The 144179-nt window shown below is 38.3% G+C and overlaps 3 protein-coding genes and 1 long non-coding RNA gene across 16 annotated transcripts; 3 read left to right on the forward strand and 1 right to left on the reverse strand.

The window, feature by feature from the left end:
- The first annotated feature begins 498 nt into the window (after positions 1-498).
- Positions 499-13842, forward strand: LOC18448049 (37S ribosomal protein S27). The gene is made up of 3 exons (XM_006858126.4): positions 499-595; positions 3898-4132; positions 13396-13842. Exons 2-3 carry the CDS (start codon positions 3924-3926, stop codon positions 13484-13486), a joined length of 300 nt encoding a protein of 99 aa, XP_006858188.1. The 5' UTR covers positions 499-595; positions 3898-3923; the 3' UTR covers positions 13487-13842.
- Positions 13843-19586: 5744 nt separating this feature from the next.
- Positions 19587-44554, forward strand: LOC18448050 (chloroplastic group IIB intron splicing facilitator CRS2, chloroplastic). Of its 3 annotated transcripts, XM_006858127.4 has the most exons (9): positions 19587-19738; positions 25903-26103; positions 26257-26341; positions 26618-26685; positions 36106-36156; positions 36237-36310; positions 39596-39654; positions 40793-40869; positions 44173-44554. In XM_006858127.4, the coding sequence occupies exons 2-9, from the start codon at positions 25912-25914 to the stop codon at positions 44287-44289; spliced, it is 723 nt and encodes a 240-aa protein (XP_006858189.1). In that variant the 5' UTR covers positions 19587-19738; positions 25903-25911; the 3' UTR covers positions 44290-44554. The 3 variants fall into 3 exon arrangements, with proteins under 3 accessions (XP_006858189.1, XP_011628462.1, XP_088714161.1); XM_011630160.3 differs by lacking the exon at positions 36106-36156; XM_088858035.1 differs by lacking the exon at positions 26257-26341.
- A 3718-nt stretch (positions 44555-48272) lies between these two features.
- EMB2788 (ribosome 60S biogenesis amino-terminal protein) lies at positions 48273-120148 on the forward strand. Of its 11 annotated transcripts, XM_088858036.1 has the most exons (16): positions 48273-48430; positions 50590-50720; positions 50869-52048; positions 52515-52915; positions 53038-53403; positions 57336-57831; positions 73404-73555; positions 73633-77163; positions 77345-77560; positions 89355-89558; positions 89648-89851; positions 91271-91429; positions 116976-117329; positions 117568-118000; positions 119196-119289; positions 119383-120148. In XM_088858036.1, exons 4-16 carry the CDS (start codon positions 52898-52900, stop codon positions 119594-119596), a joined length of 6441 nt encoding a protein of 2146 aa, XP_088714162.1. In that variant the 5' UTR covers positions 48273-48430; positions 50590-50720; positions 50869-52048; positions 52515-52897; the 3' UTR covers positions 119597-120148. The 11 variants fall into 11 exon arrangements, 5 of the variants coding, with proteins under 5 accessions (XP_088714162.1, XP_011628497.1, XP_020531558.1 ...); XR_016049188.1 differs by having other exon boundaries at positions 48274-48430; positions 52515-53403; positions 117080-117329; XR_016049189.1 differs by having other exon boundaries at positions 48274-48430; positions 52515-53403; positions 89470-89558.
- Positions 120149-136904: 16756 nt separating this feature from the next.
- On the reverse strand, positions 136905-143363 carry LOC148783110 (uncharacterized). Its single transcript, XR_016049195.1, has 2 exons — positions 143279-143363; positions 136905-137045 (listed from the first exon to the last, which is right to left on the reverse strand). It is a non-coding gene; the product is annotated as an uncharacterized LOC148783110 (long non-coding RNA).
- Positions 143364-144179: the final 816 nt, after the last annotated feature.

Raw genomic sequence — 144179 nt, forward strand, 5'->3', positions numbered from 1 at the left:
CTCCCCTAAAAAAAGTTCAATTTGAACCTTAAATATGGTCAAAATGAGTCCCTTTAAAAAACGAATCTAAACCATTCATTTTGTGAATTTCAAGATCTTAGCTTTTATAAATTCAAAACCAATTTTTTTTTTTAAACATTGTTTATCTAATAATAATAAAGCCATCTAAAAAAAATTAGAAATAAAAAAATCTCTCTAAAGCCTAGATCTAACAATCTCACCAAAATAAACAACTTATGTTAATTGGGCTAAAACAATACTTTTTAAGTCGTGTTTTAAATTTTTTTTTTTTTTTAGGAATTATTCGTTAGAATAAAAAAAGTGTATATTCTAAATTGGGATAAAAAAAGTGGCCATAAGGTTTTTAAGGTTGGTGCATATCATATTATAAGATTGTTGCATTATATTATGTACAAACGTTTTTTAGGGGCCCGTACATCTACAGCTTAGTCGGCTTTCTCCTAGTTGTCTCGCGCTATACTCTCTCGCTCGGCCCACAGAGACAGCCCTGGAGCTCCTCTCTCAAAGTTCGCTCTTCCTGGTCGCTCTCGCCGTCCAGGAACCCTCATCTCTCACTCTGGACGGAGGATAGCAGGTACGCTCATCCATCTCTCCCTCCTTTTCTCTTGGTCTTGGTTTATGTGTTTCTCTCTCTACAATTTCTGCGACTGGCTTTGCTTAGCCTCATTTTGTGTTGTCTCTGGATATTATTGAATCTTCAAATGGGTTTGAGTCTCTCTCTAGACATTTGAGATGATTTTGGTCTCTCTCGACATTGGGAATGTAGGTTTCATTGATCTCTCTCTGTAAGTTTAACAGGCTTTTGCTGTTAACTATGGTTTTGCATTTGAGAATATCCAAATCTAATATACGGTTTTTCTGTTAAAGAGATTATACGGAATATCAATACCCAACTTTAATAGGGTCAAGTTGGTTTATTCTACTCATTTAACTGAAGAATCATTCACAGGTTTGTTGTCTAGTTTCTTATTTTTTTCTTCAAATTTTATGCATTTCTGGTCTTTTTACCATGAATGGCATGTCCATATTGGTATCTTTTTTTTTTTGCACTGTGAGGTGCGATTATTTTTTGCCTCTTTTGAGTTGCTGTACATTTGCCTCTTTCAAGGTGCCATTCCTTTTTTAATGTGTTTTTTGAGGTGGAACTTGACCATGTCTTGGTGTGATCTGATTCTGGTTTTTCATGATACGCTAATAATTGGTGACCTCGTTGATCTGTTATTCATAAGTTTATTGTTTGATTGCTTTGCTATTTATGTAATTTTGCACAGCTTAGGATTCTTCCATGAATATGTTTATTCATTTTATCCATGATTATTCATTATAGTTTTCATTTTTTTCTTATGCACTTTTTTTGAAATTTTTGCCATGGACAAGTTGATCAATCAATTACTTCGTTCCATAATTTTTGTTGCGAGTTATTGCTATTATTATGTAGAATTGCTATGGGTGGACTCTGTGGTTCAAATGAGTGATTGGATTGAAATTTTTCTCCTTTCGTTTGGTTTTTTGGGAGAAATTGTTGTGTTAATTTCATTATTTGGATTAGAGTCGGTGTTTCACTTCTAGTTGTTGATATGCTCTCCTTGTTTTTTCGGATCTAAATGTTCAATGAGCATTGCACGATATAAGAACAAACTTCAATCTTAACCATTACATTTTATAAGATATGTATTTCTGAAAGTTTTGGCTTAAAAGTATTAGAAGGATCCATAATTGATTTGAATGGATGTTTTCATGCAAGGATCCATAGTTGATTATATAGAATTGCACTAGGTTACGTTGTTCTCCACATATGTTCATATTTTTAGCCTCGAGTTGTATAAGACTTTCTTAGTGAACTTTGGATATGGTTATGTACTTACCTATTATGGTGTATCAGTGTGGTTGAAATTTGATTTTTTATTGGGGGTTGTTCTCTCTTTAGTTACAGAAATATGAGATTAAATTTCGATCTTAACGATACATTGTAAGAAACACATTAGATGGGTGGTAGCAAGAAAATCTTATTCAAAATATACATTTTACGCATCAAATCAATGAAATACATAATGAACGGTTAAAACATGTATCCTGCTTTCCCACTACCAAACAGGTGAAAATAGTAGAACCACATTTGATCAAACAGGGTTTCTAGCTTTCAGGCTACCAATTTTCACTTTCTTCCCAGATTCCAAGAAAGTTAGCAGCAGGGAGAATCCTGGGGAAACTACAAAGAAAGTTATCAAACGCCACGTTCACAGAAGCCCTTCTTTTCTCTCGGAAACCTGGCGTTCACATAAATTTGCCCACATGCACACCCCACAGCTCTCTCTACTCTCTCTATCTCTCTCTACCATCGGACTTCCCTATCCTCCCGCTCTCTCTCTATTTCTGTACCCATTCACCCTCTCTCTATCTCCATCTCCATCTCCTTGGCCAACTTTTCCCCTCAAAAGCCCTAAACATCCTCTCCTTAAAACCCTAAATCTGGCGTGTCACTCGAAACAAAAAACCTTGTCTCTAGCCCCTCAAGGAAACTCTGTTTCTCAAAGCCCTAATCTCCAAGCTTGCAGATAGTTAGTTTGAGGTTGAAGATATTTCAATTGATCAAACCAGGGAGCACTTAATAAAGCCAAATCCTAAAGCATCGGTGCACTTTTTATTTTTATATTTTGTGGTGAGATTTGAGGGGATATTTTACTGATTTTGGTAGTACTGTCGGTGATATAGTAGTTTGCAAATGCAATTTTGTGTTTTCTATTTTGTGGTGAGGTTTGAAGGGATACTGCACTGATTTTTATAGTTTTTATTTGTGATATCGTAGCAGTTTTATAGTGCTTTTTTAGTTATTTTTTGTGATTTTTGCTTATAATTTTTGTAGTGATTTGCAATGTCTTGTCTAATCCAAAACTTATCCATAAAAGTAAAAGTTTTTGACAATGATGAGAATTCAATTTTATGTCACATCTCGGAGGAACGTTGTCAACTCTTCTGTCCATGTTACAATTTGATTCATGCTGCATAATTTACAATACAAAATGCACATTGTTTGAATTTAAGTGGTCCAAGTTAGTCATCAATACGCAATTTGTATTCCTGTTTTACATAAACATTATTTAGTTTTTCTTTCATTTGTCTGTTTTACAAAATAATTAAAAGGTTTTTTTTATTTCTGGAAGGTTTTGATTTCTTGAGTATGCATCATGTTAACATAGCCATCAATGGTATGGTGAGATTCATTTGGGGCTGGTTGTTAGATTAATTTCTTATTTGCACCTCATATGGTGTGAAAAATGGCAAAATATGACCGACTGTACAAGAAATCACATTATTATAGGTAAAATTCATGCAATTTTTCCTAGCCAAAATGAGGGTAATGTATTTCCACATTTCTTCCATACATAGCCAAACAGTGCCATTGTACTTCCTAAGTTGCATCCAGATGAAAATATCGCTAGAAATGTGGCAATGTATTTCATGTGAAAATATCATGACCAACTTTATGTCTAAAAGCTCATCTAGAACACATTTTTCGCAATGTATTTATCAGAAAAGAAAACAAAGCGGCCTTCAAATTGTATTCAAGAGAAAAAAACTGCAATCCTTCACAGTGCACATTTTGTTCAATTGGAACTCTTTTTTTTTTTTTGATAAGCAATTGGAACTCTTCTTTAAAATGAAAATTCATGAAGCTGGTGAGGATTGAAATGGTGATGTCACAAATGAATCCAGTTGATTGTCTGTATTTTGTTTATATAACTCCCTCTTCTCTTGTATACACATGCCCCTTTTTTTGTGGTTTATAGCTATACTTCTAATTCTTTTTAAAAATAATTTGTTATTGATAAAAAAAAATGCTGAATGAGATAATATTTCTTAAATTTTGTCTAATAGGTAATAGTGAGTTTTAAAGCTTGGAAATGAGCCTGAGGAAGCTATTGGCTGAGGCAGCATTGAAAGGAGTGACAGAGGTAAGAGCACAGATATTTGGTCATGTTTTGAATCCCACAGGCCAAAGGTCTCCTCATAAGTTATTGAGGAAGAAATTAATTGGTGAGAAGGTTGCTTCATGGTACCCTTACGACATTAAAAAAGAGGATCCCCTCGTTATGGGCCGGCAAGAACACGAGTATGTTCCGTTTTATTTTGGATTCTATGCTTATATTGTGTGTTTATTAAGTGCTCAAATCAGTGTGTTAAATACCTTTTTAGCTCAAACTTCTCTGTAAATTACTGTTGTAGAGCATAACTTCTCATTACTCACATTTGGAGAGATGTTCACTACAGGATACAATGTAATGCATTAATAAATTTTAGCATGGGCTTTTCAAATTTTTTTGTGGAGTGCTATCCTTGGCATTCTTAGGTCTTGGCTGATTTTTAGCTCTTACTATTGGAGCATCTAATTCAGAACTTTCAGAAGCTTATATTGTATTGACTACCTCCCATTTGGCTAAAAAACTAACTATGAACAAGGTCTTTCTAAAAGGATTAGAATTACAGCAAAAGTTAAGCCATTTAGTTCTGTCAAATATCAAAATGCTTGGTCTTGATTAACTAGTGAAAACTTGTGTTAATCAACTAGTGATAAACTGTACAAATTTATGAGTGTTGACACAAAAGCTTAGCGAGCTTCGAATCATGATAATGAGAGGGTTGCTTTTTGGAAGAGCAAATGCATTTTGAGATCAATGATTACATGGAATAATTGCATTAATGATGTAGAGAACTTGAAGAAACAGTGGAAATCATGAAGAAAACACCTTGACACATGCAATTTTGGAGAAACCGTTAGGCTTCCTCCCACCTAGGGCTCAAGCCTTAGGCTTCCTTTTTGTTTTCCAAGACAAAGTCTTTTTTTCTTGAAAAGAGGAATACCTGAATGCCTCTCTAGCCCGTCCACACCCCTATTTATAATGAAAATTTATCGCTTTGAAAAATATTTATCCATACAAATTAATTTTTGAACAAAAAGTCCTAACTTAAATATAACTTGAAAATGAACTCCCTAACTTTAATTAAAATGTTTAAAAAGTACCTAACTGGTCCATCAATAAATAAAAATTCTAAAATAGCCTAAAAAATTCCAAAAAAAAATTCAAGGTATTTCTTGCTCTTCTTGTTCTTCTTGGAAGCCCTCTTAAGGTTTTCATTCTTCAAATATGAGCGAAAATTAGGAGTAATATGTTGCTCCGAAAGAAGATACTCGTGGCTACTCATTGTGCTCTGATCACCATCATCAATTAAACACATCTTTATCTTATCATTTTTTTAGTTTTTATTTATTTATTATTATTATTATTATTATTTTTCTTCATCAAAAAAAAAAAAAATCCCACAAGATGTGGGAACTAGCAGACCAGGTGTTCACTACACCAAAAAATAAAAAAATAGACATGCACACAGGCTTTAGTAAAAATTTCTACTTTCTTCATCATTTCAAGATGTTATAGCCTTGTATGAGTCATATATATGGATTCATCTAGATTTCAGTTAGGTATCATGCTTTACCATCCTACTGCGTTGTCGGGAATCGCATGATTAGAAAATCTTTGTTATAAGATGGCCAAACATTTCCTTGATGGCCAAAATTATTTAATAGCCTGCTTTGAGAGATGATCACTATGTAAAAAAGGTGAGTTCATACTTTCAAAAAGCGCTAGACGGGCGACCAGAACCTGGGCGGCCCAGTTGAATCCAAACAGGATTATACAATTGTATATTGTATAAAATATAAAAATTAGGAATTTAAGGCACATTAGAATTGAAAGTATACTACACATTAGCACACACTCCATAAGCATAACCATAAGTCTGTCCATAATCCATATCCAATTAAAACTTAAAATTTACCATTTATATTTCAATCAAAGTCTAAAGGTTAATAATTATTCAACATTCATCATTCATCATCAGAAAAATTAGGGTCAGTTGCATTGGCATTATATTCATCGGAGTTGTCACCCTCCTCGACATATTGGTCGTCCTCCTCCGTCTCTTCTAAATCTGCCTCTTCTTCCTCATCTTCCTCCTCCACCCTCATTCTCTGTGCAAAAGATCTAGTGGCCCTAGGACGGTTAGCTGATGTCCCTGAAGTATCCATGACCATGTCCCATGTCAATCCTTCATGCCCCTCCACCTCATCATCATCAACTAACCACTCCATAGTATTGTCCATATTTTTTGATCTGATGGGGTCTCTCTTATCTCTCTTAGCAAACACATTCTTCAAGAATCGATTATACTTGACATAGACTAGGTCATTGAACCTCTTTGATTCAAGCCTGTTCCTTCTCTTTGTATGAATCTAACAAAATCAAATGAAACTAATTAAAATATATGATTCATGTATCAGTAATACAATTATACAGATTACCCTTACGGCCATACCCCTTCAAAAGTACTCCAATTGCGCCCACAATTGGATGAAGAAGTGGTTAGGTTTAAGATCCGAATGGCCAACTTTTGTAAATTTGGAGAACTACACCCATGTTGGCTCCACCAATTGGCTGCAAAGATATAGAATAAAGTCATAAATAAATATTAGAATTATAAACATGAAACTTGATTACTTGAATGTGATGAACTTAAGAATATTACTACTACCTGGATCAATTTTGGTCCTTTGCCTCATCGCCATTGGACTCCCAAAGACTTTAATGAGCACTTGTAATTTATCAGCTCATCAGCGCATATAATATCTGGGACATCTGGATCAGGTACTAGAACATCTACACACTTATTAAATCCAGTCATAATTGGGTCATTTGTGTGTATATCCTTGTCAACATAAAAAAAAACTGGTTCAAATAATAGCCAGCTGCATACAATGACCGATGTAGCTGCCTATCCCACTTCTCGTCAATAATCTCCCAAACAAGCTTGTAGCAGTTCTCATCATTATCAAAATTTTGGGCTATCTCTCTTTTGCATTTCTGCATAGCCTCAGATATAGAGCCCATAGAAGGCTTGTCAATATAAACCATGTGAAGGACTTTGAGCCTTTCACCCCTCGTCAAAAATCTTTAGAAAGGATAATATCTCTCACCTTCTTCCAACCTGATCCTTGGACCACTTGTATGCTCTCCAGTCATCCGAGGTAAACATCTGCCTCAACTGCACTCTCCTCGAATGTATGTTATCTAGGCATAAGTACCAGGTCGCAAATCTCGTGACCCCATGCCTCACAATCTCTTTCTTCTTTGGAAAACTATGCATCATGCTGAGGATGAGATAGTGGCCATAAATGAAAGTTGTAACTGACTTTGCCTTCTTCAGTGCACCTGATATCTCGGTTAAACCGGCAAGAGCCTCAAGCATGAGGTCTATACAGTGTGCTGCACATGGTATCCAAAAGATTCTAGGATAAGCTATGCGCTATGCGCAACAAATTAGCTGCAACAACATTAGGAGCAGCATTGTCTGTGACAACCTGTACAACATGATGTTCCCAACCTCCTTGATTCCTTTCTCTAAAACTTGGAATATGTAATGGGCATCATGGATATGATCAGAAGGCATCAATAGACCTCAAAAAACAGTCCCTAAAGGACAATTCACAAGCAAATTCATTGGACTTCTTCTCTACCTATCACTCCAAGCATCAGTCATAATAAACCCATACTGGACCCATCCATCCTTCTTAACTTCTACAGCTTCCTTCGTGACACTCACCGCCTTTTTCAAACTCTGAAAGATCATATGGGGTTAGAGGTTTCATCCCAGGCCCAAATTGGCCAATTGCCTCTATTGCAGCATAGAAGCTGCTTATGCGAGTGGTATTGAAAGGAATGCCCGCCTCATAAAACCATGTAGCAAGATAATAAGCAGCTCTATCTCTCTCTTCCTTCTTCATTCTATTTTCAATGGTGGTTTGCTTCTTTGTTTTCTCTCCTGCAACCTCAGTGTCAGGCCGAGGCAAAAAACTATCCATAGGGCCTCTAACCCGAGGCTCCTTACTCCTAGAACCAGAAGCAATTACAACTCTTTTTCCCTTTCCCCTAATAATGGATTGTTCTACTTTTACCTCTTGACATCCCTCCCCAATCCCATCCTCATCACTGTCATCATCATCATAATTGTCCCGAACCTCAGACCTAATCTCTGCTATGGATGCAAATCTCTCATCTTTTTTCTTTTTTACCATATTAAAAAAATTGGTTATTTCCTTTTTAACAGCTTCGGAAGTCTTTTTACATTGGGTAACATCCCCCCTGATATCGACAAGATGTTTATTGAACCGGTTTATGGCCCCTTTTGTATCCTTCTCACAAAAATTGCATCTTATGCAATTTTTATCATTAGGATTTGGGTTGTAGCCTTATTTTTAACTGGGATCACCACTCCTATTAGATCCCGAAGAAGGCATCTCAAAATAATGCAATTTACACAAGCAATAAAAAAAATCACTTACTTTGAGTTTGATTGCTCAATCTCCAAACTTCCACCTCAAAGATGCTTCTAAGGACTCAAAATCTTCTGAAAACCCCTTCAATAGATTTATAAAACATCAAAAATTAAATCTAATATCAATGGGTGATGTTTTGATCGATTTTTCATAACTTTGAGAAACCCTTCGATCTTAAAGAAATCACAGAAAAATTAGTTTTTTGGGGGCTTTCGCTCTCTAAAATGGGCTCTAATAAGTTTTAGGTTTCAAATAGACCTAAAACCACAATTTTTGGCCGTTTAGTATAAAGAAATGGAGAAAAAATGCCCCCATAGAAAGCAATTTTCGCGGGCGTTGGACCTAGGCGGCCACCTAGGTCTGGGAGCTGGGCGGCCGCCTAGGTGGTTTCCTGGGCTCCTAGGCGGGCGCCTAGGGACCACCGCTTTTTTAGGGCGCCTAGGCCTGGGCACATTGCCCAGGCCTCAGATCCACCTAGGCGGTTGCCCAGGCGCTGGGTGGTCCGCTTTTTGGAACACTGGGTGAGTTAGATCTGAACTGCAACTGAGACCTCTTTAGAGCTTGAAAGAATGTAGCTTAGCTCCAATTGGGGCATAGAAGATGCAAATTGTTTGCCACTCCGATAGATGGAATGGAAATGGTTGGTGCAACTTTGCAAGGTTAAGGGAGGTTTGCACTGATGTAGGATGATGTTGCATATAGAGAGTAGCATGGCCCTGCGGTAGAGGAGGAAGAGGGCACTACTGTGCCTTGCAACTATTGTTGGGGAACTGGACCAACCAGTCCATATTATTTTTCATTTGAGATGGAACTCTAGCTAATCTGAAGACAAAACCCACCTCTTCAGAATTTGGAGGCAGAATACAAGCCTGTAAATGAGGGCAATGTGGTAACTCTATGTTTCTCTTTCTACTTGAGTTTAAAGTGAGGAACTTGGAGGTGGGCTTTCTATTATGCTGTTATGAGCTTGTTTAGAAATTAATGTATGAAAACTACAAACCCTATTGTTCCAGTAGTGAATGGTGTGCTTGAAGAACCTCTCAGGAATTGATATTTATTGTGACTCCAAATCCTATTTATTTCATTTGAATAGGAACTGCTGCATAACGATATCTCCTTCTGTGGTATTACAGTCAACTTGAAAAGGGGACCAAATGCATCTATATTAAAGGATATTAGTGTATTTGTCATTTGAAAAAGATTCATACACAGCCCACCAATGTCTGATGCTCTTATCCATCGATGAATAATTTATGTCAGTATCATTTGCAGTTTCAACAACATATTTAGGCGTGCAGCTCAAATTGAACACTTCTTGATGCCGAGTTTGGTGACAAGACGTAAATGGATTTTCAAAGCCTGACCAGTCGCTAAGTTTATTTTTTATGGGTGGGTTGAAAATTGATATTTGCAAGGTTCAACTACACACAAAAGCTTACTATTTGTCGTTCCACTGTGTTTATATGTGAATTTCACTCACACCTGCCTGACAAGAATTGATCGCAAGTGTGTGAATCGAAGAACTGTCCTTAGATTATACTTTGAGAGGTCACACCTGCTTGACATGCATTGACGGCAAGTGCATGAATCCAAAAAAATTCCCTCATTATATTTTGAGAGGTGTTTCTTAATCATAGGAGTTCGAGATAATTTTTGTTCCCTGTTCTTCTTTGGTCTTTCCCTCTATCTAAGCATGTGGATGGATTTCTTTTAGTAATATTTATTGGATTAGGGCAAGTTTCAAGGGACCACTTTATCTCTAGTATGTGGCCTTCTGACCACTTTTAACCAAATTAACGGGTTACTCAAATTAACGGGTTATAGAAATGAGGCCTACTCTTGAGGAGGTTGGAGCATAGTTGTCGGCTTCGGGTGCATTACAGGGAATGGGAACTGGTTCGGGTCCACTGAACCATGTATTGCTGGAAGATCCTTGTGGTTGGGATTGTCGACTGTACCATCACATATCAAGGGAGTGTGATCCTTATCACATGGAAGCGCGATTCCATGAGGTTGGAATCACAATAGTAAGTTTTAAGGGATCGGTAATGATGTGTAGGTTCACATTACCATTGGGCACAAACCTAAATCAGTGCATATGAATCAGTGCCGAATAGGGAAAATATCATATGCACTGCATCTTACACTTGAGAACAGCAATTCAAACGAGTACGCTGGAGCATAGTTGTCGGGTTCAAACCCTCTGGGATTGAGGATCACAATATAGGGCTCCACGTTCCATCCAAGATCCTTGGCTAGATCATAAAAAAATTGAAGAAATAAACCCACCTCTCGGTGGCAAGCAGATGGTTGAGTTTGATCTCGTCAAAGATTCAGAGGTTTTGTTGGATTACTATTTTAGCAAAGGTTCCAAGAATAGAAAAGCTTCAAATTAGAGAATTCCATATTCCCAACAGGTGCTCTATGTGCAAAGCTGCTGAGGAAAACAAAGCCCTCATATTTCTTCATTGCAAGATGGCCGAAATTTTGTGGTCTTAGATCCTTTAGAGCTTTGGTTGGGTTTGGGTAGCACCACAATCCGTACATTTCAATCTTTTCTCTCTCCACCATGTCTGGCAGCAGTCATCTTGCTTTGAGGGGTTCAATGGCTGCAACCATTATGGACCCTGTGGACTGAGAGCATCACGAGGAATTTCGAGGATATGGTGGCTAATCCCAATGCCCTCTTGGATTGTGTTAGAAATATGGCCATCCTTTGAGCTTGAAACCACGACACTCTTAGAAGCCTCTCCATGAACAATTTCCTCGGCAGTGGGAGTAATATCCTATCTTCTACAGCAGCTTTGATTTCCTGCTTCGCTGTGAATACCTCCGGAGACAAATCAGATGAAGCTCAACTTTGACAGTTGCTCTCTTGGCAGCCTGGGGCTGGCAGGCTTTGGGGGTCTCTTCAGAAATCACAACAGCGTATCCTTCTTTTGTTCTCTGGCCATCTTGGCCATGCAGATTCCGCCTTTGTGGAGTCTATGGCCTTACTGGAAGGCATCAAGAGATTCAACTGGAATTGGGGGTAACTCCCTTCTTGTTGAGGGAGACTCCAAGAACAACATTGCGTTTGTCTTGCGAACATTTACCAGTCCATGGCATCTTATCCATATTATCCCTATTTCCTTCCTCTGTAGGCATATTCGCGTCTTCTTTCGGCGTATTTGGAGGGAGGCCAACTCTTGTGCAGACAGTTTGGTCAAGAATGATGTGATTGCCAGGGACACTGATCGATTCTTATCAGTTTTTTGCATCATTTCAACATTTTTTGTTTTTTGCCTTTTCCCTTGTATAGAGTGCTGCCTCTAAGACTATTTTTTGTATATCGGGTGCTTCGTCTAGCATCAATGCTTTGTGCATGGACACTAAGAGCTGGCCCGGCAACAAGCTTATACAACTGTTGTACCTTTCATATACAGTAATACAAATCTTCGTCACCATTCCCCCCCCCCCCCAAAATAAAAAATAAAAAATAAAAAAGAAACTAAACTCGAGTATTCCATGATTATAACCAACTGACGACTTTCCCGAAAATGATTATCATGGCAATCTTTCACCACTGTTTATTTTGTTGTGGAAGCTTACTCTGGAGTCCAGGCACTTGGTTTTGTAGGCTGCTTCTTGGCCTTTAGCTGCCACCTCAAGTTGTGTCTCAGGGCATTGAAAATGCACATTTTTCCAAGATCATCACTGTAAAATGACACGAAGCGAAATGTCCATATAAAGATACTGGGTGATGTATTCTGCAGATTGAAAGTACACTATATATGTATTTAATACTTGAGCAAGTTCAATAAACATGGGTTTAGTCTTTTAGAATATTCTGTTCTCAGTCAATGTATAAGTTCAATAAACGTGGTTTTAGTTTTCTAGAATATTCTGCTCTCAGTCAATTTATATGTACAATGGAATAATTATTATTATCCATCATATATCAGAAAAGTGGGTGATGGTTATCATTGTTGGAATGTCATTTATGGTTGATGGTCTATGGATTAGAGGAATTAGAGGATTTCTATACATTTTTTTTTTTAATTTTTATCAAAGAGTATCTGCAGATGTGGCAATTGGAGATTTAAATAGAGATGGACATAACTTTGTAGTGCTCGCCTGATATCAGAGTGCATCAAGATTAATTGTCTTTGGCCTCTTATCAGGAGTTCCTGGATAGCGCTTCGGAGACTACTGTGAGCAGTGAAATTCCCAGGCCAAGTTTTGGGGTGGTGGGAATATGCCCTCCTATTGGGTCTTGACAGTGATGCCCTAGCCTGGTCTGGAATTACTAGAGTGGGAATTTGTGTTTGAATCCATTTTTCACACATTCTGATCCTTTGTTTACAATTTACTGTCATTGCTATTTCTTAAATTAGGGTCTAGTTTTATCGCCATTCTTTCTCTATTCCCAACCAACATAGCGGATGGCAACTTCATGATAGTGGGCAGCTAGTATAGCCACCGCCAATATTAGAAACATTGGTGGAAACTAGCCTCCTATGTGTGTGTGTGCGTGTGCGTGTGCGTGCGTGGTGTGTTGTGTTGTGCATGCATGCGTGGTGTGTTGTGTTGTGCGTGTGTGTGTGTCATTGGGTCATCAAGAAAATATCATTTAGAAACCATTTGTTTTCTGTTTGGGTAGGAAGCTGGTTTCAGACCCCCAATCTCAAGATTGCAACAGGGCCTTGGAGTTGGCTTATTGGCTTGGACTTGAAAATATACTCTTTCTTCATGTCCAAAAGAGAGGAAACCCTATTAAACGTTTATTTACTTCTGCCTAGTTTTATCTCTATTTTGGCAGATGTTTTTTGAAACTGTTTACCTCTTGCAAGAGTTGTTACTTGAGCTTCAATCTTGCTTGCAGTTTATGCAGCTGAAATTAGTTCTTTTGGTTTCTTTTTAGATGTTTGGATCTTTGAGTGATGATTTTGTGCATTACAGGCGATCTTTGGATCTTTATTGATTGATGATTTTGTGCATTACAGGCGGTTAGCTAAGCTTGAAATGTTGAAGCGACGTGGAAAGGGACCACCCAAGAAGGGCCAAGGCAGGCGTGCGGTTAAGCGCAATAAGTGAGACTGTTTATTGGCTTCAGGTGTTACTGCCAAGCTAAAGTAGACCATGAGATCAAGCAATTTTGTCTCAAAATAGGAGTTAAGCTCTCTTGGTATTATTCAGTTGATGTTGCTTCCCCGCAAGCCGAGTCATTCTGGGACGGATGAATTACCCAAAAAAGTGGGTGACTCTGTTCTGGGTCCTGAAAGTATTTGTATTTTTTAATTCAGACCTGGCAGAGTTGGCCCTCTCTTCGGCTTGGGAGTGCGGCAAGTCCGAGTCCAAACCTGGGTTTCAAATATTGGTGTTAGGTGGTTTTATGACTTTTATTCCGTGTTATTCAGTCTAATTTATTATTTTTGTGTCTTAGAGCGCAACAGAGTTCCCCTTGAAGTTTGGATTTCTTAGCTGACCTATTCTTTTTGCCTACTTTTTAATCTTTTTGGGTGGGGAACACTGGACCTTTGAGATCCTAGCCATAGTCTGAACCCAAAGTGTGCACACAACAGCTAGATTTTTATGGAAAGTTATAAATAATCTCCCCTCTAGATAATCTGTTGCATTCCTTGATCATTAAAGCCCACAAGTAACTGAGCCCACGATTCTTGATTTTAGACCTTCACCACGAAGCACATTTCTCTCAAAAGATCCTGTGTTAAGCACACCTGTATCCCGTGGTTTTCAATCCCATTGATGCTACCCACCGACACCTTCAAAAAATGACTCCTAATCTATTTGAAAAACGGGTGGTGGCCTATCTTCCCTATTGAATTACACAAAAATAAAAAAAATCTTGTGGTTTGTGTTTTTTCCAAAGGTCCAAAAAGAGAGCACATTTAGGGCTGTTTGGGTATTTGGAAATCTATTACATAACGATCGATTACTAGGAAATATGATATTAGTACACTTTATTATAAAAAAATAGAAAGAGATTATTCGAGATTTTTTCAAAAATCATGAAATACAATACGCTTATTGAAAAAGGTAAAAAATCTATTATGCTCTTGATTGGTAATCTTTAGAAATCTTTGCGTGCGTCTGTCAGTCTTATCCCGGTTTAATTAAATACCAACTTGTTCTATCCCAGTTTAATAAAATGTCAACCCGTCTATTCGGTGTGCATAGGTGCTCCTTCCCTCTTTAAGCCCGTTCTTGTCAAGTAATAGTAATCTTTAGATATCTTTTGCGTGCATCTGTCAGTCCTATTCCAGCTTAATAAAATATCAACACGTCTTATCCCAGCTTAATAAAATGCCAACTCGTTTATTCGTTTTGTATAGGTGCTCCCTCCCTCATTAAGCCGGTCCCCTTTCTCTTGAACCCTAGTGCATAAGGTGCTCTCTCTCTCAGCTCTTTCTTCTGATCTGTACTTTTTATTTTATTTTATATCTATATTAAGCCCCTTTTATGTTTAAGCTTTTTCCTCTCATCTCGACTTTTTTTTTTTTTTTCCTTCTTGCTCTCTCTTCTGGACTTTTTCCATTCTCCCTCTTTTTATTTAAGCTCCTTTACTCTCTCATATGGACTTTTTCCATTTTCTGTTTCCCTTAAGCATATCCATTTTCTTTAGCATATTGATTCTAATCAATGAGAAATTACAACATAAAATTATAATAAAAAATAAAATTTCACCCAACATAAGAAATTACACAACACAATTATAATAAAAAAATTTACCCAACATAATCTTCATAAGAGATTAGTAAAAGCTCAATTGAAATAAGATGACTCTTTAGTTTCTTCCAATAGTTCAAAATTTTCTAATGTAATTACCAAACCTTATAGTTTATTAATCAAACTTATTTCTATTTTTTAACTTGTACCATAAAGATTTTTAATTTGGTATCATAAATTTATTGTTTATTGAATTTATATAGATAGATATTTGAAAGACTTTTATAAAAAATAAATAAAAGTAAGGCTCATCATAATAAAAACATGTTATTCCAATCATATTATGTCAATGACTTATCATGTTGAAATCAAAGTTTAGAAGACATGTGATTCCATGTAAGTGCCAAAGGCATGCAAAATAAGTAAGAAATTGTTTGATGATGACTTTAGAATGGTGCAAGTTATTATTAGAATTTTTTTTTGGAATGGTGATGATGTTATTATTAGAAAATCTTTTTTGAATGATGTGATGATGACTTTAATTCCGTATTTTAGTGGAATTTGTGGCAAAAGAAAGAAAGAAATGATAGTTTATAGGCAAGTGTTGGTAAAATGTTGGTAATGCATTTCCCATATTTCTTCTAAACATTGCCAGCCAAGTATTTTTCAAGTTGCATCTAAATACTACTCAAACAGTAACAATCCATTTACAAGTAATGTATTACGTCAGTAATATATTTCACAGACAATATTTTTCCAGGTATCCAAATGGCCCCTTAATGATTTCCATAGGCACTGCCGATCTTAGAAAATGGTGTGGAGAACCATTGGTCAAATAATTGGGAAGGTGTTGTTGGTCACACCTACTACATTGATAATTTCAACACCCAACTCCAGATTCCTTTTTGCCATGACACAATGTGAGAAGAGGTGGTCTATATCTTCTTTTATCTTTTCACATGAGGCAAATATTGGTGAACATTGTACCTCTCTTTCTTAATCTACTAATTGTTTGCAGTCCACGCAATCTTAAAATCCAAACAAAACATTGAATTTTATGAGGGATAAGAAGGTCCTTAACCTTGGTAGACAAGAACAAATGTTAAAATCTGTCCCAAGAGACCAACCGCTCTATTGAAATCTCATAACCCCAAGTAGGCTCCAAAATGATTTCATCTCTTTTGGTTGGACAATGATAATGTAGCTATAGTTTCTTTAATAATAGGTAGTCAGGGTACAACAACATTACGACATAATGACTAGAGTTCTATTTCTATCATGGGTAATTCTATTATAGTTAAGGGACCCTTTTCTTACTAAACTACCCCAAAAAAAGAAAAAGAAAACTATGCTGCACAACAAAACAGTCACTCTTTGATATCTGCACTCTATGAACCACATTTTGTTCAAGATGAAGCCTTGTATCATACCCTCAGCTATTTCTTGCTGGTTGTCACTTTGTGAATTCTATGGATGGTCCCGCTTTAGGGGTCCTTAACAAAATCCATTATTTGCCAAAATAATGTCACTACAACTACCTACCAACACTATTCTATAATGGTTAACATTTCTTCAATGTTCTAGAACTTACCTCTTTCCCTAATATCATACCCCAATTTATGCCCATATTTACTACATACCATCACCTCTTTCCACAATTCGCCCGTGTTAGTTGATTATCTCAAGTAATGTTCATAAGTTTTCAATTTAGTTATACTCGGACCTCCGACTTTTTTGGTACACAAACTTTATCCCATGTTACCAAATGGAGCTTTTTGCATTCCCAATTGGCAGACAGATGCATCTGTAGTTGTAGAGGTAAAGTGCAAATTCAAATTTTATCATGGTATATAATTTTGATGTAAAATGTTCTTAGGATTATCTCAAATTCTATTTTTATATCTAATTATAAAATTTTAAATTTTAAAAATAGTTAAAATCAAGTAGATCTATAAACATATGAAAATCTTGAAAATGGACGGTGTAAATAATATGTTGTAAAATGCACTATTTCTGAGACTTAAAATCTTTTTATTTTTCATGGTCATACATTTTGATGTCGAGATGATCAATTAAAGGGTTTTTCAACATTAAAACTACCTTTTCCGATTGATTTTTGAGGTACATCGGTAGTTCTACATTATAAGGTTGCATCCTTATATAAACTTTTTCCTTCTTCATTAGATACCCAAAGGAACTTCCTCATCAATTTCTCGAGAGTCCTGGGAGTTTGGTTAGGCATTCTAAATCAAAACATATAGATTTGAGAGGGTCAATTCTAGCAAAGTGAGTTTTCTAGTAAGAGATACATACTTGGGCTTCCAAAGGTCCAATTTCATTTGAAATCTATCAACTACATGATCTGTTGGCAATTGATCAAAACACTAAAGGCCAAGGTATTCAGATGGGAAGGAATTCATGCCATGACTTATCACCTCATTAGCCTCCTTCTGTCTTCCTCATAGCTATGACAAGAACCTTGATTTCCAAGTTGATCTAGGTAAGTGACAACCTGATAGCATTTCAAAAAACACCATAAATTTTTTTTATGAAATTCTCAAGCATCACAATATATCAACTATCATCTGCATATAACAAATTGCAAATAGTTGGACCATCCCCGCAGTTTTGAAACAGGAGATCAAGCATGATGCACACATTATGTTGATCATATGTGTAAACGATTTTGCCACAGCAGCAAAAAAAAAAGGGAGATGAGGAATCTATTTGACTTAACCCTTTAGTTGGTGTGAAGTAACATACAGCTCGGGTCATTCATAAAGATCAAGAAGTTAATTTTGGAGTGGTCCATCCTCCACTTCCTTATTAACAATTATTTGTCCACTCAATAGACTTTGTCAAGATCGATTTCCGCAATTTCAGTAATTTCCCTAGTGGGTTTTCAAATATTTTATAGAATGTAAACACCTATAATCCATAAGGTTTTTTTTTTGGGTGAATCAGTGGAAAGAGGGCCCCTACATTTAGTAGGAATTGAGCCTAGGATTGCAAATTGTCGAGTGCTAACCAATTAAGCTCCGGCTCTTTTCCTAAAATGATGCATAATTTGATCTTTGATGAGAGCATATTGAGGTTGAAAATAACAAGGCTTAGGACCATTTTCAGCATATTGGCCAGCACATTTGAGATCACTTTGTAGACAGTACTGTTTACACCTCAACTTGAAATTGCCCCAAGCTCAAGGTCCAAAGTAGGGGTAATTTGAAAAAAGATATATAAAAAAAAAAAATAGGTATAAATTTAAATAAGATTTTGGGGAGACTTCTTCAATAAATTGGGAGATATCTGCTTAAAGATTTCTTTTTTACTAGATGTTGCTCCTGTAGGATGACATTACACTTGCTTTCTTGGATAAATGTAACTCTTTCTAAAATTTTAATATCCATTTTTTAACTACTGATTATTTTCAAGAAAAACGTTTATACTTCATAACATTAAATGTTTTGTTCGAGAGACTAATTTTATAATGTGCTCCCTCGATAGCAAACATATTAAATTTTTTTTACGAGGGATAGACTTGTTCCTCCTCCATTATAGAAGTGTCTTTTTTCAGTGAAAGATCAGCTCAGACCTTGAAGTTCCGAACCGGTTCATTTACAAAACAAAAGTTAATTCAAAACTTTAAGTTTCAAACTAATCTCTTGATAAAAAAAAAAAAAAAAAAGTCCCCGGTTTAGAAGTTGATCGAATTGAGAGTGATTTGGAAAAAAATAAAAAATTCGACAAAAAAGACACAAGTGTAAACTGATTATGTTTTTTAAAGATTGTGCTGTTTAGAAGGTGTCAATCGTAAATAATCGGGCCTAATTTCTATAAAAGGTTGCAACCTTAAACAATCCAATTAAATCACACCTCCAAATTTTACCCTAACATATAATTTTGTTGTAAAAAATTATTAAGATTATCTAAAAAGATATTTTCATATCTAATTATAAAATTTTAACTCTAAAAATGGTTAAGATCAAGTAGATCTATAAACATATAAAAATCTTGAAAATAGACGATCTAGATAATGTATTGCAAGATGCACTACTTCTGGGACTTAAACTCTTTCTTTTTTCATATTCATACATCTAGATAGCGGGATGATCAATTAGATGGGTTTTTAATATTAAAACAACCTTTTCCAGTAGATTTTTGTAGATTTTTGAGGTGCATATTTGATTCTACATTTCAAGGTTAGAACCTCACATGAACTTTTCCTAATAATGTAACCCGGTTTCATGACGGAAGGCAACCGACTGCCTCTCTTATGCATTTTCCCTTTGTGGAGGTATCCACCGTCCGATCCAACAAATGGCTGACAGTGACGAATAAAAAGATGCATAGTGTACTCCTGCAGGAGCTCGATGTGCTCGCTCAAAGCTTCATCTGTTTGCGGTGGTGAAAAACTGAAAACTTCACTCTCCGCAGAGCACAAAAATTATGTCCCGTTTTGGAGCGGTACAGAAATATCTGCGACATACCTCCAATTATCAATCTTTTTAAGAGCAACGCCTCAAGCTCTACAGTCAACTACAAAAACCAATCCAAATTACTGGGTATTCGGGTTTCTGGACCGATTTAGGGCACGCATAAACATTGATTCTGCAAATGATTAAAAGAGCAGAGAACCCATTTCTCTAGATTGATAGTAAGGTGCGTTTAAGCCAATCGTTTCCATGCATATGCACTGTTGGCTTATTGGGTTATTCAGTATTGAATCGGTTTATATTTCTCGGTTCTTTTTTTTGTCCCCTTTTTCAAATGTTTCCGTCTGTACTTCTCTTTTTGTTACATTATTACACAATAGAATTCTGTCAGTCTATTTTTTTTTTTCATTCTTTTTACATCGTTGAGCATGCGTAGTTTGATGTTATTTTTTCAAGTTCAATAGCATAGAGTTATCATGAAGTCACGATGCGTTTCATTGTATTGGTTTATGAGTAACCTCTTGTAAAAGAGCTTTGTATCCCATCTGCTTATTTCAGCTTCGAAATCAGTGAGGAACTTATTTCATGATATTTTTCCTTCTTTCTAGAAAGAAATTGGATTTGCTTTTCTTGGGTCAGATATTAATGTGTGATTAATTATATTTTAGTTCTTTCTTATTATTGCACTTTGTTCATTTTCCCCCACCCTGTTATCTAAATCTGATGATAGTGCTGTTACATTGGTTGTAATTCAGTATTTTGAGGTTGGGTCGAGCAAGTAATGGTTCATGCCCATTTTATATGAGCTCCAATAAGGTGTTATTACCATTCAACCTTTGAACATGGCAGCATATGTTGCCTTGACTACCAAGTGAGTTGGTAATGATTGTTATAACTTGTCAGTCGGATTCCATGTGGAAAGTGCTTTGACATCACAGTGAACCTTATTTGCTTTGATTGTGGTCGGGGAGTTGGAGGAGAAACGTCATGGTTGATTGGAGAAGAAATGGGTTGGAGAACGATCCAAGAAATGAGTGGGGGACACAGCCTTTGGGTCCATCTGATATCCAGCCCACATCATAATTTGGGCTCATTTGAAACATTTCCACTTCCAATTTATCCCTTGCACGGTTTGATTGTCTTGATTTGGATCCTTCCAATTTATCCCTTTGCCTCGTTTGATTGTCTGGATTTGGATCTTTCACACCACCAAATAATGCTCCAAAATGCTATCTTCAGAAAATCAAGTCAGACTTGATTTGCAGAAAATTTTCAAAGCTATTTGTTGGGCAATGGAACAAAGGAGACAGGGTGTGGAGCTCCCTTTTTGCATCTCTCTCTCACTCAAATTTTACCGCATGAACCAACTCTTCTATCCCTCTCTCTTCCGTGATCACTGAATCCCTTTCCATTTTGCCTTCTCTCCACACCCTCTCTTTGTAACCCGTTTCACCTTTTCCCTATCTCTCCCTAACTGCACAACCATCACAAGAAGCAAAGAAGAACAACAGGAAAGAAGTAAGAAGAAGTTTGATAAAAGGTATGCTCTTGTAGGTTTCAACTCTTTAAGTGTTAGATCTAAGGTTTGTTGATGGTAGAAGCCGGCAGTCGATAAGATAATCCATAAGTAGAGGTGCTGTTATTTCAACACTGGTTTTTGGGAAGTATCTAAAGAGGAATAGTAGAGGGTTGATTTGGTATTTCTTTTTGAGAATCTAGAGAGAGGAAGAGTTGTGGGGTTGGAATGGGAGATTAGATGAGATTCGGGTAATGTAAGGAGAGAAAATTTGAGCAGTTTTATGGGTAGTCTCTAGGGTAATGTAGTGAGAAAAATCATTGTTAGTATTATTAATTTAGAATCCTGATCTTCAAAGCTTTGGATGATGATGATGATCTTCAAAGCTGTGATTTATTTTTTTAATATCGTCACTAACAACTCATTGTCTCACGGTTTTCCTTCTTCAATTATTTATACCACATTTATTGTTGTTGTTAGTACTATTAGTTTAGACGTATCATCTTCAAAGCTAACATTTTTAGTTCTTTGCTTCAATCCCAGGCAAGCAACCAAAGGAAATGTGAGAATATGTATATATAACTATGGTTATTTTCTCTTTATTGTGATTTTAATTTTGGTAGCTGATTTCTTACCTTGTTCTTTAAAGGAAAGCCATAGATTGATAAAACTTATAAGCAAGAGTGAATCTATTTAGAGCCTATTGGTCTATGGTTCCCTATGTTGTTGTTAGTAAATAGAAAATTAAAATTTCTTTTCCATTATATTTCATTGATTTGATGTGCTATTTAGCCCAGGATTGTGTGAATTTCTATCTTTGTGCATTGCAAGATCGGGTGGGGCTGGTGGGGGCGCCTGGCCACGCAACCGAATGCTCTCTGGGCTCAAATATTGCGCAAAAAATACAAGATTCGGGATGATATTTGGGTACCAGAGAGCATTCAAAAATAGAGGGCGTCTGGAGTGTGGCTGTCTTTAGCTTCTTCCCTACCACAGTTAAGAAAGAACATTAGATTCCACGCTAGAGTTGGCACCAGAGTTCAATTCTTGACGGACCTCTGGCGTGGTACTTCACCATTGTGCAAGGCCTTCCCTACTCTCTTCTCCCTCTCCACTGACTGTAACTCCTCTATCGCTGAGGAATTGCCTCTTTTGGGTGGCAGAAGAACCTGGAGTCCTTCATTTCGTAGACACCTCTCAGAGGACGAGTGCACTCAGTTTCTACAACTACTGGGTACCCTATCCTCCCACTTCCTCCTCTCCTTCGGCAGTGATTCTTTGGTATGGAGCCTATCCCTTTCTGGCCTATTTCAGTAGCCTCTTTCTACAAAGCCCTCATTCAACCCCTAACCTTCCCCCTCAACCCCACTTCTATCTTGTCAAAAGTGTGGTCCACCATTGCCCCACCAAAGATCCAGTTCTTTAGTTGGATTGCCTGCTCTCATAGAGCCCTCACAGTCTACCAATTACAAAGAAGAGGTCTCTCCTTACCAAACAGATGTGCCCTATGTCTCTGTGAGGAGGAATCTAACCCCCACCAGTTCATTCTTTGTGACTTTTCCAGTAAACTCTGGTCACTTGTACTCCAGCTCTTCGACATCCAATGGGTTCCCCCACCCATGGTCAAAGCACTCATCACCCACAACTTCGCTTCTCAGTGGCCCTTGGCTGGGAAATATTATGGAAGGCCACGGTGGTTGCTACAATATGGTCTCTCTGGCTGGAAAGGAACAATAGGATTTTCAATGGTGCTCAGCTACAACAGCCAGCCCTCTTCCACAAGATAGTCTCATTAACCACCTTCTGGGCTTCTCAAACACAAATCCTTTTCAGGCATCCCTAGGAACACTTTCTTCCCTCAATGGCAAAACATACTTAAACATAGACCTCCTAAGGCCCCAAGAATTAGCAGTTGGTGACCCCACCAGAGGGCAGCATCTAGCTGAACTTTGATGGCTGCTCCTTAGGCAACCCTGGTCCCTCAGGCGCAAGGGGTGTTTTCAGAGACAGCTAGGGCAATGTCCTCTTTACTCTTTCGGCGCATCTAGGGACTTTTGACTCCCAATATGCATGGCTCTATTATTGGGATTGAGAATTTTAATTCCTCCTGGGGTTCTACACTGATAGTGGAAGGAGACTCTTCTAACACCATATCTTGGGCAAGAGGCTTGTCCCCCCCTCCATGGCCATTGTCCTCAATCTTTGATGAAATTTCCCATTTATGCAGGGTTACCAACGTCATATGGCAGCATACCTGGAGGATGTCTAACAATCTAGCAGATCTACTAGCGAAGGAAGGGGCTAGTTTGCATTCGGACTCCCAGGCTAGGTCCAACTCCTTTTTTGTTCAGGACCTCGGCCGTACTGACTCCTAGACTAGGTCCAACTTCTTTTTTGTTCAGGACCTCAGCCATACAGAATAACACCTCTCACATCGAGCAAGGCACAGCTCAGATTGTTTGTAAATCTCATTGTAAATCTTGTAACATGGGCGCTTCTTAGAAGCCTATACTGATAATGGAAGACTAATGTATTTTTACTGTTAGCCACCCAGGGAGGGTGTGCTTTCAGTCATACCTTTTCTAAACTTCTATAGAAATACAATATTAACAGTTCTCAAAAAAAAGATTGGGTGCGGCTGAACGTTTAGTATGGTTAAGGGGAGATAGTGGTGCTCTTTGAGGGAGGACTGGTCAGGTTGTACAATATATGCCTTAAGTTGTGAAATTCTAAAAATGTTGATAACTAAATTTTATATGTATTCTTCCTAACAAAATGATTGAAATAGAAATGGTAAAAGCAAATGGGAAAGCATAGTGATCCATATATGACTGTTCCATCACATAATGTTGTTGCTGATATTAACTAGCAATCAACATCAGTTACTGTTAATAGCACCTGTCGATTGAGAAGATAATTTATAGAGAGAGAAAGTCAAGGTGTTGATAGCACCTGCCAATCCACCTGTCACTTCATGGGGGTTCACATCTCCCAATTGTGAGTTCCTCAGCCGGAGTATCTTGAGCAGAGCGATTGCATGACCCATCTGCAGCCGATTCTTCAAAACAAATCTTCATATTGTCATATCTCCATATAGGGCCTTTTCTTAGTTTTCTTGCCCACTTGTGATTTTACACATTTACAGGTATAAACAGTAAAAGAGATGATAGAAATACAGACCCATGGAACACCTATTGGGGAAAAGTGTGAGACTCACCACACAGTAGTTGTTCTAGACATCCTCTTAAGCCATCACTATTTGCTAAGCATCATTCCACCCAAAGCCAGTAGCGCAACACAGTTGTCTTACATTGTAAAAGTCGGTCGTTAGAGTCCTCGACCTATTCCGTAGCCTACCCTTATCAAGTTCATCTCATTCTTTGCCTTCATTTCCCTTTCTTTATTTCTCCAAGCTATTGGGTTGAAAGACTCTCCCACTTTTTGTCTTGTCTTGACATCTATGATCATGAGATCAAGAAAAAAGTCATCTTGATTTGGAGTCCAGAAATAGTTTTTTTTTTTTTACTATTCTCAGTCTCTTTCGTAGAAGGTGCAGGTTCCGAATCCATACATGAAAGAGAACACATAAAACATTCTTGAAATCCACCAATTCAAAAATCATCCATTCAGAATAGAAGACCGAAAGAATGGGGTGAAAGTAGCAAGTACCACTAACCCAACGCATATACATTGTTAACTCTATTATGGACTGGCCATAGACACTGTTAACATTTTTAATCCATATAAACAATGTTAACAGTTAAGTATCACCATAAATATATAGACAATTTGTGGACATGCATGTGCCTGCTAAGAATTCTGAGGACTTTCCAGCTCTGAGTTATACAACAATTAAAAGGACATCAAGTATTTGGGACTCACCGGAAGGGGATGTTGTGAAGCTAAATTTTGATGGTAGCTTCCGTGTATCTCGGGATCAGCAGGAGCAGGTGGCTTATTTCTAAGTCAACTTGGCCAGGTACTGCTTTTCCGAACACTTGGAGTTTGAGATGCGACCCATGCAGAAACTTTGCCTTGTTGGCTAGTTTATAAAGCTTCAATCACAAATGTGGCGATTCTCTGATAGTTGGAGTTTCTGCCAACATTGTTGCATGTGCCAGCGAGGAGGCTACATGGCATTGAGGTTTGGTCAGGTGTTTTTGGAGATTTTTTCCTTGCCTTCCAAATATTTGAGTGATACATTTGGTGCGAAGCTAACAGCTAGGCAGATACCCTAGCAGAGAAGGAGCAAACGAGGACACTTTGAAGCCATCCGACCCTCAAATCAGGAAACCTCAGACCACATTTTTTAGAAAATACAGCCCAGCAAGCCGTTTCATTGATAAGCCATATACTTGCAAATTGAGGTTTTTGTATTATTGCCGTTTTTTGACATTTTTGTGGGATTGTTGTATTCTTATCCTCAATTTCTTGACACTCTTGTATGTTTCTTATTTTCATAGCAATAAAAAAAATGCTATCTATCAAAAAAAAAGGAAAAAAAAGAAAAGAAGAGAAAAGAAAAGCTAAATGATTTTAAGAATGTAATGCTGTTAACCAAATGTTTTTGAGAATGTAATACAAGTTAGCTTCCCTTTTTATTATTACTGATCATTTACTTGTTACAACCTTAGATCTAACACAAGCCTGACTAAGAAAGAAGACATAATGGTAGTAGTCATTTGCCCGGGGCTTGAAAAGAATATTGTAGTTGACCAAATGTGATATTGACAGGGCATGCTTTGAATGTTTTGTGGTTGCATCTTGCTTCATTTGCCTAGAATGAACAGTAAAAGATTAACTTCCGATATGAAATTGTAACACAATTTGCCCACTGTGTGAATTCTATTTATAAATGAACCTTTATGTTGCAGGTTCTGTACATGATGGCACATGCCATTTCTATTCCAGGGGCGTGCATTTCTTATCATAAATTTACTCAGAGGCGCCTGAGATCCAATACACGTATATCTGTTTCCTTAACTCATGCTGAAGAAGTTAAATTGGAATATACTCCGTGGTTATTTGTTGGGTTAGGAAACCCAGGGAACAAGTATCATGGGACCAGGCACAATGTATGTACTTCCTTTGACTACACATTTTGAACTGCTTTATGATGGTTTAATGAACTATGGTTCCCTTTTGTTTTTTTATTTTATTTTAACCCATTTTACACACCGGGTTGTTTGATCCTCCATTGATGCATTTGCAATGATCTTTCAAACCAGGTTGGCTTTGAAATGATTGATTGTATTGCTCAACAAGAAGGCATTTCCTTGAATACAATACAGTCAAAGGCTTTAATAGGAATAGGTACTCCTTAAGAGTTTTGTTCATAACAATATCAGCATGATAAATGCTTGTATTTTGTAGCAAATTTTATTCTATGATCCTGATGTTCTCTTTGCATAGGCATTCTAAAGTTTAGATACTGTCAGGGATTCTTATAGGTGAACATTAACCGTCGTACTCTTAAGAGTTTGAGATATTATTAACACTACCAACATTTATTTTCCCCTATATTACCCATTTGCTATTTATTTGATTAATGTTTTAGTTGTTACTTCGATATCATGCCAATTGGTGCAGGTTCAATCGGAGAGGTACCTGTGTTGTTGGCAAAGCCTCAAACCTATATGAATTTCAGTGGAGAATCAGTATGTACCTTTTCCTTGCTTTGGAAACATGGGTTTTCCGCCTTTTACTGATTGAAATATTGGTTTTCTTTATGTTTTGGTTGCATATGACTTGTTATTGCTGTGGAAGTCCTATTGGTGCGCATCATTTGTGATGCATTTTACAGCATTAGCTCATAGATGGAAACTATGTACACCTGTTCTTTGCAAAAAAAGAAATAGAAAACAAAACCCGTTTTATAAAGTTACATGACTGCCACTGATTTAGGAAACTTCAAGATGATATATGCTTTATAAAGTTACATGACTGCCCCTGATTTTAGGAAACTTCAAGATGATATATGCTCCCATAATGTTTCTTTTGGTAAGGACCATAGGCCGGTTTGGAAACCAATATGCATTTTTATCATGTGGTGTTAGTGGTGGACATATGAAATAAAATGTAACCCTTGCCAATGGGATGAAAACCAGTCTTTTCTCGTTTTACCACACACAAACGTTCAGCATTTTGAATGTCTTGTATTTTAAGAAGGCATTCAAAATGATGCTCTCAACCACATGCTTCAGTGTGTAAAACAAAATGAAACAAAGCAAAGTGAAAGGCTCAATTTGGTTGAGCGTGCATTTTTTCTACCATAGACTGTTATTGTAGCACATGCATCTAAGCGCAGCTCAGGATGTCCGTGCATTATGTCACCATGAACTGTTGTGCCAAAATTATAGTTACCAAATCGTGTACTGAGGTCGTTGTTTGGTTCGGAATTGCGATTCCGTGTTTCCCAAGATGAATGACAATTGTCAAAAGAAAAGAATCACGATTCCAAATTTCTAAAATTGCGTTGCAAATATTTTTTTGAATCCCAATTCCTGGAAGTGGGAATCTAGATACAATCTCACAAAATTTGCAATTCATAAGTGGACAAGACTAGGATTCAATGTATATGAGACCTTGATCCCAATTTTTAGGGACAATGAAATCAATGTTTTTTTGGAAGCCAGATCCACAATGTCAAACCCTAGGGTTCATAGATGCACTTAACTATGTTTCAATCGACATGGAGTTGAAGTTCTAATAACACGGAATCAAAGACATTGATCCGAATAATATGAGGGCCCTGGATAATCGTACTCAATATATGGAGTCCAGAATTCAAGGTTATAAATAATATAAAACTTTAATTCTTTTCTTGCATAAAACTTCCGACAGTGGACGATGTGAGTTAACACGGTCTGTATAGTTTAAAATTTTTCTTTCGCGATATGGGCTAAAACATTTACAAATGTTTATGAATTACTAGCAAAAGTCAAATAAATGAATGACACCTTTCAGAAACTTCTTTATTACATAACCAAAATTACATCAATTAAAATTGGGAATAAGAAATACAAGGAAGTATAAAACAAGATAGTGTGCCAAAAGATTACCTCTAATAGACTTTGTACATCACACACCGGGTCTCCTCCACCAATGGCGCACAAGATCTTGGTCTTTTAAGAATCTCACAATAATGAGAAGCTTGGCTAAACTCGCTACTTAGAACGTAAGGGCATGCACTTGGAAGATGAGGCCTCTCTTACTTCTCCAACTACACGGGGCGTGGCCCCCCTTCTTTGTTTGATTACCTTGGGGCGTTCCTCTCTATCCTTTCTAATTTTGAGAGTATAAGAGAGAGAGAGGAGTAGAGAGAGGGGGGTGACGTACCACCTATAAGGAGAGAGAAAGAGTTATAGGATTTGATGTGTCCAAGTGACCCCCCATTGACATGTATTTATAGAGGTGAGGTTAGGGTTAGGGTTTTAGGGTGTAGCCACCCTTATGGAGATTCGATCTAGACCGTTGATCATAGGTGAATTGTGGGGTGAGAGATCTTAACCCTACAATCCATAGATCAGCCATCATGATCTAATGGAAGGTGATAGAACATTACTTCTCAGCTTTCTTAACCTAATCCCATCAAAGATCGTGTAAAGGAAATATTCTATGTACTTCCTTTTAATTTAATCAATCTCTACACATTCTCCTTTTGAAATCAATTAACTTCTTTCATAAAACTTCCCATTTCGTTTCCAAATCAATTACATGGCTTATTGCACAAGCCACATAAAATAGAAAGGAATAAAATGTGGGGCATCTCAATTATGTAGACATAGTGGGCCCCACACCTCCATACACAATGGGCCTAATGTGGTGGACCCTAATTGTTGGGTTTTGTGGCCATTTAATGGCCTTATGAGGGCATATAATGAATTTCATGATAGTGGAATAATGAACTCTAGCCGGAGTATGGTCCAGAGTGGCTGAAATTGGCAATGTTGATGTCATGACTCAAACTAAGCTTGACGAGCTAGACCAAGTTGAGTTCTAAAACCCGATGATTCCTAGGCATATAGCGCAACCAAGAAGGATAGGTTAACCCTTGATGAGGCCAGACCGATGCCCAGGGTAGTTGGCCAAGGGACTTTGTGAGCTCTGCGTGTGATTGATGGGCCTAAAGGGACAAGAGCGAATATCCTCATCACACGGCATGTACATATGATAACCGTATTAGAAAGTGTACACCATTGAGGGTGTTACATGTACATGTGCTAAGAGATAGCTCCCATGCACCAATTGCAATGAGTGTGCACAAGTCTGTGTGATCAAAGCTTGTCCATTGAGGGAACTTATAGTCCATAGACTAGGATTGTGTTCTCATCACCTATTGGCTGGATTTGGTAGTCCAATTATGAACCCTTGTGATGGATTGTGGGTCATGAGAACTACTGGGTCAATTTGAGAAAGTGAGTGGGACATAGTCATTAGAAACGATGGAGTACCTTAATATTTTTGCATTTTTTTAACGAAGTTGGATCCGATTCCCATCAAATTAATTTAGAGATAATAAATTTTAAATGATTTTTAGAATATGAAAATAAAGTTTTAGAAGTCTCTAGATATTTTATTTCATCAAAATTAATTTTTAAATAAGCTTAAACTGTATTTTCAGGTATTTAACTTTTCAGAGAGAAAATAAAAATACTAATATTTTTTTAAAAATCATTTTATAAGTTTCAAAATAACTTAATTGTTATGGGGGTCCATAATACATAAGGGCCACCATATTTGGCCCAACTTGATAGGGGTGTGGGCTCGCTATACCACAATGGGTGGGACGCCTCACTTTTCTCACCTTCTAATTTTGTGGATTGTGCCATAAGTCAAGGAAATTGAATTGTAAGAAAAAAAAGAAGGTTTTGTGAAAAAGGGCTAGTTGATTTGAAAAAGGACATGAGTAGAGATTGATTGAAGATCAAAGGAAAGACTTGATATCTTTTCTCTACACATAATATTTGATGGAATTAGGTTAAGGAAGCTTAAGGATAAGGTTCTAGCACCTTCTATTAGATCATGATGGTTGATCTATAGATTGTATGGCTAATATTTCTCACCCCTCTGTTCGCTTTTGATGAATAGTCTAGATGAAATCTCATAAGGATGCTAAACCCTACCCCTAGCTTCACTTCTATATAAACATCTCATAGGGGGTCTTCAAATTACACTCTAGACTTGAGCTTTCCCTCTCTCTCTCGCTCTCCTCTCAAGGTGGCAGGCCACCCTCAACTCTTCTCTCTCTCTCATAGAACGAAGAAGGAAAAAAGGGGTGGCACGCCCCTAGGATTTAGAACATAGAAAGGGGGGCGTGCCCCACATAGATTGAGTAGAAGAAAATACTAGTTTTTTTGTCCATGCTCTCTGAAATTGAGTAATGGTTTTGGCAGTACTTCCCATTTGTTGAGATTCAAGAAAGACTTAGATCCCGTTCGTAATCAGAGGAGGAGACCTGATGTGGGGTGTGCAAAGTCCATTAGAGGTAGTCTTTTGGCACCTTTACCTGCTTCTTTTTTCTGGTTCCTAAATCTCATTTGATGTAATTTGATTATGTAATGAATAGTTGTGAAAGTGGTAGCAAGTGAGAATCTATTTTGTGTATTCATTTTACTTTATTTGAGTTTTAATTGTAATATTTGGACCTATGTAAGTGTTCTAGTTGGTAGCACAAGAAAATTTTAAACTATATAGACCATGCTAGTTCACTTCGTCCTCTTTCATTGGTATCAGAGCAAGGAGTTTTTGTTGCTACTATTTTATTTTCTTTGTTATTTTTATATCTTTGGGACAAGAAAGCATACTATAACTAGTTTCATTGCTGAAATTTCAAAGATGGAGAGATTCAATGGAACAACTATGTGCTTCATAGAAGCTCAAAATCGGCTATGTGCTCTATGAGGAAGGTTTGCATAATATCCTCATCAAGGCTCCACCAAGAGAAAATGCATCTCAAGGTACGAGGGATGCATATGCCAAATGGGAATGCAAAAATATGCTTGCTAGGCATATCGTACTCGTGGCTATGCACGACTCGTACACATGGGAGTGCGAGAGCATCCAGAACACAAAAGGGATACATGAACGGCTCGAGAAAGAATTTGCTGATCCATCACTTGTGAAAAAGACTCTTGCAATGAAGAAGTACAATGACTTGAAGTTGCCCGAAAGAGGAAAGATAGCCGATAACGTGCATGCTTTTAGAGCCTTGGTTCGTGAGTTGGAGGCAATCCACATGCGGCCCAATGAACCCATGCAAGTGCTACACCTTTTAAATACTCTCCTCGTCTCTTGGGACGTATTTGTGGCTTCTCTTGCTGCTAGAGAGACTGCTCCTAGGCTAGAGGAGCTAGTGACTTTGCTAAAGGCCGAGGAGGAGAGAAAGAATGCACATAATGCAGCCGCACCAAAAGATGTGGTGCACATGGTAAACTCTAAACCCTACTTCAAACCAAACAAAGGGAGAGGGAAATTCAATAATAAGAGCACAAATGAAGAAATAAAAAGGGGAGAGAGAGAGCAAGAAAATAATAAGGGTAAAAAAGAGAAGAGGCAATGTTTTGTGTGCAAGAAAGAATTGTGGGTTCAATAAAAACAATGCCAGAAATAGGGAATATGCTTGTGTTTTTTTTTAGGAGTATGCTAGCCAACCCCATGGAAACATCTTGGTGTTTTGACTCGGGGGCTACTGCCCATGTGTCAAACACCAACAATGGATAACGAAACTTTAAACCTATGGGGCTGGGTGAGCAAACACATCTTCATGGGAGGAAACCAAAAGATCGAAGTTCTGTGTATTGGGAATTATGTGCTAGAAATGAAGAATGGAAAGACTATGGTCCTAAAGCAAACACTTTATGCTCCTGATATGAGGAAGTGTTTGGTTTCGGTCTCTAAGTTGGCTAAGGCCGAGTATTCATAAGGTGACAATCAAGAACTTTGGTGAAACTGTTATGGCCGGTCTTCTCAAAGACGGCCTTTTTATTTTTGAAATGAAAGAAGAAGTTGCTTATGTCTCGTCTCCCTCTCATAAGAATGATGCTTATTTATGGCACGTGCCATTAGGGCACATAAGTTACAAAAGAATAGAAAGGTTAAGAAAAGATGGGCTTTTGGAAAATTACAAATGGGATTTATCCAAAGTGTGTGAATCATGCTTACAAGGAAAAATGATAAGGAAAACTTCCACCTCGGCACAAAGAGCTTCTAATGTTTTAGAAATTCATCAATAGCGATATATGCGGACCCATGAATGTGGCAACCAAGAGAGCCACAAAAGATAGTTTATCACATTCCTTAATGGCCACTCATGATATGGCATATTTACCTATTACACTCAAAATCTGAAGCCCTAGATTTATTTAAAGAGTACAAAACCGATGTAGAGAAACAAGCCAACCAAAAGATAAAAGTCTGAAGAACCGATGGGGGTGGAGAATACTCCTCACATCCCTTTAGAGACTTCTGTGTAGAGCATGAAATTATTCATCAATAAACCATGCCTTATACACCGGAACAAAACATAGTAGTTGAGAGACAGAATAGGACCTTGGTAGAAATGGTGAGAAGTATGATAGGGCATGCAAAGCTTTCCCTTGACTTTTGGGGAGAGGCAGTATAGCAGTGGGATGTATTCTCAACCGTGCACCCACTAAGACTGCCCCTCTTACTCCTCATGAAATATTCATTAGTCGTCCTCCGTCCCTTGAGCATTTAAGAGTGTGAGGTTGTTCTTCCCATATCCTTATCCCATAGCAAAATAGGACTAAACTTGACCCCAAGACTGTTAAGTGCATCTTCATTGGCAATCTAGACCAAGGTATGGGGTATCAATTCTACAGCCTTGAGAATGGGGCAGTAATAGAAAGTAAGGACGCCCACTTCTTTGAGGACAAGTTCCTTGAAGCAAAAACTGGTCACAAGCAGGCCAATCTCTATGAGATGGCCAATGACAAGGTTATCTCGAGAACCCGAACCACAACCCCTCAGGAGAAGTAACGTATTAGAAGACGACCCAAGTTCTTTACCTACCTAGGAGAATGCTATGAAAGAGTTGGGGATGAGCCTGATCATGAACCTACCGCATACCAAGAAGCTATTACCTATTCGGAAAAGAACCATTAGGTAGAAGCCATAAATAAAAAATACAAATTCATAACCCAAAATCATGTCAAGGAATTAGTGTTTCTACCTCAAAACCATATGGCTATTGGGTGCATTCCCTCTAGGTTGAGATGGTGGAGCCTCGGTGAGGATATCACACAAACCTTCCTTATAGAGCACACAGTCAATTTTTCTCTTTCATGAGGCATAATTTGTTCCATCGAATCTCTTGATCTTTAACATTTTTGCAATAAAACTTATTTATGTTATGTGTTCTTGTCCCAAAGGTTCATCAATAACAAAGAAAATTAAAATAGTGGAAACAAGATGCCCTTGCTCTGATACCAATGAAAGTGGACGATGTGAACGAGCATGATCTATATAGTTTAAAATTTTTCTTTCATGATACCGGCTAGAACACTTACGTATGTCCAAGAATTAATCAAAACTCAAATAAATGAGTGAAAACAAAATTTTGGATTCTCACTTGCTGCCAGCTTTCAAAAACTTTTTTATTACATAACAAAAATTACATCAATTGAAATTGGGAACAAGAAACGCAAGAAAGCATAAAACAAGATAGTGTGCCAAAAGATTACCTCTAATAGACTTTGTACACCCCACACCATGTCTCCTTCACCAATGTCGCATGGGATCTTGGACTTTTAAGAATCCACAATAATGGGAAGCTTGACTAAACCCTCTACTTAGAACTTCAGAGTAGGTACTTGGAAGATGGGTTCTCTCTTACTTCTCCAACTATGTGGGGCATGCCCCCTTTCTTTGTTTGATTACCTAGGGGCGTGTCTCTCTATCCTTTTTAACTTTGAGAGTATGAGAGAGAGAGAGAGAGAGACAGAGGAGTAGAGAGAAGGGGATGACATACCACCTATGAGGGAGAGAGAGAGAGAACTCTAAGATATGATGTGCCTAAGTGACCCTCCAATGAGATGTATTTATAAAGGTGAGGCTAGGGTTATGGTGTAGCCATCCTTATGAAGATTCGATCTACACCGTTGATCATAGGTAGCCTGTGGGGTGAGAGATCTTAGCCCTACAATGCATAGATCAGCCATCATAATCTAATGGAAGGTGTTAGAACCTTATTCTTCAGCTTTCTTAACTTAATTCCATCAAATATTTTGTGTAGAGAAAATATTCCATATATTACCTTTTAATTTCAATCAATTTCTATACATTCCCCTTTTAAAATCAATTAATCTCTTTCATAAAACTTTCCATTTCATTTCCAAATCAATTGTATGGGTTATTCCACAAGCCACATAAAATAAAGAGGAAGAAAATATGGGGCATCCCACTTATGGAGACATAGTGGGCCCCACACTCCCATCCAAAATGGGTCTAATGTGGTGGGCCCTAATGAATTTTGGGCCCCCACAATATAAAATAACTTTCAAGAAATAAATTGATTTTTAGAAATACCTAAGTATTTTTTATCTATATTTAAATACCTGAAAATTCAGTTTTAGCTAATTTAAAATTAATTTTGATAAAATAAAATATTCAGAGACTTTTATTTTTTTAATATTCTAAAAATCATTTAAAACAAAATTTTATTATTTTAAATTAATTTGATGGGAATCGGATGTAACTTCGTTAAGGAAAATGCAAAAATACTGAGGCACTCCATCTCTATCGGTAATTATGTCCCAAACTTACATTTTCAAACTATCCTAGTAGTTCTCATGACCCACAATCTATCACAGGAGTTCATGATTGGACTACTAAAGCCAACCAATAGGTGATGAGAACATAATCGTAGTCTATGGACTCCTAGGGACAAGCCTAGGTCACACAAAATTTTGCACCCTCATCCCAATTGGTGCATGGGGGTTATCTCTCGCACATCTACTTGTAACACCTTCAATGGTGTATTCTTCCGAATACAACTATCATATATACATGCCATGTGATGGTCATGATGAGGTACCAATCATACACAAGGGTCACTAAGTCCCTTGGCCAACTACCTTGGGCATCTCCCCGACATCAAAGGCTAACCCTGCAAACTCATCTCAGTTGTGCTATATGCCCAAGTCTCATAGGGTCTTAGAACTCAACTCAGCCTAGCTCTTCAAGCCTAGTTTGAGTTTTGGTATCAATATTGTCAATTTCGGTCCCTCTGGACCATACTCCCATTGGAGTTGTCATTCCACTATTTTAAAATTTCATTATATGCTCTCGTAAGGCCTTTAAATGGCCACCCAATCCAAACAATCACGAGCGGATTGGTGCATGATTCCTAAAAAGGTAGGAACCTCGATTCCAAATTGATGGGACAGCGGTGCCAACAATAAAGAAGTCATGATTCCTATTTTATTGGATTGCGCTTCTGGATGACATTGATCGGAGTTGACTGATGTGCTATTCCAAAAAGCCAAGAAACTCTATTCCAAGTTGATGGGATTTCAATTCCAACAAGATAGGACACACGATTCCTATTTTATTGGATCATGATTCCAATATAGTGGGAATCAGGCAACATGTGATTTGTATTGTATAGACGACGATTCCAACTGTAGGTATCTTTTGATACCTGTGATTCCGTAATTCTGATTCTTGAAAAGATTTGGAATCACGGGCCTATCTAACAACTATAGCCAACATCTTACCATCTAGGCCCCATAATTTCTTCTAGAGTATTGTTTTTTACACTGGAAGTAGCCCAACATAAATGGTTCAATCTCATTTCAATTTTCTTGGGCACACACTAAATGCAAAGGCATCTTTTCTTGCTTCTGATGCTTACGCAATTGGGTTGTACATGTTTTTGTCTTTTTAGTTATTATTATCATTAAGTTGGAATCCGAATCTCTACTTTGAGATGTGATGCTAATCATATATTTATTAGTTAATCTTTATTATTGATGAGATCACTGTGATTTACAAATTGGCATTTTTGGATTGCAACTAACACTTTATCACCTCGTCATATAATTTGATTGTTATAGGTAGGACCTCTTGCTGTCTACTATCAAGTACCTCTGCGACATATCTTACTAGTATGTTATCCATGTTCATGGTTAATTTCATATTTATTTCTTCTTACATTTGATGATACTCTTTTTGGAATGTCCTCCAGATTTATGATGAGATGAGTTTACCAAATGGTGTTTTGAGGCTTCAAGCTAAAGGAGGGCATGGGTATCATAATGGGTAAGAACCTATTGGCCTCTTCTTGTGGACACACTGCATTTTACAAGCTTTTTGTTTTGTACCTGACAATCAATTCATTTAAGTTTTTGTAGTACTCACTACTGCTATCTCTGTAAGTATCAAAGGAAAGAACTGATTAACAATTAAGAAGTCTGTGTTGTTTATGTTGATCTTTGATGCCGGTAAATATGGAAAGCTATTTCAAAAAGTGCTGAATCGAGTTTCACCAATTGTGGAATCGTGAATCATGAAGTATTGGCAACGAGTTTCTATTAGTGTTGGACTCGAGGTTCCTAAAATAAGGAATCAAAATTCTAGACTTCACAGAAACGGGTTCCATGAAGATTCCTAGTCAGAATCACCGAATTGGGGTTCTGAATCAGAATCGCGACCTTCGGTGAGAGATTTGGGTAACTATGGACTTGTCTATTGGAGTATTGCACTTGCTCTCCCTTTGCTTGACATTCTTGTCCTTAGCACTCTTCATTTCCTCTTTCTTGAGAGGTTTGTTGACCTTAGCCGTGCCCTTGGGTTTGCCTGACTTGGTAAACATGGTGAGCTCTCTATCACTAGCAGAGCGGCACTCACCTCCAACTCTAGATGATCAGATGGATGAGACAATGTCTTAAAATCTTCACCATGCATCATAATTATCTCCATTTTCTCCCAGGACTGAGGAAGTGATCTGAGCATAACCAAAATCTGTTGTGCATCACTTTGCATGTTGTGTGCTGCATGTATGTCACATAATTTGTGACGTTTTTCTCAATTGCTTCGTCATGGAGACATTTGATGGCATTTTAGACATCTCAAATGCCAGTGTGAGTGCGCACAACCTGGTGGTTAAGGTGCTAGCAATTTGGAGCTCCAACCCATGCCACCTCCCAGGATGTTGAATAAATCTCCAAAGTGCCCAATCAATCCTTTCGCGTGCTGCTCAACATAGTGAAGTGTGCGCAATAATCTGTTTTGAACCATTCTTGATAACATTCCATTCACAATGCCCCTGGGTTGTGTTCCCTTCCTCAGTGAGAATCATGCTAATGGTTAGGTGTTCGAGTACACCCTGCTTATCCCACATGTACCAATTTTAGAATGCCACATGTCATAATTCTTCCCGTCAAAATTCTCCCCTCGAATGTCACGATTACATTCTTTAACATCGTTACATTGGATGATTTAGTTTGTTTATACATGATTATCCAATCACATAAAATATTAGCTAATCTTGTACTCTCTTCTGTCTTTAAGGATAAACATAATCAAATGGTCTCGAATTAAAAATCTTGCACAACCTTATTGGTCATTGCTAGTAATCATTGTCAAGTAAGATTTTAGAGGCTCGACTCCCTAACCCTCATCATCAAGTGTGTATTTGCATCCCTGATACAAATCCCACTATTAGGTGCAATTTAATGACGGTCACTACCTAGAGCGGCTCCCAAAATCAGATTGGCTGATCATGGCAGGTCCATACGTCATATAAAGGGTGTCGTGAATGCGCTTCCAAAGCATTTGTGGCTGACATTGGGGCCAGCAAGTGGGACCTTGCTGGTTGCGATCTACTTCTTAGCTACCATAAAAACATATATCATATGTCTGATTCTGACAACCCGGATGCAAAGTTATACCCATTTGAAAAATGGGTCTAAAAATGTACCTTCTGAGCCGCACTCAATAGCTGTGAGGCCATGGTAATTAACAGTGACCATGCCAACCCATATGTACGGCTGTCGGTTGAAGCCATACCAATGCAGCCTAGGTTTTCCGGTGTGGTTGCATTCATGCCGCCTCGAGGTCGTACATGTTGGCTACACCCTATGTGAGGCCGTACTAAAAGGTTAGATTTTGTGGCTTCGGCCTCACACATGAGGCCACACAAGTGGGGGTGTAGCTGCTGTTGCACATGTTATGATGTGGTTGCGCATCAGGCACTCGCATATGTACTTGACCCACGCATATGGGATTTGTTCTCGAGTGCTAGACCAACACAGATCCTGTGCACTTGTGGGTCCACTAGACCACAACAGGTTCACCATAAGGGACCTTGCAGTCTAGAATGCAAGTACATGCACCTAGCACCAGTCCACCTCACTCTAGTGGACCGTAGGACCACAGCGGGATCACCACGAGGGACCACACAATCTAGAGTTCATGGACGACACTCAGTTTGTGCATAACGAGGATCCAACGATGCTCAAATGTACTACATGGCGCTTAGTGTAAGACCAATGAGGGTCTAGCAAGTGCCCAGTGTGCCAACAGTTATTTCGCACTCCCTCAAGTCACTTTTTTGTGTCTAGCGAGTGCCTAGCGTGCCAAGAGGTTTTCACACGCACCCAACACATGCGGTTGTGCCCCATGCTGCCCTTACGCCTGCTTCATGTAACTCGTGGCGCTGTCTGTTTTCATATAGGATTACATGAGGAGCTAATTGAGGAGGAAAAGGTACAAACCATGCGATGAGCAAAACACAACAATCAGACCTAAGAGGCAGAAACCTCTATCAAGATGATTTGATACCAGTGTTAGACACCATGCGTGCCCCAACACAGTGGAAACAACAACAAAATATGCATGCACAATATCCAATCTCCATTTTTGGATGGGGTTATATACACTTTGAAGGATACAATTTCCCTTTCCGTGCTAATTGCTAACTTTTGCATGTCGAGAGTTCGACACTGCCGCTCTAAGTTTCCATCTTTTGATTACTAGAACTCCAAAGGTTGTCCATAGTGCAAATCCCAAGCCTTGATGGATGCCCGCATGTTTTTGGTTTCGCTGAAAGAGGGATGTTTTAACTAGGGTTCTTGAAAGTGAGAGGATCGAGGGGATGTGGGTCTATGGGCACCCTTTAGAGGGAGAAAAATAAAAAAGGCTTTTGGAGGTATGTGCAACTCTCTCTCTTTGCAACCCCGTTGCATAGAGGACCCCACTCCCTTGATTCCCTCCCCATGTGGTTATCCAAATCTAGTTGGAATTTAACCCAATTAACCACATGGAGTTACTTTTCTCTAGATTGATAAGTTTTCAGCCAACCATCTATCCCAAAAGATTATCTTTTCTCCACCCATAACAAATGATGCAATTCCATGGAGGTCCACCCACCCACAATGGGCGGACCATCTAGATCCAACATTAGTAATTGTTGTAATCAACACTCTTGTCATTGTGTCTTTTTTCTCTCTCTCTCTCTCTCTCAGTTATTGAATTCGATTCTTTTTGCATACTTCTTTGTGATCATTCTTTCTTTTGCTTCAACTAATTGTTTTCTTCTTTCAGGATGAAGAGTGTTATGGATCAGCTTGATAATTCCCGTGAATTTCCTCGGTTGAGCATAGGTTAAGCATAAATTTCATACATCATAGATTGAGCTATTAATTATTTTTTCTATTTTCCCATTCAATTTTCTGGGTTAGTTACTATTTATATAAGGTGTCAACCTTATAATATAGAAGTAAGGTGCACCTGAAAAATCCAACAGGAAGGTTGTTCTGATGTCAAAAAACCATACAATTGATCATCTCGACCTTGATATGTGTGTGTGTGTGCATGTATGTGTGTGTGTGTATATATATATATATATATATATATATTATATGAAAAAGTCTTCCCAACGCTTATAGGCGAATATGAACAGTGATTTCGCCTACCCTCATCACCGTCGAAAGTTCATCGCACGGTCACGATTGTCCATTAGTGTTTCATTTTTCATTTTTTTCTTCTACAAATCAGAATGATCTAAAATTTGGAGCGTGTGTACATCTTAGTGAGGCACATCTAATAAAAATATAAAAAAATAATTCGCAAAAAAAAATTGACCAAAACACCCATGAAACTTTTTGGGGGTATTTTGGTCAATTTATTTCATTTAAAATATTTTTTTGATATTTTTCATAGATTCGTTTATTTTTTATGAACGCACGCTCCAAATTTAAAATCATTCCGATTTGTAGAAAAAAAAATGAAAAATGAAACACTACCGGACAATGTGACCATGCGATGAACTTTGGACGGTGATGACGGTAGGCGAAATCACTGTTCATTTTTGCCTATAGATGTTTTGTAGTATCTTATATATATATATATATATATATATATATATATATCTTGTAACACATTATCTGGATAAGTGTTTCTAGATCATCTCGATCTACACACATCATGCGATGAACTTTGGACGGTGATGAGGGTAGGCGAAATCACTGTTCATTTTCGCCTATAGGCGTTTTGTAGTATCTTCTATATATATATATATATATATATAACACATTATCTAGATAAGTGTTTCTAGATCATCTCGATCTACACACCATTTTTGAAGTTCTGTTGCTGGTACTGTGTATTTTAGCCAGTCAAAGGTGCGCCTTATTTTGATTGTTTAAGGTTGACGCCTTATACCAACCACACTCTTCTAAGAAGCAATTTTATGGGTTTATTGTTGAATAGCGGAGATGTTGTTTTCCATGGCTTTCTCAGGCATTGGGAATCATCCAGGCACCATGGACATGAGAGCTTATTTGTTGCAGAAGTTCAGTGCAGAGGAGCGTGAACAGGTACATAAGCTCAAATTTATGTATGCCTAATGTGGAGTGGTTTTATATGGACAGTTCTGAATTTTTATTCCTTGAAATCAATGATTTAAGATTCAGAAGACACGTTTGCTTTTGGAAGATCTGAATTAGCCCTTCAGATACTAATATCCTTGTTAACATGCTCTCACTCTCCCCTTCTCCCTCTTTGGGGCCCCGACGAAGTCGTTTGGACTCTTACCTCTTCGGGACTCTTTTCGGTTGCGTCCTTTTTACCTCTCCCTCACCTAGCCTCAGATCCCCAGTGCAGGTTCGTCCACTACGGCTAGAGCTTGGCTCCCCTTCGTCCCTCCAAAAGTGCAGGTCCTCAACTGGATCCTAGCTTCTGAGAGAGCTTTCACAGTTGTCCTCCTTCAGATGAGGGGAATGCAGATTCCTAACTGCTGCATTATGTGCTTGGAGGAAGAGGAGACCAATGCCCATCTCTTTCTCCATTGCAAACTTGGCCTCCACCCTTTGGGCTGCCTTCAACTTTTTCATTAGCAGTGGGTGACCCCACCCACAGTTGCACATCTTTTTTGTTCTCACTCCCTTCCCTAGGTCAAAGCGGGTATCATTCGTCTCACTTCTCCCCTCCCTAGGTCAAAGGGGGTATCATTTTTTGGAGACAGCCTCTGTGGCTGCAACCTTCTTTGTATCATTTGGCATGAAAGAAACAATGAAATATTCTGCAGCCAAAGGTCCAACCCGGTAGCAATGATTGAGAAGGCCAAATGCCTCATCGTCTTTTGGGCCATTCACAACAAACACTTTAGCCACTTATCCCTGTCTGACTTCCACCTAAATTGGTGCACTTTGTTGAACCCGAGATTGCTTTGAATCTCTCGGGCTTCCCTGTGGAGACCCCCAAACACCGGTTAGATTAAGCCAGTTAGATTAAGCTTAACTTTGATGACTGCTCCTTGGGAAACCCAGAGCCTGCAGCCATTGGGGGTTATTTCGAGACAAAGACGGAGTCATCCTGCTCTCCTTTTCTTTTCCCTTCTCATCGGGTTTTCTGACTCCACCACCTCGGAAGCCTAGGCACTCTGGGAAGGCCTTAGGAATTTTGATCCATCTTGGGGCCATACTATTGTGGAAGGTGATTCCAAGAGTGTGTTGGGTTGGGCCTCAGGTAGGACACCATGGACCTAGAGACTTGATGGTGTTTTTGATGAGATTTTACAACCTAGCAGGTCGACTCAAATTTCGTGGAGTCACACCTGGAGAGAGAGCCAATTTTGAGGTTGACACCCTTGCCAAGGAAGGGGCCTCCCAGTCCGCTGTTAACCTGAGCACAATGCCGGGAAGTCCCTTAACACCTTTTTGAGCACCATATAGCATTTTTTTGACACTTCTTTTTTGTACAGGGCACCTGTCTGTGGGCTGCCTCTATAATTTTACTTCCCTCTTGTAACCTTTTACTACTTTAATACAAATGTTAACACATTAAAAAAAAAACATGCTCTCTCTAGATATATAAAATGATGGGGAGGAACAAGGCTTCATCTCTCCACCTGGTGGGTGGATAAATGACTGAAATGCCCCTTATCTTGACAATCTTTGTTTAAGCAGCCCTCTGCACCTAGTTTTAATTTTTAAGGCGTCCTCTTTAGAAATGCCATTTTCTCTCGACTGATTGCGTAGAGGCAAAACTGACTTGAGGCACACCTTATATACCCCCTCGCAGTATAGCAACTGCCACTGAATCTCCCTTATGTATAGAAATGAATATCGTGCCGCTATAGTTTTTGCTTTTATGTTTTCTTAGCTTGCCATTTTTGTAAGTGATACTTTTGTCCCTGAAAATTGAACTTTTATAGACAAAGCTCTACTGATTACATATTTGTATGTCTTCCTAAGATAATCACCATAATTATTGTAATCTCTCTTTTCGATTAAAACTGACAAATGGTTGCCTGAAGTTGTTTATGTTGAGCAACCTACAATGTGGAAGTTGATAAAACTTGGGACTAGTCTTTATGAATTTCATGGCGTAATTTTTGTAGGGCCTCTCAAAATTTAATATTTATGATATATATATATATATATATATATATATATGGAAAAAGTTTTTATAGAGCCGAGGCTAGCCCACCTCAAAATTTTTATTAGAAGAGGTTGTTTTAATGCCCAAATATCCTCAAATTTATCATCTCAGCATCAAGGTGTGCAAAGGCATGAGAAAAATATGGATTTCAAGTTTTAGAAATAATGCATCTTGGAACGCATTTTTGGACCGTTAATTTTCAAGAGTATCAAGTTTTCATAGATCTGCTTGATCTACACTATTTTTTAAGCTTTAAATTTTGTAATTGAAGATGAAAATATACTTTAAGGCCATCGCAAAGATTTCCAGTATGAAACTACATTTCTCGACACTATTTGAAGGTGCGCTTTATTTTGATTGTTTAGAGCTTTGGGCTCTATACAAACTGCACCCTCTCTCTCTTTCTCTCTATATATATATATATATGAGTAATGATCCTATAAGACCTTCCACTCATGTGTGTAGGACCCCAATGGATCACCATTAAAGTTAGCATGGATCTCTAAAAAAGTTATCTATATATCCGTGTCAAATTTAATGGTGATCTTTTGGGGTCCTACACTCATGGGTGGGAGAGGGTCTTATAAGATTATTTCTCATATATATATATATATATGGATATTCTAAACTTCACAACCCTTCAAATTACAAAAGTTCAAGATAGAGAGAGTTGTGAAAGGGTGGATTTATTAATTTTGTTGTCTATTTTTTTAAAAAAGTTACTTTTGTGGGGAAAGTTTGTAAATATTATTTTTGTCATCTCCATAAGGGGTAAAATTAAAATTTTAACCAAAAGACAAGAGCACTCTACAAATAAAGTTCGAGGACACTAATTTCCAAAATGCCATTATACTTTTGTGAAAATTTTAAATTTGCTCTTGCTTAACGGTAAAGTTACTTATTTAAATAATTTTTTAATAAAAAAATGATGATTGTTTTGATAAATACATCCATCACAACTCCTTCTAACTTGGACCTTTGTATTTTGAGGGGTTGTTAACTCTAGACAAACCCATATATATATATATATATATATATATATATATATATAAAAGGTTATGTTATGGTGCTCGTAAAGTAATTTATAATTGTAGTCAATAAATTTTTGAACACTTGTAAAGATAGAGAGAGAGGGGGTAGGGAATCTTGAGTTTTCCTTTGAAGTGAGATTCTTCTCTTAGTATTTGAGCGTTGGTGTTGCTGTTGATGGTTACTGAGATTTTATGTACTTGGGGTAGATAAATGCTGCTCTAAAGCAAGGCGTGGAAGGGGTGAGATCTTTAGTTTTCAAAGGCTTTGATGACAGCATCAATCGATTTAACCTTCGCCAGAAGTACAAGTACCACAAGGTGTGATGAAGATTTTCTAAGAGATGTGAAACTGCTCAGTTGGATTGTAATTTATGTCATTGTAATCTATTCTTCTTTATTCTTGATCATCATTTATTTTTTGGAAATGTTGAGTACTTTCTTTGGACCATGAGTTACTGATGTGCCAAGCCTTTCCGAAATCAAGGCCTACGATCGTATTTGTCCCCAGTGAATGCATGTTTGTGGGTATGGAACCCCGAAAATGATGCTGATTTTGGAAAGTAACGTGAATGCTACAATAATTTCTGAACGTTTTTTCTCTCTCTCTCTCTATATATATATATATATATATGTAAACCAATGCTTGAAAGCCCTAATTGGTGATCCGGGTTGGCTGGATTTGGCCTTAAAAAAAAATTAAAAAAATCACTGAAAAGTCATTATAAATGATGCGTAAAAAATACGTGAATATTGAGATGTTTCTTGTTGGAATATCGGTTGACTATTGAATATTTTAGGGTTTTCGAACTCTAAAATTTTGATTGAAGATAACTTCCTCTTTGAAAAATTGGATTTGGCAATTGAAATGGCTCTGAACAATGGCCGCCAGGTATGTATCTTTCCTTGTGTAGACGCTCGAGCCGAAGGCATAGAAGGGAGAGAGAGAGATCCAAATGCTCATAATAACAGCACAATATTGGTTTTAATTTAAATATGGATGTATTATCAAAGTTCTTATTTAACTACTGAGTTACTAAAATTATGTTTCTGATTATTTATATTGTAAATTTTATTTCTTGGATTTATTTCCAACCAATCATTTTCTACTTTTTGACATGAGTACCTATTTTATGGTGGAAAATTGATCTCATTATTTACATTTTAGTAGGAGTTGCTGTATTTAACTTATAATATATAAATTTTTAAAACACTTTTTAGTTTCAATTTTTTATTTTTCATTTTGATTTGTTTTATTTAGAATAAAATATATAATGCAAGAGGTAGTATTTATTAAATTGAAGCAAAAGTGCTATCTTTTAAGTAATCGATCATGCCAAGCCCATGCATGGCTATGCTAATTGTCGGTCTCTCTCTAAAGTCACTAAAAATCTTTGTAAATAAGAATGCTACTATTATGCTAATTGCCGGTCCAAGGCTTAGTCCCACATCTATGAAAAGTTAATGGGGTGCATGGCACCATAAAAGTGGCTTTGCCTCCCAAATTGATGAGTTAAAGCTTGTGTAAGGCCTACCAGGCCCAAGCTGACCATCTCTTAGTGAATGGTGAATTTAAAATAAAGAAATTTCAAATAATAGAAAAATAATCCCAATTTTGAGTGAAGAAACAAAATGTGGAACCGACTTAGTCACCAGTTTATTGTAGAGGCGGTTATGTCAGAGAATCAGGTGGTCTTTCTAGAATTGGTCGGCTCCTGTAATGAGGGAATTGGTACAAACCCACCGATTTCGGATATAGATTGGACGATTTCGATTTGGATTGGTTTTTTTTAAAACCCTGGTTTAGACCCACTTTGATGTAACAACTATTGGGTTGGCTAGGTTATAGGACGAGAAATTGACACACTTAGAAAATAAATAAGATTAAAAAATAAATTATTTTTATCTCTAAAATGTTATGTACATTTTTTCCTCATCTTTCTCTCTCTCTCTCACGCCATCTCCCTATTTCCTCTGTTACGTCTATCTCCCTATATTTTCTCACGTCCATATCCCTATTTCTTTCCTTAAAGATCACTTCTTAATTTATTTCCTAAATTCCTCCCACTAACAATTATGCATCAAAATCCTCACACTTAACCACTCATATACCAAAATCCTCTCTCCTCCCACTTAATTTATCCTATTGCGATTCCTATTCCTAATAAAAATAATAATAATACTAAAATTTTGATTTTTTTTTAATTTCTTTTTCCGCATCACCTAAGTCCACAAACCCACTTATTAAGTGTTTTTCTCTGGCAAAGATTAAAAAAAAACATCATTGTATATTATTATATTACAACTATGATCAGAAGTTCAGTCCATAAAATCACTGTAAAGTTGATTTTGATGGAGGGATATTGGCTAGAAGAGGAGGAAATTCACAGGTGACAGTTGAAGGGGTAGAGAAACTACCTTATACCTAAGTACATACTTTCACTCCCGAAACAATACGAGGGAAGTGAATAGTTAAAGGGTGTGGGTTGCATAAGGTTCGAATCTTAAATAATCCAATTAAAGCGCACATTTAAATTTTATTATAAGATGTAATTTTAGTATAAAAAATTTTTAGGATTGTCTGAAAATCTATTTCTAACTCTAATTATAAAATTTTAAAATCCAAAAATAATTCAAATCAAGCAAATCTATAAACATAAGAAAATCTTGAGAATGTTCAAAAAACATATCAAAATCTTGAAAATAGAAGTTTAGATAATATGTTGCAAACACATTATTATTAGGACTTATTTTTTTTTCATATTCATATATCTCGATGTCGAGATGATCAATTAGAGAGTTCTTAACATTAAAATAATATTTTTCGATAGATTTTGAGGTGCAACCTTAATTCTACATTTTAAAGTCACAATCTTATATAATGTTCTTCTACAGTCTAAATGTTAGAAATGTGGCCAATTAGGCCTTTTTTCTCTCAGAAATTCATATTTTCAATAATGGTACAAAAGTCATATTGAAGTATATGTAAAATCTCATGTGCTTAGCATGAGACAATACCATATACATGAATTTATTTTTGAGCTTTAATAGGATGTATCACTGAAGGAAAAAACCCAATATTACTGGATGGAAAACCCAGTGGTGTGTTTGGATTCCTTGTAAATTATGGGAATGCTTGAATGACATCCTATTATATGAGTAATTAGTGAATTAATGACATGTTTGGCTCATTACATAGGATTAACAGTTTGATGACAATTTGTTAATCTTAATTAACTACACTTAAGAGAATTAAAACTTGAGTTATACTTGGATCTCAACTCCAATAGACCATGAATATAAGAGTTACTAAATAAAGGTGTTCTCTATAAAAATGAGGTTAACTCCTCTAGAAAAGAAACATAAGGATATAAAAGAGGTGAATTGAGATTCACCAAAGAGGACTTTCAAGGTTGTTTGTCACCGGATGTCTTGGTCTATAGGATTTGGTAAGGAACCTTAAGTCCCTCGTGTGATTTAAGAACATATCCGAATAAATTCTTTATCAATTCCAATTTTATTTACTTATTATTATTTTTATTGAGACAAACACTAAAGACAACGAACTACTATTATCATTGATTCAAGGAATACTGAGAATTTCCTGGATCCACAATTTACCAACAAACTTGGGTCTCGTATTGTCTCTTGAGAGCATTGTAAAGCGATGGTGGTCAATGATGAGCAAAATTTTCATTTTTAAAATAGTGGGGCATCTTCATCTAAATTTGTGTCCCATTCTTTTGGATATTGTGGAGCTTTCCATACGTTTAGGATTGAAGACATTTAGAGGTCATTTGGTTCCTATGAAAACTTGCATCATTCAACAATTTTCATATGAAACATAAAGTTGGGCAAGTTTGGTTCGTGCCCATGAAAACTTGTCCCATGGGTTAAGTCTTCTCCCAATATGGGGCATAAATCATGCAAAAACAAGTCCCCACTTTACAAGGTGGGTAACAGGCTTACTGGGAGTTAGACGCGAAATAAATATAAAAAAGTTCAGCGTGATGGTTTAAAAAAAAAAAAACAAAATTATTTTATGGGTACGTAGGAGCCCGTTGACTTACAAACGTCCATCTTATCTATGGACGTTATCTAAAAGTGAATTGTCCATAAATAAAATATAGACTATGCATAAAAAATACTAAAAAAAATTATATTTATAATTACAATTTTAATTTTAATATATATTTTTTTCATATTTATGATCATCTTGACTTAGATAATGAATCTAAAAAAAAAATATCTAAAATGAATTTTAGTGGGGGCCGTACATGTACATATGAGTCGGTCGACTCATAGAAACCCATGAAAAAATCAGCGCCTCCTTTTGAAAACTTCCCTACTCGCTCTCTCAACCCCGTGTCCTCTCCCTCAACTCTGCTCTTCTCTCTCTCCTCTCTCTCGAACGAGAATCACTTTCGAAGTCTCGTCAACTTCAACATTCTTCATCTTTTTCAACTAGGTAAGGTTTTTTATTTTTATTTTTTTGACCTTTTTGCTGGTTTTCTTTTTATTTATTTATTGCTGGTTTTTCATTTATTTATTTTTGTTGGATATAAATCATTGTTTTTGCTGGTTTTTCTTTTAGTTATTTATGTTGGATACAAATCATTGTGTATGAGGTTGTTGATGACTCCATGAGATTGATGGTGTATTTGCTCTGCATCTAATGGCAAAAACAAATTTATCCTAACGGTGTGCTCTATTTATCAGCATCTAATGGTAAAAACATAATGTTTTCTAACTTTGATATATGGGTTTGCTTACTTGGGGTAAATAGAACCAGCATTATAGCCATAGCGCGAGGAGTTTTTTTTTTTGCTTTTTTCTGGTTTTTTATTTTTACTATTGGTTTTTTTAATTTTTACTAGCTTTGCTTCTACTTTTTTATGTTGGATATAGAAGTTCCATTTGCCATGTAAAAAGGGTATGGTTTTTTTTTGGTCGTATTTTTCTATTTTGTTCTTGTATTTTTTGAAGTTTTTTTCGTTTAATTTTACTGCTTCTTTTCTTATTTTTTTGTTGGCTGCAGAAGCTCTATTTTAATCTGTGAAAACACTTAGGTATGGGTTTTTTTTTTGTTTTATTTTTCCTGGTTTTTCCTATTAGATTTTGGTTGTTTTTTTTTTTGGCCCCCCATGGAAGCAGTTTTTTTTCTAGAATACTTTTAACCTCCTAGTTCTACAGCAATAACGATTCCAAAAGGGAAAAAAATCAAGAGTTATTTGTTTTTTCAGTAATCCATTGAAAACCCACTTTATATTTTGTTTATTTATTGGATTGGTCAAGTGAAATAGTGAACCTGATATATATGGGATTAAGGATGATTTGATTTGTTTGTGCTTTTTGGAAAATTTTAATGACACAAATGAGGGAATATGTTTTGGATTCTCAATTCCATGGTGTTGACTATAAAAAATCTTGGACCTTCTACGATCCAATGGAGAACTTGGATGCTTGATGTCTGTCACACCTTTTTCTTAAGAAGTTTCTGTCTAATTTTTTTCATCTTTACATCTGCTTACTACTTTGATTAATTAAGTCAAGAGTAATTAGAATATTGTATCTCCCTAACAACAAGGAATTAGCACCTCCAGGACTTTTTCAAAGGGCAGTTTGTGTAGTAAATACATATTTTCTTTAAACTCCTCTTCTTGCAAGAGAATCTACTCCCAAATTTGACTCTCACTAAGATTTTTGTTGCACCTTTGAAGGTGCAATTTGTTTCAATTTTGAGATCCCTTAAGATGAATATAGAGGCAGGTATTATGCAATCATCTTTGTCAGACCTTTGGAGGTTCATATTTGTTCTAGGTGAATTCTACCTTGTAGATGCAGGCTATCCCAATAGACGTAGCTTCATGACATCGTACCGTGCAACTCATTAACATCTTCAGGTCTATTGAGGTGGTAATAATTCGAGGACAAGAGATGAACTATTTAATTGTCGACACTCATCTCTGTGTAATGTTGTTGAGTGCACATTTGGTCTAAGGAAGGCACACTTCCCAATCTTACGTAAGCAATTTCACTATGTATTTCAAACTCAGGTCAGTATCGTCATTGCCATGTCATTGCCACGTGTATATTACATAACTATATCAGGATGACAAGAGCTGTTGTCACTGATCTGATGAGGCGTCAAGGTTTGAGAACGCTGCATTAGAACATGCTGATCAAATGGTGCAAGAGACCATAACTTATCATCAGAGCAGGGATGACATTGCTACAAAGTTATGCGACGAAAATGCTAATGCAATGTGGGAATGATATCAAAATAGGGTTTAGGATGTAGTAGTTGTGATGGTACTACACTCCTCATTTTCTTTTACCTATGGGTTACCAAACATAAGAAACTGGGTACACAGGAATCCCAGACATGTGAACCAAATATAGGAAAAAACAGGATTGGTAAACTCTTGCTCAGGGAACTGTATACATATGAATATTGTTTTACATATGCAAACTGTTACACATGAACCACACGAGCCCTAATGCCTACTGCTAGGTTTCCAACGTATCTATCTAGGTGGTTCGTGCGTATTTTCTCATTTTTTTTCTTTCTAAAAGCTCAAGGAGTTTCTTTCAATATAGTTTGTTAACATTTTGCTTTGATTTTAGGGTTTCGTAGCTTCTGACTAGCTATAAAAAGGTCCAGTCCATGGCTGAAACACTCTCGAACATGGAAGAAGAAACCCTAACTGTTTTTGATGGAGACAAAGCACCTTTATCCCCAGAAGATATCCCAAATGGTTTGTTCAGTCCACTGATTTTTGATTCTTCAGCTTCACTTTCAAGGAACATTCTCCTTGTTGAAAGAATGATATCATTTTCGCTATTTTTTATGTGTTATTTCTTCTTGTACTCTGTTAATCTGTTTTCCGTTTTGTTTAATTACAGTAGAAAGAGGCGAGAGCAATTATGAAGAAGCAGAAGAAGCCATGGAAGCTCCAGTTAGCCTGCACTGTGTGATGAAACTGAAAGAACTATTGAGGAATATTTGTTCAGTGGACTCCAGAAGTGTTCGTAGTTCTTCAAAAGAGTTCATTCGGTTGCTTCGAGGTGATTCAGGAGGTCAATTATTACATAAATATGTTCGTGCTTCTCCTCTTTGTACAGAGCTCTCAGAAGCATGGAAATTGCGCTCTGAGAAAAAGACTGGCCTTTCTTATGTTCTCTCTCTGATTTCTGTTATTTTTGAACTGCCTCATGGTAAAAGGGTTCTTTATTTTGGTGAATTTGATGCTGAAGCCAAGGCTAAGCACTCTGTGAGCAAGAGGCTCGACACGTTTGCTCGATTATTGCTTGAAACTAGGATGGAAGATGTGTATTCAGAGATTAATAGTAAAGAAATCAAGCGACAGAATGCTGCGCTATTGCTCATGGCTTCGATTGTGAGGCGCGGTATTGGGTTGGCATCAGAAGTTGCAAAAAGATTTGATTTTTCTATGAAGATCTTTCCCAAACTTGCTGAAAATAGGCCAAGGAAAGACAGAGAGAAGAATCGCAAAGTTGGTTCGACCAGGGCTGCTTTCATTCAATTTGCCATGTCATTTTTGGAAGTGGGTAGCCCCAAATTATTGAGATGGATTCTTCAGAAGAAGGACATGTATTCTGGGGTATTAAGGGGTTTGGCATGTGATAGTGAGAGAACCATTGTTAATGTTCTTAGTGTTTTGCAAGCCAGGGTTCTTTGCAAGGATTCTTTGGTGCCACCTGGTCTTCAGAGTGTTTTGTTTGGTGATGTTACTCTTGGGCAGATGAGCCTTATATCTGGAAATTTGGATGCAAAAAGTGCAGCTGAGATGGCCCATGAGACCCTTTTGATGGTTTGCACTGATCCCTCGCATGGGTTGATGCCTGACCTTTCAGAGAAGTGGGGGACTATGGGTTTGTCTGAAAATTCAAAGTTGAAGGGTAATCCTGCAAGACTTCTGAGGCTTATGCTTAAGCTGAGGCCTACTGAGGTTGGATATCATAGGGACCTTCTCTTGGCTATTGTACAGGGCAGGCCCTTGTTGGGTTCATCTTACATGGATTCATTTCCATATAATCTTGAGCCTCGTGAATCTCCCACCTGGTTAGTTCCGATATGCTTTTCTTGTTAGTTTCCAAATTTATTGCTTTGTTTATCGTTATTGAGCTGGTCTTGTCACATTTGATATGTTTTGTATAAAGAATAGATGCATAAAAAGAAAAATGGGCTGAATGCAGTATCAATGAATTCCTGATGGCAGCTCTTCTTCCAATCAGGCCATTCAACTTGCGGAATAGACTTTGTAAACTTGTATACATGTATGTGTGTTTGTATCTATGCATGTGAGCACGCAAGTGCACACACCTCTACATACGTAAGTATGTGTTCACATGCATCTTTATACATGCCGTTTTTTCTTTGGTGGGTAAATCCATGGCTTTTTTAGTTTATTTTATTTTGGGTGGTTTTGTGGCTGTTTTGCCTAATTGCGAAGCCAAGAGGCCAAATCCCCATTCTTAATCTTTTCATTTGCTGGAATGTTACCTGTTTCCATATGTAACTGTTGCAGGTTTTCGGCTGTTTCACTTGCATCTGACTTGATTTTTGCTGCCAAATCAATCCTGCCATTTGCTTCCCTTGCTAAAAGAGGCTTCAATCCACCTTCTATGGAGAGTACCGAAATAAAAAGTGTTCTAAAGTGCATAGTGCCTCGTTCATTTACTCGAGTGGTTATCAATAGGGGCTTACTCCACTCAGACATCTATATAAAGCATGCTTCCTTACGACTTCTCTTGGAGGCATTAAAGTCATTAAACAACTTAGTTGATGCAATAAGTGATGCATTGGAGTGCATGAGTGTGGAGCCTCCTGAAGCTCATGCTGGTTCAATAGACTTGCGTCAATTAATGCCTGGGAATAAATTAGGTAGTATAGAAGGTTTGTCCGGAATTGATGCATTGTCCAATACAAGTAAGTGTCTTCACACTGATTTAGTTGTCAATGGTTGCACCCAAAAGTCAATTAAGCATAAATGGCTGTCATTAAAGCAAGAAGTTCAGATTGAATTAAGATCCGTGCTGCCTGATCCTCAGGTTCTGTTAAAACTTCTTTCCATCCCAAAATGCTACACTGTGAAAAATGACGAGACATGGCGAAAGAGAGAAAGATATTCTGATTCATGTGGAAATCGTACTAAGAGGCCGAAACAAGATGCCATTGATGAAGATATTGATATATGTGTAAACAGGCTTAATGGGGACTGGGCGGCTTCTAATTTTGGAGATGGTGAAACTGTGAATGTGGAATCAGTTGCAGAAGAGTTGGTTAGTGAAGAGGATCCTTTAAAACCAATGGCTGAAGTTTGGGGGTTATCTGATTCCTCAGGGATATGCGAAGAATTGAAGGATACAAATGTGTACTTCCAGTCAAAGCTATTGGATGCATTAACTCTTTACTTGGTAAGTTCACTTAGTATGTATATCTTTCTACGCGATAGGTAGATCAAGTATTTTAAAATCATCTGCGTTGTTACATCATTTTCTACCCGACTTTGGCGCTTCTTCAATGGGCACATCTGTTGTTTATCCCATTTATGCTTTTAAACATTTTCAATAGCCCTTTAAGTTGTAAAGGGACCGGAGGCTTCTAGGTTTTTCCTCTAGGATAATTGGGCTTCTTTCTCTCTCATCCAATTAAACTTAATTTTTGTTCTTTCCTGTTCGTTCATTATGTATATGTCTTTACTTTTTTTTGCTTTTGAGTAGATCTTTATTATGTCCTTCCATTTGATTAATGCATTGCTATAATAAGTAAAGGAAAAAGTTTATATAGGGATGCCACCTTATAATGTAGAACTACGGATGCCCCTCACAAATCCATCGGAAAAGGTAGTTATAATGTTGAAAATCCCTTTGATTGATCATCTTGACATCGTGTGTATGACCGTGAAAAATTAAAAGATTTTAAGTCTAAAAAATAGTGCATCTTACAACATATTATCTGCATCATCCATTTTCAAGATTTTCATATGTTTATAGATCTACTTGATTTTAACCATTTTTTAAATTTAAAATTTTATAGTTAGATATAAAAATAGATATTTGAGATAATCCTAATAACATTTTGCATCAAAATTATATACCATGATAAAAGTTGAAGGTGCACCTTACCTCTACAGCTACGGATGCATCTGTATGCCAACTGCACCCATAAGTAAAAGGTTTGATTTTGTAATCAAGATCATTCCCAATCCTTTTTCTTGGTTGGCATTGCCTTCCTTTGTTGATGGCCTTAGCAAATCTGAAGCAATTCCCACACCTCCTTTGCTGCCAAAGCATGATTAGATGAGGTGCTCAACTATTTTTCCATCCATTGGATAAGGAAGGAGGAGAGGGGAGTGGGGTGCTGGGAACTGCAATGAGGTTGTAATACTCTGCGTGCTTCAATGACTAGCCATGGTCAATTGAGTCTACAATTTCCTTTATAGGTTCAATTTCTAAACATCAAACTGCACATTCCTATTCCGCAAACCTTATCTACTTGATAACACAGCCAATCTTCATTGCAGTCCTTTGAACGTGTATAATAGAATCTTGAATCCTTGCGTAACAATATAGTTGACTTTTTTAGTTCGAAAAAAGAAAGAAGGTGAAGTGGGTTTTACAGAGTTAGAAACCACATAGATAAACTTACATATATGAACAAGAAACCTTCATTTAGTAGAAATAATGGCTTCAAGGACAAAGAAGGAACCTCAAGAAGAATAGTAGAAGAAGTGTAATGCACTGTGAGGATAAAAGAAATGCTGTTGCTTTATGACTACTTCTTTCTTGTATTCTCAAACTGTGCTTCTCTAGCAAAGAAATGAGAGAGGAGTCCTACCAAAAATCCTAATCAGTTTGTATAGTTGCTTTATATATAGGATATGTTTGGGTCTTTTTTATATGTGTGCCCATACATATTGTTGGGGTTTGTGGCCTTTAAAGGCCTTGAGAACATGTAAAAATAAATAATTCATAGTGGATGTTCACACTCTAGTGGGAGTTTTGGTTGACCGACCTTAGGTTGGTCGGTCTATGACCAAGGCCATGTCCAAAACTCTTACCCTTGGGCATAGGCACTACTGTTGAGGGTTTATGTAGGCCATCCTTTGTTGGGGTTGGAGAGATGCTTAGGGAAACTGATGAGAGACGGGAAACCGCTGGGATTCTTGTATATGGTTGCAGGTCTGTGAAGGCATGGGTGAAATCCTCAACAACAACTACACGATATGTACAAATGACATCTGCATTCTACGAATCAGCCCTACAGAAGGAACTCTGTACACATGTATAAGAGAGTATCCACCTTGCACTATAATGAGATATATGTGTTTGCATCTTTATGGATATGACTTGCTTCTAGGTGGAGAACGTATAATCTACACATTAGATTCTTTGTTTTTTCTATTTGTTGGTAAGCTTTATTGGGTCAATCATGAGACCCTGCAATTGATTGTAGGGCATGGGTCTCGTTGGGGGTCGGTTTGAGAATATAGCTGTGGATCATAGATTTTCAGCTTACATGGACTGCTTTGGAAAGTCACTTTTCTTGACTCATTAGTACCAATCATCTTCTAGAATTATTTTATTGTGATTCATATTTTTTTCGGGACCCTATTTCCAAATTTTTTATTTCCTTATGATTTCTAAAGCTTTTGGAAATTAAAACTTCATTTTATTTAATTAAAATTTCCATAAGGGTGTTTTTGATATTATTATTATTTTTACGACCTTATCAATATGAGGGACACATGTGGGGTCAAATGCTATGGCCCCATGTGCCATTGGCATCCCACTTTGTTTGGATATGGGCCTCACATTTGACTTTTTTCCTTTAACGTCTTTCTTTCCTAGTATAGCTAGGAATTGTGTAAGGCTTGAGTTATCAAATCAACCCAACGAGACTTATGATCCACAGTCTCATGCAGGGGTTCATGATTGGCTCATTAAAACTGGCCAATAAATAGAGCAACCATGGTTCCTAACCCTTAAGAGCAAGCCACTAGTACATATCACTACAGTGCAAGGGGGACTCTTTCGATCACATGTACACGTATCTTTTTGCAAGGTTGCTCCCCGGTATGTTGCTGTCATGCGTACATGACGTGCGGAAGTTTGTTTAGGATTTAACCCTTGCCCTCACTGTCATACATTCACACACAGGAGACCACGGAGCTCTCCTGGTCTACAAAATATCCCTGGGTATCTATTTGATCTTAACAAGGGATGACCTTCTGTAAACTCTCTATTGTATTGCATATGTCCAGGGGAAAGGGTTTTGGACATGACTAGGGCTATAGACCGCCTAACCTTACGTTAGTCAACCAACACACACGTAGTCCCACTGAAGTCTATATTCTTTATTTCATGCTCTCACGTGTTATAAAGGCCACAAACCCCAAAAGAGAAATAGCATGTGCTATATGGAGATGTGGATTAATCAATAAAATTTGCTAAGCCTATCCGACCTTTTAAAAAAAGTATTTGTTATTTTCTACAAATTAATAACTATTTTGCTTATGTGCAATAACAAATATACTCATTTATACCTTTTATTACTCTTGAAAATTCATACATGCCAGACTCAAATATGCCATCCTGCATTTTGATATCATCATCATCATCCAAGTCTTATTCCAATTAATTGGTGATGAGGCAAAGTTTACGCTGACTGCCTACATAATGCAACCCACCTCCTTTTGTCGGGTTTGGGATGGGTTAAGGGAAAGTTTAAGGTCCTCACCCTTATTAGACCATGCATTCATATATATATATATATATATATATATATATATATATGTGTGTGTGTGTGTGTGTAAATTTAACAGGTCAAGCAAACAAGCTTTTGTGCATTGCTTATCTAGTTTCGAAAAAGTATACTATGATTTAGTATGTTATTGCATTTTTAAATAGCATTGATTTACTATCTAAAATGCCGCGCACTCAATTAACTTTAAAATAGAAAAAAGAAAAAACAAAAAACAAAAAAAATGGTTGCCCTACATACCTGCGAATCTGCAGATTATATTATTACTGCGTTTGCCAAGAGTGTGCCAGGCACCTGCACTACATACCTGCAAATGTGCAGATTATATTTTTACTGCCTTTGTCAAGAGTGTGCCAGGCACCTTCACATTTCTTTCCTTAACAAGTTTATTGATGAATCCTCGATTCTGAAGTACTTTAAAATAACTTGGTGGTATTATATATTATTTGTAATAAACGAAGAGGTATTCTTTCAATCCTTTTGATTGAAACTGTTAGAAAGTGGTTTCCATAGAATATCTTAGTTTGACTCTTTTGCTCTTTCTTTTCTCCTTTTTACTGATCTTGCTGTTTACCTTCTGCAGAGGGTGATGCCTACGTCATTGACAGATGGATCGTTTGATTTCTTTAAGCTTCTTCCCAGTAATCCTTGGAACTTACCTATCTGCGAACAACGATCGCTTGTGTCTCTGTTATTAGAGGCTATTGCATGGTCTTCTGGAAGCAGGGTTCCCGCAGCAGCCCCAATGCTGATGTATAAACATTTGCAACCATTAATTAAATGGATGCTTTATTCACCAGTCAATGATATTTCAAGTCAAGCTCATGTCCTTGTACAGGCAGCTATCTTAAGCACTGGTGCTTTTGGCAACAATTTCTTAGAAATTGAGGCTTGGTTGTTATTTCTTCCTGGTTACAAAAAGGACAATGTTTCTATGGGCATTTCTAATGAAGCATTCTGCAAGTTCACTGCACCAATTATATCTTTTTTTTGTGATACGATTTCAACAATGGGAAATAATGTGTACAAGCACCTGAATCAATTGCGTTGCCTACTATCAAAATTTGACTCTGCGAAAGGTAACTTGTCGGTTCTTGATTGTCATGTGCATATTCGTGTGTTTCTTCTATTTCCATTGCCTGCTTTTGATGCCATATGATCTGGTAGTCTTCTTGTGAGCTGCTTGGGATTTGGCAAGTAGATGGGGAAATATATTTTTTTGGGCCATGGGGTGGGGGAGAGGGTTGGGAGTGTGCTGGTTGCTGCTGCCCTTGGAACATAAATTTAGAATATGGATATGGATACATGCGTTTCTTTTCTTTGCTAATTTATTATTTGTAGTTCATTTTGTAAATGTGTTTGTGTATAAAAATGAATAAAATCGTACCAAAATATCTACAAAATTTGGCTGAACAAAACGCAGCCTAGATGTCTATTTATGTGATAAGTATATCCTTCCTTTGACTTCCTCTTGCAAGCGAATTAGCGACTAAGTTTAATTCTCACCAAATGTATGAGAGCAAGAGAGATTGGCCTGGATCGCCAAATCAGTATATTCGGGTTGCATCTTCATTATGTGATTAAATATGGGCAAGCTTTCTATGCTTCCCCTACAACTTAAAACTTATATACTTCCCTTATCCAACCCCCCATTTTGAATGGGGGACTAAGATTGCCCCAATCACAATGTCATGTCTCTACACTATTTTATTTTTAATTTTTTTCTATAAACTATTTTAGCACCAAATTTTGTATGTCCAATCCTCTATTAAACTCGCACTAGCAAAAAATATAAAACAAATATTTCCAATAAAATAAAATGATAAAAATACCCTTGAAAGTTTCAAGGGGTATTTTGGTCATTATATTTGATCAAAAAATTATTTTTAATATTTTTTATAGGTGCGCCCCAATGAGAAGATGGCACGTACCAAATTTTATATTTATGCAATTTGTATAAAAAAAAATTAAAAATAAAATACTTTGAGACGTTGGATCTGAGATCAAACGGTGAGTTGCTCTCTTGATCAAAACTGGACGGCTGGATGGTAGGGGAAGCATAGATCTTCTATGCTGTAGGGGAAGTATAGAAACCTTTCCCACTAAATATTACATGACTAGATGGTTGTTTTGTACAATTACATAAATGCCCTTTACATCGAGGGATATTTCATTTTTTTTTTTTTTTTGAGAATGTTAACGGTTAATATTATTATCAAAGGAATACAAAAGTATGGGTCGAGAGGACCCACAGATTGAGTCTGTCAACCAAAAAATGGTCACTAAGAAGTGGACCTCGACAAAAAGGTCGGGCTAAAACAACACCCGAGAAGCAAAAATTAAGAGCTGTCTAGAGAGAGGGGCTTTTAGAATACACCCATTTACAAAAGAGAAAGCTGTGCAAAAGAGGAAGAAAAAGGCCACCCGTCGAGGTCCAGAGCAAAAATAGAGATGGACCTACAACCAAACTTAGGAATGCATCTAAGTCGCAGCTAAACGGGGGACTAAAGGCTGATTCCGAGCGGCTTCCTTGGCAAGACGATCTGCAAAGTCGTTTGATGTCCTCCAGATATGTATCCATGAGACGTCTATAACCCTGCAATTATGCTCGATCTTGTAAAAAATGTGGGCTAGGTACCAAGGAGGAGAGGTCTTTCTAGAGGCCCAAGATATAATGTTTTTGGCATCTCCCTCGATGTGCAACTGTGAACCCTAGGAAGGGTTGTATTTCTTGATACCCATCAACAGGGTTGTAGCTTCTACAAACTGTGAGTCTGCGAGGCCAAGTTGTTTTGAGTAAGATGTGAGAATATCGCCATATTACATTGTGAAATAAAAATAAACAAATAATAATTTTGACAATGCCCCTTATACATTGGTATATAGTAATGAGACATAGTCTAACATCTCCCTTCAAATTGTATATCATGCTTGAACATGTACTAGAAAGTGACGCAGTTCACTTGTGAACCCTTTGCTGAAAATGTCTGCGATCTGATTTTTGGCGTCTTTGCAATCTGTTTGGATCGCCTCTACTTCTATCTTGCACACAAGATGATAGTCAATATCTATGTGTTTGGTGTGGCAATGAGAAATAGGATTAGCTGCAATAGCAAGTGCGATCTGATTATCACAATAGATGGTGGACTGTTGTACTCTATGACCAATTGATGCAATCACATTTCCTATCTAACAAATATCAGCGATAATGCTTGCCAATGTCTATATTCAACATCTGTACTTGATTGTGCCACATATTTTTGCTTCTTACTCCTCCGAGGTATCAAATTTCTTCCTAGATAAGTGCATCCTGAGACTAACCTGCATGAATCAAGATGTCTTGACCAATCGACATCAAAGTAGCCAAAGAAATTTACATCATTTATGTGATTTTTCAACCATGTAATGCCTTGACTGGTGATCCCTTTTACGTATAGTATTATACATTGTAACACCTCGATTTGAATATCAATGGGTGCGGTACTGCATACTGCATACTGCATACATAGGCTGACACACCTGATTTATTGCAAAGACTAAGAATGATAGTGAGGTACTGAAGTGCGCTTGCCATTGTTCAATACTTCGTTGGTTCTTCAAGTAATTTTCCTTCACGCACTAAATCTTTTGTTGAGTGCCATTGGAGTTGCTAATGCTTAAAATGAAACATATTAGTGTACTCAAGTAAATCAAATGCATACTTATGCTGATATAATCAAAGTTCATCCTGAGCACAATCCACATCTATCCCAGAAAATACCATAGATGTACCAAATCTTTCATTTGGAATCTAGGAATGAAGGAATCTCTTGCGGTGATATGATCTGAAGAACTTCCTGTAATGATGATGCCATTGACATACATGAGAGTAAGTATAATATCTCTGGTGCTCTTGTGATGATAATGAATCCACTGCTGTCTTCGTGAATCCATGATCCTTGGTTACATGATAAAAGCTTTGGAACCACGTACGAGCAGCGTTCTCCAATCTATAGATAGATCTCTTAATTTACAAACATACTCTGAAGAATCCTTCTCACTACCTGGGGGCTGCTCCTCCTAACTCTCCATGAAGAAAGGCTTTCCTCACGTCGAGTTGGAGAAGAGCTTTCCTCATGTCGAGTTGGAAAAGAGGCCAATCATACTTCAAAGCAAGGTATAGAACTTATGAATAATGAGAGTTTTTACAATTGGGCTAAAGGTTTCGTCATAATCACTCTACATTCTCGATTAAAATCTATTGTCACTAATCGAGCTTGGAATTGCTCACTATCCATCCAACTTATACTTTTTCTTTGTTAAATATTGGATTATTTTGTCGATCTGTTATTTTCTTTGGACAATGGGGCATTCTTGTCTTTTTTTGTTAACTTAAGAAACATTAGTTACATTAGGGTTACATATGAGGGGCATTTATGTAATTTACAAAGTCTTTATTATTATAGATGAGAGCTAGAGGTGAGTGGAGGCTGAGTGCTCTAGCCACCTCTCCCAATTTTGCTGGTGCTGATCTCACCAAGGAGTGCTTACGTCTTCTTTCTATTCTGTGCGTAGAACCAATGTGGTGACTTGTGCTTGGAGATTAAAATAGAGGGGAATAATTTCTGGAAAGTGTCTGAAAAGTGTTACAAGTGTATGATTGGTGCTATAGGAAGTTTGTGGGAGTTCATACATGAGTTCTAACGGAGAGATCCTTGTTCATTGATGTCTGAATGATATGTATTCTCTCCATAAGTTACTGTAACAGTTTGATAACCGGCAGGTCAATGTTCCTTGGAAATTGGAAGTTGTTCTTTGCTGGGAAGAAAAAGGGTCTTAGAAGGAAGTCCTGGGTGTTTGTGTTTGATATCTTGTTGGAATGTTAAAGAAGTTCCAAGTACCTGTATTTGACCACCTTGGAATATATAGTTATATTTATTTAAATACTATTTAAATATTATTAAAATATTATATATTAAATGTTATTTAACTATTATTTGCATATTAAATATAAAATAGTATATAATATATTGTATTGTAAATATCTATTACATAAATAATATATATTATATAATAAAATATATTATATTACATAAATATATGTTATATATAATACAAGTATATATTAATAATTTAAATATAAATATATAATGGAAAAAGTTTATATAAGGTTGCAACCTTAAAATGTAGAAGTAAAGATGCACATCAAAAAATCATCGGAAAAGGTTGTTTTAATGTTGAAAGCCCTCTAATTGATCATCTTGACATCGATATTATGAATATGAAAAAAAAGAAAGATTTCGAGTCCCATAAAGAGTGCATCTTGTAACACATTATCTAGACTGTCCATTTTCAAGATTTTCATATGTTTATAGATCTACTTGATTTTAACTACTTTTGGAGTTTAAAATTTTATAATTAGATATGAAAATAGATTTTCAGATAATCCTAAGATTTTTTTACACCAAAATTACATGTTATAATAAAATTTGGGGGTGCACCTTAATTGGATTGTTTAAGGTTGCAACCTTATAGAAACCACATCCATATATAATAAATGTAGCATAATATAATATGTTATATCATGTATTTTATATTTATGTTCAGCTCTATCATGAAAGAAAGTGGGCTAAGCTAAGCTTAGCTAACAAGTAGCAAAAGAAGTTATAAGCTTGCTTCGCTTCAAAGCTACAAACTCGTTCCAAGAGCACCAACGAAGAGCTGGTTAGCTTATGTACGGAGCTTACAGGGGCCAATCAAGCTTATGCCAGTGCCAGCGGCCATTCCTACAAAATGAGCTGGCCTCTAGGATGTTGTGGTAGATCTGCTCGCAGCATGTGCTGGACCTTTGTAGGGCCGGTCATGAACCCAGTAGATTTCCACTATGAATCCCCCTAAGCCATCGTGAAAATTCTTTGGAATTTGCTACAGTTCTTCACTGATGCAAATCAGAATATGATATTTATGTATTATATATATATATATATTATATAATATACATAATAAATAATATAAAATATATAGAAAATATGAATATAAAATATAATATAATATAATATAATATAAATTAACAATATAAATATAAATATAAGGAGGGAGGCAGAATAGGGTTTGAGGAAGAAGCCCTCCTCAAGGGCCAAGTTTCTATTTTAAGTTCGTTTTGGACGGAACTTTTTTTGTTAAGCACAAGGGAGTAAGGAAGTTCTAAGGGAACTTCTTTACGATAAAAGTTTTGTGCATCAAATGCAGGAGTTGTATAGTAATGGGAAGTTCCTTCTTCCTCCTTCGAACCTCCTGTTATTAAACACGGCCTTAGTGTTTCTGCTGTCTTTTGCCTTGCAAGCCGCTGTTTTTTGTGACTCTTTGGATCTATAAGGCTTAATGGAGTGATTTAGGTCTTCTAATAGTGCTTCACTTGATATAATCTTGCGTATCCTCTTTCTCTTTGTGAGTGTCTTACCCTTATGGCTGAAGAAAGCAAGCATGGAATTTCTACCATTAATGACATGATAGGAATACCAACAACTTCTGTGAAATTAAATGGGTCTAATTATGTCATATGGGTTTAGTCTATAAAGGTATTTCTTGGTGCAAGGGGTAAGATGCAATTTTTGAATGGGCCAAAAGAGTCAGATAGTGGGTATGAAGAGTGGCTTAGGCAAAACTATCAGATTATGTTTTGGTGTTGAAACAGTATGGAACCCCATGTGAGTGCTAATGCTATGTTCCTTGATACTGCTAAGGAAGTTTGGGAGGCTTTGCATGAGATGTACTCTTATGACAAGAATATCGCTTGAGTTTATCAACTCTATGTGAACATATTTCTTTTACATCAAGGTGACAAGAGTTTTAGTGACTGCCAAAGTACACTTCGGGGTATGTGAGAAGAGTTAAACATGTGTCAGCCCCTATCATATGATATGGAGCTCCCAAAGAAGCAAGGAGAAGAATTCAGAGTTGCAAAGTTATTGTCTCACCTTAATTTGAGTACTACTCTGTGTGTGGGCAGATCTTAGCTAGCAATGAACTCACCTCTCTCAACAACGCGTACCGTCTTCAATAGGTAGCCATATCTATCCCTCCATTAGCTTCAAGTGCTAGTGATGGATCTGCCTTGACTTCGTCCATGGGCAAGGGTGATGGTAAAGGTTGTGATGTTGTTAATATAGGACGTGGTCGTGATTTAGGGGGAGGTCGTGGTAGAGGCTGAGGCAATAGGAAGTGCACCCTCTTTGGATGGACCAACCACATGGCTGATAAATGTTAGGATAAGTGTGGTAAGCCCGCTTGGGCTAATCAGGCAGCATATGTTTCTGAGAGTGATGATGTGCATCCATTTGGTTCCAATGATCATAATCAGGCTCTCAATTCTGCTAGTGACTCAATTTTGCTCTCATGTGAAGAATACAGTAAGCTAATCAAGAATAGTCAATAGCCAACTAGTCATCCCTCTTCTTCCACAGCCACTCTGCCGAATACAAGTAGTTCTGCATTCCTTGTGTCTCAGAGGCCATCTCGCTGGGTCATTGATTCAGGAGCCTTTGATCAAATGACCGTGAGTCTTTTATGTTTTCTTCTCTCGATCAATCAGATTCCACTGGTTACTATTACATTAACTGATCGTTCTTTTTAGACGTAACTCAAGTGTAACTCGAACATTGTTGTTAAATATGCGGTAGCAAAGAGGAATATTCGTTGTGTAATAGACGTAGCAAACTGGTTACTTACTCCTCAACAGAATGTGGTAGCAAAGAGGAATATTCGTTGTATAATAGACGTAACTCGAGCATTGTTGTTCAATATTCATGTGTCCAAAATTTGTTGGGGGATTGCCACATTGACTGCTTGTTATTTGATAAATTGCATGCCTTCCTCTACTTTTAGATTGAAAATCATCACACTTTCTATTTCTTCCTGATAATCCTTTGTTTATAATTCCTCCTCGAGTTTTTGGGCGTGTTTGTTTTGTTCATGTACTTCACCTTGATACTGACAGATTAGACCCTCGAGCTGTTAAGTGTGTGTTTTGGGATATTCTCCTACATAAAAAGGTTATTGATGGTATCTTCTTGGTTTGGGAAAAACTTTGTTTGTGCTAATGTCACCTTTTGTGAGAAACCTGCATATTTTTCTGATGAGGGTCGAATGCTTGAAATTGATTTAAGGCATTCTATGCATGTGCATGTTCATTTGTGTGTGAAGTGTTGCCTAAGCAATCCGACATATATGTAGCATATATATCAAACCATTCCCAAGCCCACTTTTGAACAATGATCCCAAGGTAGGGATCTTCAGCCATCCGTCAATACTAGGCTTTTGATCCCATTCAATCTCCTGCACCCGCACCCGCTTCCGCTCTCGCTCTCGCTCCCGCTCCCACTCCCACTCCCACTTTCTCTCCCGCTTCAAACAACTAAGGGATGGATATGAAAAGTCAGGGCTTTTGATGAAATAGGCTGTAACAATCCTAAACTTTCAAAAAAAAAAAAAAAAATAACAAAAAAATAAAATAAATAATTCTTTATAGTGTGATGGTCCATATAAGTATTATGGTCCTTAGGGACCATCACCACTTTTGTTAACACTTTCCTTTCATATACCGCGTCCTTTAATTGACGTGGCCTTAAAGGTTTCACGTATAAGATTATTTACACCTCATGTATGAGGTGGAGCTTAATAAATAATATAATAATGTGTCTTAAGAATTTAAATAGGAGAGGTGAGGACTCCCACTCTAGAAAACTTTTGTGTAAGCTCTCTCAACACACTGAGATCTTTCTCTCTCTAGTCGAAACGCAGTGACTTCATTATCTTGAAAAATAATCCGTTCTTTTTAAAAATGAAATGAAATAATTACTTATGCTTATTATCATGAATTTTAGGCGTGATAAATTTTATGCGCAAGCGACCTCATTATTTTGAAAAATAATCTTTCTAATAGAATTGTGATATTTTATCTATGTTAGAAATTTTAAATGCTGTAAATTTTTAGAAATAAATTTATTTTTCTTGTCTATTGTTAGAGAATTTTAGATACTGTAAAATTATTAGAAATAAATGTGATATTTCTGCTTTTAGTAAAATTGTGAGATTTCTTTCTACTGTTTTTGAATATTTAGATATTGTAAAATTCATGTGCAAATGGCTGCCTTATTATTTGAAAACTGATATTTTTGCATTTGATTATAGCATTGTCTGTGAAATGTTTATTTGCGAATTGACATCCCATAAATTGTGATAATTCCGTACTCTTGGATTTCTATAAGAGTTTTTCTATACATACTAGATTGGCAATTATGCTAGAATGTCTTTACAAACTGCTACCTTTCTGAATTTGAGCCCAAAATATTTGATTGGGTATTTTTGAAATGTTATTGAAAGTGACTGTTATTAATGGTTTCAGTGAATTTCATATTAATAATTGCAGTGATATGTTGAGTATATGATATTGCTGCTTTCGAATGTTTAAAGAGATTTAGAAATACTTTAGTATGCAAGTGGACTCATCCGGTTCGCCGGTGAGGTATAAGTGGATCTATCTGGTACGTCGGTAGGGATTAAGTGGACTCATCCGGTACGCCGTTGAGGTATAAGTGGACCTGCAGGGATTAAGTGGACGTATCTGGGATGCCGATAGGGATTAAGTGGACCCATCAGGACGCTGATGGGCTATATAGGTGACCTACTTGGGATGCCAGTAGGGTATTTTGTGAAATCTTTTGAATTATGCACTGCCGTTAAAATGTTATACGCATTTCAATTATTCGAATTATACTTAATTATGCATTTTTGAAAGTGAAACTGTTGATGCATTTCTGTTAATAGATCTCCTTTTTGAAACTATTGATATCTTTCAACCATGATTCTTTTTAGGATTATGATGATCACTTACTGAGTAGCCAAACTCATCAAATTATGGTAAACATTTTTTTTCAGGATAACTGCGGTTTCATTTTGAGTGCTCGTCAGGATCAACTCTGGAAGATATTGTAGTTGTGCTTAAACTTTTTTTTGTTATTTTGTAAGAATTCGCCATTGTAAAAATTTCCTAAAAAGAGATGTATATATGTTTTGACTGTCACATCTCAGGAATATTAGTATTGTAAATTCTTGGGGCGTGACATAGGCCTTTGATGAGAGAGAGCCCTAGAGTTGGAAAATATGGTCTGCAGTTTTTTGTGAGAGCATAGGGTGAGAGGGCGAGGTCCCTTTTCTTTTTTATATATATTGGGTGTTGATGAGAGAGACGGAGTTTTAAGAAAGAGCAAGCTCAAGGTTTAGAAAGAGGAAGGTAACAAGAGTTTTTTTTATTTTTTTATTTTTTTTAGAGGGCGATTTTCTAATCTAGGGAAGAGTTTCGGTTAGGACGTTGGGGAGGGATCTTCGGATTTGGGGTTGATTTTAAATTGACAAAGAAATAAGGGTTTTGTCCAGGTCGGATTAGAAGAGACACAAGTTAAGGTTTCAAATGACGATGAAGAGTTTAGAGAGGCAGGTTTTGAGATTTGTGGCTGATATTTTATTGAGGGAGAACATTATTGTCAGTGGAGAATGAGAGTTAAAGTGGATAGAAGGGTTGAGGAAGGAGTATAGTGGTAAGGTAATGTAAAATAAAGTAGGGTAGAAAAAATTGTGAGATGTTCATGATTTTTATTTCAGTTTATTTTATTTTATATTTTTTCGCAAAATTAGTATTTCGATGAAAAAGAGCCCTAGACTTGAGGATATGGCTGTTAAATTTCAGTAATAAATAAGAGTTTTTAGTGGAAGGACGGGAGAAATTAGGGCTTTTGAGTGATTAATCTTTTGATGATAGAAAGTGTAGACTTGGAGATATCGGCAATTTTTGCGAGAGTGCATTGAGTGAGATAGGGCAAGATCCTTTTATTCTTTTTACATCTATTGGGTCTTGATGCAAGAGACAAGAGATAATGGAGTTTAGAGAAAGAGCATGATTAGGGTTTAGAGAGAGGAAGATAGAGACATTTTTGTTGTGGTTTTGAGAGGGGGCAATTTTCTAATTTGGGGCTGATTTTGGATTAACAAAGAAATTAGGTTGTGTTCAGATCTGTTTAGAAGAGACATTGGTTAAGGGTTCAAATGAAAATTGATAGTTTTAGTTAGGGCTTTTGAGAGAGGCAGATTTTGAGATTTGGTGCTGATGTTAGATTGAGGAGAAATTAGGGTTTTGTCTAGATCTTAGTTGAAGTTCGATGTAAGGTGAAGAAAGAAGAAAAAATGAAAGAAGGTGTAATGGAGAAGAAAAAGAAAGAAGGAAAAATGAAGTAACATGTAATGGAGAAGGGAATGCAACCTTGATGATTACAAGGTTCCATAGATCAGATTACTGCTCTGATGGCATGTGAATTTAATGTTTGTCACCAAGGAGAGAGAGAGGGGCAAGAGAAGAGCAAGAGCGAGGGCCTAGATCACCATATTTGGGGTTGCATCTTCATTATTGGATTAAAAGTTACATATCTCGGTGTTAGAGTTTGTACAATTGCACATCCCCTTAAAATACTGGGATATTAAATTTTGAAATAAAATAACAAATAATAATGGCAACAATGCCCCTTATACATGATACTTAGTCATGAAACATAGTCTAATAAAACCTACATCTTCGTTTGTACATAGTTCAAAGATCACATGAAAATGAGGGTAAGTATTTTCTTCTTCGGTTCATTTTATGAGTTGCGGATCCCCTTGCACCATCGTTGAAGGACCTCATGAAAAATTGTGGCTAATCTCCAAGGGTGAGTATTTTCTTTTGTGGTTCATGGTACGACATTTTGTATATCTTCTTCCGCCACCACTAAGGTCCATTTCACTGATTGAAGATGGTTGCTTGTTAACAATGCACATGCTTCTGCTTTATTATAGTCACATACTCCAGCTCGCCCAGATAAGTTTGGAGATGATATTGCGTAGGTGGCACTGGAAGAATCCTAGTCCAGCTGGGTCCCTATTCCATTTTGAATTTCCATCAGAGTTAACTTGATACTTCCTTCAACGAATGGTTGCCATTTAGATGTTCTAATGCACCTAGATATTGAGCTTCGTGGAATGTCTGTTTGTTGTGTCTATAAATCATGTTGGTTTTTCTTGTCTCCCTTGTAATAAAATTTTGAGAGAGTCTTCCCTTAACCAGAGTCGATTTTCCGTATGAATCTCAAATATACTCCTAATTCTAGTTAAACCATTGAGGGATTATGTGTTGGTTTGGAGTTTGCGAATGCTCTTACTTATAGTTAACCCCCTAATGGAATAAGGGAGAGAGAGTCAAAGATTAAATATTACTAAATTGGCGTGCATCTAGAGGCATAATATAATCGTGTTATCTCCAAAGTGATAAATGCGCCTGACTCGGTATAATTCCGAGATGCAATTCGGTCTCGGCATGCTTACTCCAAAGATACAACAGGCAAGTTCTTTGATGCCCAAGCAAAATTTCAGAGAGAATGCTTTTGTCCGTCCCCTCGAATTTTTTTAAAACGAAATGGAGGAGAAAAGGTTGTTGTTCAAGCAGCTCTGATAGCAAAGGTGACAAATAGTAATAAAGGGTAGCCACTTGCCATACGAAGAAGGAACACAGTGCCCCTTGAAAAAATGTAATTACGTAAGAGGATGATTAGCGAAGGCCACATGTGGCATACAGGGGAATGGAGGCAAGCTGCTCAAGACATTTTTTTTGATGAGGTTAATCAAGCTACTCAAGGCATTAATAAAGGAAAATGAAAAAGTTGGGAAAGAATAAAAAAGTAAAGGCTGTCTGTAAATGAGCTTGAAGCATCAGCATGCCAGTCCATGTTGACGGACTCCATGGTGGTTAAAATAGTTAACCATGTGGTGGAAAAAAGAAAAGAAAAGATACTCTCGTGATGAACAAGGAATGTTGATTCACAGCGAACTTGCCTTTTTGCGCACAGCATGGCAACAATTTTATTTATTTATCTACTTTTCTAGTTCAAAGAAATAAATTCATGGTCCATAAGAACCGCAAAATTCCCATGATAAACTTATTCAATAAATAGGCGAAGCACAACTAGTTTAGACACATTTGACCCCTGTGCCTTCGTGCTTCAGCCATGCCCACAATATTTCCAAATGTTTTACAGATAAGAGGTTGTAAAACCGGAATACTTCTGTTGAGAGGCCCATGATATTCCTTATGCCTTCATGTGATATGCAAGGGGTATGCCCATGATATTCCTTATGCCTTCATGTGATATGTAAGGGGTTGTTCCATGGAAAATCCTAAAAATGGCATTTGTTACCCTCAGTACATATTGACCATAGTATTGCATAAATATTTAGCCTCCATAATAGTAAACCTTTCACTGGAATAGGACGGGACAACCACTCGAGAATCAGCTTCTCCAATGATTATGGCGATGCCCTAGAGAAACCAAATTACTTAAAGAAAAAAAACCATGCCTTATATTCCTCTTCACAGGTTAGGGGCAAATGATATATGCTTTCCTCACTGTTATTGCGCATGACACAACGGTTTGGATTGGTATTCCTCAGTGCTGCAAATTGAGTACTCTGTCGAGCTTATCTTGGACTTTGGGTGAAGATATGCAAGCTTTATGTGATTTAGGCATGCTTGTGTGTTCTTCAAGTACGTTTGATTAAAGGGACTTGACATAGATATTGCTATGACTGAAAGTTGGAAGGGTGGACTAGCACAGTATATGCGGTTTTTAATATTTCTCTTTTCTACTGGCTAGAACACTTACAGAGGTCCAAATAATACAAAATAAACTTGAAACAAACAAATATGAACAAAAAAAAAGATCTCACTTGCTGCCACTAAATAAAACTCTTTTATTTCAATAACCAAAAATTACATAAGACTCAGTAGGGACCAAGAAACACAAACTGCATAACATAAAAGTAAATGCTAGAAGATTACCTACACTGGACTTGATACACCCTACTCTAGGTCTCCTCCTCCAATGGCGCACGTGATCAAGGTCAATCTAATATCTTCTTAGTATGGGAAGCCTAGGCTAGGAACCTTAATCAGAGAGCAATGGTGGAACCATACAGGGCCTCGACACAAGTGTTTAGGCATGCCTACTAAGGATCAAGAACTGGGGTGTGCCCCCTCTTTCTTTTCTTATAATATTCTTTTATCTTTTAGGGAGGCTAGAGAGAGATGAGAGAGATCTGAGAGAGAGGGTGATGTACCACCTTGTGAAGGAGAGAGAGAGAGAGAGAGAGAGAGAGAGAGAGAGAGAGAGAGAGAGAGAGAGAGAGAGAGATGTTAAGGGTTCTAGAAATAGGGACCTCGTAGAGACTATTTATAGACTCTACCTCAGGGTTAGGGTTTCTAGGGTTAGCCATCCTTACGGAGAATAGATCCCATTGATCATAGGTGATCTGTGGGGTGCTAGATCATAGCCTTACAATCCTTAGATCAACCATCATGATGTAAAGGAAGGTGTTTAGAATCATATCCGTCAACTTCCTTAACCTAATCCCATTAAATATTCAACACATAGAAAATATATTCCTCTTTCCTTTCTTTTCTATAATTTTCTTACACATGCTTCGTTAAATATTCAAATCTCTTTCAATTTCAAAACCTTCCTCTTTTGTTCACCTTAATTGAATGCCATCTTGCATGGTCTTTAAAATAGGAAGGTGAATCATTACATGTCGGGGCGTGCCTCTAATGGAGCCCCGAGTGGGCCCCACGCACCCCTCCACATGCAATATTATGGTGGGGCCCATGGACCATAATGGCCCCCCATGTGTATTACCATTTATAAAATAAAGAAAATGATATTTAGAAAAAGATTGCTATTTTATTTTTCTCTCTGTTTTACTAAATACTGAAAATTCAGTTTCAGCCTATTTATAAATCCATTTTGAAAAATAAGATACTCAGAGACTTCTGAAAATTGATTTTATTAATCGGAAAATCATTCAAGTTCAACTTAATTAATTCTAAATTAATTTGATGGGATTTGGATCCAACTATGTTAAGGAAATAGCGAAATCATTGAAGCACTCCATCTTCTACCAGAAATAGAATCCACACCCACTTTCTCAAACTGACCCAATACTTCTCATGACTTATGGTCCATCACAGGGATTCCTGATTGGCCTACCAAAGTCAACTAATAGGTGAGGGGACACAATCCTTGTCTATGGATTACAGGTTCCTCTCTAGGGACAAGTCTTAGGTCACATAGACCTGTGCGCACAATTCGCATTTAGTGCATTTGGGGGTCATCTCTCGTGCATGTACACGGAATACCCTCAATGGTGCGTTGCTTCTCGATACGCTATCATGTGTACATGCTGTGTGATGGTATAAGATGAGGCTTTGGCCCTCGTCCCTTCAGGCTCACCAATCCCACACAAGGGCCATACAGTTCCTTAGTTCTATACCTTGGGCATCTTTGACCTCATTACGAGATAACCCTGCTAACCCTTTGCGGTTGTGCTCGATGCCCAGGTATTTAGCATTTTGGTACTCGACTGGCCTAGCTCGTCAAGCTTAGTCTGAGTCTTGGTAAAACAATTTTGCCAACCTCGGTATCTCTAAACCATACTCCCACTGGAGTTCTTTGTTCGACTATATCAAAATAGGTTACATGCTTTCATAAGGCCTTTAAATGGTGCAAAAACCCAACAATGACCGTACGAACTCCAAAAAATGTTGGGTGTACATGTGTCTTTCTTTACTTCTATTTATGAGTTCTTATTTTCTTTCTTCTCTCGCTCTCTTGCTGTACTTTTTGGATATTTATGGATTAATATGTTCTTGTTCAAGTTGAGGAGTCACATGCCTTTGATTGCTCCCATTTCATGCAAATATTGGACTTGTAATTGTTTTTTGAGAACTTCAATACATTCAGGTATAACATTAGAAATTTGGAACTCCCGTTGACTGTTTTAAATTTCTGTCAATGTACGTTTAGCTGTTTTGTGAGAATCATTTATAGTCTCAGTTTAAGATCTTTGGCAATATTCTATAATCAGTCCATTGAGATTTTCATGAAATTTGACTAACTGTATCAGGAAACAATTCAAAATCTAATATTTCATATTCCCCATCAAATCTAGCATAATTGATGATCATGACTATTCTGGGTGTTATATAAATAAAAGATCGTCATTGGCAATGTCTAGCATTTCTTCTTATTGATTGTTTATCTCTTTGATAAATTTCATATAAAAAATTTGCTCTTTTTTTTTTTTTTTGGGTAATGGGTAATCAATGATTCAATATGTTTCTTTTGTAGCACGAAAGATCCAAAGCTCAACATGGTTGAAAGCTTCCCATAAAACCTCTAGGCATAATGTAATTGAATTAGCCAATGAAAATAGTCCTTGTATTGGATTCGAAGTAACTGTTCATGATAGCATTGGATTGTCTCACAAATGTGCCACATGTGCTTTTGGTCTCCTGAAATACTTTTTCATTTTAGTTTAGTTTATAGTTCCTTGAATATCCTTCTTTAATGTGTTTTTATTGAACTATCTTTTCTCTGTTTTATCTGATCTGCTACCTCTCTTTGGCATTTCATCCTCTCTTTTGTGAATTAGTTAAGCCTCCCCAGTCTCATGTCCCTTGTCCCTACACCAAATTAAATTATGTGTGATAGGTAGGTGTTGGTGTTTGATTAATTCCTGTTTTCTTTGATTCAAACAGATGTTTCTCCTGATTTCAGCCCCCTCGTCATCTGTATCCTACAGAAATGCCTGCGAGTGCTTGAATCTGGCTCAAAAACTTTGAAGGTTACAGGGAGAACCATGATTTCAATGTACGTGGGTAACTCGTTATGTTTTTTGCTGCAGACTCAGGTATGAATTGTTTTATGCAGCTAATTTCATGGGCTTTCTTATGGTGCTTACTATAATGAAATGATGATGTGTTCCAGGTGCAACCGGCATCATTAGCTGCTATTATCACAAGCCTTTTGGCTTCAAAAGTTGTAGGTTCTTGCCAACCAAATGTTGATTCTGGCAACTTTCACTGTGAATGGAGGCCTATGGAGAATCTGCTACTCTTTTCCAAAAGAGTTTTAGATGAAGAAGCTAGTTGTCACCTTCTTTCAACACCTTTGAGTGGTGACAATCAGTCATTCTTGAAAGCACTCGGTCAAGCAAAGAAGATTATCAGAAACGGGCATGATGGTTGGTTATCTGGTGTGGCGTTAGCTTTGACTTCAGCCATTCTTTGTGCAGCACCTGTTGATATGTTGGCGGATTTCCCTTCACTCATTATTATAGCTGAACATATTTATGGAGTTGATACCTCAGTATTATCATCCATATTATGTCAGGAAAGAGTACTCTTGTCTCAGGTTGCTCATCTTTGGCCTGACTTGTTTATGTCCAGTCTGGATGTGGTTTCATGTGCTTGCAAAGAAGCTGCACCTGTTTCCGGATACAATGCTTCTCATAGCCCTGTCTCTGGTCTCCCTGGTTTGGGCATTGATTTTGATTCTAAAGAGTTAGCAATTGCTACATTTGGTATATTTTTGCAGCATATTCCCTTTAATGTGTTGTTTTCTGCAATCACAAGCTTCAATGATACTGACTTGTTGGGCTCTACAAAAATGCGTGGAGTGCTCCAGGCAAAGTTGTTGGAGTCCCCTGCAGATAGCTTAATTGCTTCAGTTCACCTTATTTTGTTCTGGATGTATCGTATATCCAGAAAAGAAGTAGATTCTTCAATTAGGAGTTGGGGAGAACAGTTGACAACTTGTTTTGCTCTTGTGGAGCATATCCTTATTCGCATTTTGTCATCTGCCTCTGTTTTGGATTCTTCGCAGGAAATTAAGTCTACAACTGCTGCTGTGGTTCTGATTCAAGAAGTTGTTGAGGCAATCTTCTGTCATCCTGCAGTTGCTTTGTTGTTATTGCATCCTTTGATTAATCACGGGGAGCCAGAAAATGGAGGCTTCAACAATCTTGAGGCTTTCCTATGTTCATCCAGCAACTATGTTCATCCTGTTGATCATCATGTACTGCATTTGTTAAATGTTGTTGCTGATTACCTCTCAACTCAAATGACTGTTCAAGGTTTGAATTTGAAACTACGGGATGTCCATGGATCCGTTTTGAAGGCATGCCAACCTTTACTTCGGCGCCCACTTTCAGTTTTCAGGGATGAAGTTTTAGCAGGGATGACAACTCATAAGGAATTGTTTCCTTGTTTGCCCAGCTTTTATGTTCTTTGGTCTCTAAAGCACTTTCTTTCCCCTTTTGAGTTGCTAGAACTTGTTTACTGGCTCTTTTGTAATATTGATGAGGAGAAAATTAAGGACTCAGCACCTTCAATGCCTTCAGCCATCTATCTTGGATTACATATTGCTGAAGAGGCTTTTAGTATGTTATCCAGTTTTGTTCTCCGAGGAAAGACGAAAGTGGCTTTATGGAATATATTTGGGGAAGTTGCGGGTACATTTGACTTGGATGTTTTTGAAAAAATTTATGATAAAATCTTGAACTTTTCCCTCATGTGCAATCTAGAAATTGCTGACCTATGCCTGTTGAGAGTTATGCTTGTGTCTGTTTGGAACTGTACACAATCATCTGCTGTGCTTTTGCCTCTGAGTATGACCGTGCAGAAGATGATAAGTTGCTGTCCGATGGATTTGCTTATTCATTGTATCTACAAGACAAACAGGATAAAATCAAGAATACTGTTTTTGATAACGCAAATAAGCCCTCTGCATTTGAGTATTTTTGGGGAGATGTTTTTGTCTGTGCTTGGTAATGATTCATCGCGTGAAGTCCCAAAGTTGGATGGAGCATATCCTGTTAATGTCATTACTGAAGAGACTACTAACCATTGCTTTACAAGTGAGGAATATATTTTGCTCTTGCCCGTTGCTCTAAAATATTTTTTCTCAGAATTTGCTGAGTCAAGCAAACAGAAATTTGTATATGCCGAATGTATTCCTGTGCATTATTCTAAGACTCTTTTACAAGGCTTCTCAAATTGGCAAGATTTTGTCTCAAGTAAGATTTTCTGGGAGGAAGGTGATGATGTTGTACTCACATCTCCTGAAGAATTTCACAATTTTTTTAGTAGTACTATACTTAGTAGGACCATTGGCATGCTGGAATTATGGTTAATTATGAAAGGAAAAACATTAAGAAAGAAGAAGAGGATCAAGTTATTTGATTCAATTGATAGGACTCTTCATTGTCGCGGGGTTTTGGTTGATTCTGCTCTTGATGAGCTATGTTCCAGTTCTTTTGAACAGTCACTGAACACAGTGAATAGGATTACTGCCAGGATATATTTTTTGAGGATGCTATTATTCCCTCAAAATAGCATTCTGGTTCAGAAATTTGTGGAGATAAATGATGGCACTGGAGAAATGTCTACTGAGAGAAAACAAAATGGAAGTGACAACTTAAAATTAGGCCAAGATGCATATTTCGAGGTCATGAGCATCTTGTCTATCACACTTGATAAACTTGTCCAAAAATTTCCTTTAAATCTATACAATTTGGAATCAACAATGGTTGATTCTTCTCAACTGGTAAGATTTCTGGAGATGACCATCTTGACTAACTTAGTTGAGTTGGCAAGGGAAATAGGAAGAACTTCTGCAGACATGCATCCAGTTCCATTTTTGGGGCCATTCCTCAGATCATCTCTTCTTCACAGATTTGAAGATCCTTCCACTCTCAAGGCCCTTCGTTCGATTCTTCTTTCACTGCCTGAGGGAAATCTTGCCTTTGGTGATGCTTTTGAATATTTGGTAGCACATTCTCAATTTGTTCCTGCTATTTTATGGAGTGAGGCAGGTTCTGATCGGGCATCTGTTTTATCTCACTCTGGAATGCTGTTCCGGCCTTTCTCCAGTATTCTCCATTTACTGTCATACCCAAATTCTGTTCAAAGTGTTTCAGAGATGAAAAGTAACCTAAAGACATCATCAGGAAAGAGAGAAATATCTTTTCTTTCATACCAGAGAAAGTTGGAGTTGGTTAAATTGCTAAGGGTTCTGTACCATCTTAAGGTTCGACAGGGACAAATTAATACCACAGAAAACTCTAGCACAAATGCCAAAGAATTGTTATCTTTGCTTTTGGCGGGGTATGGTGCAACTTTAAGTGTAATTGATGTGGAGATGTTGTCTCTCATGCATGAGATTGAGTCCCTTGAATTAACATGCCATGGATGCTTGTCAGAGATGGATTATCTCTGGGGAACTTCTGCTTTGACAATAAGAAGAGAGCGGGCTCTTGAAGGATCTTTGGCATCAACTATTACTGACGATTGTGAAACAGCTGAAGAGAAACGTAAAAGAGAGTTTAGGGAGAACCTTCCAGTCGATTCCAGAGTTTGTGCATGGACAGTGCTGCATTTTTCCTATGATAGGGAGATTTGGACTCAATCTGAACCCTTGGAGAAGCTTAAGGAGGATAATCTCATGGATTTGCCTATTGTATGCTTTGCTAATAAAACCTCCTAGTTCTTGGATAAATATTTTCTAGAAATCCTCTTTAAATACTAATATAGTTTCCATGCTATAAATAGTATATTTCTAGATTCTCTTTGCATTCCTTTGAAACGCCTTTGCTGTACATGCAAGTGTATTTATGTTTGCTATTATGGTGGACTGGCAGGTAATACCATCAAGACACGGGGAAATGGTTGCACAATACGATCCTGCTTTTGTATTGCGTTTTGCTATTCATAGTCTCTCTATGGGATTCATTGAACCGATGGAATTTTCAGGATTGGGCCTTCTTGCCGTTGCCTTTATAAGTATGTCCTCCTCCGATGAAGGCATACGAAAGCTGGCTTATGATGCCCTTGGCAGGTTTAAAACTGCTCTGGAAGTAAGTACTTTCGTGCTTTTGCTCCAAAGTGCTTGTAGATGATCAACATGAATTTTGAGGTGCCCATATTTATCAAAGTTACATATTATTTTGCAAGCTGATTTCCAGATTTTGAACCTTCTGTTGTGCCACTTCATATACATGGTTCTGTAAGATGTCTTGCTGTCTTTCCTAGTATTTTCATTGGGAAGCATAAAAGATTTGTCCTAACTTCCTATAGAGTTTTAGATGCAAAATGAAAATGTGAAATTCTTGTCTTGATTGTGATCTAAGCTTTTGAGAGATCTATTATTTGTAAATATTGCTATTCAAGGCTCATACACTTATAGTTGGTTTAGTTTATGGAGAAGCATGAGTTTTCTTTGTAGCTTGCAGACTTTCATGTGGTGTGAGAGTTGTCTATGACTTTGGAGCATATTTGTTGGGATTGGGATGGGACCGGAATTAGGATTGGTAGTGGGGATCCTTGTTTTAAAAAGCGGACAGCCTGGTGTTTGGACGGCCGCCTAGGCAGTCCAGAAGGCTTGGGTGCATCACCCAAGCCTAGGCGGCCAAACTAGGCAGATATCCCTAGGCCCCCGGGAACCCTCCTAGGCGCCTGCCTGAACCTGCCTAGGCGCCCGCCAGAGCGGCCGCCCAGGGCTTGCGCCCCGCCCAGGGGCGGAAATGCGGCTCCTTGCAGGTATTTTTGGGTTATTTTTTTAATATTAAAGGGAAAAATTGTGGGTTTTAGGTTCATTTGAAACCTAAAATCCATTAGAGGCTAGTTTAGAGAGAGAGAACCCCCAAAACAAATTTTTTTTCTTTTGGGCCGCCTAGATTTGCCTGGACCCCCCCCCCCCCCCCCCCCCCGACCGCCTAGGTGCTGCCTAGCACTTTTTGAAACACTGGTGGGGATTGTGAAAGGCTAGAAGGTCCCCATAGTTAGAAGCCTCGTCGTACAATGTGCATGTTTGAGATCGAGATCCTTAAGCATTAGGGATCGAGATCGTTAAACATTAGGGATCAAGATCCCAATCTTTTGGGGAACTCAATTCTAACTTTTTGGGATTTGAATCTTGATCCCAGCATTTTGGAGATATTGATCCCAACTTCATAGATGTATACAATGATTTAAAAAGTGGACTGCAACCGCCTAGGCAATTCAGAAGTTTTGAGCGTATCGCCCATGCTTAGGCAGCCAAATTAGGAGGATATCCCTAGGCCCCAGCCTAAGCACCCAGGAACCCGCCTAAGCGGCCGCCTGAACCCGCCTAGGCGGCCGCTCAGGGGCGGAAATGACCCTCGTTGATTTTTGGTCATTTTTTTAATGTTAAAGGGGCAAATTTGTGGGTTTTAAGTTCATTTGAAACCTAAAACCCATTGGAGCCTATTGTAGAGAGAGTAAAACCCTAAAAACTAGTTTTTGGTGATTTCTATAGGATCGAAGGGTTTCTCAAAGTTACGAGAAATTGATCTAAGCATCCCCAAGTGATATTAGATATAGTTTTTGGTGTTTTATAAATCTATTAGAGATTTTTTTAGAAGATTTTGGGTTCTTAGAAACATCTTAGAGGTGGAAGTTTGGAAATTGATCAATCAAAGTTAGTAATTTTTTTTGATATGGACTTATGGTTATGGAGTATGGAGGAGTGTGTGCTATGTGGAATTGTATACTATACATATGATGTGTGCTAAATCCCTGATACTTTTTCTTTTTTTGAGAATGTTAACAGTAAATATTATAATAATAAAAGTTTTACAAAAGTAAGGATCGTGGTAACCCACATAGCGGGTCTCTCAACCAAAAATTGGTCACTAGGGAATGACCTGTTCTAGAAGACTAGCTCTAACATCACTAGTGAGGCAAAAGATATGGGGCTTATATAATTTGCCCGTTACAAGATAGAAGACTACAATCTAGGAGGAGGAGGCCTCCCCGTCGTGCTAATGATATAGAACTCCTTGTTGTGCGCATCTAGACGTGTGTAGAAAGCTGATTCCTAGCGGGTTCCTTGGCGAGACGATCTGCGAAGTTGTTGGACGTCCTCCAAATATGCGTCCATGAGACGTTTATACCCCTACAAGTATGCTCAATTTCATAAAAAATGTGTGCTAGGTACCAAGGAGGGGCCTTTCTAGCAGCCTAGGATATAACTTTTTTGGCATCGCCCTCTATGTGCAGCCGTGGGCCCCAGGAAGGATTAAATTTGTTGGTTCCTATCAATAGGGCTGTGGCCTCTGCGAACTGTGAGTCTTTGTGACCAAGGTGTTCTGAGAAGGATGAGATGAATTTACCTTTATGGTCATGGAAGACTCCTTTCGTGTTTGCTAGGCTTGGATTTCCCAAGGAGCATCCATCAAAATTGAACTTAATATCACCCACCCAGTTGCGATGAAAACTAACCGCCGAAATCCCAGTGAACAGATTGTGGTTGGAAGCCCAAAAGATTACCATCGAAGTAACCTTGTGGAACAAAGCTGGGAGTTCGCTTTTGATACCACGGAAAATTATCGATTTTCTTTCTAGCCAGATGGTTCACAACGTTGCAACGAAAGAGGCTTTCTAGGGTCCTGCCGACTTCGGCCAGTTCGATTCGAAGGAGCAGGAAAGTTAGGGTCGGAATTGAAGGGGGGGTAACCCAAGACATTCCAAAAAGTTGGATAAACGTTGAAGGGCAATCTGACAGTGAATGAACAAGTGGGGGTTTGTTTCTTCTCGCATAGGCACATGAAGCACCTATTAGGAGTTTGGAGACCTCTTCTCTGGAGTATGGCTATAGTGGGTGTGCGTTCGGAACACGTGATCTAGTTAAAGGCTTGCACTTTTGGAGGGGCTATGGATGACCAAACTTTGGAGAGCACCGGGTTCGGGGTTTAGTGGGAAAGAAGGGTGCAGCAGTTTCTTGTAGAAGGAGGCCACCGTGAAGGAACTGGTTGGTGAGGGAGTCCAGACCAAGGTGTCTGACCTTGAGAATGCGAGTAAGGTGGAGTGGAGGGAATCCGAGAGGGACATAAACTCCAAGGTTTCTTCTTCTGTGAGTGGTCTCCTAAAGGATGGGTTCGAAACTCTGCGATTGCTTGAAGGTACTATTTCTTCCGAGACTAGAGAGGCTTTGTTAACTGCCACAACGAATAGGGATGGCGAGTTTTCTCTTAGCAGGGTGTGGCCTAAACAGAGGTCTGACCGAAATCGCACGCTATCCCCGCCTCTAGCATGGAACCGAATGAGTTGTTTAAATGGTCCAAGGGAGGAGAGTAATGATTTTCATATGTTCAAGCCCCAAGTCGTTGGATAACCTTCATGCAACCAAAGGTCCGGTGGGATACTACACTTGCTTCGGATGACCTGGGCCCACATATGGCAGTTCTGAGTAGCCAATCTTCACCACCATTTACTTAAGAGCGTCAGGTTGTGTGTCCTAAGCACTTTGATCCTTAGACCGTCCTGATGTTTTGGGAGATAGATTTTATCCCACGCAATCAGGTGGATCTTATTTGACGGCGCTTCACCTGACCAGAGAAAGTTTCTTGTCAGTTGGTCTAAGAGTTTAGAAACCGAGGCTGGTATATGGAATAATGACATGAGGTATACGGGGGAGTTGGTTATGGTTGCTTTGATAAGTGTTGTTCTCCTTGCAAAGGATAAGTATCTGCCTTTCCATCCTGCCAATCTTCGGTCTACTTTGTCAATTACATGAGACCATTGCGCTTTCTTTGCCTTTCCCAGTCCCAATGGCATGCCCAGATACGATGTGGGTAGGTCCTCCACTGTACATTCCCAAGAAGGAACGAGGTTTCTGGTTTGGGTGTTGGATAGGCTTACTCTTATCATTTTGGACTTGGCCATGTTAACTTTGAACCCCTTTGCATACTCGAAGCAGATCAGAAACAATCTGAGGTTTTCGATTTTCTCGAGGGTTGCGTCCAGGAAGACAAACGTATTGTCTACATACTGCAGATGAGATACACTCGGGCCATTCCTACTGCTCTTGAAGCCAGAGAGGAGTCTCTCTTGGTACATGCGAAATATAGATTGGCGAAATACTTCTGCCACTAAAATCCCTAATACTTGTGTTATATAGTTAAATTTATATTGTTAGACTATGCAAACATTTTTCTTTTTACTGGGCCACCAAGGTTCTGGGCGCTCGCCTAGGCGCTGGGCGGCTTGGAGCCTCCCCGTCGCCTAGGCGCTGGCTAACTCTTTTTGAAACACCGAGTGTATATATAACCTTGGACGATACGTCTACTATTTAAAGGAGGAATTAATTAATTTATAGACAACTAGCAATGTAACTGTATGAAAAGTATAGTTGTATTACTAGCCATCTATAAATAAAGAAAATCATCAGTTTGGTCGTTATCTTGGTCTTTATGGTGGGGGTCGAGATCCTTAACAGTAGGGATCGAGGTCCCAAAGTTTGACAATTGAGATCCGTTTAACATTCCTTTCTCAGAGCGCTAGAGTGAGATTTCAGAGTGGAATCGCCTCCTAGGTTGGGAGCTCTATAGCTATGCTTTCGAGGTCTAAGATGGCCGGAACTGAATATGTAGAAGAAAGATGATAAGTGAATGCTTCCAAGCATCAAACCTGGAACACTTCGACATGTATGCTAGGGAATTCTATTTGAATTTAAAAATGTCTTTTTAGAATTAAAGGTTTGCTCATTCGCTTCGTATTTGATGTGATTGTTTCATGTAGCCAGATTACTCATCCCGATGGTTGGGTTCCTGCATGAAATTTTCTCTTTGGTGACTGATAACAATTCTTTATTGGTTTTTTTGCTTTTTCAGTCCTTAAATGAAGAGTTCTGCCTCATCTAAACTTCAAAGTAAAATTGGGTGTTCTTTTGTTTTTGCTCCTCGCTTTTCTTAAGTTATATGCAGCCAGTGGACAAGTCAGTTAATGGGTTGCCTGTAAAGTTATGTTTCCTTCCATAACTGCATTGCACTTGAAAATATTGGTGATGTCCTCCTCTGGTCCCCTGTAGTCGAACCCCATCGCCTTTGGAACTTCCTCTATGTTTCCTGCCCAATCAATGTGCTCGATCTCCTCAGAATATATGGGGGACTCCTAGTTTGAGCGGGATAGGTCATCTTGTCTGATCAAGGTTCAGTGATCGTGGATTTGCATGATGTTTGGTTGCTTTGTTGGGGGGTAAAACAGCGGGCTAAGATGAGACAGTGGAAGAGAAGCAGGCATTGTCCTTGAGAGAATGAGGGAGATTTTTGTTTGGTGGTTTAGGAAATTAGAGGGATTACTTGTTGTTTTGGATTTTTGGGGCTTTTTTGGTTCGGAGGATAGAGGTTTTGTAAGGTTTCTTCTTTTGCCAAGGGAAGGGTTGAGGTTTTAGGGGATGGGGTTGTCTCTATTTTGGGGTTGTCTCTATTTTTCTTTGTTCTTAGGGAGTGTGTTAGGTACTTCATGGTGGATGGGTTTATGTTGGGATGATGGCATTTTGGTTTCGATGCAAGGGGTATTTTGTGTCGATAATGACAGAGGAAGATGAGGTGTTTGAGAGGGGTTGGCAAGGGATATAAGGGAGAGAACAAGGGTTCGGTAGAATGGAACAAGCTTTTGTTGAAAATGGGTGTCTGCGATTGATTAAGGTGGCAGCTGGATGGAGTAGATTTTCTGGGTGGTGGGGGGGACTGGGCTCATCAATTTGTGTCAATCTAGGCTGTTAGACAATTTAGGCTGTCAAATTTTCATAAGATGGATGGCTGTTGATGAGGCAATTTGCAATAATGAGTCAATAAAACTGGCTATTATACGATAGTTTTTATATTTTCTTTTCTTTTTGGGGAGGGGATGAATTTGAGCGAGAATGAATGTGTTTGGATTGGGGGAGACGATGATGTGTGATTATGTCGATTGTTTGATCCATGGCGTTGATTAACGACTTTGATTGCTGGACATATCGGGGAAGGAAGTGGGGGAGTGCTGCTGACTGTTGATTAAGAAAGGCAGGGATCTGATGGTGTTGAAGCAGCCATCTGTTGCACTGGTTGCGAAGTGTGTTCATCAGTGAGCATCTTGCTGAGGGACGAGGGAAGCGATACAAGTATGGTCAGGGCTGAGAGATGTGGTCCATCCTGACCAACCATGTGGGGGACATCGTTACCAAGAGCTGAATTTGCATTAGACTTGAAATTTGATTTCGATTTCATTATCCTCTAAATTTGGGTTTGAGTTAGGGTTTGACTTGAATTTGCATTAGAGGGATTTGGAATTTGGATTGTTTTTTTTTGGTGTTGGTGGGGAATTTGGATGACTGGAATTTGAATTAAAAATTTGTTGAGCTGGATCATTGATGGATGGTGGGGATGTAGGGTTCAGAGGGTTAGTGATGGGACTTGGATTTCAGTCATTTGCAAGGGGCATTACGAGGTATGATGGTATAGGGATTGAAGAGTGGTGGACTTCGAGGGGATATTCATCAGCTTACTTTGTTGGGGTATGTGGCCACTTAAAAGCCTTATGAGAGCATGCACTGAAATTATTTATAGGGAAATGATGGCTTCAGTGGGAGTGTGGTCCAGATTAGATTGAGGCATTACTAATGCTAAGACTCCCTTGAGCTTTGACTGGCTATGGCTTAGGGTGATGTCTAAAACCCGTAACCCTGTGCATTTGTACACAACCGATAAAGGTTTTGATGTTGGGTTATCCCTTGATGAGGTTAGAGTTGTGCCCAGGGTGGTTGGGAAGGGGACTGGATGTGACCCTTGTGTGTCATCAAGTCCTAAGGCTTTGTCTCTTCCAAGACCAAAAACTGCCTCCTTGATTTCTTGTTTTTCAAATTTTCTTTCTAGCCATATTACTTGATCTAGGGTTAGTTTCGCAAACGGTAAGTATTGAATTGACATATCTATCCCATTATCAGCCAAGAAGGCCTTGTTAAAATGACTTACCAAAGCACTTTCTAGGCCTGGTCCATCTTCACATTCTACCCCTTGAACTTCTAGATTTTGGATAGAATTGCCCCTTCTTCTAGCATTGGCGATAACATGGAAGAATTGCGCTTTTTTTCCCCCTTCCTTCAACCACTTCACCCGAGATCTCTGTCTCCAATGAATCTCTTCCTACCTGAGCAATTCCTTGTACTAAGCCACCCATATACTTCTATTACTGACTTGTTCCTGGTTTAGGAAAGTTTCCCATAGACTGCAAATTGTTCATATCCTCAATTTGACCTCACGCTTCAGCAATTTTAGAATGTAATTGCTGTGTTCTTTCTGTTGGAGAAAACATCACAAACACTGCAACAGGACACTGTTACCCAGCAACCCTATCCTTTCCTACAGCACAGTGGTTTCTCATAACAGGCACCAAGTCCTGTACTATCTCTCAAAACCCTGATGCATCAGCCATCAACCAGCCACATCCATCAGAACAATCCCTCCATCACCAGGACGTCAGCCATCAACCAGCCCCATCCATCAGAACAATCCCTCCATCACCAAGACGTCAGCCATCAACCAGCCCCATCCATCAGAACAATCCCTCCATCACCAAGACGTCAGCCATCAACCAGGCCCATCCATCGCAACAACCCCTCCATCCCCAAGACACAACCTACCATCATCACCTCAAACCCCATTCACCCTTCTCCAATCTCTATAATTTCTATTCCTAGATCAGTCCTCCAGAGGGCAAATAACTTCGGAAGCCGCCTAACCACCATCCCCAAGACCCAACCCACCATCATCATCTCAAACCCCATTCATCCCTCCCCAAACTCTATAATTTCTATCCCTATATCATTCTCCCAAGGGCAAATAACTTCAAAAGCCACATAAACCAGTCAAACCAGCAACAAACAAATCACCATGGAAGTTCAGCCTGCAGCCTTCAAAAGCAAACCAACCTCAGATCCTATGCTTCCTATGCTTGCTTCCATTACCTTCATTCCCAGCCACCAAATACGGTCCCCAAAGCTACCCACCTTTGCAAATATACATCACAACCAATCACCATATCACATATGATCCCTCTTCACACTCATGCATTTATACCTCTAACCAACAACTCCAACCCCTCATAACCAGTTCACCAGTATGAACGCCCTACAATCAGATTGCAGAAATATATGACAAAAGAAGGACCAAGGTGCAATCTTCGATGTTCGGGTTCTTCCCACCACCAAAAATGACATCAAGGGGATTACAAAGTCATGGCAAAGGAGCTATGGAACTCTGACAAGACTCGCTGCAGATCCATGGAGGACACCAACCTAGTATTGCTTGGGTTGCAGGACGAAGCACAGAAGGCATGCAACACAACAAGTGCAAAGTTAAGGGCAGGGCATCCTGACTCTCAAACCGTCCCTTGTTCTGGGGTCTTCAAACGAAAATTGCTTTGAATTTCAACTCAAAGGCATTCCTATGCATGCCTGGCGCAATGATATCTTCGGATAAATTGGAGATATTTGTGGAGGATACATCGATACCATTGGAACTCCTTTGGGACTCTCTCTGTTTGACGTGGTCCATATTCTGGTCTGTTGTTCACAACAAGATGCTACACTCAGAGCCATCACCTTGAATTTTGAATCCTTTAGATACTTAATCTCCATCCAACAGGAAGACCCCCAATGATCGTTACATATATACCAATACGCGTGTCAGTTTTTACTATGTTTCAGGATACCTACTACATGAAGCTAGAATGCAAGTACTTCCTGACATGTCCGTACAACCAATATGTTCAACAATATAAGACATATAATATAACTTTTTCCATTTTAACAACTAGCACCCAGTGTCATGGCGGTAGAAGTCATGCATTGGTTGAATGGCCATGGCTAAGAGGTCGTGTGATCTAATGTAGGGCGATTTGAGGGAACAGTAAAATCAGCAAGAAACAAATCTAAACACAAGCATAATTCAAATAAACCTAGGGTTTCCTATCCATACCCAAGTTAGGGTTCCAAAAGCCTAAGCTTTTTTCTGTTTCAATTTCTTAAAATCATGTGGAATTGTCCCTCTCAAGGCCCCACACACCTCTTATATACTATAATTCTCTAAGCTCTTCCAAGTTTTGTAACTCATATCTAATCTTACATGTTTGGGACTAAAGATATATTGTTCTGAAAGTTTTTGAGCATGATGTCATGAACAAACAATTTATATTGCAAATTTATGTCTTCAATGGCCTAATTTTGTTAGACAAAGGATGACGCAGTATGCTTGCTTTTGGTTTCACTTTTTATTAATGTACATAAATGATGAATTTTGGAATAAGGAATCTTTCCACCAACAGGTTCTTCCTTTTGGATATTCTCCAAAGAAAGGCATATATGTAGTTTCCAAGGAAATCTAATGGTCATTCTAATGCCAAGTCTACTTTCCAAGGAAAACGGATCATAAAAAAGTGGGTGGTAACCTATGATGGTAATAAAAGTTTGAATTCAAAATTGAAATATCTCACTTCGGAAGTTGTTTCCATCCCTTGCCATAATAGATACACACCTCTTGAGGAAACTTCTTTTCCCCCTTTAGCCACATGTTTTGATGCATCTTCTTCAAAGATTTACTTGAACAAAACGTCTCCTCATCAGAGGCATATTCTTCCGCCACTCTCTACTCCCTCTCAACACGTACTGCCACTGCTACGTCATCCTTGAAGCTTGGCAATATCACAGAGAGAAAGCAAAGTGAGAAGGAAGAAGAGATGACGAGACTTCTCACAAAAAGGGCTGCTTCAAAATCTTTAAGAGAACTGAAGAAAGGTAAAAACTTGGAGAATCCAGTGATGGTTTTTGATGTTGAAAAAAGCCTAGATGAGGAGGAAGATGTCATTTTCTCCAGTCAAAGGGAAGAATTTTGGTTAAAGAATGGCCCAACGGTTCCTGTAGGGGAAAACTTGTATCTGAAAGAGAACAAGATCATTGGTGAACCAGAGAGTGTATTTATCGGTGAGCCTCGCGTTACTCCTATTGCCATGCGACTTTTGGAGAGGGATTGAGAAGATGGTTCCCTTATAAAAGAGTTGGATGAGCCTACTGAAGAAGTTCTTGTTGTAGTCAATTCTGATGATAATGATAAGGAATTGGCCCTAGTAATCCATCCTTTGGAAGTGGGAATGGTCTTGGATGCTATGCAAGTCTAATTACGGTTATTCCTTTGACAACATCACGGATGCCTTGAAATTGAAGAATAAGGAAGAAATCGAAGAACGTCCGTGTCGTAGTAAGGGGAAGAAGACCAAAAATAAAGGTCGTGTTCAAAGGGAGCGTGATAATCTAGTAAGCAGCATGAACTATGACAAAGGGGAGGTATGCAAAGACTTCGTGCTCTTTCTGAGCCGGTGGTTTGATGTTTGTTGATCAGTTTAAGATCAACAAACATAGAGTGGGGGCTAGATACTGTGTTGGAATGCCAGGGGTCTCAATAATGTTTCTCGCAAGAGAGATGTGCTTTCTTTTTGCAAGAAAGAAAGACTGGATCTCTTGTTGCTTCAGGAAACCAAATTGGAGGCTTCGAATATCTCTTCTGCTTGTTTGGTTTGGGGTAACAGACCTATGGATTTTCTGGGAGTGGGTGCTTCAGTTCGTCAGGTGGCATTTGGTTGCTTTGGGACCCTTTGTTTTTGGTAGTTTCTCTGCAAATTATTACTCAAAGACACATTTCAGTTGATTTTCAAGGCCCTTTGGATATGGTGTTCATCTGTGGTCTATGGTCCTAATAGACAAGACGAAAGTCGTGCTTTTTTTGATGAACTTTTTGTTGTTATTTGCACTTTCAATTTGTTGTGGTGTGTTTGAATCCTCTTTCAATCCTTGAATATCTCCTTGCATGCATTTTTTTTTAATCCTTCATTCAGCAGCATGAGTTGATTGATATTCCTTCTATAAGAGCTAATTTGAGTGCTCTTGTACTTAACTGGATAGATTTTTACTTACTTCTCAGTTTATTAATCTATTTCCAAAGATGGGGGTGAAGGCATTGCCTAAACTTGCCTCAAATCATGTACCTCTAAGACGTAATTCGGATGGCTTTTCTTTTGGTCCTACCCCTTTTAGATTTGAGTTGACTTGGCTGTCAGAGCGCTCTCTTATTTCCTTAGTTGAGGAATTCTGGAAAGATACAGTAGTAGATGGTTGGAAAGGTTTTCAATCAACAAAACATTACAGATGCTGAAAGAAAAAATAATCTGTTGGAGAAAATATGTGGGGTTACTATGTTCCTTACTAAGTTCTTTCTCGCTTGCCCATCATCTTTGATGCGTCAATCTCGCTTGCCCACCTCATTAGGGGAATTGCCCATCAATCTCGCTTGCCCGTCATCTTTGATGCATATTCAATTCAGGGTTAACTATGCGTGTGTCCACCCCATTAGGAGAATTGTTTTCTGGGTTTTTTTTTTCCTCCAATATACATGCAGTTGCTGATTAATTCAACTAGTTATGGATGCCTTCTTAATCATGATAACACATCTCACAATACTAGGGAATAGGCTTGCATTTTGGACATTTATTGTTATCTGGATACTGTGATATTTGAGATTGTAAAAATTCTAAGTTTTTTTTTTTATAATGACAATTTATTTCTGAATCACAAATCACTGGGTTGTTATGGTTGGATGTTACGATACAAGACAATGTTCTTAATTTCATGAGTTCTTGAGTGCTGTCATGGCTTTCTCTTTTCTACCTGCTATGCTAAAAGCATCCTGATATCGCACTTTTAATTTTTCTTTCTTTCTTTCTCCCCTTTCTCATTTATAAATAATTGGACTGATGGTTAGGATGGCCTATTGCTTGTACTTTCTCATGTACATTTTTGATGATGTGGAATGTGCTTTTTAGAACTGTTGGAACTGTAGAAATGGACCACAACTTCGGCTATTGTTGACATACATTCAAAATGGGATAAAAGAGCCATGGCAGCAAATTCCTTCTGTGATTGCCATTTTTGCTGCAGAAGCATCTTTCATCTTAATGGATCCTGCAAACGGTCTCTATGTTAATGTCAATCAATTTTTGATGCGTTCTCCCAGGGTGGATCTTGAGGTATTTCAGTTTCAGTGTAAGGGCATATTTTCAAAGATTTCTTCTATTTATTTGGTCTTCCTTGACCCTTCCAATCATCTTTAATGCAGGCTGTACCATTGTTTCATTCACTATTTGGAAGTTGTTCCATCCATTTTCTCAGTGATCGGAAATGGATCCTCCATTTACTGTTTGCTGGACTGAATTTGGTTGATGATGCACAAATTTTTAAAAGGAAATTCCTGTTTGAACTATTGCTAAGTTTTTATAATTCCTCCCTTGCTGATCACAACACCAGGGTTCTGATCCTTCAGGTACTATAATGTATTTAGTTGTTTAAATAGCTTGTTTATATATGGATCTTCCTAATATGGTTTGCTATATCAAGTTTGCTGCTCTCTCTCTGGAGAACTCTGAAGAAAGAGCTTTTTGGATGTCCAATGTATTTGTCTAGGTTTTCTTTCTCTTATTTACTTGCTGAATTTGCAGTGTTATCTGCGTAAATCTGTTTTTCTATGTATGCTGCTTTCTGTTCATCATAGGATATTGGCTATCTTACTTTGCGTGGCTAGTTCTTAGATGGATTTGTATTTTTGTATAATAAAGTTGTCAACATTGGAAAATGTTCTTGAAAATTTTTTTACTGCTTCAAACATAAGTTTGTTTACAGCATAGAACAGGTAATTGAAGTCTTCTGAATGACTGTTGATTGTAAAGTGATGAGTCCTTGGAACGCTTGTTTTTGGCCTATCTATCCTGCCCACTAAACCCCATATTTCTCCAAGTCTCTCTTGCACCTGCCCCCACAGATTGTGTAGACAGCCAAGTCGGAGAAACTTTCCAAGTCAATTCTACCCTTCCTCAGGTGAGCTTAATAAACAAAAACCTTGGGATCTGACCAAGATTTTCTTTTTACAATGATCTTTTTATTTGACCAGCAAATGGTCTCTTCTTGGCTGGTAGCATTGCGGTATACTTGGTTTTGGGCTTCGTCCGATTGCCAATAATTTGTAAATTGTTTCTTGTTATTTTTTCACACAATTTTAAAAAACTCTCTGAGCTTTTCTGAGTTCACAGTTTGACTCGAGGAGTCAAGTTGTTTCTGATAGAGATCCGGTTGGCCACCAAGATTGAAATTTATCTCCGCTGCCTTGTCTGCTCTGTGCTGCCCTTCCTTCATTGCTACCCGGGAGATTGAAAGAAGCATCGATTGGAACGCCATTACTCTTATGCACAATTGTTCTATAACATGACAAAAAATAATCTTAACCCCTCTGAGCTAGCATAGCAATTTTGCCATAAACATTGGTTTCAGAACAAGAAATGCATTTGCCGTTTGAGATTTTGCTTTGTCACTTTTGCTGTTGGAAAATATAGTAATTGGTGTTGTCTGACCCAGATGCCTAATTTGAGAAGAATAATTCTCATTTATAGGCAGGAAATGAATCCTTATATATTTATGTGCCTTTGTGTGTGTGTGAGTGCATGTGTGCGTGTGTGCATGCACACATTTTAACTATATGCATGTCTGGTGCTGGCGCATACATGTACGCACATGTATAAATTTAGTATATATGAAGAGCATAAAACACCAGTCACTTGCCTGGCAAGGAAAGTTTTATATGCCTGGACTACCTTTTCGCCTTCAATTACTAAGAATAACTCTTGTCGGCTTTGTTTGTTATGTTTGCCCTGCTTAATATGTACACTTATGTTGTGACCATATGTTACAGATAGTTAGGAAGGCTGTTAAATTGCATATGATGGGGCGATATTTGGTTGAGCAATCTGGTCTGATTTCGTGGTTATCTTCTATTATTTTATTTGGCATTGAGAGGTTGCATGGGGAAATCAGAGAGCTTGTTCTCACTCAGATGGTGATTGCTCTAGAGGTACTTTAAATTTGCATTGCTTTGCTAGCAGTCATTTGTGTGTTTCTGGTGTCTCCATTTTATGCAGGAGTTGAAATTTTCTTTTTTTGCCCTGAAACCTAAATAGTTCTCTTATCTTCTACCAAGACTTTTTTTTTCTGGGCCTGCGGTCAGGTCTTTATTTCTGTGCCATGTTTTATTAAATGTCTATTGCTACTTAATCTATATTTATATAGAACTTTTTGCTTGTGCTTGTTTATTGTTGTATCTTGCCCATGGGGTTTTTGTTTCATGACATGCAATGCTTTATTGTTCTTTTCCTATTGTTCTTTTCCCGCTTTGCTTTATTTCTTTTTTTGTTTTGTTTGTAAGTGTTAACTTTGTATTAAGGGATGCAGAGTACAAAAAATGGCAACCCAATACTTACAATGAAGCTCACTATCACAAAAAGGGGTGAGCTACCCAATAAATGCTATACTGTGTGTATACACATCAGGCCCAAAAAGTTATGTCATACCGAAGAGGTAGGATGAGAGTTGCGCTTAGCAGTGTTCAAGAAAGCGCAGGCGCCCGCCTTAGTGTTTTGGGTGCCTGGCCACCTCGATGCCTGCCCACGGACAGGGTGCCCTCACCAAAATTGAAACACCCCCCCCACCCCCCCCAAACCCAAGATATATTGCATATTAACATCATTAAGCTGTTAGTTTTAAAACAGTAAGACTTAAATGAATATGTATAAGCTCTTAGTCTCACTTCCACATAATATATCATATAGTTATTAATTTATCAAATAAAGTAAAAATAAAACTAATAAAATATCAAAACATGGCACATTGTACAAAAAAGGAATCAACTATGCATAAAAGATTATGATATATGCCCAATTTCATCATCCCAATAAGGAAAAATTCAATTAATTACAAAAAGCATTCAATCTTTCAACTACAAGCATGTAAATATATCGTAAAAGAAAAAAATAAAATAAAAGAAAAAACAAATGATTCACAAAAGAATATGTTGTAGCAAAATCAAATCAAAACCCTTTTTCAAATATGATAATACTCTAAAAATATCAAAATCAAATTGATGTGAGTGCAAACCTCATCTATTGGGCCACCAAAAGTCCTCAAAATCGACTATCAGAAGCTCAAAATCCACCCACGAACTATTACCTTTTGTTTAGGGAAGAAATCGAAAAAATCTAAAATTTATTGATCGTTCGATAAATCTCAAAAGAGTGGTTTTGGGGGAGTTTTTCTCTTCCTCAAAGGCACGGTTTTGGTTTTGGGGGTGGAGAATACCCCCCAAACCCTTTTCCCCCCTTCTTAGTGGGGAAAAATGACCTTTTTTGATCCTCACTGAGACCCTTTTTCCGCCTATTTTTCAAGTTGTCATGGGGTGGCGCCTATGCGGGTGCCCAGACTGTAGTGCCTAGGCGGCGCCTTGCCCGCCTTGGCGGGCGCCTAGACGCACCTTATAGTCCCTCCTAGCCACCGCTTAGTCGTTTTTTCAATTTTATCGCCTAGGTGACCGCCTAGGCTGTTGGGCGGGCGACTTTTTGAACATTGGAGCCTAGGTGATGCCCATCATTCCATTCAATGATGCTCCTATTCTGGCTAGGTGATCTGCTTGCAAATTTGCTTCCCGCTGTGTCTCCATGTGACATTCAAATCCCTTGCAAATATGTCGGATGTGGCAAAAAACGAAGAGAAGTCTCCATGGGCATTGGGAAGAGCCAGCTGCCCTAGAGATACATTCTTGTAGTCTCTTTCTACGACCAAATTTGGGCCCCAATCAGGGTTGTATTGCTTGAGTCCCTTAAAGAAGGGTGAAGGCTTCGGCCATGGTGGAGTCAGCCTGACCAATAGGGAGGGGACAAGGAGAGAGAGTATCACACCAAAGTGGTCTCCAAAAGTCCCTCCTATTCCAACAGGGCCTGGGTTGCCCAATGAACTACTGTTGAAGTTCAATTTCGATTGCTCTATCTCGGGTGGCCTCCACCGTGATGCCCTTGGGATTCTTACTGGTTGCAAATAAAGCATTTCATGCCAATTTTGAAGAAAATTGGAAAGTATTTGAAAGGGCCGTGATTGGAGGCCCAGAAGATAACCAAAGATAGAGTCCTTTCGTTCATTTCTACTAGAATGGATCTGGTTCCTCGAAAGGTTCTATTTTTTTCTTTCCATCCAAATTGCCCACAGAGTAGCTGCCATTGAAGCTTTCCAAAGAAGGATCTCTGATTTTGATTGGGGTTGGGTGGAGTGAAGTGAAAATTTGAGTAACCGACTAAGGGGTTTACCCATGTCCACTGAAAGCGTCTAAGTAGGGCTCCCCAGAGATCTTGAGCAACAGTACAGTGAAGAAAGAGGTGCTGAAGTTGGTCAATAGTGAGTGGGTTCCTCCTCTTCCTAGCGCATTAGACGTTGGATTCCTCCTCTTCCTAGCACATTACACACCTTTTGGTAAAAGGGATGCCTGCTGCTGAAGTTGGTCAATAGTGACTGCCTTACTGGCAATGGAGGGATGAATGTAAGCCACTCGTTGGAGCAAATAGTTTGGGCTCCTACAGGGAGGGATACTTGTGCCAAAAGGACATGGTAGAGGGAGGAGATAGAAAACTGATCAGTGGGGTTGGGGGACCAAAGAATGGTGTTGTTGTTTGTGCGGGATAAGGGCAGAGGATGGAAAAGGGCAGAGAGGGCCAGGAAGTCTTTCATCTTCTCATCTGTTAGGGACCTCTTGAAGTTACAGTTCCAAGCTCTGGAGGAGCCTGTGGTCTCCAAAAGGTCGGCCACAGAAGCCTGAGGGTCCCTCGCCTGGAGGTACAACCTAGGGAAGAGATCTTTTAGGGGAGTGTGTCCTACTCAGCAATCTGACAGTAAGAGGATACAATTCCCTTCCCTTGGGTGGACTCGAATGTTGGCATAGAAGACCTCGTAGAGGGATGGATCTCCATATGCCAGAACGTTGGCTAGATGTTGGGAACCTAGAATACAACTAAGATTGTCACACCGATACTTTTGGCGAAGAATTGTCTGCCACAGGTGGTTGTCCAAAGCGACCGATCTCCACAACCATTTGCTGAGAAGGGCAAGATTGTTCAACCTAAGGCTGCATATTTCAAGACCACCCTCACTATTGGGAAACAAACTCTTTCCTAGGAAATCAGGTGGATCTTTATTGCCCTTCCCTCACCAGACCAAAGGAAGTTCCTCATCAATTGTTCGAGACGAGTCAGTACCAAAGATGGGATATAAATTCAGATAGATGGGATAACTTTGGTACTGAATTGCCGATCTGAGAGAGGATGAGGATCGATCGCATAGGGAGGGGAAGATACAACCCTCCTCACCGCAGCTACAGTTCTTCTCCTCATCGAGGATACAGTCCTCGTAGGAAGCCTCGTTCTAGACACAACCCTTCTCCTCGAGGTGGTTAGAGTCCACGCAAGCATCTTCGTTCTAAACGCAGCCCCTCGCTGCACAGGCGACGTCTTCACCAGCGATACTACAGCTATTACTCCTCCAGTTACCCTAAAGACATCAGATATTCAAAGCCCACCTACCAAAACTTCAATGAGTTGTGCGCACATAATCCTTCCATTAACCACCATCACAGAGAACTTGCGAACTACAACCATCCTTAGAACCCCAATAGCAGTCACCATCAGCGTCTTCAACGTCCATCTTCCATCAAACACCAAAGACACCCTCAAGTTACCCCCTTAAGAAGACCTTTATCCCATAAATACCCCTTTACCAGGAATGTCAGTCACCCCCAAACCCAATACTCTCATCCTAACAACCTCTCAGCTCATCAAGCAAGACCACATCCTCCCCCACCCCCTCACCTTAAGCTTAATTCCCCCATTTAGTAGAAGCTGCCCACCGTACTCAAAACCGGACCGCACTCTTCCCTGGTAACGAGCATCCTTCCACTGTATATCCCAAAACCTTTGCCCAAGCAGTAGCTTCCACCTCGGCAAACCCCCTCCAGCAACCAAGGCAATCACAAAACATCACAAAGAACCCCACCGAGTATCATATCTCAGTCCATAACCTTGAACCCCACATCTAGCTCTCCCCTAATAGTGACATTGTTGAGCGACTCTCTTGTCTGGAAAACTTCCTTATAGGCACTTTCCAACCTCAGCGCAATGACATCAAAGGGATTAATTTGTGGTTATAGTCTGTCTTCAACAACCCTCATGTCATTTGCAGGCTTCTTTCAAATGGTAAGTACCTCATCTCATTTCTTGACAAATTTAAACCGGTTGTTTCTCCCAATCCCACCTTAAGCATTAATGGTGGGATTTTATCCCTACAGAAATGGAATCCTTCTTTGGGAGCCCAACAAATCAGTAAATTTTGGGTTACATTAGAAGGAAATCCCCTCCATCTTTGGTCTATCAAGGTCTTTCAAATTCTAGGAAACAATTGTGGATAATTCCTTTCTGTCCATTGGAAGTCCATGGGATTTCTTCCTTTGGGAAAAATTATCATCTTAATATCTACTGAATCAGCAAACCTTATCCCCAGTTCTCTGTCACTGCACTTTGATGGTCTTTCTTACAAAATTTCTGTAACCGTCCAGGGCTTGGATCGCCATGAACGCCCCTAGTCGGACCGCCAAGGTCGGACTGTGGTGCAGCGAAAGTTTAGTGGACCCTCCCGTACTCAGGGGCCCCCATCTGCTGCTCCCTAGTCCACTAGGGACCACAATAGCAATTTGCATCAAAACAAAAATCCGATATCTAGGCCTACCACAATCGCTCGCACCAAGGACCATAATCACCGTTTACCCAACGGTGTAAGTTCCTTCCACCCATGGCCCTGACATTCCCGCCCTCAACCAGACCGAGGTAAGGAACTTCTCACTGATCATTCCCTAAGCTATCAGATCACCGACGTCCCATCATATTTGTCCCGTCTGCCGCCTTGTCGAAAGTATTCCCATGAATACTTTGACATTTGTTACCCCCCACCACCCCCAACATTAAATACCCAGGTTACCGTGCTGCCATCCGCTGTACATTCCGCCTTGCATGCCCCACCACTTCGCATGGTGGCTCTCGCCCCTTTTAAGGTACCCTCGAAGCCCATGTCCTCGACTGATCCCCATCCCTCACTCATTAATGGCCCTTGCTCTTCCCCCTCTACAACCATCATCACCCCTCTCCATCCGCCACCTTTGCCAACCCCAATTCCCAATAACCCCCAGGTGTCAGCCTTGACGTCTCATCTCCTACGTCCCCACCCTAATCACATTTCCTCAACCTACCCCAAACGTTTGTCCCCACTAATCCCCTTTCATCCTTAGGAGATCTGGACAACTCCTCCACTCATCCCAACATCGAACATGCGGCAACGTGTCGAAACCACCTTCTTCTCCCCCCCCCCCCCCCCCCGTCTGCTCTCAACTTCCATCGTCTTCCCAGCCCCTAACTAATTACTCTCCCTACATCTCTAATGGAAAACAACATCACACTACACCGGTACCTAACCAAGCCAATTTTGCTTTGGTTCCTTTCGTAGACATGCCTCTACCCCAACTCCCCACATTTTAACGCCCCACCTTTATCCATTGTTCCCCCCCTACAATCTCCACTATAGAGCCCCACTGTCACACTTCCCCTTCAGATATGCCCCGTAGGCAAAAACAGACACCAGCCTATCCAGGCTACCTCCAATGGCAGTCGACCACAGCCCCTACATCATCTCCCCCCATTCGACCACCATCTCCACTCGCGCCCTCCCAACCCCTCCCACCCCTTTAACCCCCCTATCCAACTCCAATAGCTCTGGTCCGCCACTCTCACACTCATATCCTAATAATCCCCTTCCCATTTTTGTTTTCTGTGAGCCCACCGCTACCAACCTTGCTTCCTCTAGTAGATTTGCTTCTACCCTACCCAACTCGCCTGGTACAGGTTTACAAAACACTGAACTAGATGAGCTTGTGCCCATGCCTCTAGAAATGCATCTTTCTCTTAATGCAGATCAATAAACAGATGGCCGATTGCCACCCTGCATCCCGCCCCGAACCATCTTCACCCCCCTCACATTCACAGCCTGAACATTTCCTGATTCACGACCCATACCTCCCAACTTCCTTTTTCTCTCAGAACCCTGTTGACGCCCTTTCCTCTTGCCAAGGTTCTGATTTCAACTCAGACATCCAATCCCCAGCATCAATTGATTCGTTGGAGCTTGAAAGAATTGAAAGATGTGAACCTCTCTTAGCTGACACCATCTCTGAAGCTGGATTAATTTTCCAAGGAGATATCACAAATCTAACCAACCAACTAAGGGCTAATGCGGGCAACCCATAGGTCCCCTCCTCATCCCGTAGAAGTAAGAGCTCTAGGGAGCTTGGAAAGCTCCACTTTGGGGTTAACTATGATACCACCCCTAGGAATTCAGTCGACTTGTCTTCCTCAGCCTTTGTCTTCTCAGCTAGCCCTATTAAGAGGAAAACCTCCAGGAAGTCTTACCGCCACCCTAATTCCCCCAGATGAAGATACTAAGCTAGAACATCAGAGTTCTCGACAGCCTCTCTAAAGAACTGTTATTCACTCCCTAGTCTATTCTGTTAATCCCACCATTTTAGCCCTCTTCGAAACAAAACTCCCTTCCCCTGATTTATCTCTCATTAAGTCCATTTGGGGTCCAAACCCTTGTGCTTGGGAGGCCAAAGATTCACAGGAGGCGTCGAGGGGCATCAGGGTGGTTTGGAATATCCCGGGATCCTCCAAGGCATCCTCGCACAAATTTTGGATTTCTTGATCTCCATTAACTTCATCTGTTTAGCAGATAACTTCCAGTTCTCTACCTCTTGTCTATTGTCCAAATAGTCCAACCCTTAGATCTAATGTCTGGCTTGAACTCTCTACCTTGGCACCCCCACCCAATATTCCATGGCTCTTAGCCGGTGACTTCAATACTGTTAGATGGCCTCATGAGAAATCCAACAGGGGTAGTATCAACGCTTCGATGAGGGCTTTCTCGGATTTTATAGAAAGCATACCCTCAATTGAAATCCCTTTGCTAGGAGCGTCCTTCACCTGGCCTAACCATGCTACTATCCCAATCATGTCCAAATTAGACAGGTTCTTAGTCAACCAGAAATGGGAATCTGTTTTCCTTGGTACCATTTCTCGAGTCCTCCCAAAAGCAACCTCTAACCATAAACCAATTTACCTTGATACCAACCATTCTCCCTGCACTAACAAACCTTTTACGTTTGAACTGAATTGGTTCGAAGAACCAACGTTTCCACTCCTCTTTGCCTCTGTTTAGTTCTCCAATATTGCCCTTGGTTGGGCTGGCTTTAGGCTAGCCTGCACGCTCCAAATCTTAAAAGCAGCCCTCAAACAGTGGAGTAGGAATCTTCCCACAAACTTCAGAACCCGTATTAGGGAAATCTCAGTTATTTCTGACCTGGACCACCTGGAAGAATGTAGACCCCTTTCTGATTTAGAAAGTCAAACTAGATTCCAAGCAAAAATTGATGTCTCCCAAACTCAAAAACAGGAAGAGATTTACTAGTATCAGTGGTTGAGGATCAAATGGCTCAAATTGGGGGACCGGAATACTGTGCTTTCTTCATAAGACGGCCAGCTCAAGACAAAGAGGGAATTCTATCATGCAAATCTCGATTGGTCCCCAAACCTTCACTAACCCTAACCATATTACCCGCCTTTTTATTAGATTCTTCTCTAATCTCTCTCTAAGCCCACCCAACCCCCGCCCCAGCTAGGCATCTTACCATTCAGAGTTATCTCTCTTGAAGATGTCGCCTTCCTTGAGAGGCCTTTCTCTTTGGAAGAGATTTGGAAGGATATCTTTGATCTCCCAAAAGACAAAGCCCCGAGACCAGATGGTTTCCCCATTGCCCTGTTTTAAAATCTTTGGGACTCTACTGTCCCAGATCTCTCGGTCGTTTTTGAAGAATTCATCCTCAGAGGCAGAATCAACTAGATACATAAGTCCACTTTTTTAGCTCTGATCCCCAAAGTAGAAGGAGCCCATAGGATGAAGGAATTCTGCTCAATTAGCCTCCTGAATTCTTCATATAAAGTCTTAGCAAAAGTGCTAGCTTTGAGGCTCCAGCAGGTCCTCCATTATCTTTCCTTCTCAGTCGGCCTTCGTCTCTCTAACAGACAAATCCTCGATGGGGCTTTTACAACTCACGAGGCTATTCATTTGAGATCCCTTTCTTGACAACAAGGCCTAGTTATTAAGTTAGATTGGGAAAAGGCCTATGATAGGGTTGACTGGGGTAACCTAGATGTCATACAAGCTAGGATGGGTTTTGGCTCGACTTGGAGAAAATGGATATCAGAATGTATATCTAACCCCTCTTTCTCCATCCTAATCAACGGATCACCTGAAGGCTTTTTTCAAGCTCAAAGAGGACTGAGGCAGGGTGACCCTTTGTCACCCTTCCTTTTCACACTGCTAAGTGAACTTTTTAGTCAGTCTATTTCAAAACTCTATGCCAATGGGTCTCTTTCGGGGTTCAAAACTGCATCCTCTGGTCCAACAATTACGCAGCTTCTTTATGCTGACGATACACTCATCTTCTTTGATGCTAATCCAACTCAAGTGGATAACTAAGGCAGTTCTTGAGAACCTTTGAACTGCTTACTGGTATGAGAGTGAACCTCTCCAAGACCAAAATAATGGGTATCCAAGTTGAAAGGACTGCCCTTCTCAGTTTGGCTTCCCGACTAGGTTGTGCCTTAGAAAATCTACCGTCCTCTTATCCTGGCCTTCCCCTCTGCATTGGAAAACCTAAGAAAACATGTGGGATAGCCTCATTGAGAGATTCACATGGAAATTTGCCTCTGGGAAAGGCAGATACCTTTCATACGGGGGTAGAATTACTCTCATTCGAGCAACCTTAGCCAGCGTTCCCATCTACATGTCAATGTTTCAAATCCCGATCTCGGTGATTCAAAAATTGGAAAAACTCATGAGAGATTTTCTTTGCTTTGGGGTTGATGACACCAAGAAAATTCATTTAGTGCCTGGGGATGCTGTATGTGCTTCGAAGTCCTTCGGTGGTCTAGGAATTAAAAATCTAAGAATCATGAACTGAGCCCTTTTAGGCAAGTGGTGGTGGAAATTATCTTCTCCACACTCCCTCCTTTGGAAACAAGTTGTTCAAGCAAAATATGGGATGAACGGCACTGACTGGTTACCTAGATCCCCTCCACACCGATCCTCAGGAGTCTGGAAATGCATATCCTCCACTAGATCTGAGTTCATAACTAGAACTCGATTTCGGCTTGGCAATTGTCTGAGAATAAAGTTTTGGACTGATACCTGGATAGGAGCTTTCCCACTTTCCCTAACCTTTCCCTCTCTTTTCCTTATTGCTCGCGACCCAATGGCTCTTATCGCGGACTATGCATCATTCAATGGCTCCACCATGGTCTGGACACCAATATTCAGACGAAACCTTAGTGAGCAAGATTCCTCCACCCTTATCTCCCTCTTTCAAACCTTAGAGACTTGCTTCAGTACTTTGTCTAGACCAGTTTCTTTGGTTTGGTCCCCAACCCACTTTGGTACTTTTTCAGTATCATCTTGCTATGCATCCCTGCTACCCAACCCCTCCCCCATCCCCCTCATTAACCTAACTTGGTCATTACCCATACCTCACAAAGTTCAGCATTTATTTGGGTTCTCTTACATGGCAAAACCCTCACCCTCGATCAACTTAAAAAGAGGGGCTTTCATTCCCTAATCCATGCATTCTGTGCCTTCAAGAAGAGTGACTATTTCTCACCTCTTTCTTCACTGTGAAGTAACTCAATGCCTCTAGTCTTCCCTTCTTAACCTATTCGGCCTTCAATGGGTCACCCCAACAAATTTGACCCAATTCTTCAAACCCTACTTCTCGCCTCCCTTCTCCAAAAATGGCAGGAGAATGTGGCACCTTGCTGTGGCCAGTCTCTTTTGGAGTCTCTAGCTAGAAAAAAATTCTAGGACATTTAGAGGTGTTTAGAAAACTATAGAGGCAGTTTTTGATTGTATAACCGCACTTATTGCCTTTTTGGCCAATTCTCTACCCATTTTTTCTAACCTTCCCATGTCTCATTTTCTCAACAACTGGGATTGTCTTTTGTTTCTTGCAGCCCAAACAAGCAGACCAACACCATTATGGTCCCCCCCCCCCTCTTTGGTTTTCTTAAGCTTAATGTAGATGGCTCCTCCTTAGGAAACCCTGGCCCCTCGGGCATAGGAGGAACTTTGTTTGATCCTAATTCGACCATCTGGACTATCTCAGAATACATTGATCTCCATGATTCTAGTTTTGTAGAGGCAATGGCCCTTCTGGTTCGTTTAAAAAGGTTATATTAGCTCGCACCAGCAGCACAAGGCATCATAGTGGAATCATACTCTTTCAATACAGTCTGTTGGTCCACACAGACACAGCAGCCTCCCTGGAGGCTCTCAGCTATTTTTGACCACACCCATTTCTTATGTACCTACCTTCCACAGGTGTTTGTCACCCATATCTACAGAGGGGCAAACTCGGTGGCCGATCGACTAGCCAGGGAAGGTGCAACTCGTGGCTCATAAACATTCATCCGGTATGGTGCTCAGTCAGTTTACTGACTCATGCCTGAAATTTGCAATACGTACAACCCCTCTTATCTCTATATCTCTCTTCTTTTCTCTCTTCTCAATCTCACCTCTTCTTTCTCCTTCTCTTCCCCATCCCCGTCTTATTTAGTTTTTTCATAGTCAAACTTATGGGAAAAAAAAAGGAAAAAGAAAAAGAAAAGAAAAAAAAGAGGAAAAAAAAGAGAAAAGAAAAGGTCATAACTTTGTGGCCTTTTCTCGCGGAGGACTACTTTGTTGCCTTTTCTCGCATGAGTGTTTTTTCGCGGAGGACTACTTTCTGCTCACAGGTCCCTTGTCCATGTATCTCTTGCAATGCCCTCGCTACAAAGGCACAACTTACCAGGGTTTTTTCGCGTTGAGTCTCTTGTCTTCTACCCGTAGTCCTTATAGGTTCAACATTGGCCTACTCTACTCAGTCGAGTATCACTTGACAAGGCTTCCTCCTCATATTCTCTCAGGAAGATTTTCAGTGCCTCATCGCTTGGCTTGGGAAGATGCCTCTCACGGTTTATCGATTCAGCAATCTACTTGACCTCCTCATCAATCTTTCTCTTTTCTTCTCCCCCGACTCTTTCTCCTTACCGTTTGTCAACCTCTTACCCCAAAAAAAAAAAAAAAAAAAAAAAAAGAGTATCTCTTATGAGGTTTGTTCTTCCAGAAAATTGGGACATCTGCATTCGCTTCAAACCAGTGAGCCCTTACCTAATTTAGCCATCTGGCCCTGGTCGTTACTTCATCTTTAACAGCACTGGTGCCCAAGTCTCTGCTTCGAACTAAGACTAATCTAAGGTACATACCTCTATAACTTCTCCTCCACAACCTCATTCTCTTCTTCCACCTTTTCCCCAATTTTGACCTTTTACAATTCTATACCTATTGCTGCGCTCCCACACAACTTTCTCCTTCTTTTACCATTTTTCTCTCGCTTACTCCAATTATCTTTTCTCTACATTCACTGTTGCTCCTCTATTTTCGCCATGTTGGGTACATTCTCTCCCTATACTTAACCCACCATAGCCACCCTTCATATGCTCTTTGCCATATCCTCTCTTTTCTTCCTCTACCTATTCACTCTCTACTCTACGTAGTGGGAATGGAATTTCTGGGGTTGGTCGTACGCTCCCTTCCTCATCCTCTTTGTCTGCACCTGCCTCCCATCTACACTCCCCTCCAAGGACTGGGTATAGTCAATATGGGAGGTGCCTCCCATCTACACTCCTCTCCAAGAACTGGGTATAGTTAATATGGGAGGTATACTACGCTCTGCTCAAGTGGGTGTCCGTTGGATTAAGTCATCATCTACAATTAGCACCTGCTAATACAACCTTCTCGTGCACTCTATATTCCTGCCTGCGGTATGATCTCTTCACCACCAGAAATCAGACATCATCACCACAAAACAGAGTCATACGCTCCTATACCATCTTGCTGGGGTTTGAAGCTCTCACTAGATCATTTTGTTGGATGCCAAGGTCCAAACCTCACTACTGACTACCCTAGGGTGGTCTCACATTTATCAAAGAATGCAACCACTACTGGAGGCCCTCGCCTCTAACCTTTTGGCAATCGGCCACTCGTTTCGAGATTGCTTCTTTTATTCTCATGTAGGCTTTGCCCACGTTTTCTTCATTTTGTTTTTCTTTTCCCTATTTTTTCTTCTTTTGGTTTCTCCCCCTAACTCTCACATCTCTTTTATCTCTTCTCTCTCAATTGTTGTCTGAGCACCCAATCTGTGGGACTGCATTCTTTAGGATTAGATAAATTGTAATTCCTTTTATTCTAAATACAGTTAACCTTCTCTCAAAAAAAGAAGAAAAGATGGCATATGAAACAACAACATTTGGAAAATTGGGACATTAGAGAGGGTAGCTTTGATCAATGTAACTCTTCCACCTGAAGAGAGAAACCTCGCTTTCCATCCCGCCAACCTCCTTTTGAATTTATCAATGATGTGGCTCCAGAGATACTTTTTAGGCTTGCCAATGCATAAAGGTAAGCCCAGGTAAGCTCGTCAACCTGACATCCCCACCTCTCAGCCAAGTACTAGACATTGTGTGCCTCAGTGCAGACCCCCATCATATTAGATTTGGACATATTGATCTGAAACGCAGTAGCCAACTCAAACAGTTTGAGGAAGAGAAAAAGAGTGTCTGTGTTGGACACTAGAACAAGAGAGTGTTCTCGGTGTACTAGAAGTGTGACACTGCCGGCCCTTGGCTGCTAAACTTGAACCGTGAAAGCAGTCCACCACCATACAGTCCAGCGATGGATCTACTAAACACTTCAGCCACTATGGAAAATAAGAAGGGGGACAGGGAGTCACCCTACCTAAGGCCTCTAGAGGAATAGAAAAAACTGCAAGGGATCCATTGATGATAACTGAAAACATGGAACCGGATATGCATCCTCGGACCCATTTCCTCCATCTGGTCCCGAAGCCCATCCTAAGAATGGTTTCATCTAGAATGGGCTCAATCAACATGGTCGTGGGCCTTCTCCCAATCAAGTTTAATAATCAGGCCCGGTACTTTGGATAAATTTACACTCGTGTGCAATGAGGGCCCCATCAAGAATCTGTCGATCTTTGATAAAGCCCCTAGTTTTTAGAGATGACCCACTGCAAGACTTTGTGCAGGCGAAGGGTGAGAGCCTTAAAGGGTATTTTGTAGGAACTATTGATAAGGCTAATGGGGCGGAAGTCTTTGAGCTCTTCAGCACCTTCTACTTTGGGTATCAGGGTGATAAACGTCGCATTCATGCCCTTGTGTATGATGCCCCTCTCATGAAACTCTTTGAAGAAAGCTAGAATGTTAGGTTTAAGATAGTCACCAAAAGTGTTGAAAGAGCCACCGTGAAGCCATTAGGTCCCAGGGCGCTTGTCCTGAGCTAAGGACTTGATGGCCAAGAGGATCTCTTCGTTCTAGAATGGACTTTCCAATTAGCTACTGCATTCTGGGGGGTGGAATTCAAGGACAAGTCATTCATCCTAGGTCGTGGCTAGGAAGGGGTCGAGAATAATGATATGAAGAAGTCTATGATCATGTTGTGGATGAGAGATGGACTATCAAGAGATTGGTCCCCTACTTCGACATGGGTAGTGGAGTTATCCCTTCTCTGGAGTTTGTTATTTTATGCAAAAATGTCGTATTGTTATCACCACATTTGAGCCATCTAACTTGTGAGCATTGGAACCATAAGATCTCTTCTCTGCGGAGGAGCGATTGGTAGGCAATCCTAGGTTGAGTTGTAAGGAGACATTCACGTGCTGAAAGAGGAGTACTTTCCTCAATTTGATCCATGAGCCGAATCGATTGGAGCAATTGCATTTTTATGCTCTGAAATTGCCTGGGAGCTGGTGACTCTAGGCTTTGAGAATAGCCTTAAGGAGCAGCAACTTATGTTGGAGGTGGTAACCTGCCCATCCTTGGCTACAAAAGAAAAAGGTGGCCGCCAAGCAGGGATGAAAGAGAGTAAATTAGGCTCTTCTAGCCAAGCCAGTTCTAACCTAAAGGGTGTCGGGCCTCTGGTAACACTTTGGGCATCTGACAAAATGGGCTTATGGTTTGAGGTAGTTTTGGGGATCGCAAGGGAATGGGTTCATGGAAAAGTCCCGTCCCAATCAAGATTAGTGAGGATTCTGTCCAGTTTGGACATGGAGGGAACAAAGGCATGGTTTGACCAAGTGAAGCTTGGCCCTTGAAGTGGTAAGTCTATGAAGTCTGAGAAGTCCAGCATTCCGTGTGATATCTTGGTGCTTGTATTCCTTTCAAAGGACCACTTGATAATGTTGAAATCTCCCTCAAGGCACCAGAGAGAGGGAGAGGGTGGGATAGAAGCTAATTCGTCCAATTCGGTCCGCAGTGCAATCTGAAACCCTTTACAGGGCAATTATCATAGAGAAATTCCCTACTCGGGAATAGATGGAGTGGATCGGGTCCCATCACCTAGATGCCCACCGAGGCCCCTTGGGCCTCAAGTCCCTCCCATTGGCAATATCTAGAGCTCCATACTTGATGAATTTGTCAAAGGGAGGGGTGGGGGAGCTTGGTCTCAATGATAAATAGCACCAAGGGCTAGTAGTGGAGGCAGAAGTCTTTAACGCAGCTGCGTTTTTGGGGTTGGCTAAGACCCCTAACATTTCATACTAGAATCTTCATTAGAGATAAGGGTTGGAAGAGTGTGCACTTCTGGGTGAACGCCTGATAGACCGCCAGGGGGAGAGCGTCGACGAGAGAGGCAGGGGAAGGGGAAGGTTCAATCCTGTCATAGGAGATGGTACAATGGAAATTCGATAGCTCCGTAGAGCATGAGGTCTTCTTCTTGAGTCTGGTTTGTGCAACGGCTTTGAGAAAATTATGGATTTCCTTGTTTTGCCCATTATGCTTGAAGCCCATCACCTTGAGTACTTCATGTATGTTTCCCTATGCCAGATCCATCCCTTCCACAAATTTGGAGTCAACCGATTGGGGGGGAAGAAACTTGGGAGCTTGCTGGGGATGGCAGTTCATTGGTATGGGCATATGAGGGGGAATAAGCATTTTGACCCTACCTCTATGCTCTGCTAGAGTGGAAGAGTGAGAGGGAGAAGAGAGACTGATGGAAGGAGAGGAGGAGATCCTCACCAAGGGCAAGGGAAGACTGCTTGGAGATGGATAGAGAGGGTTGATGTGGGGGGGGGGGGGGGGGGGGGGGTTAAAGAAATTTGGATGGTTCTCCTTGCGTAACTGGTACGGTGCTTGGTGAGAGAGAGGCTTGGACGGGACTGAGGCCAGGGGGGAGGGGTTAAGAGTGTAAGGAAAGAGAGGGGCCAACAGCGAGTCGAACAAAGGGAGGCCAGTAGAAGAGGGCAAAGAGTAGTGTCGGATGCCTGGATAAGCAAGGTTGAGAGGGTAGAGGTAAGGCTTCCATAAGAGGGGATTGGGGTCAAAAGGGTTAGGGATGGCATGGGGGTGAGTGAAGCCTCTAATCGAGAGGGCCGAAACAATGTTAGGGTAGGGAGGGTCAAGAGGGGTGCAGAGGACTGAGGTCGAAAAGGGGAGGGGGTGAAAGGGGGTTGGAAAAGTGGTGGGTAGGCAGAGGGCCAAGTATGGGCATAACAGAGAGGTTCTAGCTGGGGTGGAAAAAGAAGTTGTCAAGGGTGAGAGATTTGGGGCCCCATAGACGTCACTAGGTCGAAGCTGGGCGCCGGGAGGTTGGGTGTGCGAGAAGGGGGGGAGGATGGAGAGGGGAGTAAGGGGGAAGTTTTCCTTCTGCAAAATCGATTCCAGGGTGATGTAGAGGGGTAGTAGGGGAAGGATATAAGGGTTGAGTGGTCAGGGTTGAGTCTTCGAAGTTGAAGGTCCACAAGCGAGGTTCGCAGGCAAAGGGGGAGGGAAAGTTGAACCTTCTGCCAGGGATGAGATGTGGAGTAGGTGCTTTGTAGGTTTGAGTGATCCGAGGCTGCTCTTGAGGCAGGGAGGATGAGTTCTGAGGTATGAGAGGGAGACTGAAATACCGAGATAAGGGAGAGGCTGAATTTGTTGGTGAGATGAACGTCCGAGAGGGTGATTTCAGGGAGATGGGAAGGGTTGCCCACCGGTGGACAGGAGCTCTGGGCTATCGAAGAGAAGAGAGAGAGGGGAGAGGATTCCACCGACATAGCATGAGATGATGTAGAGGGGAGGATATCATGAGAGCCATCGATAGGGTCCAGGGGTGCGTTGAGATCCTGCTCATCTGTGATTGGGCAGCTGCTTTCACTAGCGGGCGACGGGTTGAGGGGATAGTCAACTGTTCAGCCCCGGGTGGGCCGCTCAAAGGTGGAAATGTGTCCTCGCTTGTGTACAAGCTCTTGGCATGCGGGGAGACACGTCGAGGAGCGGGGCTGATGTATCGAGTAGGCACGTGAAGGGGGTTGATGTGTCGATCATGAGGAGTAGGGTAGGAGAAAGAAAGTGAGGAGGCAGGAGAGTAGGTGGGACTGAGGGTAGAGATTGGACATTGGGGATGAGAAGGCTGGGGCTCGATCTGCGGTCGCTGACGGGATGAGGAGGATGTGGGCCCAGATTGGATGGGCCGTCCCTATGTATAACACGCTCGGGTCTGTGGTGAAGGCGGTAGTCCCTTCGATTGAGGTGATAGCAGTTGTGATTTCCTTTCTTGCGAACCACTGTAGTCCAACCATCCTGGTCTACTGCGGGAGCCTTATGATGTCCTTGGATTGTGTGCAGTCTCGACGATGGTCCTGAGCATGGCTGGGAGTGGGCTGGACTGTGGCATCGAACCAGGTGGTGCGCACTTAGAAGAAGTGTCCTTTGGCTTCCAGCCAAAGCATGGAGGGGATGAAGTGAGGTTCTATGGACTCTATAAGAATCTGGTATGCTCCCAACAGAAAAAACTCCGATGATTTCCAATGGATCGATATGAAGGAGCCATGTGCCTCTTCTATCACCTTGAATGTGTTGGAATGCCAAATGCACACAGCCAAATCTTCCTTTTGGGTGTGGGCTCCATGGCTGTGACTCCAAGCAGTGCGGCTCAGAGAGGCACCCTTAAAGGAGGGTTTGCTGCCCTGAAGTCCTCTATGTGCACTTGAAGCAGACGGGGAGATGAAGAGTGTTCCTCCACCAGCCATAGTATAGCACAGAAAATTGGGTTCTTGCCAGTAGTTTCGTGCCCAATTTTCTATCCCTCTCAGGTCATCTCTGTGAGGGTGGAACTGGCCAATCAAGGAGGATTCCAAGCGTCCACTGAAACAAGATTTGGGTTGACCACGGATGGAAATGATGTTAAAAGATGAGTGCCTAGAAATGGGAAGGTTAGCGGATAGGAGGTGAGGGAAAGTGGCAATGGCTTCTGGTGCTTGGTTCAACAGGTGGGCTGAATGGGGAGAGCTTGGGTTTCCAGAGAAGTTGGGTAGAATGAGGCGCATACGAGAGAGTGGGCAGTTGGGAGACTGAGGGTCTTGAGAACAGAAGTGTAGTTGTGAGGAATGTTTGCAGGAGGCAAGGAAGAAGGGGTGTGGGCTCCTGGCAGAAGGGGTGAATGGTTGGCAGTATGTGGGTAAACTTGGGTTACCAGAGGGGAGCACTGATATTGAGAACCATGTATTGAGGCAATAATGGTGTGAGGTACCATATTGTTTGTTTTGATGATAATTTGTTGACTTTTTAAAAGCAAGGAACAAAGTGTTTGTGGAAAGATGTAGTTCTTAAAAGAGTTAAAAATCAGTTAAAATCAAAACAAATTGTAAACATCATTACAAGTCTGTAAAAGATGGAAAAAGTTATATAGAAGGTATGAAGAAGTTGATTTCATATAGCTTGAAATTTTTTAGAAAAATCGATAAAAAACAAAAATAGAGCATATAATACGACAAATCGTCATATAAAACATAAATTTGTATAACAATAGATCTTTAAATCCGTTATTAGTGATTTATTAACAAAACTTTTGCTTTTTAAAGTGAATTTAAGAACCCACATTTGTCTGTGAAACTCACCTGAGCGAGTTGCCGAGGCTGAGTTACTCAGCCAAGTTCGAGTTGACTCAGCCGAGGTTTGAAGCACTACTTGTAGCTGACTACTAAGATTGAGCATCTGCTCAATTACTTGATCCAGTCTCCATGGGCATATGGATGATTTTGTGATGTCTTGCAGTCTCCTTCAACCACCAGTGAGGTGCCTCAGGAATGATCCAACAGTTTAAGCCCTTGAGAAGAGCCAGTGCCATGGCTCGGTCAATGTTGTGGTCACTTTTCGAGTATGGGAGTAAAGTGATCGCGGTGCTGTCTCTAAAGATTCTTCCAATGCCTGCACTTGCTGGGTTGCCATAGGAGCACTCATCAAAGTTAAGCTGGAGAGTGCCTACTTTCGTGCAAACCAGTGAGGACTTTATAATTGACATCTGGCAGGACCTTGCAGTTTCAAACCTGTTCTGAGGGAAGTCTAAGGTTGTGAAGACCTTGAACTTCTATCTATGGCTACCCCATTCAATTCAGTGGATGTGATTCAGTCTTATGATGTGAGCTCTGGATACCCTACCTTGAAATATTCACCTAATTCATTCCTACCATACTGTCCAGCACAGGGCCTAGATTGAGGCATACCGTAAGAGCAGGCCACACTTAGGGAACAGGGGGAGCAGTTGCTGGATTGTGACTGGGCGCCCCAAAAAGCCCTGAATATCTGTAGGACGGAGGTCCAGATCTGGCTAGTGGTTTGACAGTGTAATGATTTTCATGGATGCACCAAGGACATTGAGGTATTTTGGCATTTCACACAGTAAAACTTGGTGGGCAACACCATTTAGACGACATGCATCATTGAAGGTCGACTTATAGAATTGTCAAGAAAACAAAGGGACAAAAAAAAAGGGTCAATATCTTGGCATATTCACCAAAGCCAGTTGGGCAAGGTTGACACACATCCACGAACTTGAGTTTGAGTGTTGAAATTATAAAGTACAGTTTAGGGAAACTATGTATTTCCTCATTTGCCTATACCTCTTTGTCTTAGTTATAAATGACTTAATTAGGTATCTACAAGATGAGGTACCGTGATGTATGTTGTTTGCGAATGGCATAGTTTTGATCGATAAGACCCGAAGCAGCATCAACACAAAGTTAGAACTTTGGAGAGATGCTCTAGAATCTAAAGGTTTTAAAATTAGTTGGACTAAGACAGAGTTTATGGAATGCAAGTTTAGTAATAATAGGAGTAGAGACGAGGAAGTAGTTGAGATTGACAGCTCAAAACTATTAAACAGAGCGCATTTTCGAAATCATGGGTTGATAATCTAGGAAAATGGAGAGATTGAGGAAGATGTTGCACATAAAATTAGAGCTGTGTGTGCAAGGTGGAGATGAGCAACCGGAGTTTTATGTGATCACCGCATACCAATGAAGTTGAAAAGGAAGTTCTATAGGATAACTGTGAGACCAACTTTTTGCTTTATGGAGCAAAATGTTGGGCTGTCAAGAAACAACATACCCAAAGGATGAGTGTAGCTGAGATGAAAATATTGAGATAGATGAGTGGCAAGACAAGAGGGGATAGAATTTGAAATTAATACGTTCGGGAGAATTTAGGTGTGGCTCCAATAGGTGATAAGATGAGAGAGAGTAGACTTAGATGGGTTAGCCATGTGCAGTGCAGACCCAGTATAACACCTGTTAGGAGGTGCGAGTTGGTTCAAGTGGAAGACTAAAAAAGGGCAAGGGGCAGAGGTCGAAAAGGATATGGTTGGAGGTAGTGAGAAAAGATTTGCCCACTTATGGCCTCATTGAGGGTATGGCCCTTGATAGAGTAGAACTACAGACCATGATTTGTGTAGCCAACTCCAGATAGTTGGGAAAAAGCGTTGATGATGATGATGTATTTCCTTATATATTGTCCCTTTTCTGCATATTTTATTTCTTGGGACATTTGTGTTATCACATCTCACACTTGGGGCATTATAGCAAAATTGAAATTTATCTATACAATCTTTATAGGTCTTAGAAACCTAGTGTAGATTTATTCAAGTGATCCTCTTTCCTGTGCACTTATGAGACATGCTATAGCATCTACAATTTGTTTGTGCTCCAAAAAGTGCCCGGTGGTGCCTAGGCGACCGCCGGGGGGGGGGGATGCGACTGCCTAGAACTTGGGTGGCCCAAGTAGACCAAGAAGCGTAGGAGGTGTCTAATCCAACTGTTTTAGGTCTAGATTCTGTAACTTCTGTGTAGAAGCTAAAAAATGCATATCGAGGCATATAACACATTAAGAATGCATAACATATAGTCTATCCATAGTCCATAAGCCATACATTTCATATCATTAATCCATACTATCGTCCAGATGCATAGTAAAGTTACGAATATATAATCCAACATTCAAAATTTTTAAATTCAGTCATCAACTTATCATCAAGAAAAGAAAAGAAGTAATACATAGTCCATGGTCCACATACACTCCAATCTCTATGACTCCATATGGGCATATACTCCATAGTCCATGCATACATATGAGAGGAGGAAAAGTAAAATGAAAAAAATAGAGACTTGAAGACTCAAAGAGTCTTCAGTCATCATCAGAAAATGTAGGGTCAGTTGCATGCTTGCATCGTATGCATCAGAGCTGAGCCCATCATCATTGGAATCAAATCCCTCCTCAATATAATGGTCGTCCTCCTCTATTCTTCTGAATCTGTCTCTACTTCATCCTCATCCTTCTCCACCCTCATCCACTATGAAGATGATCTAATGGCTCTAGGAGAGTTGTTTTTGTCTTTGGACCTCCACGACCATATCACATGTCGATCCTTCATACCCCTTTACCTCGTCATTATCAACCAACTACTCCATGGCATTGTCCATGTGTTTTGTTTTGAGAGGGTCTCTTATCTCTCTTAGTAAATCACTCCTTCAAGTATCATATAAACTTGACATAAACTGGGTCATTTAGCCTATGTAATTCAATCTTGTTTCTTTTCTTTGTATGAATCTGTATGACAAATTATAAATACATACAATAAAATCAAATGAAACTAATTAATATTACAATTGACATAGCCATCAGTAATTACTAATACAAATATCCACATATGTAATTACTATTACAAATTAGTAAACTATAAACTAACAAAATAAATTGCCATCTTAAAAGTACTCCAATTCGGCTCACAACTGGACAAGGTAGTGGTTAGGCTCAAGATCTGAATGGCCAATTTTCGTAAGTTTGGAGTAATACATCCATGTTGGATCCACCAATTGGCTACAAATTGATTATGAATTACGATTATATATGAATTATAGAGAACAAACAACAAACATGGAACTTGAACTTGAAGACTGAGTTAAGTATATCATTATCTGGATCACTTTTGTTCCTTTGTCTTATTGCCATTGCACTCCCAAAAGACTTCAATGTGCACTTGTAACTTATTAGTTCATCAGTGCATATAATGTCTTGGATGTCCTGATTAGGGACAAGCACATCCAGGAACTTATTAAATCCAGTCATAATTGAATCATTTGTCTGTATATTGCCATCAACATAATAAAAAGCTGGGTTAAAATAATAATTAGCTGCATGCAATGGTCTATGTAGCTGCCTGTCCCACTTCTCATCAATAATTACCCAAACTGGATCATAGTGGCTCACATCATTATCCAAATTATGTGCTTTCTGTCTTGCAACTTTCCATTGCCTCATATATGAAGCCGATGGAGGACTTGTCACTATCAACTATGTGAATGACTTTGACAAGAAGAAACAATACCTTAAGAGCGCCTTTCACCCCTCGCCAAAAAGCCTTAGATAGTACAATATCTCACTTTCTTCCCTTTCTGATCCTTGGCCCAGTTGTATTCTCCGATCATCAGAGGTGAACATCTACCTCAACTAGACTCTTCTCGAATGTATACTATGTAGACATAAGTACCAGGTAGCAAATCTTGTGACCCCTGGCCTCACTATCTTCTTCGTTTATGTAAATATGTTGAGCGTGAAGGTGTGACTATAAATGAAAGCTGTAACTGACCTAGCTTTCTTAACTACACCTGCAATCTTGCTCATACCGCCAATGTAGCCTCACGCATGAGGTCTATGCAGTATGTTGCGCATGGTGTCCAAAAGATATGAGGGTAGGCTAGGCACAACAAATTAGCGGTAACAACATTAGGAGTAGCGTTATCTATGACAACTTGGATAACATGCTGCTCCCCAACCTCCTTGATGCCCTTCTAAAACACTTCAAATATGTAATGGGCATCATGGCTATCATTAGAGGCATCGATTTACCTCAACGAAACAATCCCTTAAGGAAAATTCACCAACAAATTCTTTTGACTTCTTCTCTTCTTGTCAGTCCAACTAACGGTCATAATAGACACCCGATGCTGAGCTCATGCATCCTCATGACATTCACCTCTTTTTTCAAAAGAGGCTCGGAAAGTACATATTGGGTTGGAGGCTTCAACACAAGCCCAAATTGGTTAATTGCCTCTACCAAGGTGTAGAAGCTGCTTAGACAACCGGCATTGAACGGAATGCCTGCCTCATAAAACCACCGAGCAATATACTGGGTAGTTCTCTCTCTCTCTCTCATTCTCTCTCACTCCCTCTCTCTCTCTCTCTCTCTCTCTCTCTCTCTCTCTTTCTCTTACTTCTTGATTATGTTTTCAATGGTTGTTTGCTTCTTGGTTTTCTCACCTGCCACTTCAGGGTTAGGCCGGGGCAAAAAATAATTCATAGGCCCCTAACCCAAGGTCTCTTAGGCCTCCCACCCCCAAATCCACAACTGCAACTCCCTTTCCTTTCCTATACATGAACCCCAAAACCTAGCTCTGCTATGCATGCCTCTTTTTCCTCTTTCTTTTGTGATTAGTTTCATATAATCTTTTATCTTTTCCTTAATTGCATTAGTAACCTTTTTACAAGGGGCAACGTTCCCCCTTGATATCGGCAAGATGTCTTTTGAATCGGTTTGTACCCCCATTTATATCCTTCTCACAACAATTGAATCTTATACAATTTTATCTAAAGGATTCCGGTTATAGCCATATTTTCAACCCAGATCACCACTTCTAACCCGAAGAAGATATCTCAAACTAACCTAAGCAATTTATAATACATACAAAGTTCTTTCATTAATCTTGATTACTTGATCTTCAAACTTCCACCTTTGAGATGTTTCCTAATCTCAAAATCTTCCTCCCTAATAAGCTTAAAAAGTCTCCAAAAGAAAATCCAAACTAAAAGGGTGATGTTTGAATCAACTTCTTAAAAGTTTGATAAATCCATTTATCTTTTGGAAACTGTAAATTTTCAGTTTTTTATTGTTTCTCACTCTAAAATGACACAAAATGGGGTTTTGGTTCCATATGAACTGAAAACGCAACACCCCCCCCCCTTGCTCGCTCTTTTTTGTCTACCTTAATTTTAAATTAAAAAAAAATAAAAAATACCCTCTACGAGGGGCATTTTCACGCCTGGGCAGCCACGGGCCTTTGGCACCCGCCAAGGGTTTAGCTCTCATCTTTTTTTTTCTCTTTTTTTTTTTCATAGATGAACAAAATGCTGTTGTCACGAGGGAATAGAACTCTTGCTCTGTCAATGTTGAAAGATTCTGGGTATTGTTTAGGATGATATTTTGTTTTGAGTGTAATTTGTTCGACACAAATTTCTGGCGGAGCTTAGAGCAATGGGAACATGTCGTTTCTTTTAAGCCAATTAGGTAGCTGGTCATCCTACTTGGCCTTTCCCATGAATATGTGCAATCCTTGTATCCTAAGTTTTTCCATGAATCCTCAAGTTTTAAGTTGAGAATGGCGTGTCTGTGTTACATACACACACAGATGTGCACAAGGAATTACATTGACTGTCATTTTTAATTGCAAGTTTATACACACGCAGAAACTTATGCACAATAGTAGACGTAGTTCTAACATAGGTTGAAGGCTCTGTCATATAAACTGTTAAAAGTACTGAAGAACAATCATACTTTTATTCGTCAATGAAAACTACATGTACTTATAAACATGTGCTTTTATTCATCAATGAATAAACTGTTTAAGTACCGACGAACAATCGTACTTTTATTCATCAATGAAAACTGTTAAACTACATGTGCTTATAAACTGCATTGTGCTTATAAACTAATAAACTGTTAAACTTCATGTGCTTATAAACTGTTAAACTACATGTGCTTATAAACATGCATTGTTCAGAAGTTGTTGGAACAATGAGGGAGTTATAAACATGCATTGCTCAAACATTTTTGACAAATCACTGAAATAGCTATTCACATTACTCCCAAGTTCAATATTTTTAAGCTTTTTAAGGAAAAAAACGTACCAGATGCTTTTTTTCAAGATATTGGTCCTCCCAAAGTTTAACTTTTGACATTGGTTTTCTCATATCTACGTGGGATTTTTCAGAGAAAAAATGACTAGGTTGCTCTTTTTTTAATGATAGAGTGTAATTGAATTTTCACTTTTTCCTCTCTATTTACAAAACAAAAACCAGAACATTTCTTCTGGAACTTACAGATATTTTAGGAACACCACAATTGCAATAACCAAAAACCTAAGGACAATCACGGCTCAATTGAAGCAGCAGTATTGTCTTTGATGGCGACGTCCTCGTGGAAGGATATGTGAGGGATGCTGTAGAGTTTCACAATAACACAGGAATCTCTCTCTTTAGTTTTCTCTCTCTGAGAGATAACGGCCACTTTGAGGCATTCATGCAACTAGAAATTTGAGGGGCCATGGAAATACAGAAATGGGTTTAGAGTGAGAAAGGGATACAAGTGGGTGTTTGAGGAGAGAGAGAGAAAGGATGGAAAGAGACATTTTTTTTCTTGCTTTATCCAAAGCTTTTTGCTTTTTGTTTTCTTGGCTGGTTAAAAAGTTACACGGAATATATTCTCTGCAGAGACAATTCAACAGATAGTAGTTTTATGAAAAAAACCCAATTACTTTGATGTTCAGGGATGGTATATTAAGAAAAACAGTAATTAAAAAAAAAACAAAACATAAAGGGAAGCATACAGCAAATTCTTTTCCAGCTCATATCTAGTTCTTGAATTTCTCAATGTCTCGATTCTTGAATCAAATGTCTCGATTCTTGAATTTCCTAAAGCAGGACAAGACAAAGAAGGGAAAATACAATTTCCCAGAGGGGATGAACTTCCTAAAGTTAGAAAAAGTAAGTGTGCAAAAAATAAGAGAAAATCGCTTTTTCCAATTTAATCTGCATAATTTTTTGGTGCTTGTCCTAGAATGAGCCAAATCTCCACTAAAAGCTCTATTTTTAGTGGCACCATTGATTGTGTCTGTATCATGGAGGCATGTGATTAGAACATTATGGCATTTTATAGATTTGTTATATTTCATGTGTTGCTCTGTAGAAAATGATTAATGATTTCTGTTGTTCTCCGAACTATATTTGGTGATTTGTTTTCAGGTAGTTAATGAGATCATCTCTGTGAGAAGTATAATGCTGTGGCTACAAAGTCACGCACTCGAACAGTTGTCAGAACTTTCATCTCATCTTTTGTGTCTGATCAGGCATCACTTGACACATGTGAAGGACAATATACCATTGGTAGAATCCATATTGAACATATTAATTTCAACCATGAGGATATCCCAGAAGAGGAAGATATATCAGCCACATTTTAGCTTATCGTTTGAGGGATTGATCCAAATATATCAAATTATTGAGGAAGTGTTTTACAATATGCAATGCACTCACATTGCTGAACTTGGACTGAAGTTTATACTTATGTGTTCACCACCAACGATAACATCGAGCTTGGTCTCTCTCTCTCTCTCTCTCTCTCTCTCTTTCTCTAGAGTATATATCTTTATGTGCACATCTGCATTCCTTGGGGTGTTCTTAGGCATGGATGAGCTTATGTGATTGCGTTATTTGGACCAATATATTCACATTTCAAACTACAAAAATTTTCCCAAGCAAAAGATCTTATCCTATTCTATGCTATTTTATTCATCACGAGTCCCCTAACAAACTGTCATTTGATTTGAGCTTGCAGGAAAAAGGAAAACTGGTGAATTTTATTATATGGGCCATCTCTATAGCTTTGGTGTCGGACTGTCCACCAGTATACTTGCTTGGGCACTTCAACCAGGTTGGTGCTATTGTTCCCGAGGAAAACCAGAGTGAAATTCCTCTGATTGCAAAGTTGTTGCGCTGGGTTACAGCTTCAGTCATTCTTGGATGGGTCTCCAAAGCTAGAAATAGTCAAGATGGTTTCTTTCCTATGGAAGTTTCAAGGCCACAAACTCTGCTTTCCCTGCTGGAAGAAGTGCCCCATAAAGGGGCAGGGTCCGAAAATAGTACTGACAATGCATTGGCCCGGTTAATCCTCTACTTGCAGCAGCTTTTAGGAGTAAACTACAAATTTTTTCCATCTGTAGTTTCTGCACTAAGTATATTACTCTCAGCCGATCTCCACAGATCATGTGGTATGCAATCCCTCCCCCTTCCTCTCTCTCTCTCTCTCTCTCTCTCTCTCTCTCTCTCTCTCTCTCTCTCTGTGATTTACGCTCCCCCAAGAGATAAATTGCAGATTCTCTGTGATGTAGAAAGTTACTGAGCCATTGCTCGGTTTAGGGATATGACAAGCGTAACTAACCATAAATTAACGAGTGAAAAGGAAATCCAGTATGAAAATGACTGAAGGACCCCACGCCTTTATATAGAATGGCTACACTAATTTGTACCTAACAAGATGGAGGGAGATGGGCCACAAATGCCTGTACAGAATTATAAACGCACTAAATTTTTCTGCAGATCAATGAAGGTTATGCCATGTTCCCATTAAAATTTGAGGAATATAATATGTGTTAGTGGTAGATAACTCTTTGTGAGTATCAGATTTGCATTCCATTAGTAGGGGCAAGTTTGTTGGAGTTTTTTCAATATTATGTGGCCAAATGTAGCACCAAAATTTTGGTTGCTTAAATTGGATGGACTGCAGGCCATTTGACTGAACATCTCAGATGTACGTTCAGTTTGGATAGTTGGACTCAGCAAGTCATGTTTATGTATGGATAATAATCAACCATCCGCTAAGTCTACAATGGAGTACTTTCTAGATACACCATTAATTTTTATTTGTTTGTCATTGGAACAGATCGAAACTTTGGTAATGTTATGTCCACAAGGGTCTTCAAGATGTTAGCCTCAAAGATAAGTTATGCTTACAATGGAGTCTTTCTAGATACACCATTAATTTTTAGGGTGTGGTTTGTATAGAACCGAGGCTCTTAACAATCAAATTAGAGCCCACCTTCAAATAATGTCGAGAAATATGGTTTCAATACTGAAAAGTTTTGTGATAGCCTTAAATTATATTTTCATCTTTAGTCATAAAATTGAAAGCTTCAGAACTAGTGTATATTAAGCAGATCTATGAAAACTTGAAAGTCTTGAAAATTAACGGTCCAAAAATACGTTACAAGATGCACTTTTTTCAATACTTGAAATCCATTTTTTCCTCATCTTCATGCATCTTGATGTCAAAATGATCAATTTGATGATATTTGAGCATCAAAACAACCTCTTCGAGTGAAAGTTTTGAGGTAGTCTCTAATTTGATTGTTTAGAGCCTAGGCTCTATATAAACTTTTCCCTAATTTGTTTTTGTCCTTGGAACAGATCCAAACTCTGGTAATGTTATGTTTACAAGGGTCTTCAAGATGTTAGCATCAAAGATAAGTTGCCCCGTTGAGGCTAATCCTGCCTGGCGATGGTTAGCGCACTCTTTTCATCCTTTTCTTTTCTTCTTACTGTTCTGAATCGAAGGCCAAGTTTCTGATATTCTGGTATTTATTTATTTCAACAGGTCTTATTATCAGTCATGGCGGGATCTTTCATCTGTATCGGCAGAATCAGAGATGATAAGCGAAAATCATGCTTGTCAAGCTCTACGTTTCTTTTTCTTGGAAGTCAGTGAAAAATTGTCAAGCTCTAGATTGTCGCTTTTAGATGCAGGTAAATTTGGCATATTTGTGGATGGGGTTAGAGAGATCCTCATAAATGCACCAGGGAAGTCATAAGACCAAAAGTTGTTTTGTGCCATTACCATATTGTGAGTAATATAGGTAGTTCTTGCAAGATTGCGCATAGAAGGCATCTCTTACGCCTGAAATAGCTTCTTAGTTTTGTTCTCACTGAAAATGAAGAGCACTTGGACAATGCCGGGGGAAGGAGCTGGTCAAAAAAGGGCTGCCGATTTGGTTAGTAGGCCATTGGGCAATTTAGAGAAAAAGAGGGAGAATACTGCAATCATAAGGATTATGGAAAGATCATAGTCCTTGTGGTGTCCCTATCCATGAAATGATGGATGGTGATGAAGAGAAACCCCCCATTAAAGGTGGTTTAAATGATCATATGTAAATGTATTTCTTATGTAATTATTTCTAATTATTCCTCTTAAGGCCTTGTTATGCCTGATTTGTATGTGTAGCCGTGGTGTTTGAAATGATCGAACTTTTCATGCTATGTCTAGTTTAGATGAACCACAAAACATGACATTCTATTTTTTGACCACACTGGTTAGTATCTGTACATGTTTATTACATCTTTTTAAACCGTGATTGTTTGAAAAATGCGGAAAATACTTTGTATCTACTGTGTTTTGCTCTTTTGAGAACTAGTAGGGGATCCTTTCCCCTCTGATTTGTGTGAAAAAGAAAGAAAAATGCGGAAAATAGTTGCTACATTTGACCGACCCTGCTTGGAAAAGAACAGAAAAAGGTCTAAGTTCTAGTTATTTGTAGTTCAGTGCCTCAATTTGTTGTAAATATGGGAGTATATGGCCTGCCTTGAATGTGCTTAATCCTCCATTGTTTTACCCAGTATCAAGCTTGTCTTGCTATCTACAATTTTTTATTCATTATGGAAAGTACGTTGTCATTTGATTCCAATTCCCGATGGAGTAGTTTCGGTGAAAGGAATGATGAGGCCCTTCTCGCTTTTTGTTTTTTGGTTTTTATTTTTATTTTTATTTTTGTAGTAGTAGTAGAGTAAGGGAGAAGGGGGGGGGGGGGGAAAGATGTCAACTATCGAAATGGAGCTTAAGACGTTATGTTGAGGCACCTGACCTCCAGTACTTTAGACCCATTCTCGGAAAAGAGATGAGCTCCGAACATATACTTAGAGAAAAATTTCTCAAAAAAAAACATATATTTAGAGAAAAGAACAAGGACGCAGATGCGTTGGAGAGCAGTTGGAAGTAGTCAATAGGTTTTGATGCCACAGTTATTGATGATTTTGTAATTTGTAGAGACCTATTGATGTTGTTATAGTTTGTACTTTCCATATTTAGTTTAACATTTAGGGCACGTCTGGTTATGAAAATAATTTTTTAAAAATTATTTTCTTAAAAAATAAGTAATTTCTTATGTTTGGTTTGTCACAAGAGTAAGATATCTTTTTAACTATAAAATTAATTCCATCAAGAGTGTCTAAAATCTAAAAAATTGGAATCATACCTATACCTATGTAGGTATGAATCTAATTTCTTTCAAAATAATTGGGGGCTGGTGTGTAAGGAAGGCTGCTATTGGGCCGGGCTGGCCCAAGGCTCGGCAAAGCTCAAACATACTTTGGTCCAGTCCGAAAAGTGTACTCTCCTTGCCCCTGAATATGTACTATCAAAGCTTGGCCCGGCCCAACGCTACCCAACTTGAAAAGAATATATTGGGCTTGGGACCGGTCTGGTCCATTAAGAACTCCTTTTTTAGTTTTTTTTATTTCACTCTTCAAACTTTTTTGGTTTGTAGTAAGCTAAAAATATTTTTTAGAAAATTTAAAAAAATATTAAGTTTCTAGAGAAAAAGAGATATTTGGGTTTTTAAATAGAGAGAGATTGAGATTTTAGAGAGGAGAGATTGGGTTTTTAGAGAGAGGAAGAGTGGTTGGATTTATACAGAGAGAAAGAGAGATTGGATTTTTAGAGAGAGAAGCTTTGTAGATAGAGAAAGAGATTGGGTTTCTAGAGAGAATGTGTTTTTAGAGAGAGAAAAGAAGATTGGGTTTCTCGAGAAAATATGCGTTTTTAGAAGGGTATTGGTTTCTAGATAGCGAATAGATTGTTAGAGAGAATTAGAAATTGAGTTTTTAGAGAGAGAATGGATTTTTAGAGGGAGATGGATTGGATTTTTAGAGAGAATAAATTTTTACAGAGTGAGATAATGGGATTTAAGATAGAGATTGAGTTTTTGAGGAGGGTGGGTTTTTAGAGAGAGAAAGAAAGATCGGATTTTTAGAGCGAGAGAATGGGTTTTTTGAGAGAGAGATTGAGTTTCTAGAGAGAGAATAGTTTTTTATCAGTGTTTTAAAAAACGGCGAGTCGAACCGGACTCGCGTGGTTCGACTCGAAAACACGCGTGCTCGTGTCGGTTCCAACCAAAAACCGGGAACCGCCCGATTTTAGAGTGGAACTGTCGGTTCCCATCCAGTTCTATCCGGTTCAGTCCGGTTCTAGAGTGGAATCATCGGTTCCCATCTGGTTCAACCCGGTTCACATGCATCAGAGCACACGTGCGAGCGTGCCCCACACACACACTCACACGCGCACACGTGTGTTGGAGCGCATGTGCGAGCTACCCCACACACACTCACACGTGCAAACGTGTGTTCGAGCGCACGTGAGATTGAGTTTCTAGAGAGAGAATAGTTTTTTATCAGTGTTTTAAAAAACGGCGAGTCGAACCGGACTCGCGTGGTTCGACTCGAAAACACGCGTGCTCGTGCCGGTTCCAACCAAAAACCGGGAACCGCCCGATTTTAGAGTGGAACCGGTTCGCATCCAGTTCTATCCGGTTCAGCCCGGTTCTAGAGTGGAATCGTCGGTTCCCATCCGGTTCAACCCGGTTCACATGCGTCAGAGCACACGTGGGAGCGTGCCCCACACACACACTCACACGTGCACACGTGTGTTCGAGCGCATGTGCGAGCGTGCCCCACACACACTCACACGTGCAAACGTGTGTTCGAGCGCACGTGAGAATGAGTTTCTAGCGAGAGAATAGTTTTTTATCAGTGTTTTAAAAAACGGCGAGTCGAACCGGACTCGCGTGGTTCGACTCGAAAACACGCGTGCTAGTGCCGGTTTCAACCAAAAACCGGGAACCGCCCGATTTTAGAGTGGAACCAGCGTTTTAAAAAATGCCGAGTCGAACCGGACTCGCCCGGTTCGACTCGGAATTCGCGAAAAGGGACCGGATCGGTTGAAGAATCGGAAATTGTCCGGTTCTAGAGAGAACCGGACGATTTCGTACAGTGACTCGCCGATTCACTGTACGGAATCGGCGAGTCCGAACAGTGAATCGGCAAGTCCATGATAGATTTTTTTGTAATACTTGATCGATTTTTTTGTAATCCATGATCGAATTGTTTTTGTTTTTTTGTAATCCATGATCGAATTTTTTGGTTTTTTGTAACCCATAATAGAATTTTTTGTAATCCATGATCGAAATGTTTGTTTTCTTTTCTTGTAATCCATGATCGCTTTTTTTGTTTTTTTTTTTTTTTTTGTAACCCATGATAGAATTTTTTGTAATCCATGATCGAATGTTTTGTAATACATGATCGAAATGTTTGTTTTTTTTTTGTAATCCATGATCGAAATGTTTGTTTTTTTTTTTGTAATCCATGATTGAATTTTTTGTTTTTTGCTTTTTTTGTAACCCAGTTTTTTGTAATCCATGATTGAATTTTTTGTAATCCATGATCGAACTGTTTTTTTCTTTTTTTGTAATCCACGATTGAATTTTTTGTTTTTTTTTGTTTGTTTTTTTTTGTAATCCATGATCGAATTTTATGTAATCCATGATCGAATTTTATGTAATCCATGATCGAATTTTATGTAATCCATGATCGAATTTTATGTAATCCATGATTGAATTTTTTGAAAATTTGTGATTTTTTTTTTTTAATCCATGAGCGAATTTTTTTTTGTAATCCATGATAGAATTTTTTGAAAATTTGTGATTTTTTTTTTAATCCATGATCGATTTTTTTGAAACTTTGTTATTTTTTTTTTTTAATCCATATTATTCAAAGAGTAAATGAGAGAGATGATGATTCTAAGGCCACCCTATCCCAGCCATATTATTCACATATCGAGTCCCAACAGCAACAGTGTAGGGATGAGCACGAAATACTGTAAATTAAATGTTGAATGGCGGTTCATGCAGGGAAAGAACATATCAATATTCGCATATTCATTCAAAAACATGAAAATTCTTAATGGAGTACCCTCATTTTTTATTGAATTCTTAAAAAACAATATTTATAATGAATTTTAATAATTTTTTCGAATTTTTTTTAAGCTTTATTCTTACCGATTCACCCGATTCCCGATCCGGATCGCTGATTCGCCGATCCGGATCGGTTTTTTGGAAGCCCGATCCTGGTCACCGATCCGTTTTTTAAACCATTGAGTGGAACCGTCGGTTCCCATCCAGTTCTATCCGGTTCAGCCCGGTTCTAGAGTGGAATCGTCGGTTCCCATCCGGTTCAACCCGATTCACATGCGTCAGAGCACACATGCGAGCGTGCCCCACACACACACTCACACGCGCACGCGTGTGTCCGAGCGCATGTGCGAGCGTGCCCCACACACACTCACACGTGCAAACGTGTGTTCGAGCGCACGTGAGATTGAGTTTCTAGAGAGAGAATAGTTTTTTATCAGTGTTTTAAAAAACGGCGAGTCGAACCGGACTCGCGTGGTTCGACTCGAAAACACGCGTGCTCGTGCCGGTTCCAACCAAAAACCGGGAACCGCCCGATTTTAGAGTGAAACCGTCGGTTCCCATCCCGTTCTATCCGGTTCAGCCCGGTTCTAGAGTGGAATCGTCGGTTCCCATCCGGTTCAACCCGGTTCACATGCGTCAGAGCACACGTGCGAGCGTGCCCCACACACACACTCACACGCGCACACGTGTGTCCGAGCGCGTGTGCGAGCGTGCCCCACACACACTCACACGTGCAAACGTGTGTTCGAGCGCACGTGCGAGTGTGCCCCACGCTCGCTCACTCTTGCACACGTGTGTCCGAGCGCACGTGCGAGCGTGCCCTACGCAAGCACACGTGTGAGGCTGCCTTAATATTCTTATACATATTTTATAGTTCATATTGCATAGGTATTTATATACCAAATTTGAATACCCATCTTTCGATGTGGGATAATTCCCAAACATCATTAAATGAAAACAAAATGTAAATATAGTTTATTAATCAACAATTTATAATCACATGTAATTAGATGGTTTTATAGTTATGATTTTGATTTTTTTACTTGAGGTCCCAAGGTCGAATCCCCTTAGACATGTGTTGCATTTTTGTTGTGTATATAGTGGTTGGTATAAATATAAATATTTTTGTTGTATTCGAATCCCCTTGGGCATGTGTTGCATTTTTGTTGTATATATAGTAGTTGGTATAAATATAAATATTTTTGTTGTGTATATAGTGGTTGGTATAAATATAAATATTTTTGTAAATAATATAAAAGATATAAAAAAATGAAAAATAAAAAAATTAATTTTTTATATAACAGTTAATTTTTGTTTTATATAGTGGTATAATTATTTTTGTAAATAATATGAAAGGTATAAAAAAAATAAAAATAAAAAGTTTATTGTATTTGAAATCTCTATCTTTCTACTAACAATCTCTTTTACTAAATTTATTATAGAAACCTAAAAAAATAAATTTTTGAAAAATTGAAGTGTTATTTCTAAAATTTATACGCATTTTATTAATTTTTACATTGATAACCAAATCTTTTATTTTATTTATGAATTTTTACATTATAAATCATGTAATGTACTATTTTTCTTACAGTTGTCAATAATACATTTTAAATTAGATAATATTATAAAATATTTTAAATTTGTTATTATTTATCTAATAAAATAATTATAAAATGTAAACTAAACATTATAATTTCAGTATATAATATTATAATTAGTGAGGTTATAATAATTTTGGATTATAGTTAGTTAGGCTGTAATAGTTTGGATTTTTTTAGCAGGTTAGGGTTTTTCGTCAATACGAGATTTTAATGGCCATTCTTTCATTGATTAGTCTACTCTTTATAATATTCCATATGTAATTATATATTTTATCCATGATAATTCTATGATTTTTCTTTTTATGTGATGCAAATTTAATAGTTAAAATAAATTTATACAAGAAAAGAACATCTCAATATTCACAAATTGAAAAAAAAAATGAAAGTTGATAATGTAGTACCCTCATTTTTTATTGGATTCCTAAAACACAACATTTATAATGAATTTTAATAATTTTTTCGGATTTTTTTGAAGCTTTAATCCGACCGATTCAGCCAATTCTCGATCCGGATCGTCGATTCGCCGATCCGGATCGGTTTTTGAGGTGCCCGATCCGGGTCACCGATCCACTTTTTAAACCATTGGTTTTTAGATAGGGATAGAGAGTTTTTTCAGAAAGGGAAAGAGAGAAATATTGGGTTTCTAGAGAGAAAAAGAGAGAATGAGATTATAGAAAGTGAAAGAGATATTGGGTTTTTAGAGAGAGAAATAGAGATTGGGTTTAGAGAAATGGGTTAATAGAGAGAAAATTGGTTTTTAGAGAGAGATTGGATTTATAGAGAAAATGTGTTTTTAGAGAGATAAATAGAGATTGAGTTTCTAGAGAGTATGGGTTTTTAGATAGAGATTGACTTTCTAGATAGAAAATAGGTTTTTAGATGGAGAAAGAGAAATGAGTTTTTAGAGAAAATAAGTTTTTAGAGAGAGAAAGAGTGAATGGGTTTTTAGAAAGAGAAAAAGAGATTGGGTTTTTAGAGAGAATCAGTTTTTAGATAGATAATTAGTTTTTAAAGAGGAAAAGAGAGAGGAAAAGAGAATAAAATTTTAGAGAGAGAAAGAGAGATTGGATTTTTAGAGAGAATGGGTTTTTAGAGAGATTGGATTTCTATAGAGAGTGGTTTTTTAGAAAAAAAGATTGGGTTTTTAGAGAGAGAAAGAGAATTGGTTTTTAGAGAGAGAGAGAGATTGGGTTTCTAAAGAGAGAGAGAATGGATTTTAGTGAGAGATAGATAATGGATTTTTTAGAACGGGCAAGACAGATTGGGTTCTAGAGAGAGAATCGGTTTTTAGATAGAGAGAGAGATTGGGTTTCTAGAGAGAGGATAGGTTTTAGAGAGCGAATGGATTTTTAGAGGGAAAAAGAGAGACTGACTTTCTAAAGAGAGAATAGCTTATATTCCAGATTCCAAGAGGGTAGATTCCCAAATAGTTTACCAAACATAAGAAAACAATTTCATAAAAAATCTAGATATTATTAACAAACATGAGAAAAAAAAAGAAAAGAAGAGAAGAGAAACCTAAATTTAAGAAATCTATTTCTTAAAAAATTAATTTTTTTTTTTAAAAAAAAAAGCTATTTCACGCAAATCAAACGTGCCGTTTATAGAGGAAAAAGGTTGGCTCGTTAGGTAATGTACACCATGCTACATTTTTCTCCACCATATGCTATGAACGACTAGCGGTGGAGATGAACCATTCCATTTCCGTTGGTCCATTCAAGCGAGGTTTCCTCTCCGCTATCCCATCATTGGGAAGATGGCGGAGCTATCTTTTTAGTATACATATAGTATGCTACATAGATTTACTATGGCTTCCAACAGGCTTGTAATATATACATTGTATATAAGAATTATATGCTGTAATGTTATGCTGGTTTCAAACAGTATAGAACCAGCTCTTCAACGGTCCAGTATCAACCATGAACAGCTAGGAGTGTGTGGCTCCACACTAAAGTGTTTTAAAACAAGTACATGTTTGTTTCTAAGATTGATAGTTTTTAAATTAAGTGTAGTTTAGTAGGTGGCAACCATGCTTGTAAAAGTAAGATTATGATGTTCTACATCATTCATTTTAATTAGACGGTATAGATTCAGAATGTTTTTTAAGACACTGTAAAAAAGTAGCATGTTTTTTTAGATAGTGTCAAATTTATACCATCCAAATAAAATGAAAGGCGTAGATCATTGCCGCTTTACCTCTAAATGTAAAATTACAACTTCATGTAAACTTTTTCCTTTTAAATTTTATTGATTTTGAGGATTCTAGGAGGAACAACATTTCTCAACTTTGGTTGTGTCCTGAATAAGACCAAACATATGCTATAGACTATTTCTAATAATATAAGGGATTGTATACTATGAGAGCATTTACTTTTAGTACAAGAGGTCACAATTATTTTTAACTATTGGATGTGAAGTCTAATAGATTGAATTGTGTCACAATATTCGAGAAATTTTATTTTAGGCTTTGTACCTAATTAGTAACGTATTTTCAATTGCCCAATTTCACATCTAATGGTCAATAATAATTATGACCTCTTTATATAAAAAAAAAATCTCTTTGTATATATTTCCATAATGTAATATATGCAAGTTGAGGTAAAATGCTTTTCTATGAACTAGCTAATAGCATGCATCGTATGATGATCTTGTTAAGAGATTAGATTAAAGATACTTTGGAAAATATTTAATTATTTTTATTGGAAATAAATAGGCATTAAAGAAAAATCCAAGATAAACAAAAGGAAATTAATTTTCTCCAAGAATGCATAACATTCGAATTCTTTATCCTAATTTCATGAATTGTTGAAGATGATGTCCATGAAAACCGAGTTCATTTTAGAAATGTCACCTATGCGAGGGTATTAGCATTTTCTAATAGTATACCTATCTCATTCGGAAGACCAATATCTCTATTCGAATTTTCAAATGCTATTATCTCACCGGTCACTTTCTAAAATATTTGTATGTTTTAAAGGAAAAGTATACAATGAGGTCATTTATCTTGGCTACAAGATCGTTACAATTAATTGTGACTATTAGATGTGAATTTAGATAGCTATATTTATTCCATTGATCAAGCTCAAACTTCAAAAAAAAAATTTCAAACTTTGTGACAATCCCAAGCTACCATATTTCACATGAGATGGTTGTAAGTAATTGTGACTCCATTATATAAATTGAAAATGGTTTCAGTGTATACATCCTTTTTTTAAATGCCAATATCTCATGGTGTTTTCATAAGATATTTATCATCATTGTTAAAACATTTTCCCAACTAATTGGGATCGGCTGTTTTCGCAAGTTATTAGTGTTTAAAAAATTTTTGTTGCATAGTAACTGGTGTATGTCATATTTTCATTCATTTTGTTGCATAGTATTCGTGTATGTCATATTTTCACCGCTAACTAAACTGATACGGTGATTAGTAATTACTTTTCTTCACATTTAAGTTAAGAAATGTTGAATTGTTTGAAATAAATCATAGGATCTTTGGTACAGGAATAGTAAACCAGCTTAGAAATGATTTATTTTTTAAAATTTGAATTTTAATGCTTCATAAATTCCATGTATGACTCGTTTTCTTTTTTAACAATTTTAAAGTATGAAATTGACGGTGTTTTTCATCAAATTTTCATTCTTTGAATAATTTATATCCAATTTTAAAAAGTTGTCATAAAGAATTTTAAATGCTCCACAAAAATTATGTTGACATTCTACAAAACTAAGAAATATGTAACCATCATTTCGTCCTTTTTATGTCACTTAAATAACTTTATTTTTTTAATGAATCTTATTCTTCTAAAAAGTACTTAGAATGGCATTTCATAATTTTTAAATATAAATATTTGCATATCATGTTTTATTATAAATATTTAAGGAAAAATACATGAAGATATTATTTATTTTTTAGTATAAGGAAGTCACAATCACTATTGTCCATCAAATTTAAAATTTGGTGGTTATAAGTGTGTCATTGACAAAAAATTCAAAAAATAATTTCGAACTTCGTAACACACCCCAAGCCGTCCAATTTGACATCTAATAGCTAGAAGTAATTGTGACCTCCTTGTAATAACAGTAAATAGTCTCAAAGTATGTAATCCCAAAATTTAAATGTGAAAAACATTTATATAAGGTTGTCAATCTTATACTATACAAGTAAGATGTACCTCGAAAACCCAATAGAGAAGGTTGTTCTTATGTTGGAAAACCCTCAAATTTGTAATCTCGACATCGAGATTCATAAATATGAAAAAAATGGGATTTCTAGTCCTAAAAATAGTTCTTCTAACATATTATCTAGACCGTCAATTTTCAAGATTTTCAGGTGTTTATAGATCTCTTTGACCGTCACTATTTCTAGAACTTCAAATTTCATAATTCGGGAAAACAATAGATTTTCATATCAGTACAAGACTTTGCGGTACGGAAACTTCATTTTCGGCATGGTTTAGAGGTACACCTTCAAAATTATAAGGTTCACATCTTATACAAAACCTCACCTAGCTTAAAACTGTTAAACGTTTTGTACAAAAAGAATGTTTGAAAATTGCACTTTCCTTCTTCTTCTCGTTAAAAGCTTTATAGCACAGATTAAAAAATCACCGAGTCGAGCCAGACTCGCCCGGTTCGACTCGGGAATCGCTACCAAATGCGTCGAATCGACACAAAAAACGGGAATCGCCCGTGTCCAGAGAGAATCGGGTGATTCCCAATAGTAGACTCGCGATTCTGTCCAACTCCCAATAGTAGACTCGCGATTCTGTCCAAGTCCCAATAGTATAATCGCGAGTCACCCTGAAGAACAAGGGATGAACAATGTTCTTCACGGGATTTTGATTTTTTTTGTCTTTTTTTGATCGATTTCAACGTTTTCAGCCTTATGAACGAATATTACAGGCTTTAATTCAAATTTGGAATTATTTTCACTCAATAGAAGGAATAAAAAACCACCGTTTTTTATCAAGAAATTTGGTTCACAGAGTGAGTTTTAGAGTTTCCACCATTTTCACGATTTCAATCGAATTAAATCTTCATTTTTTTGTAAAATTTCAGGCTGAGTGATTGTAAGAGTGTTGGTCACAATTTTGTGTTCATAATTTGTGATTATCTTGGAGGAATGCACGAAGAACAGGTAAAAACTCAAGTTTTTTTTTTTTTTTTCCCCATGCGATCAAATCCAGTCAATATTTTAGATATCATGGATTAAATTTATAGGGTTTTGATTCTTTGTAGTGTTATTTATCATTAGATATATTCAATTTGATTATATTTATTCACTTTGAGTTGGATTTTATAGAAAATAAGAGTGATGTCTGTACACAAAACAGTTGACTTTTTTTTGTTTTTTTTTTCCGCCATTTTCACGATTTCAATCAAAATAAAGCTTCATTTTTTGTAAAATTTCAGGCTGAGTGATTGTAAGAGTGTTGGTCACAAATTTGTGTTCATAATTTGTAATTATCTTGGAGGAATACATATCAATTTTGAGTTTGAAGGAACGGATGCACGAAGAACAGGTAAAAACTCAGGTTTTTTTTTCCCCATGCGATCAAATCCAGTCAACATTTTAGAAATCATGCATTAAAGTTATAGGGTTTTGATTCTTTGTAGTGTTGTTTATCATTAGATATATTCAATTTGATTATATTTATCCAATTTGAGTTGGATTTTATAGAAAATAAGAGTGATGTCTGTACATAAAATAGTTGACTGTTTTTTGTTTTTTTTTCCGTCATTTTCACAAATTCAGTAAATATTTTGCAAAGAATGTGTTAAATTTATAGGGTTTTGATTTGTTATAGTGTTGTTATCATCTCATGTATTCAATTTTATCTGATCTACTCAATTTGAGATTGATTTTTGAGATTGAATGACTGATGTCTGTGAAGAACTGTGTTTTTTTTCTTTTTTCCTCAATTCAATTGATTTTAATTAATATTTTGATAATAATATGTTAATATTATAGGGCTTTGATTTGTTTATCAAAACATGTATTAAATTTGATGTCATTTATTCGATTTGAGGTGGATTTTTGAGTTGGAATGACTGATGTTAGGTTGGTTTGTGAAGAACTGGGTTTTTTTTTTTTTTATTCATGATCAATTTTTTTGAGAAATCGTGATTTTTCGAAAAATTGTTTTTGATTATCATGAGGAATTAAACAATATTTTTAATTTTTATTGTTAAATTTCTAGTTCAAAAAATTGCATGTTGATAGATTATTTATGCAAAAAAATACATGTTATTATATTTTTAATGCAAAACTGTATTTTTTAATTGTTGTTAATGCAAAAAAATACATTAACACATACATGCTGTTAAACTGTATTATATTTTTAATGCAGTTTTGTATTAAAAAAGTATTTTTAATTTTTAAAATTTTTAATACAAAAAATACATGTTGTTAAACTGTATTATCATGAGGATCTAAAGTGAATATCATTGTAAAAAAATCGTGGCATATTGTTATATTTTTAATGCAAAACTGTATTTTTTAATTTGTTGTTAATGCAAAAAAATACATTAACAAATACATGTTGTTAAACTTTATTATATTTTTAATGCAGTTTTGCATTAAAAAAGTATTTTTAATTTTTAAAATTTTTAATGCAAAAAATACATGTTGTTAAATTGTATTATCATGAGGAATTAAAGTGAATATCATTGTAAAATATTATGTATGACAGTTATATTAGCTTGCAATTATCAATTTTATTATTAAATTTTTAATGTAAAAAATGTATGTTCTTGATAATTGAGTTGTAGACATGTTTGGAGCTTGCTTTTTTTATTATATTATCTTGCATATTTGTAATTGAGATATATGAATATTTGGCATGTGTGACTTATACAGACTTTTTTTTATCTATAATGTTGCATAAATATTTTTTTTTTCTCAGTAGAAATTAATTCATATTTGTCGAAATGAAGATTTGTAACAAGTCCCTATGTATTGGCATTGTGAATTACTATACCATTGTAAATATATTTTTTATTGATACTATATCAATGTAAATTTATTGTTCTTTATGTAGTGGCTGATATAGGTTATTTTTATCTATAATGTTGCATAAATAAATTATTTTTCCTAGTAGGAATTAAAATATTTTTGTCAATAGAAGTATTTTGCATTAACTAACAAATATAACTTCATGAACTACCCCTACATATTATCACTACACATGGTGATTATTTTTCATGTTCAATTGTCAGATTAATTTTTAACCTTTTACATTTTAAAGTTGAACCATGGCAAGGTCTGCAGAAGACCCTGCATGGCAACATGGGGTCAGACTTGACCCCAACAAAAAAGACAAAATTATTTGTAATTACTGCCAAAAAGTGATAAGTAGTGGGGTACATAAGTTTAAGCAACACTTGGCAGGGGTTAAGGGAGATGTTTCTGCGTGCAATAATGTCCCTAATAATGTAAGAAAGCAGATGCCAGCATTTCTCAAGGCTACCAAAAGAAAAAAAATTGTAAGGCAGATGATGGATGAGGAGATAAGCTAGTTTATATACGCCATCAAGCGGAATTGATCTAGAAGAGCAATATAATAATGACTTGGAGATGGCCACAAGAATAAGTTTACATAAAACATACCAGAGGAAATGCGGGTTTAGAATGTCAGGTAGTTATAAAATAGGCATGCATGGTGGGCTTAGCTAAGACATGCATGGTGGGCCTAGCTCAGACATGCATGGCGGGCCCAACTCGAGTATGTATGGCGGGCCCAGCTCAAATATGTATGGAGGGGTTAGTGGCAATATATATCACGAAGAATTAGACGTTGAAGAAATTGTTTCTAGATTACCTATGAGTGCTAGTATTGCAGGTCATGATCGTACAGACCCATTTCTCTCAAAGCCTAAGTCACAACAGATGACCCTAAAAAGCATAGTTAAAGGTATAAGAAACATGTTGGGAAGATATATAGGTAAATAGTTCTATGATAAAAGGATTCCCTTTGATGCAGCCAATAGCCTATATTTCCACCTATAGTCAGTGCAATCCAGAGAGCCAGGCTCGGGGTAAGACCCCCGATGGCATATGAGCACAGTGAGCCAATATTAGATGAAGAGGTGGAGGAAGTAACAAAGTTGATTGAAGAATATAAACAAAGTTGGCCAAGGACATGCATTACTCTCATGAGTGATGGTTGGTTGAATAAAGTTAGCAAAAAGGAGTTTTTAAACTTCTTGGCCTATTCCCCAAAAGGTACAGCTTTTTTGTCTAACAAAGACGTATCAGGGACGAAGAAAAATGCAAACTTCTACGTACGACTATATGATCAGATAATGGAGGAGGTGGGAGATAAACATGCAGTCCAATTTATTACGGACAATGCGCGTGCATGTGTTTCTACGAGCAGCAAGTTGATGGATAAGAGGAACCATTTAGTATGGACCCCATGTGCTGCACACAGCATCGATCTTACGTTAGAGGAGATCGATGAGATCAAAATTGTGAAGGAGACTCTAGAGGAAGCAAGGTTGGTGTCAAGATTTATATACAACCACTCTAAAATTTTATTTCTGATTAGAGAACACTCTAAGAAAAAAGAGATAATCAGGTCTGCCATAACCCGCTTTGCAACCGATTACTTAGCTGTGTACTCCATTCGAGAATCTGAAGGTGCATTAAAGAGATTGTTTACCTGTGAAGAGTGGTTAAATGACCGCCTCTCGAAATCCAGTACCGGTATAAAAGTGGATGGCATAGTCTTAAATATGAGGTTCTGGTCTCGATGTTTCAGTGTTGTAGAGGCCACTGCCCCTTTGGTCACAGTGTTAAGAATGGTGGATGCTGACAAGAAAGCTACCATGGGCATCCATTATGAAGGTATTGAGAAGGCGAAATCAGCTATTGGGGAGAAGTGTAGTTTTGCTAACAAAGTGATCGAGATTATAGAAAGGAGGTGGAACACCAAATTTGGACGTCCAATTCATTATGCTGGTAAATATATAATTATATCATTAGAATATTTCATTTTAAATCATTTTTTTATGAAATTGTAAATGACATTTTTCTATCTATATATTTTCTAGGTTACTACTTCAACTCAAAATTTTTCTATTCGACACCTGAATATCCCCACAAGATTATGGAAGGGGTAAGATACATTATTGTAAGGTTGGAGAGAAACCATCGAAACCAAGTAGCAGTAACACAAGAGGTATTATTTAATGTTTGGGTAAGAACTTCATTGAGTTGTTGTATTTGTGAGGAATAATGCGCTAAAACGAAATATATTTGTTTTAGCTTGCTATGTATAGGGATGCTATAGGATCTTTCGGAATTAGACTTGCCATGAATTCTCGAACTAAGATGGATTCAGGTTATTCTCTCGCTAATATTTTGTTCATTCATATATTTAATCTTATGAATTGTTCTTGCCCTTACATGCTTTTTGCATTTGAATCCAGCTGAATGGTGGGAGATATATGGTATTGATGTACCTCACGTAAAGAGGATAGCAATACCGGACATATTCTGATACTGGCTGTGAGCGCAATTGGAGTAGGTTCCAATGGTTGCACACTACTAGGAGGAATCGACTCGCTTCAGAGAAGCTTCATAAACTAGTCTATGTTCATTATAACTTAAACCTCCGAGAGCGACAAATAAGAAGGAAGCTTGAAGACTATGGGTCGATAGACTTAGACACAATATTTGTCACAGACACAGCAGACCAATGGGTAGTAGAAGAGGAGGAGCCAGTGTTGCACAAGAGAGCATTCCTTGAGGCTATCGGTGAGGAAGATATTGAAGAAGGTGATGAGCAGCATGAAAGAGGAAGCACTCAGCCAACGTATCCGCAATTCGTCGGAGATGTCGATGATATTGTACCTAATGAGGGAGAGTGGGAAGGGGGTCTAAGGGAAAATGAGAGAGATGATGATTCCGAAGCCACCCTATCCCAGCCATATTATTCACATATCGAGTCCCAACAGCAACATGGTAGGGATAAGTACGACAGTGTAAGTGAGTATGAAGGATGGACAAGCTTCAGGGATTTTGGATTGAGAACACAACAGAACACTAATACTCAGGGATTTGGATATAGTCAAACACCTGCTAATATCGATGATTCGTTTTTAGATCGAATCAATGAATTGTCAAACGAATTCAATCAATGGCAGCAGCGTGACCAAGAAGAAGAACAACGTTGTCTTCATTTTATTTTTAGATCGTATGTTACTAATTGTATGCTTTATTGTAGTCCATGTATGTTGATATACTTATTCCATGATAATTCTATGTTTATCTTTCTGTGTGATGTAAATTAAATGATAAATAGTAGTTCATGCAGGGAAAGAACATATAAATATTCGCATATTCATGCAAAGAAATGAAAATTCTTAATGAAGTACCCTCATTTTTTATTGAATTCCTAAAAAAAAATATTTATAATGAATTTTAATAATTTTTTCGAATTTTTTTGAAGCTTTATTCTGACTGATTCACCCGATTCCCAATCCGGATCGTCAATTCGTCGATCCGGATCGATTTTGGAGGTGCCCAATGCGGGTCACCGATCTGCTTTTTAAACCATTGCTTTATAGTGTTGCACCTACGTGGTGAATCGTTATTGTATTAGCGTGCGCTACATGGATTTTATAAATTATTTTTATATGATTTTTATGTTCTTTGGTCTTTTAAATATACTTGAAGATTTCTTTCCTCTTGGCTAAAGCACATTCTTTATGGGCCAAAAACATGAAGCCTCAAGAATGGCATGGGACCTTGGCAGTCGTATTATCGAGCTCTATGGGGAGGTCTCAAACTCTATTCTTATTCAATGGTAGGAGGCCAAATCCCCAGTGACATACCATTTTTACTCTTTTAAAATTAGTTTAAGAGCAAGTTCTAGATTTTACAATAATTCTTAAATACTTGAGAGGTTTTTGGATTGAAAAGCACTTTATGAGTAATTTATTTAATTAAGAAATGTTTAATATTTCAAAATTTTATTGTGTTTTATTACCCACTTCTAAGATAACTTTGTATGTCAAACTATGCTATCGATTTTCTTGAATATTTTTTTAATCTTTAATCTCTTTTTACATTTTTATCATGCATTACACGTGAATCTACTACTACCACAATAGTCTAAGACTTGTCACCTTGTCTACTAGACTTTGAAGACTTTGTTGTTCAGACTTTTGAAGACCATGATGTGTCAGTGTTTTATTTGTGAAAAGAAAGTATATATTGTATATCCAGTTAATATAGAAGGTGTATATTGTAATCGGTATATATGGGAAGGGTAGGATATTGTATCATGTATTTTATGATAAGTCTGTATATAGTTTAGGTGTCTATGATTTAGTTTTTATTAGTGTCATTTGTAATTTGTCTATAAAAGACAAATATGTATATTAATATCAATTAATGGAATAAGAAAGTCTCTTCAAAGAAACTTGAGACTCTGATACTATAGTATCTGTCACACCCCAAGAATTTACAATACTATTATTCCTGAGATGTGACGGACAAAACATATATACATCTATTGATAGGACAAATTTACAGTGGCGAGGTCTTACATAGTAAATAAAGAAAGCTAGCACAACAACAGTATCTTTCAAGGTTGATCTTGACTAGCACTCAAAATGAATCCGTAGTTATCCTGAAAAAAATGTTTACCATAGTTTGATGAGTTTGGCTATTCAGTAAGTGATCATCATAATCCTAAAAATAATCATGATTGAAAGATATCAATATTTTCCAAAATGAGATTTATTAACAGAAATGCATCAACAGTTTCACTTTCAATAAATGCATAATTAAGTATAATCCGAGTAATTGAAATGCTTATAACACTTTTAACGGCATTACATAATTCAAAGGATTTCACAAAATACCCTACTGGCGTCCTAAGTAGGTCATCTATATATCCCATCAGCGTCCTGATGGGTCCACTTAATCCCTATCGGCGTCCCAGATAGGTCCACTTAATCCCTGCAGGTCCACTTATACCTCACCGGCGTACCGGATGAGTCCACTTAATCCCTACCGGCATCCCAGATAGGTCCACTTATACCTCACCGGCGAACCGGATGAGTCCACTTGCATACTTAAATTATTTCTAAATCTCTTTAAACATTCGAAAGCAGCAATATCATGTACTCAACATATCACTGAAACCATTAATATGAATTTCACTTAAACCATTAATAACAGTCACTCTCTATAATATTTCAAAAATAACCAATCAAATATTTTGGGCTCAAATTTAGAAAGGTAGCAGTTTGTAAAGGCATTCTAGCATAATTGCCAATTTAATATGTATAGAAAGAAAAACTCTTATAAAAATTCAAGAATACGGAATTATCACAATTTTTGGAATATCAATTCACAAATAAACATTTCACGACAATACTATAATCAATTGCAAAAATGTCAATTTTTTAAATAATAAGGCAGTCATTTGCACATGAATTTTACAATGTCTAAATATTCAAAACAGTAGAAAGAAATATCACAATTTTACTAAAAGCAGAAATATCACATTTATTTCTAACAATAGACAAGAAAAATAAATAAATTTATTTTTCTAATTTACAGCATTCAAAATTTCTAACATAGATAAAATATCACAATTTTTATTAAAAAGATTATTTTTCAAGATAATGAGGTCACGTGCGCATAAAATTTATCGCGCCTAAAATTCATGATAATAAGCAGAAATAATTATTTCATTTTATTTTTAAAAAGAATGGAGACAATGAGGTCACTTACACACAAAACTTATAAAATAAAGATCCTAGACGGAAATATCACTATTTATTAAAAATAGACTATTTTTCAGAAAGACGATGTCACTTACCCACAATTATTTGAGAGGGAGCTTCCGATAAAAGAATTCGGTTCGAGAGAGAAGTTCACTATGTTTCGACCAGAGAGAGATCTCAAAGTTTTGTTTTAGGGTGGGAGTGCTCACATCCCCTATTTAAATTCTTATAACGTATTATTTTATTGTTTTATTACGCTCTACCTCATACCTGAGGTGTCGCGTTAAAAGCAAACTTTTATCGTACGAAAACCACGTCCGCTAAAGGACGTTGCCAGCTGCAAGCAGCAGGAGGCAAAAGCAGGCAAAAGAAAAAAGTAAAGGCAAAGGCAAATCTTTTGAAAATAGTGATGGTCCCCAAGGACCATCATATTCAAACAGAACATCACCTATTTAAAAGCATATTTTCTCCTTTTTTTTTTTTTTTTTTTTTTTTTTGAAATTTTAGGATTGTTACATTCTTCCCTCCTTAAAGAAATTTAGTCCTCTAAATTTGTGTACCTGATTACTGAAAAAGATAGGGGTATTTTTCTCTGATTTCGTCTTCTCGTTCCCAAGTCGACTCTTCTCTTGAATGGTACTGCCATAATACACGGACTAAAGGAATCTCCTTGTTACGCAATACTTGCACCCTTCTATCCAGTATCAAAATTGGCTGCTCAATGAAGGATAGGTCCTTCCTGATCGGTAAAGGTTCATATTTTAAGATATGGGACGGGTCGGGCTGATATTTTTGTAGTGAAGATACATGAAAGACATTATGGACATTTGCCAATTCGGGTAGTAAGGCAAGTCTATAAGCGACACGTCCGATTCTTTCCAGGATTTCAAATGGTCCGATGTAACGTGGGCTCAACTTTCCTTTCTTGCCGAATCTCATAATGCCCTTTATTGGTGAGATTTTTAGGAAAACTCGATCACCTTCCTCAAATTCAAGATCTCTCCTTCGGTTATCGGCATAACTCTTTTGCCGACACTGAGCTGTCCTGAGCCTTTCACGAATTAATGTTATTTTATCTGTGGTTATCTGGACAATTTCTGGCCCCAAAAGCTTTCTTTCACCAACCTCGTCCCAACATATGGGTGACCTGCATTTTCTTCCATACAGGGCTTCATATGGTGCCATTTGAATACTGGCTTGGAAGCTATTATTATAAGCAAACTTAATCAGGGGTAAATGGTCATCCTAGCTTCCTGTAAGGTCAATAACACAGGCCCTCAACATATCTTCCAAGGTTTAGATGGTCCTCTCCGATTGTCCATCAGTTTGGGGGTGAAAGGCAGTACTAAAGGCGAGTCTCGTCCCCATGGCTGACTGTAGCCTAGCCCAAAATTTAGAAGTAAACCGAGTATCCCTGTCCGATATAATACTGACAGGAACTCCATGCAACCGCACTATTTCCTTAATGTACAGCTGAGCCAGTCGATCCAAAGTGTACGTCGTGCGAATCGATAGAAAGTGGGCAGCTTTTGTTAACCGGTCCACAATGACCCAAATGCTATCATGTCCTGAATTTGTTCTAGGCAAGCCAGAGACAAAATCCATAGAGATGTGCTCCCATTTCCATTCTGGCACCGGTGAAGGCTGCAACAACCCAGCGGGCCTTTGATGTTCAGCTTTTACTTGTTGGCATGTTAGGCATTTAGACACAAATAGTGCTACCTCTTTTTTCATATTATTCCACCAAAAGGTTTTCTTCAGGTCCTGATACATTTTAATACTTCCGGGATGTATCGTATAACGAGAATGATGTGCTTCTTCTAAGATAGATTTCTTTACACGCTCATCATTCGGGACACAAACCCGACCTTTGAATCTTAGCAAATCCTCACTACATATAGAGAATTCATCTCTCTTTCCTTGCTTCACCTCTTCTATAATTGTTATAAGCTGAGGGTCTTTCTTTTGTGCCAATCGAATCTGTTGGATTAATTGGGGTTCCGCCTTAATGTTGGCAATCATACTTACCACACCATTAATGGACGGAGTTGGATGCCAATCCACTATTTCCTCTAACAATCGCATTTCTTGGATCATTAGATGAGCTAAGACTCCCGTAGATTTTCTACTTAGAGCGTCGGCCACAACGTTAGCTTTTCCTGAATGATAATGGATTGTACAATCATAATCTTTTAAGAAATCCATCCATCTTATCTGTCGTATATTTAAATCCTTCTGAGAGAAAAGGTATTTCAAATCTTATGATCCGTGTATATTACGAATTGCTCACCATATAGATAATGACTCCATATTTTCAAAGCGCATACTATTGCAGCTAGCTCCAAATCATGAATTGGATATTTTTTCTCATATTCTTTCAACTGTCTGGATGCATATGCCACTACTTTCCCATATTGCATTAATACACAGCCCAAACCTTTATGTGAAGCATCACTATAAATCACAAATCCCCCACTCCCCGCAGGAATAGTTAAAATAGGTGCTGAAGTTAATCGAACTTTTAGTTCTTGAAAACTCTCCTCACATTCACTTGTCCACTCAAATTTGACATTTTTCTGTGTCAATCGAGTCAATGGGATTGCTATTCGAGAAAATCCTTCTACAAATTTTCTGTAATATCCTGTCAATCCCAAAAAGCTTCGAACTTCAGTCACATTACTTGGTTGTTTCCAATTAACAACGGCTTCAACCTTTGAAGGATCAACTGATAGACCTTCCTTTGATATGACATGTCCTAAAAATGTCACTTGTTCAAGCCAAAATTCACATTTACTAAGTTTGGCATACAATTTCTTCTCTCTTAATATTTGCAATACCATTCTTACATGCTGCTCATGTTCCTTCTGATTCTTGGAATAAATTAAAATATCATCGATGAATACCACAATAAATTTATCCAAAAAGGGCTTAAAGATCCGATTCATCAAATCCATAAATGCAGCTGGTGCATTGGTTAATCCAAAAGGCATGACTAAAAATTCATAATGGCCATACCTTGTTCTGAAAGCTGTTTTGAGTACATCTTCACTTTTAATCTTAAGCTGATAGTATCCAGATCTAAGATCAATTTTTGAAAACACTTGTGATCCTTGTAATTGATCAAATAAATCATCAATCCTAGGTAATGGATACTTATTTTTCACTGTCACTTGGTTCAACTGTCTATAATCAATACACAATCTCATAGTCCCATCTCTCTTTTTGACAAACAGTACTGGAGCACCCCAAGGTGACACACTGGGCCTAATAAAACCTTTAGCTAATAATTCTTCCAATTGTTGTTTCAGTTCTTTAAGTTCTACAGGAGCCATTCTGTAAGGTGCCTTAGAAATTGGTGCTACCCCTGGCAATAATTCAATGGAGAATTCAATTTCCCTGTCAGGCGGTAATCCTGGCAATTCTTCAGGAAAAACGTCGGGAAATTCTCGGATAACCGGAGTGGTATCCAAATTTATTTCTTCCTTCCTATCTTCTTTGATATAGGCAAGAAAGCCTTGACACCCTTTTCGAAGGAGGCGATTAGCTCGAATACAAGAGATTAAATATGATGGGGAGTCTTCTTTGACACCATTAAAGTAAAATACTGGCTGATTCGGAATACTAAAGGTAACAATTTTCTTATAACAATCCATACTTGCATGGTATGCAGAGAGCCAATCCATGCCTAAGATTACATCAAAATCTTGAATTTCCAGGAGTATTAAATCAACCAACAGTTCCTTTTCTTCTATCTTTATTACACATGATTTGTACATTATATTGGTGTTAATTGAATCTCCCATCGGTGTGGCTACCTCTAGAATGTATTTTAATTGTTCTGGTTCTACCTTTAAGTGGCATGCGAAGTGTTGTGACACAAATGAATGAGTAGATCCAGGATCAATCAAAACATGAGCTACTTTTTGGAAGATAGTAAGAGTACCTTGGATCACTGATTTTGAGGCCTGAGCGTCTTGCTTGGTAATCGCAAATACTCTTCCCTTCATTTGAGGCTTCGGAGCTATCTCTCCCTGCTTTGGAAGCTATTGTATCTGTAAGCTAGGACATTGTTTAATCTGGTGTTCCAATTTTCCACATTTAAAACAGGCTCCGGTATTCCAATAACAAGAGCTTGATCCATGATTTTTCCCACATTTTCTACATGGTTCTATTGGGTTTTGAAATGGCGAGGGCCTCGGCTTCTTGTTTGGCCTTTCAAACTGTTGTCGATTAGATGATGTAGGTCTAACATGACTGTTCTGATTTTTCGTCTTTTGGTAATCTTCAAAATCTTTTTCGACAATTTGGGCACGATCCACTATTTCAGCATAAGTTCTTAATTTCAAGACTGATATTCTGCTTCTAATAGCTGGCCTGAGACCCCTTTCAAATTTCTTCACTTTTTTTGCCTCATTATTAATCATATGCGGTGCAAACCTGGCCAATTCAGTAAACTTGGCCTCGTACTGTGCTACTGTCTTATTTCCTTGGATTAATTCTAGAAATTCCATTTCTTTTTTGTCTCAAATAAAATCTGGGAAATATTTTTCATTAAATGCCTCTAGAAATACTTCCCAAGTCAAGGTTTTATTTTCTTTTACCAATACTCCTTTTGCCATTCGCCACCAGTGTTGTGCCTCACCTTCTAACATAAAAACTGCCAAGGCCACCTTCCTATCATCAGAACATTCCATAACCTCGAATATTTTTTCCAGTTGCATAATCCATCGCTCGGCTTCCAGTGGGTTTACAGTACCCTTAAAAGAAGGTGGGTTTAATTTCTTAAATTATTCGATATTGCTCCCACCATTTCCTGTAACTGACTGCCTGGGTGGATTGTTGTTTTCCATCTGATGTTGCATTAGAGCAACCATATTTTCCAAAGCTTTGTGAATTCCTTCCATATTGGCTTCAGCTATTCTGGATCCTGACTTTATCCCGGTCTGTACACACAATAAATGCGATTTTAAGTACATTCTTTTTAAATTTCCTAAGGATCTTAAACCTATTGCTCTGATAACATAATTGTCACAACCCAAGAATTTACAATACTATTATTCCTGAGATGTGACGGACAAAACATATATACATCTATTGATAGGACAAATTTATAGTGGCGATGTCTTACATAGTAAATAAAGAAAGCTAGCACAACAACAGTATCTTCCAAGGTTGATCTTGACTAGCACTCAAAATGAATCCGTAGTTATCCTGAAAAAAATGTTTACCATAGTTTGATGAGTTTGGCTACTTAGTAAGTGATCATCATAATCCTAAAAATAATCATGATTGAAAGATATCAATATTTTCCAAAATGAGATCTATTAACATAAATGCATCAACAGTTTCACTTTCAATAAATGCATAATTAAGTATAATCCGAGTAATTGAAATGCTTATAACACTTTTAACGGCATTACATAATTCAAAGGATTTCACAAAATACCCTACTGACGTCCCAAGTAGGTCACCTATATACCCCATCAGCGTCCTGATGGGTCCACTTAATCCCTATCGACGTCCCAGATAAGTCCACTTAATCCCTGCAGGTCCACTTATACCTCACTGGCGTACCGGTTGAGTCCACTTAATCCCTACCGACGTCCCAGATAGGTCCACTTATACCTCACCGGCGAACCGGATGAGTCCACTTGCATACTTAAATTATTTCTAAATCTCTTTAAACATTCGAAAGCAGCAATATCATGTACTCAACATATCACTGAAACCATTAATATGAATTTCACTTAAACCATTAATAACAGTCACTCTCTATAATATTTCAAAAATAACTAATCAAATATTTTGGGCTCAAATTTAGAAAGGTAGCAGTTTGTAAAGGCATTCTAGCATAATTGCCAATTTAATATGTATAGAAAGAAAAACTCTTATAAAAATTCAAGAATACGGAATTATCACAATTTATGGAATATCAATTCACAAATAAACCTTTCACGACAATACTATAATCAATTGCAAAAATGTCAATTTTTTAAATAATAAGGCAGTCATTTGCACATGAATTTTAC

The sequence above is a fragment of the Amborella trichopoda genome, chromosome 2 (genome assembly GCF_054954075.1).
Source record: "Amborella trichopoda isolate Santa Cruz 75 chromosome 2, AtrichopodaSantaCruz75HAP2 v2.0, whole genome shotgun sequence".
NCBI lineage: Eukaryota > Viridiplantae > Streptophyta > Magnoliopsida > Amborellales > Amborellaceae > Amborella > Amborella trichopoda.

What these genes read in the sequence shown, in the direction of transcription:
- LOC18448049 (XM_006858126.4), top strand. Translation starts at nt 3,924, where the DNA reads ATGAGCCTGAGGAAGCTATTGGCTGAGGCAGCATTGAAAGGAGTGACA. An exon ending in ATGGGCCGGCAAGAACACGA is followed by an intron (nt 4,133 to 13,395) that starts GTATGTTCCGTT and finishes TGTGCATTACAG; the next exon opens with GCGGTTAGCTAAGCTTGAAA.
- LOC18448050 (XM_006858127.4), top strand. Translation starts at nt 25,912, where the DNA reads ATGATGGCACATGCCATTTCTATTCCAGGGGCGTGCATTTCTTATCAT. An exon ending in CTCTGCGACATATCTTACTA is followed by an intron (nt 36,157 to 36,236) that starts GTATGTTATCCA and finishes AATGTCCTCCAG; the next exon opens with ATTTATGATGAGATGAGTTT. An exon ending in GGGCATGGGTATCATAATGG is followed by an intron (nt 36,311 to 39,595) that starts GTAAGAACCTAT and finishes TTCTTCTTTCAG; the next exon opens with GATGAAGAGTGTTATGGATC.
- EMB2788 (XM_011630195.3), top strand. Translation starts at nt 50,630, where the DNA reads ATGGCTGAAACACTCTCGAACATGGAAGAAGAAACCCTAACTGTTTTT. An exon ending in ATGCATTAACTCTTTACTTG is followed by an intron (nt 53,404 to 57,335) that starts GTAAGTTCACTT and finishes TACCTTCTGCAG; the next exon opens with AGGGTGATGCCTACGTCATT. An exon ending in AGATGGTGATTGCTCTAGAG is followed by an intron (nt 91,430 to 116,975) that starts GTACTTTAAATT and finishes ATTTGTTTTCAG; the next exon opens with GTAGTTAATGAGATCATCTC.